Genomic DNA, 125,602 nt, shown 5'->3' with positions numbered 1-125,602 from the left:
TCAGCAAGGCAGTAATGTTCTAGAAGAGAGGAACAAGCTGACTTAGCCAGAAATAACCTTTTAGCAGCCAAATACTAAAAAGCAATCATTCCTGCCATCAGGATACAAACTTTTCCCTGCTTCTGAAAATGAGTACATATAATGGACACCTTAATGCCTATTCCCTACAGAGAAAAGAATTTCTCAGGACCTTTTCAGCTCTCAGAGTTAAAATGCTTGTCTGTGATTCCAGGGACTTGAATTCCCTGCCACTGCCACAGAGCTCTTGTGCTGTGAGTCACACAGGTCAAATTTGCCACTGCAAGGAAGCCATGGGCATGGGAAGGAGCAGAAATCCCAGTATTTCAGACCTTGTAAAAGTCACAGCTACAATACTACAAATGTGCTTTTATTTATGTTACCTGAGGAGAAAGTAGAAGAGAAAAAGCACAGTTTTGCCAGCGTATTTTAGGTCTATTTAGGTTAGGATGGACACAGCTAAACTGGCAATTTTTTGAAGGGGTCATTGTTTCCCTGAGCTTCAGGCATCCAAAGAGTGGAAGAGTAGCACTTGTGGTTTTCACTGTTGCATTTGAGAGAAGAAAGCATTAAAATGAAGGGACACACACAAATGACAGTAACAAAAAATCACTGACAGCCCTAGGAGCTCATTAGCTGAACTGTGCAGGCAGAACGGTCCCTGACAGTACCCAGTGATTTGTTCTGTCTCACCAACAAACCGTTCCTCAGGAAAATCTTTGGGTTTTGTTGTTTTTTTTTCTTTTTCCCTGAACGCACACAAACTGTTTCAAAGTGACTCATGAGGAAAAAGTTCTTATTGGTAACAGGAGGAAAAAATATGAGTCAGGCAGAGGTCATGCCGAACCTCTGCCTGGCCCTGCTCCTCCAAGAGGAGGTTGTGCAATCTCAGCACAGGGGAGCTCTTGTTCCCTCCAGCACTTTGAGGGCAGGGTCCCATCCCCAGCATGAGCTGGGCACCAGATGAGACTTGATCACACCTCATGCATGACTTGGGCACCAGATGAGACTTGATCACACCTCATCCATGATTTAGCAGTGCTGCAGGGGAGTAAATCCCATCTGAGGTATTTTGCGGCTTGCTTCTTGTTTTTAGCTCTAAAACCAGGCGTTTTTGAGGGAAAGCAGCCTGGGAGGTGGGAATTGCCTTTTGCTATGGAGGTTTATTGGGAGAAGAGTCAGAGGGTCTCCTGCTCGGCATCCCAGCGTGGGTTACAAGGGCCAGTGCACCCGAAGGTCCCATTCAGGGCAGAGGTCTGGCCTGTGCCAGCAGCTGCTGATGGGACTGGGCCCCTCCTCGCTCTGCCTCGCTGGCTGAGCCATCAGATCCCTGCAGCAAAGGTTTGGGAATGGGCACTGACACCAATCCCACTTCCTTGCTCACCCAATGCCACAGGGCTCAAGAACAGCAAACACCAGCGACCAGCCCAAAGATTTGGCCCTGCTTCACTGGCTTGTGCCCTTGCTGCTGCCTGTAACCTGTTTTTGACTGAAGGCACCTGCTGCTCCTCTTGGAAGAAGGATGACTTCACCTTTTTTATCCCTCCATATCCCATCTGACATGCAGCTGAGACACGGATGGGAAGGACAGAGGACTGTGCATGCAACTGGAAATTCCACTTGTGCATCCATCTCCTGCACACAGATGCAAAACGTGCCTCTGTTCAGCAGATTTGAAGCACAGAATAAACCAACCAAAACATACAATCTGCTTTTTGCTGTTGGTCAACAGAAGATTTAACCCTCACTGCCAGCTAAGAGTTACAGAGACACAGACACAGATCCAAGTACACGTTTCTGGTGATTTTCCTAAGTCGTTTCAGAGGCAAATCTTTAGTCCAAACCCCAGGACTTGTTTCACAATTTGTGTCAGAGCTTCTATTGATGCATTAAATTTAAATGTTTACAGGAAGCTTGTCACTTTGAAGGACCTAAAGGCACATTGTTGTGTGTGCTCCTGAGCCAGCTCAACTAAAAGCAGAGCAGCTCAAGGAGGAGGAGGAGCCTTTCAAAGCAGAAACACTGGATTTAGGGAACCTAAGATACAGACAAGGTATGGGATGGCATCCTGCTCCTACTGTGTGAATACTGAGTAAGGAATTCAGTCAGATTTGCAAAAATCCAGCACATTTTAACCTGGTTAGAAGATACAAACATTTAAATAGATTTGTTTAGGAGAAGGAACAAAGTAAGTTGTTTGGGGGAGGTGTATTGTTTCTTTTTCCCTCCCTGTTAATACCTGTAATTGTGACTAACCTAGAACAAATACTGGATTACTCAGTACAAAGGAGGTGGGGAGCTTTTTAAGTGGGCAGAAAAGCACCAGATGACTGAAACAACGAATTATTAAAACCAATATGAAATAAAAGTTTGACGTACAAGGAAACTTCATCTGCAAGAAAAAGAATAAATGCTTTAATCTAGCTGCCAAAATGTAACAGCCAGACAAGTTATGAACCCATACCTGTGTTTCTGAGGGGATTCTGAACAAACAGAAAATTCACTGGTGGTTTCATAGGTCTCACTGTACACAGTGAGGAAGTGCTTTTATTTTTTCTTCTCTTTTTTTTTTAAAGAAGATCCTGGCCAGCTGTCAAGTGGAACTGTTGCTTTGAAATTTAATTTTGGGGGTTTTTTTAGATTGACATTAAATCATCCACGAGATTAAAATCAAAGCGTCTCTGGGCTTTCCATGGCCTTGCTCATACCTTTTCCCCAAATAAAGACTGCAGACTCCTTGTAAGAACCCCTGTACCAGGTGTCTGTCAGGAACAAGCCAAGTCTGAACAAAAATCCAGCCTTGCCCAGAAGGCAGTGCCGGGCTGATCCGCCCTCGGAACTGCTCAGCACAGGAGGCTCCTGCTGCTGCTCTGACTCTGCATTTGGACACGTGGGCATTTGCCATGGTTTCGCCCACAAGTCACTCTGAAGCATCTGTTGAGCTGAAGCTGCTGCTGAAACAGAGGTGGGCAGAGCTCCAGCTTGCACAGGGCTCCCCAGCAGGGTTTATTCCATCAGCACCTGGGAATTAAGCAATGGAAGAGTGGAAGTCCAGTATTAACCCACAGGTCTCTCACAAGGGTGGCACCTTCAGGACTCCATCCTCGGAGCAGGAGTTTCACACCACTCTGGGGTAGAGCCTCTGTCTCCCAGGAGCTTCTCAGCACTGAAATTTCCACTTCTGATGCCAGGAAAACTCCTGCTCTTTCCACACCCTCTCCAACGTGCAGCCCCTGCCTCAGTTAGACAGCACTGTTGGATTTTCCAGGTACTCAGGAAAAGAAAATCATTTGTACCTCCTAAAGGCACCAGGTGCTGACACAAACATCGCCAGCTTCTTTACGATACCAGAGTGCTGAAAGGAGAAGCAGAAATGTACATGCTTTGGAATAAAGATTACATATTGCATCACTGGCTTGGTAACCCATAGCAGAAACCATCAATCACCTTCTTTGCAAAGCTAATCAGGAAAAAGAAGAGATGCCTGGCAAGGAAGTTCCATGTTTGGAGCTCAAAGAGACTTCACACCAGGTTTTGGCATTCTCAGGTGAAGAGAAATATGTGGTCATGCACTGTAAAACAGCAGGAAAATAATTTTGGTGATTTTTCTCTCCACAAAAACCCCAAGTAAAGTTATCTCACTCTATTTAACCAAAAGAAAAAAAAAAATCTCACAACAGAACTTATTTTGCCAGATCTTGAGAGCTGATATTTAAAGCTCACAAGGACATGATTTTCAAAATGTTTATTGGCTTGAGAAAGCAGTGGGTTATTTACTGAATCTGTTCTGCACCCTTAATTAGCACAAATGCCAGTAGGGGAACTTCCTGTGTGTTTTCCTTTCTGTGTGCTGACCTTCTGCATGAGAAAAAATCCCTAGTGAAAATAGATTTTAATTCCCTCCTTGAAATCAAACATTTGGCTTTGGTTAAGGAGGCACACAACCCTGTCCTTTGTGATATTTGGACTGCAAGAGCTCTGGAGCAGGGAGGATTTTCTTTGTCATTCACTGCTGAAAATGACAGGAATTTCAGTTTATGGACACAATAATGCTAATGCTGCCACTGAAGGATGATGAGAACATGACTGTTGTTGTGATTAACATTCATTTATCACTAAAATGCCAAGTATGAATATCAGCACACATATTTCATCACTCTCCTTGTTTGCAACTAGTTTCTATCATATTCTAAAAACTACTCAGTATTGTCCTATGTGAGAGACAGAGCTCACAAATTGATCTAAAGCCTCAAATTCTTATGGAAAGGTGGGAGCCAAGGGTGTGTCAGCCTCCTCCAAAAGGCAGCACTGCTGATTTAATTACCTGAGTCAGTGAAATCAGCTTAATGAGAGATAAGAGAACATGTGTGCATGCCTTAAAATGAGGGAGGCAAATGAAATAAGTTTGCATCTACCACATTTTTGTTTGGTTCACTGTTCTTCTCAGAGATCTGATGGGATGGATGGACTGGGACCCGCTGGCAAAGTCACAAAAGGCTTTAGGACAGTCTACAAAACTTCCATGCCTTTCCTGCAATTTATTTCTTAAATAAGAATGCAAAAGCTTAGCTGATGATGAGGATAAATGAACACTTTGCCTAAATGCCCCTGTTTCTAACCAAAAGGAAAAACATTGAAGGGCAACATCATTCCCTGCTTGCAAAAGATCTGCTTTTGATAGACCTTGTCCTTCCAGAAGCAAAAGGGACAAAAATACTTAAGAAAAGTTCACAGGATGAGCCCTGAGGGCTTATAAACAGCAGCAGATGGGTAGAACCTTAATCATCAGTCTGAGAAAATCACCCTGATGTCAGTGCCGGTATTTGATGCTTCCTCAGGATGTGGTGAAGATGTTTCCTTACCAGCAAGGTGGAAACTTCACATTGTGGTAGGACACAGAAAAGTATCCTCATGGTAACAAGGATATTTTATGGATAACAAGGGTCTAGTAAGAAAGGATTTATCATATGATCCACAACTAAAGCAACATTTCCATGTCAAAAATGGCACGGCTGAGGCAGTTTTGCACTCTGAAGAGCTGCAGCAAGTGCCAGGAAACAGCCAAAACCTCAGCAAATTACCTGGAGTTTAATGCGGAACAAAGGATGATGTATACCTGAAAAAATCTGTGTAATTCTCAGATCCTTGAGGCAGAAGGATTAGTCAGAACATTTTTGCTTGTCAGATGCTGCTGAAACACCCACCAAGGCAGACATGATCAGGAGTAGGCAAAGTCAAATTCCACTAATACTTGTATTCCCTTTCCTTCTGCTGCACCAACAACAAAAGTGGGAAGCCCAGCTTCATTTTTTTAAAAGCAAACATCCACATTTTGAAGAATCATGTGCCTACATTATGCAACTACCTAGTCTCTAACAAAATGGGCTGGTTTTCTATCTAGAGCTGTCTAAAAATAAATTTGAAAGGACTGTTTTCCCAAAAGGGCAAGGGTTATGCACATAACTCAGCGTCCACTTGGAAAATCTCTTCCGCATTCCCACGAGCAGCACTAATGATTATCTCAACAGAAAAGCTTTTTTTATCTCATTTACTTTTAGGACCTCTTCTGCCTTTCCCCTTTTCACATTTCTATCCATCTGAATATTAATGTTTTGCTCAGGTTTGTTCCTTTACATGTCTCTGCCATAATATACATTTATTTTTATATACATGCATGTCTATACATGTATATATGTACACACAAACATATGTGCTTTGTATATATAAACAAATACATGTAGGCACAAAAAAAAAGCACATGTAAGTGGATAAACACATCCATGCAAAGATACATCCCTTGCAAGAGGAATAGTGTTTGATTCAGCACTGTTAATATTTAAATTTAATATGATGGAACTGTATCAGCCTGTTGAAGTTTGGTCTTGCAAACCCCACTTTTCAACCACTATTGTTACGCTCTTTAAGCATCACATTTTTTACTGAAAGCAAATGTGATAAGGATGAAAAAGAAACAAAGAAACAGCGGGTTGTAACCGTGTGCAATCCATGAGGAGGGAAATGCTCCCTGCACCTTGGGTGCTTGAGCTGGATGTTGTAAACACCCTGTAGAAGCTTTTATCTATCAGTTTACTTTAAGCCTCTATCCCTAACAAGTCTTTACATGTGCATCATAAAGGCAAGTCCCATAGCACCTTATTAAGTTGTTTATTCTTTCCAGCCCTCTGCATTCAAGCTAAATCACATTATGCAATTAGCTGCTATGAAAACAAATGGAACTTATTCTGTTTTCCCGTGTTGAAGGAGCAGTTCAAAATCTGTCCTCCTCAAAAAGTATTTGACAGACTGAGTTAGGATCAGTTTGATGTCTGAATTATTTTTCCTGTACCGTGAAAAGAAGCTGCTGCTGAGATTTTGCTTAAAACCACCAAGATGCTGCAAAAAAATCTGTGACTCGAACAGTGAATTTTGACGACTTAGACAACTTCATCACCTTTCCCACAAGAAGAAAAGAATTAATTATTTTTAAGATGTGGGAGTGACAGGGTGGTCTTGACATGCCACAAAGTTCAACTGGTTGCATATTAATTTTTTTTTTCTTTTGAAAAGTCTTGCCTCTAAATTTCAGCATTCAAGTGATTCAATCATTAGAAACTTCTGCTGGCAAGCAAAGGGCAGCACATCTCTGCTTGTGCTACATGACATTCATCTGTATGGGAAGAGGAAAGAGACAGTTACCATGTAAACAAAAGAAAAACAAGAACAAAATCTCTCTGGCTCTGTTGAGCTCATCACCAGCCAAGCCTAATTTTGATCAGCTCTCCCTTCATCAGCAGGATCCTCTCCAATGGAACTGACCGTAAAAGGAAATTTGGGGGTTACAGTCATCACAGGGATTGACCAAATGTTAAAATACCAATGGAGAGAAGAAACTCAGAGTTATTTCAAACTGTTGATTTTAGCAGGCATTTGCTTTCTAAAAGTGTAATAGGTGACTGTCACCAGAATAGCTCTGGATGATTTATTTCACGACTTTCTTTGTGGAGTCAGTTCATACAAGCCTCTTCCCAGTGTTAATGTATCCCCCCAAAAATGCAGGCTGGGCCTATCCCAGGTCATAGGAAAAGCTTATCCCAGCCCAAGAAACCATGGAGCTTTCTGTCCCCCTCTTAGCAGTATATTCCAAGAGAGAAAAAACAAAAACAAATACAAAAAACAAAAACAAATTTATCTTTTTTGTTGCTGGGGCTTAATTCAGTCACAAAAATATCCCAGTCCTACAAGTGACAGCAAATACTGTTGTTTGGGGGGGATACAGCAGCTTACTTGCCTGAAGGATATTATGAAATTTGAGTCTTCAGATTCTTCTATCAAGCACAGGACATCATGGGTGAATAACATTCCCTTTAAACCATACCAAACATACTGTATGGTTAATAAAATGTCATCTAGAATTACATTAGAAAATTCCTCAGTCCTCCATGAAACAAATGGGTAAAGATTTTTGCTTGCCATATGAAGACGGTATTATTAAAAACAGAGTACATAAAAATCAACTAAAATTTAAATTATGCTGTAATAAGGTGTTTAGTGTAAGTTCAAGCTAATTCCCACTGAAAATAATAGGGCTGGACTGAAAAAACACAAGTCTCTGCATAAATATTTCTGGAAGTACAGAAGGAGGAATGGAAACTTGGTCATAAATTTGCCAAGATGAATAGAAGGTGTCATTAACGTTTGCTCTCTCTGTATGAGCCATGGGTCCTTCCTCCTAGGGGAATCACAGTGGAAAACTGTAAACAAATTTTTCTGCACAGCATCATAAAATAAACTCCCAGCTCTGTATTCAGTGCCAGAGACATTGCCAGGCAACAGAAAATTATTGCTCTATCTTGAGAGAATGCCCTGAATTTATTATTTTTAGGTCATCTGTTAGTGACACAATGCGAAGTTTCACCCAGGTTTTATTCCAGTGAGCCCCATCTTGAAGCTAAACAGATGTCCAGAAATTTCAGCAGTTTAAGACACTCCAATCTCTTTAGTTCACCAAACTCTGTAGCTATTGAGTGACAACAATCAGTAGGCAGCTTAGCAGGAATTAAGAGTGGGCTGTGCCCGCTCAACATTACCCTAAAATATTACCTGAGCATTACCTGAAGGGCTGCTCCATTTGGAGATTCAAGGAGATCTGAGGGGGGAAATTCCCTGCTGAAATTTTCCTACAGGCTCTGGACACACCATCACACCTGGGGAACATGCTGGGCACATGCAGCAGCTGTAGCACAACCTCCACAGGAACCCAGCCTTGGTGACAGGGAAGCCACCACATCCCTCAGCAAATTTTTCCAGTGCTCAATAATCCTCATGGTTAAAATAATCCTCCTTTTCCTTCTGTCTTGAATTTATAGCTCCCAGTCCTGGAAACTATAACATTAATTACCTTTTTTTGCTTAAAATATTTTGAGAGCAAATGCTCATTCTTTCCTAAGTTTTAATTGGAAAGGAGATGATTTTGAAAGTGTTCAAGTCTTTCAGGCGAGCAGAAAAGGCACAGCTCTACCAGAAGGTATAAATTTAGTGCAGGGTTAATGAGGACTATTTACATGCAGAGGTGTATTACATGATTGTAATTAATTATCCTCTTTAACTTCAGGATTTTAAAATCCCAAACAGAAAGTTTCTCTGTGAGCAGTAATGACAAATTGCTTCCTTTCAACTGTGAATGCACACACTGCCTTTGAACACAAATCTAGGAACAATTAGGCCCCATGCATGGCACTTCTAAATATTAAACACTCTTCTTAGTATTTTATTTTGTTCACCACTGGCTAAAAGCATGTCTCCAGCCAGATTTTTCAGTTTAGGTGGCCAGTGATAATCTGTTAAAATGTGGTTCAAACTCCAGCTCTTGCAGTGGCCTTTCCACACCCAGCAGCTGCACCCTATGGAGGTGCAATTAGGTTGAGCCCAGTTCTTAATCACTGTACAGAGAAGCAAGTGCTGTCCTGTGCTGGCAAACACTCGGGTGGGGGCTGTTCTGGGTGTCTGCAGGCACCTTGGTAGGAAAAGGTGGGAAGAAAAGCAACCATATCACCCTCTGTGTGCTGGGACCTGCTGCTAAAAATGAGCATCAATAACTGCTGATGTAGTATCTGAAATACTCAGTAAATGTGCTGGTCCAGGGCATCTCCTGACACCCTTGGCCTGTGAGGATTTTTATAGGCACCTGGCTGTACCTTAAAACAGCATGAAGAGTTCACTTGTGGCTAAAGAAAACAAGTCACCTCTCAGCAGGAGAGTGAGTGAGTGAAACCCAGCTCGCTCCCTGAAAAGCTGGTCTGCAGCAAAGACAGGAGGAAAGAAAACACCCGGGACTGGGGAGGGTGAGGAGGGGGAATCAGGGAAAGCAGAGAAGAGAAAGCAGTGAGGAAGAGAGGAATCACAGAAACTCAGAATGATTTGGATGGGAAGGGACCTTAAAGGTCATCTAATTCCAACATCCCCTGCCATGGAAGGGAGGAATGAAGGGAGGGATCAAATCTGTATGTTGTTAGAAATAGCATTGACAATTCTATACAGACTGTAATGACTCTGAAAGACCCAATTAAGGCAATGGAAATGCAGAACCAGTAATGCAGAGATGAATCATCTGACCTAAAATAGAGGGAATGATGAAACATATAAGGGAACAAAGTGTGTCATTTTAACTTTTACAGCAAAATAATTCCAGACATAATCTCTCAAAAAAATATTTGGCCAACAGAAACTATAAGGCAGTGTTGGTTAGTGCAGCTCTATGCAGGTACAGTGGAGAATTTATCTCTTACAAGCTAAAATGGACAGGTCTGCCCTTCTGCAGCTCTCAGACACAAAAGCCACGCAACACCCAAAGTAGCACACATGCCAGCCCGTCTCCAAGAGTGACATTGCCAGTTAAAGATATAAAATAAATCAAAAATCAGTTTATCATCTTTTTAAAACAGGTTGTCAAATACGTCGTGAATTACAGATCCCACTCTCACTTTCTGTCTCCCAGGTCAATGTAGTCCTAATAAACAAAATTAAACCAGAGCAGCTCTCAGGTCTGCAGCAGTTGGGAGGCAATGGGGGAAAAGTTTCCAGTGAAGAGATTTCACATGTTCACAGAACTATTACAATCCTAATTTAAATGAAAAAATCTCCTGCTTAAAAGGGGGAAAACCCCATATCCAGGCACCTGAGCAGCGTGTCAGATGGGAGAGGAGACAATTTCTGTTCTACATCACACATTTCTGCAGATTCCTGGGAAAAAATATGCCCCTTCAGTAACTGGAGAGTCCTTTGACAAGACTGCAGGGGTCCGATTCCTCAGATACTCTAGATTAGCCTGGAAAATGCTAATCTCTCCTGTGAGTGTGTCAGGTTCCAGCTGCAATTCCCCCTATGCCATCCTTGCAGCATGACACCCTCTGCCTTTTCCCACTTCATCGTCCACATGCAAAGGGAAATTTGTATTTTTACCACATCCTCTCCAACAGGGAGCTTCCCTTTTGTATTTAAAGACAACTTTACTAAAACCTTGTGCTTCTTGGAAATAGGAGGAGACCTCAAGAGGAGAAAGAACAGCCACATAAACTGAAATGCCATGGCTGGGTCCTTCTATACCACTTGGAGGCTCTCAGTATTTTCTGTGCTTTAATTAGCCATTAATTGGCCAGATAAGTGCCATAATCTTTTAGCCCAGCACCAAAATACATCTGCATAACCTTGAAGGCGATTTCAACCCAAGGCCCAATGTCAACATCATGTTTTTCTAGTCCTGAGTCATCAGCTCCCATACCTAGTGAAACGTGCAGTACAGACAATAATGCTTCAGACACACAAACATCACAAAGAACAAAAATAAAAAGCTTAAAGCCAGATTTGTCTGCATATCTTTAGCCTTTGTGCAATTATTCTGATTAGCTTTCAGTAGATCTGCATAGTTCTGCCCATTAAAACCTTTCTTTTTTTTAAAGGTTGTGAGGTTTTTTTCCCCTCAAGAAGGTCCATGACAACACCAAGGGAGATGCTGTAAGTAGTCATCAGACTGTGAAGGGTCTGGCAAACAAAACAGCTCATGTGTGGGATTTTACCATCAGGATTGCTTTCAAACAGAAACACTTGTGCTGTGATTCTCCAGGACATATTCTAGTTGTAGTGGTCACATGTGACCCAGAGCTGTGACCTCTGTGAACATAACTAAGAGAAAGACATTGGAGAGGTGTCATTTGTATAACTGAGAGAGGGGAAGCCAACTGTGTAATGGCACAGACAAATTTTGTCTCTTCACATTCAGCATTCAAAATCCCATGTACAGATAGGGCTGTGTAAGCACATGTAGCTATCAAATCCCAGGAATATAACACATTACAGCCAGTTTGGTCCCCAGCAGGATGCTGGTTCTGGAGAGGCAGTCTCTCTTTTGCCATGTATCACTGGCTCCTGTGTAATGAACTGGCACAGGGAGCTGGGGGAAAAAGTGTTAAATTGACAGAAAAGCAGGTCAGGTGAAAAGGCCTCTTCCAGTGCACTGCTTCTGTCCTTTAGAACTGTAAAGCAACACTTACTAAATAAATCTCCATTCTGTTTTGGGGGCTGAATTCATCATGCAAAGAATGTAATTTCACAGTCCAGAATGGACAATAAATTCAGTCAGTAGCCTGAACATAAAGACATCAATAATTCTGTATCTTGGCTATTTTTGCTATGCCACTTGAGCTTTCCACTCAGTAATGAATAAATCCACATGGAGATGACATCAGTCAGAGTGCCCAGGCCATAGAAATGCAAAGCTGACCCTCAGCTGTCATAGGGCAGAACTTCTGTTCGTGACCTCAAAGCAAGGTTTAGTTCCTCATCTCACACCATGGGCATCTCTTTATAGTGCACAGAAAGGCAAAGGCACAAGAATAAGTTTGAAGTTGTTATAAATTTCAAATTCTCTTTAAAATACACATTTTGTTGTCTAAGGACCAGCATGTTAACATCAGATATGAAATTAGTGAAACAACAGCACCCTGGCACTATTTGAGGAAACAAAGAAATGAAATCATATTTTTCCAGCAAGACAATACCTTCACTTCCTAACTTTTCACTTTTTAGTTGATAAGAACTTACTACAAATCACCTCTAACACTTGGATACAATTGCTGAAAAGAGAAATAATCTACTCAACACACACCACACTTTTCCAGCAACTCAGCAAAGCACAAACACAAATGGACTCGCTGAAATTCTGGAAATTGCTGTCCATCTCTGTGCAATCTCTAACCCCAGAAGATCATCATTTGAGGCCAAACTGTCTGACTGATACAGAGGAATGAAAGCATCAAGCTCGCTTTTCCAGTACACCATAGCCCTAATAGCTCTTTGGTGCTCTCTCTGATTCACTTACATGAACCTTCTCGAGAACTGAGGCTACAGCCACACTGCTTTCTGCCAAGAAACTTGATCCCTAAAGCCACATTTACAGGAAGGCAGGACATTAACAGAATTACTGTACTAATGCAAAATTTTGCACTATCATTCCATTTGCTCTTCCTGAAAATTAACTTTGTTAAACATGAACAAAAACATAAGCCTTCCTTTTTTTTTTTTTTTTTTTTTTAAGCCATCCTTTTTTTTTTTTTTTTTTTTTTTAATATAATAAGCACCAGACAATTATTTTTTCTTGCTTGGACTTACTGTCTGGAGAGAATTAGAGAAAATGCTTGCCATACCATCCACCTCTCCCTTCGGTTTTTCCTGAATTTCTTTACATACATAACGAGCTGTGATGAACACACTTGTAACTAGGAAACCAAAGGCACTTTTTAATATTCTTACACACTTCCACTGTAATCAGAATACTCAGGATTTCAATTTTAGAAGGCTCAGACACCAAACTCCAGCTGAAGTTACCCAGAGCTGGGAGAGCTGCTAACACAAAATTGCACTGTATCTGCTGCGCTGTCACAGATTTTCTATTTCAGTTGCTCCTGCAGCTTTTCATCAATGTGTTTTTTAGAAATGCCCACGAATTTGCAACCCCTTACTAGCTGCAAATGAAAATTCTTTTATGCTTTAAGCATAGTAACCCATGACCATCTGCCCACTTAGAGAACACATGCACCAAAACCTGTAGCTTATTTGTCTCTGAATCATTGCCCAACCTGTGGAACAATCACATTTTTAAATAAAAAGAATGTGTTTCTTGCTACTTAACAGCTTTCTAGGTTAATATTGCCACCCAGCTTGATGCTGTCTAGCACCATTTATCTGAATCTGTCCGAGCTGCTGCATGTGGGCTCCAAGTGGAAAATATTAACTAGATTGTGCTATTTGCAGAAGAACGAGGGTGACACCTAAAAAAGCTCGAGACTTGGCACTCAGAAGCAATACCAGGAATGAAGGCAGTTTTACATTATTCTGTATTACAGTTATTTTTCTGGTAAGAAATTTACATCTTCAGGAAGAGTCTTGTCTGTGTGCCTTGGATCACACCAGTAACGGCAATACTGCAATTTTTGCAATGTTCACATTGTGTATCTCACTGTCTGGTTTTCCCTCTGAATACTGGGAAGTGTCTGTACTTTTATGACAAGATAAGTGACAGGTTTTAACTCAAAAACGTAGGATGTCCTTACTTACCTGCTAGTATTTGTTATAGGAAGTGTCATCTGAGCACAAGAGAAATAGAAAAAATAAATAAATATCCAGGCACCCTTTTCTTTTCCATGCACAGCTGTCAGCCATAAGAAACTGGTGGAAAATTCTGTGTTTGTATTTCGTCAAGTCGTTAAGTTTTGGCAGAATATTTGGAATCAATAAAGCTAGACCTCTGCAGCTCCCAGGAACATCTGCTGCATTCAAAGGAAAGGGTTCATTCAAGTGTGTTCTGTGATCCCAAGTAACTGTGCTCCACATCCTAGAGGTTCTGGGATAGAAGCTGGTATCTGAAGGAATGGGATAACAGCCACAGCACTTGCTCCACTGATAAGATTTTCAGGGCCAGCTGAGAGAGAAGGCAGTTTCTCAGAGATTAATTATCTCCCTCTGCAATACGTCTTTGGCAACAGTCAGTTCCAGAAGTTTTGGTGAGAAACAAGAGACACAACCCTGTGCCTGGGGTTTTGGATTTCTGCTTTTACAGTGGCTACAGGAGAACCTTGGAGCTGGAAAAGCCACATTCCCCTGAATGAAGGGATGCTGCAGCAGGAAAAACTCCTAAATCTACCGAAGTACAGAACAGATCCCTCTACATGGACAGAAGACTCAAAGAGATTTTACCAAGATGAAAAATCATAGCATCTCCATCCAGTCAAGGTTCCCCCACCAAAATGAAGCAGCTTCAGAGGTGTGCTCTTCTGCCCTTATCCTCCCTCCCTCCTCAAAACCAAGGTCTTCTCTGCAAAATTCTTTCTCAGCTGCTAATAGAGGAGTGCCTCGGGGTATCTGAGCTACTTATAAGGCTCTCTACAGGAAAAGAACCTGATGTCATTAGATTTATATTAATCACACAAGGTCCAAATCTTCATTAAAAAAAGTTTAGGGTCTCTACGTGTAAAAGAGCTGAAATTACCGAACTAAAAAAAAAGACATATTAGCTCCAGGATATGACTGTATTCCAACTATTTTTATATTGAAAATGTTACCTGTTAAAAACACTGAACTATTCACAGTACACAATTTTGCCTTTTAGTACAATATTTACACAACAAAACCCAGCAATTCTCATACTTTCAACCAATGCAAGTGTTTTAGCTTTTACAATTTAATTTGCTCACAAAGTCCATGTACACCCGTCCTTTATTTTCTTTAAAGTTTGTTTACATTCTACATTTTGCAGGAGCTCAGTTTTTAACAAAATTCCAGTGATAAAACTTGCTGGCAAGTATGATCCAAAGTTAATCTGAGCAGTTATTGGATACTCCGAATGGAGAACAAATCTTAACATTCATCTGGTAATAACAGCTGCAGCCACACATATAGATGAAAAATACATCAAAGTAAGCCCTCCATCAAAGCATCTAAAATTAGAAATGTTGGAAAATATGTTCATAAACAAGCTAATCTTGAAAAACCAGAATACATTCAAATAATTGGGAATAGTACATTTGACAAAATTAACCTACTTAGAGACAACTTAAACCCCCAATAATTCTACAGAATTAATTCCTTGCATAGATTTCATTATAATCAAGAAAATTCTGATTGACAGGGATATAAGACATCCATAAACTATAATAACATCAAGTCAATCAGATTTGATCATGAAATAGAGTTGTCTTAAGTTTTATGTCTTTTTGAATCACAAAATCTTGGAGGGTTGCATTCAAAATTTTCTCAAATTACCTGTAAGAAGTACAGAGCTATGGAATCATAGAAAGGTTTGCATTGAAAGGGACCTCAAAGATCATCTTGTCCCACCCCCTGCTGTGGGCAGGGACACCTTCCACTATCCCAGCTTGCTCAGAGACCCATCCAACCTGGCCTTGGACACTTCTAGGGATGGGGAAGCCCCAGCTTCTCTGGGCAACCTGTGCCAGGGCCTCACCACCCTCAAAGTGAAAAATTTCTTCCTAATATCTAACCTAAATTTCCCCTTTTCCGGTTTGTACCCATTCCCCCTTGTCCTGTCACTCCAGTTCCTGCTGAAGAGCTCCTCTCCAGCTTCCTTGAGGGATTCTTCAGATTCTGAAAGGTGTTTTGAGGTCTCCACACAATCTTTTCTCCGGGCTGAACACCCCAGCTTTCCCAGCTTGTCTCCATAGGGGAGGTGCCCCAATCCTCTTATCAACTTCGTGGCCTCTTCTGGACTCTCTCCAACAGAATTATACAAGCCACTACATGGGCTCTGTTCTACTGCCTGCACTTTCACTAGGGAACCTGACAAATTAAAAATACTGGTGATAAATACCTGCACAGCACGACACACACACACGTGTGTAAGAACACCTTTCAGTAGGGTAATTCTGGGACAGAGATCCTCCATCTGTGCCACAGGCCCTTTTGGGAAGCACAGATGAGAAATTATGCAAGACCAGTTTCTGCTTGGCTGAGAAAAAACTGCGTACACACGAGAAAAAAAAAAGAAAAAAAAGAAAAAAAAAGTTATCAGGGCCTTGCTAGAGTTCCAAACTCAGGTTAGATCCCCAAATCCTTCCCTGGCAGCACAGCCAGCGTCACTGCACAAACTGGTTTATGGGAACAGATGCAACTGCTTTCCCAGTTGCTTGTTCCCATCACCACAGCAGCCCCTGTGCCAGAGCAGTTGTCTGCACACCCGCGCAGCAAACCAGACCAGGGAACTCTTCCAAACAACACCAAAGAGCTTGCTGGGGTTTTGTGCTGGCTCACAAAGCCACACTCGCGTCAGGGCACGAGTCCCTGAGTGAAAAAAACCCCACTTCTTTCACAAGCAGCTTCCCAAGTTTCCAAAGCCACCAGAAGAGCCAGCAATGACAAAAAAACCCACACGATCTGGAGAGGGAAAAAAGGAGCCAGACCCAGTAAGGTACATTGCCTTCCCTTACATGGGTTTTAGCCCATTTGCAACAAAACCTTGGCAAAAAAGGTTTAAACACATCACTAAACACATTCCAGGGATTTTATAGCTGCTTCGGAGTATTTGTGACTTAGGTGGGATATCTAAAAGCACACTGAAAACATGTATGGGATTAGATGCTAATCTCTAGAGCTGGCCTTAATGAAAAGATAACGCACCAGATTAGCTCTCGACAAAAACAAGAGAAATCTTGTAATTCTAATTTCTATATTAATACTTGCATTTTGACACATAAAGCCCTATTCAGGTATTTAATTCAAAGCGGATAATCACGATGAGAAGCCAGCCTAAAGCAATGATAATGGCCATTATAATTTTTTCAAATCACATCGAGACGAGTGAGTAGAGCAGTTACAAAAGGCTTGAGCCAAAACCCACTGGGATCTGGGCGTGGTGTGTCCCTGATGGCAATGCAGGGCAGGGGGCTGGCTTGGGAGGAGGACGGTGGGTGGCTTTTGAGGGATCAGAGGGTGTCTTGTGAGGGGCAGTGGGTGGCATGTGAGGGGAATGGTGGTGGCTTTTGAGGGGTCGGGGGTGTCTTGTGAGGGGAACAGTGAGTGGCTTTTGAGGGACAGTGGGTGGCCTTTGAGGGGTGGGGTTGGTCTTTGAGGGGGACAGGAGTGGCTTTTGAGGGGTTGGGGGTGTCTTGTGAGGGGAACAGTGAGTGGCTTTTGAGGGACAGTGGGTGGCCTTTGAGGGGTGGGGTTGGTCTTTGAGGGGGACAGGGGTGGCTCGGGAGGGTTTCAATGGCTAGCTTATGAGTGGGTGGCTTGGGGGAGTCGGTGGCTTTTGATGGGGACAGGGGTGGCTTCTGAGGGGGACAGAGATGGCTTGTGAGGGCTTGAGGGGTGGCTTTGTGAGGGACACAGTGGGTGGCAGTAGGCATGGTGCTTCTTCACAGACCACACTGGGCCTTACCCCTACACTTAAAAAAAGCACCGCATGAAAATTAATAATAATAAGCATCGCAATAAAAACTCACGATGAAACAAGTACAAATTTCGGTGAATCGCAGACTAACGCTGCCCGCGGGTTCCCTCACACACCCGCAGCACACAGGCCGGGGGGGGGGGGGGGTGCGGGTTACCACAGCGGCACCTCCCAAACCCCAGTGCCGCCGCCACCGGCAGGGACACACGACCGGGACCTGTCCCTCCGTGTGTCCCCCTCGTGCCGGGCCACCCCCCACACGCGCGGCCGCTGCCTCAGTTTCCCTGTGGCGGGGCGGGCTGAGGGCGGCTGCCGGGGCGCTCCGGGCGGTGCTGCCCTCGGTGGAAGGCGGTCGGTCGGTCGGGCGGTCGGTCGGGGGGATCCCCGTTCCCGTTCCCACTGCCGCTCCCCCGCCGTCCCCCCCCCGCCGCGCCGCCCCCTCGCCCCCCGCTCCCCCCCGGCCCGGCCAATCGCGGCGCCGCGCACGTGACGAGCGCTCCCCGCGATGACCTCATCCCTCGGTTGTGGGATGACGTCAAATTCAAGATGGATGGAATCACGGCGGCGGCGGCGGCAGCGCGGGCTGAGCCCTGAGCGGAGGCGCCGAGGGGGGCGAGCAGGGGGGGGCGACGGACAGCGTGAGTAGCGCCCGCGTGTCGCGCCCGTCTCGGGGGCTGCCCGCGCCGCGCGGGTCTCCCCGCGCACAAATCCGTCTTTTCCTGACGTAACTCTGAGGTGGTTTTTTTTTTCTCTCTCTTTTTTTTTTTTTTTTTTTTCTCTTTCCTCCTCCCCCCCCCTCTCCCTTCCTCCACCGAGCGGGGATGCGGTTCCCGCGCGCATGCGCCGGTTACGAAACTCTTCCCCCCCCTTCCCTGGCGGGGCTCGGCGCAGGCGCCCGGAGCGGGCGGGAGGTGCCCGCGACCGCCGCCACATCGCCCGCCCCGCCTGGGCCCGAGCCCCCAGGGGGAGGCGCGGGGGAAGCGCTCAGGGCGCATGAGCGCGGCCGGCGGGGATGGAAGGAAGGATGGCTGGAAGGCGGGGAGAGGAAGGGGGAGAGGCGGGTCGGGAGCGGAGCGGAGGTGGGGGAGCGGGAAGCGGCGCGCCGTCCTCCGGCTTGCCTCTGCTGCGGCGCCTCATGAGCCCGTTACCCGCTGCAACGGGCGTGAGGGCCGCGAGGGTCCGGCCGGCCCAGGTCGTGAGGGACCGGTGGTATGAGGGGCACTGTGGACCGGTGGTGTGAGGGAGATCAGGGACCGGTGGTGAGAAGGACGGGCCGCCTGTGGGTGTGAGGGTCCGGCGCTTCCCCCTCCGCCGGCGGCTCCTGGCTCTTCCCCCGCCGCTCCGATCCGAACTCTAAAACACGAGAGAGGCTCCGGGAGGGCCGTGCCTCGGTGACACGGCTCCTCCCCGGTGTGTCTGGAAGGGAGAGCGCGTTTCATCTCCCCCCAGCGAGGTCCCCGCGTGTAAGTGCAGGCAGGTACCAAACCTCATCCATGTCTGTCAGTACGGAAAGGGGAGGTGTCAGAGGATGGACCGGGCTCTGCTCGCTGATACCCAGCAATGGGCAGAACCCGATGCACAGAAACTTCACCTGAACATAAGAACTTTCCTGTGCAGCGACGAACACTGGACAGATTGTCTAGAGAGGGTATGGAGTCTCCCTCACTGGAGATATTCCAGAACCATCTGGCCATAATCCTGTGCCGTGTGCTCTGGGATGATCGTGCTTGAGCAGGGAGGTTGGATCAGCTGACCCGTTGTGGTCCCTTCCAGCCTGACCCATCCTGTGGTTCTGTACAAAAAGTGTGGCTTTGCTGGTCCGAGCACTCTTGGGCTGGATTATTCATCTGCAGGATGAAGCACATTTCACAGCCAGGTGGGGAGATGCTCAGCGCTGGGCTGTGCCTTTGCAGAAAGTTGTGGAAGGTGTTTTACCTGGCCACAGCTGTCAGAGAGAACTTTGCTATAATCCTCCTTAAAGCCCAGGCTGATGTTATGTTCAGATTGGATGACACTCGTGTAAATAAACAGCAGAAAAACTTAAAGGAGTTACTGTTAGACAGGAAATAATTGTGGAATGTATGTGTGCTGAGTAAGCTCGTCTTAATAATTAAATAGCAATTGCTTTAGTAGCTCTTCCTTTTTTTTGTAGTTGGTCTCCCAATGGAAGTAAGAGAGGTATGTAGGCTGTACATACAAGAAGAGATTGTGATGATTTACACAGTCCCAGAGCTTTTTGTGAATACACTGAATATCTTGTAGATAAATTAATATTTTATCCTTAGATAAATTAATATGAAAATAGATTTTTTAAAATGTGTTTTTGTGCAGGAAGTCTTTTGATATTAAATCAGGAGTAGTAAATACACACTACAGGTAAATCTAGTACTGCTTTATGTGTTTTAGTGTTCTGTTCTGACTTTGCTCTAACTGAAAAAGTGCTCTGACTAAAATTTTCCACCCATGTTATGCTGATCCTCTTGAGGGGAAGTTTTGAGCAAATTTAAGCAACTGTTTTTATAAACCTTGTTTGCAAAAAACCCCAAGTTATGTGGCCATCTCTTGGGTGGAAGGGGATCTGACATCCCTTTCTCTCAGACCTGTGTTTCACCCACATGCTGTAGAGTTGTAATTTCTTAAGAATATTTTGTTTACCTGTGGAAAGTCCACCAATCCTGACTGCAGTGTGACCATCTCAAGAACTGTCATTTACATGATCTCATTAGGGACTTGCAGGGAGATGTTACAAATTAGAACCTCTGGAGGTTTCAGCTACAGAGCCAGACCAGGATTCCTTGGGGATTTCACCACTTGTGAGCTCCCCTGATTCTGCTTTCACGTTCAAGGTAGCTTATCCTTTAGCACATATTATTACTCTTACTGAATATAAAACAGGCAGCAGCTTTTAAGAAGTTCCCAAAGTCCTTTTTGTGCTGTACAGTTAGTGATAAATGTGAACATTTGTGCCTCCTGTTCCTGCTGCGTAGGTTCCAAGTGCCAGGGTGATTCTCTGCCACATCCATCTCACACTGAGAACCCTCTCCATCACTAGAAGCTGGACATTACTAACAAATTAGGTATTCTGAGTTCAGGGAGGTAGGGGGGTGTGTGTGGTGCTAGAGAATACTTGCACGCAGAGAATTAAGTGCCCTGATCATCTTTGTAGTGATGGCCGATCACACTTTCCTTAAAATCAGTTAGGGACAGGTCAACATTTGGGTTTAAAAGGAGAGGTTTGCAGAAAGCCTTGGGCTTTCGTACTGTATTGAAGTTGTTTTGTTTTGAACTTCAGGAACTGTGAAGCAGTTACTGCTAAAAACCAAGTCATTTCCCTCTGTAGCTTTCAGGGTTTTGAAGTTCACTTTATCTGCTAGATAGTGATAACTTCAGTGTGTGACCAAGTGTGGACTCAGAGGGGAGAGGAAGTTGGGCTGCAATCAGCACATGGTTTGTTCTGCACTGGGAGCGGCTATGCTCTGAGTCACATGCTGCATTGCAACAATTTCAGCTCTCATTAAACTTTTGAGCAACCGAGCCTCCTTCATTTTGAAATTTGTCACATGTAATGGTGAGATCCTCAGAAAGCAAGAAAAGTCTTTAGAAGCAGCAAAGGCATTTGGTGCAAGTGGAAGGACTGCAGTATGCTCTGCTTTAAAATAGGTGCGTGCAGAGGGGGTTTCCTTTCCGAGTACTTGTAGTTTAATATTAGTCTTTGTACTGTAATATTTCTATTTTTCCCCTTACTGATAATATTAAAGACATCAGTTCTCTTATATTTTCTTTCAATCAGCAGTGAAATAAAAAGAAATCTGTTGTCTATTCTTATTGACTACTTTATGTATTTTGCTGTTCTGGAACAGTTCAAGCATATTTTATGAACAAGGAAAGAAAATGCTGAGCAAGTCTTCAATCTTCCTAAGCTCCTTCCATCTCTACCACCATCAGTTCATCAGTCTTGCTGCCCACAAATACAAGTTTTAAAATCCCCTAGTCCTGATTGTTGGGGGGGTTTTCCCTCTGAGATGTAGCGAAACACCACATCTTTCTTGTGCAAATTCTTTCCATGCAGTCTGTGACAAAAAAAACATGAAAAATCCTTTGACCAAATAATTCTTTTTTAAATGCTGCAAAACTTTTCCATTGATAGTATTTTGTATACAATTAAATTGCATTCTTTTGGAAAGGAAGAAATATTTTTTCCCTTTTTTGTCTTGGAGCAATAATCTTAACCAAGGTTTATCCTACCTCAGTATTGAACAGTGCCACTAACATTTAGGTTGCAGTTCATCCTCATCAATCTCTCTGACAAGTTGTGGTTAGTACAGGAACAGTTCTGACACAGGGCACAGTAAGTGTCCCCTCTACCCCCTCACAGTCCGGTCTGGACACATTTGTGAGTATCTTTGGAGCACTTCTAAAAAAGAGTGTACTTGGTACAGTAAATATGCCCCACAAAGCCCTTTTTATTGTAAGTTAAGAGCCATGGATGGAAAAGCAGCAGAATTACAGTGATATCTAATCACTGCCACACTCAATCTGCCATAACTAAAAGGAATTTGTTTATTGTGTACCAGGACATAATGAGTACAGTCCTTCAGCTGTTGAGGTTAAGGGCCAAATTTCCTGGAATTTCAGTAAAAATATGACCATCTCCATTCTCATAAATACTTTTGAAGAGTAAAGAAAATACAGTGCTCTTGTTCATGGAGCTGGATTTTTTAATTAATTTTTTTTAACTATGTAAGACATAGCCTACTTCAATTGCTTGTGGACTTGGAGGAAACTGAAAATCTTCCACACGTTATTAATGAGCTTGTAAATCTCTTAAGGTAATACTCAGGTAAAATGGATGTTGTCTTTCCCCTTTCCTGTATTATCCTCCCAGTATCTTGGCCACAGTCAGTGATGGCTGAATGACATTTTCTTTGGATCCCTTCAGTGAGAGGAAGATACCTGCATTCCCTGAATCATAACTTTCCCACTCGGCAAATTTTTAAGCTCAGCTTTTATATTAGTTCTGAATTTTTCAGATTAAATGTAGGACCTTTCCCCCTCATGTCTCATTTTCTTAAAGAAACCTTAGTGTAAACACTATTCTGTTGATAGAAAAGATCTTATATGGGTATAAATGGCTTCTCTTCCTATCCAAAATACACTGTGCCTGTAAAAAGCCCCATTATAGTAATAGAAATATGACCACAATTAGGGTTTGTCATTTTGACTATACCAGCAAAATTAAAAGCTATATGTAGACAAGATTTTATTGTGAATTAGGCCAGTTAATGTGTCTCATCTAGTAAAGCAGATGACTGAATATTATTCCATTTGGTAAGTATATCACAGCATTTCAAATAAAACAGTAAAGTCAACCTGTAGAAAGATACAAGTGTGCACATTTGGTCTACAATTCTTCAAATTTCACACATCTACCAAAAAAAAAAAAAAAAAAGATAGGAAATATTTCTGGGGATGAGATTTCTGTAGGTGTTTAAATTAGATGGCTGTCAAGCCTTTCAGACTTGTCCCATCAGAGAATTTATTTGCAACATCACAAAGCCCAAGGGAATGAAAGCTGAAGAACTCCTTAGGGAAAGGTGTTTTTAAAACTTTTTAATATTTTGATTTAGTTTACAGCAATTTGGAGGCTGAGTTACACACCTTTTAGTTGAGGCATGGAGGCCAGGACAAATATTTTATCAAATTGTGTTTGATGTGATTTATCTTCACTGAGTGTTTCAGGAAGAACTGGGAGAGCTCCCAGCCAGCGCTTCCCTGCCCTATCCCTTCCATCTGTAGATCTACAGATCCCTGTAGCTGGATCTGCTCACTGCTCTGACACAAGGCAGCCCTTCCTCGGAGGGGGAGGAGACACAGGCTGCTCCTTGCAGGAGCAATCCCTCGTTAGACTGCTCTGAGAGTAAGATGAAATTGCACCCTGAGCTGCGGCTGAGTAGTAAACAAGAACGGGAATGACAAGAGGAGCTTTGTACTCTGACGTTCTGTAGTTTGCTGCACGTCAGGGGGAGCTGTTTTAAGTGTCAGAACATGAAACTGAGTGTATGATCTGAATGTGAAAAGTAGCCATTAATTTCTAAGTGAATTTCATGTCTGTGTCAGGTAACTGATAATTATTTGTCTATGGTGTAGGGCAAAATAGACTGCAGAATATTCAAACTGAGAGTAGGTTTAGATTAGATATTAGAAAAAAAATTCTTTACTGTGAGGGTGGTGAGGCCCTGGCACAGGTTGCCCCACCTCTGGAAGTGTTCAAGGCCAGATTGGATGGGGCTCTGAGCAACCTGGTCTAGTGGGAGGTGTCCCTACCCATGGCAGGGGGGTTAGAACTGGATGATCCTTAAGATCCCTTCCCAAATCATTCTGTGATCCTATGAGTATAAAATTTCTTCTTTACCTAAATTTCTGCTTTTCTATGTGTGGAGGATAAATAGGTAGAAATTAGTCCACCAATTTCACACACTAGCAAGCATGTTATTTATCTGATTTTATGCCTGTCTTCATACCAGTGAGTCTCTCTGTGCTGCTGACCTATTGGAAATGAGAAACATTTGTCTTCATGGAGAAAGTTCACAGTGTTGTCTGCAGTGGAAAACAGCAATAGCAGTGAAATCTCACTTAATTAAATCCAGCAAGACAGAATCCCCAAACTTGCAGCAAGAGACTATTTAAGTATTTAGATAGAAAAAGATTATAGAAATGCAAGCAATGTTTCTATGTGGGTTTGCAGCTTTTACCTACAGGTTTTGGGAGTATATAGGATAGGGGGATGTGTAAATCTGTATGTGCTGTGGGAGAGTATCTGTGTTGCAAAGGTTGTTGATGGGAGAAAAGACATTTTATAAACTGTTGTCAAATAATAAAATCCAGCAAAGGGTCCTTGAGTAGAAATTTAAGCAGTGTAGGTTCCTTTTTCATCTGGACTTCTGACAAGTAAGAGGACTTTCTACCCTTCTTGTGTCTGAAACAGCACCAGAATTGTCAGAGTCATCAGATCCTCAGGAAAGCACTTGAATGCAACATTCCTGTATTTTCCAGAGGATGCCCCAGGAACTCACTTGTAATTTTTGGCTGAGTTTTATAATCCACATTTCTTTGCTTTCTTTAGTGGGTTTGTCCCTGCCACGCTTCTTGTGTGTTTTCCCTGTTTAAACCCCTGTTCCGTCTCTGTCTCCTCTGTTTCCTTCTCCATCCTCGTATTCTCTGCTTCTCACAGAAGCACTTTCTCGCAGCCCTGGCACCTCCTTGCTGCAATATTCCATCTCATTGAGGGTTTCAGAACATCGTCTTTCCCACTGCCACCCCCAGCATGCTGTTAATGGAGCTTTAGCTGACAGCAATTTCCTTATCATGGAAGTCAGATGGCAACATCAACATCTCTTAGTTGCTTGTGTGTTTAAGGGTGTAGCTGTTACACTGAAACCACACATAAATATCTGCCTGATTCTATCTGTAAAGCTTCAGCTGTAAAGTCTGTGGCTCCATTGTTTCTAAAGGTGAAATTTCAGATGGAGGAAGCTGATGGAACAACTTCCTGACAAAGAATGTGCAGGTGCATAGCTTCTCTTGCTGGAACCCTGGTGCTCATTTGACCTCTCAGTGAGCTGATTAAGCTCCCTATCCTAGAAAATAGCAAACAGATTTAAAAAGCTGGAATGATTTTGTTTGTTTGTTTGTCTCCTGCTTAATTTTAAGGAGTTGAATCAACTGACTGGGAGATCAAATGAGCAGCAGAGCTGGTGAAAGGAAGAGGAGAGTACCACAGGGCTGGGAGGAGGAGATGTGAGAGTAAGGAACAGAGGAAAGGAAGGAGAACTGCCACTTCAAAGAGAGGTGGCTGTTGACGATCAAGAAACTCTTGGGCCTAAGATTAAGCTTTTTCACCCTTTCCTGGTGAGGAGCTTTCCTGAGATTTCTTTTTTATTGCAAAAGTAATTTTGAAATAGTGGAGGCATCTTTTTCTATCCTTGTTCAAAATATAAAAGAAAGACAATCTTGTACCAAATATGGTACTTAGGCTTTTGAAATCTAGTGTTCTGAGATCAGTGGAGGGCTGTTGAAGGAGGGAATTAGAGGACTAGAGAATCTCTCTTATGAGGAAAGGCTGGGGGAGCTGGGCCTGTTCAACCTGGAGAAGAGATGACTGGGCAGGGACCTCATTAATGTATATAAATGTCTGAAGGGGGGGTGCCAAGAGGAGGGACCAGACTCTGTTCCATGGTGCCCAGAAACGGGACAAGAGGAATGGGCAGGAACTGATGCCCAGGAAGTTTCACCTGAACATGAGAAAGAGCTCCTGTCCTGTGCAGTGACCAAGCACTGAACAGATTGTCCAGAGAGGGTGTGGAGTCTCCCTCACTGGAGATATTCCAGAGCCATCTGGATACATTCCTGTGCTGTGTGCTCTGGGGTGACCCTTCTTGAGCAGGGAGGTGGGACCAGCTGACCCATCCTGTGATTCTGTGAAGGCTGACACTAAAACCTCTTCTTGGCCTCCCGAAGGTTCCTTCTGCATTGGCCCTTCCTGGGTCTGGAGTCTAAATGTCACTGTTCTTGTGAGGACCAGCAGCTGCTTTAGCATGAGGCACCTGCATATAGGCAATGGGAGGTTTTCTCATGGTCTCCTGCTGTTTCCATGATGTCACCTGAACATCATGGAAGAAAAGAAGAAAGAACTTTGTTTCCAGTCAGTAGTGAAGGTGACTGGAAAAAAAGGTTAGAGAGACTAGAAGTAGATTATCTGCAGGAGAGATCTTAGGTAGCAAATCACAAAACAATCTTCAGCTGAGGAGTACTCAAACACCTGGAAGCAAATCTGGTATTACAGGAGACTGCCAGAGTTGTGTATGTACACACTATGCCAGGGAAGCTCCTGTGTGGGGCTAAGCACAGGCAGCCAAGGACTGGCTTTGGGGATGGAGTTCTTGTCCTCCTATGGCTGTTCCTATTCTGCCTCTTCAGTTATGCCAGTGCAATAGTTCTGGATGTGGTTTACTGTAAAAACTGACCCGCATTTGAAAAGAAATAATGTTGGGGGTTTATTTATTGTCTGTTCTGCTACAGGCCTGTAAATATTTGTACTGGCACAGCTGAAGGAGGAGTGACCTGCAGTGTGCAGGTAAGATGAACACATGAGAGCAGAGATGACTTGGATCAACTTTATTACTGAAAAGTGTTTATGTAGTGAAATTTTAACACATTGCATTTGGACTCAGGTATTCTTTGGGTTGATTTTTTTTTTCTACTTCTAAGTATTTCAGGCTTTCACGTGATCTGGGTAAATGTCTTTAAATGGTTCTGCAAAACAGTTCAGGTGTATTTCTTGGTATTGTTTGCTTAATTTCTGCCTGTTGTGTCTAAAGGCTATTAAACTGAAAGTCAAGCACTTGAATTAGGAAATACCAGGATTAAAACTGCCTTTGAAGGATTAATTTGGTCCTTTGCCAATTGTGTACCTTGCAGCCTTGGTTACTGTTAAAGTGACAGAGTTGCATTGCTCTGGAGCCTCCTTCACTGTGCTCTGAGCATGAGCGGGAGGGATGTTTATGTCTGTTGTGTTTAATGTGATGAATTGAAGGTGTTGTAGGAATGAAGAAGGAAACTGTGGCCAGAAGGATGGTGACTGTTGGATTCTGCTTTAGTCCTGCAGATTTTACATCAGTCCCTACTGCTTGTACTGTGCTGCTGTGTTACACGGGCAGAGGGACACCTAGTAATTACATGGTATTTATTCTGCGAGTCTTAAAAACACAAGGCCTGGGAAAAGCAGATTAAAATGAAAGATCTTAAAATATTTCAAAACATTTGACTAATACACTCTATTTCCACTGTGTCCTTGAAGTATGGGTTATGCAGCAGCTTCTGTTGGGTGTCTCTATACCACAGTTAAAGTTTCCTAAGCTCTGTTGATCTGTTACCTCCGTGTACCTTCTGCAACTTGCATCCCAGATGTATCACTTGAGTTTGCAAACTCGCTTTCATCCAGGTGAAGGGAAAGGGAAAGATGCCCTCCTGGAGCACTTACAGCTCTGTGAGTGTTAATGGGTGCTCAGACCATAAAACTGGATTAGGGCCAGTCAAACTCTGCCACTTTAAATTGCAGTGGCATCCACAAAGGAGGAGGGTAATGAACCACCATTCTCACACCCCCACCTCCATCCTCCCAGCATTTTTAAGCAAAACATAGAAAGCAAAACAAACCAGATTGCTTTCTTAAATTAAGATTGACTGTACTGCTTTTTATAGATGGAGGTGTGGGGGAATTATGCATTATAACTATGTAAGGTGAATTAAGGATAAATTAGTGTTTATTAAATGACAGTGCAAGGCACTGAAATACTCAGTAAAGACTGATCTGGTGAGGAAACAGCATTCTGCTTTAGCTATTGCCATGACACCATTAACTCATTTGGTATTTTTAGGTGTAGAAGTGGTAGCTCAGTCCTTAGTATGATCAGTGCCCTGAGACATTGCATGCAGCATCCTTTCAGTCATTTCTCAGTAATACCAGTTTAGACTTTGATCACTTATTTATATCCACTAGTTCTAAGGTTTACCATCCTCATTCATTAACCATGCGGTTATAGCTTCTCAGTATTGTTTTTTTATTTTGATAAACTTTACAGTTTTGCTTGTAAGCTGATGAACAGTGAAACCTTTTTGTTGTAGTTGCATATATCATGTACAAATGAAACTAAAAAGTAGTTTCTCAAATCAGCTGTAAAAATAAGAGAATTGTTTTTAACACATCATTGACTTGTTTTATGACCACCATGGAGGTAGTGTAGAGAGTGTCCATGAAAAAAATAAGAAAATTGAATATTGTTGATTTCTGTGTGTGTGTTCTTGTGCACAGATATATAAATTGCAACTCCTGCCACAGAAGTTCTTTGTTTAAACTAACTTAAAACCTGGTTCTCTTCTTTTGTTAAGCTCTCATCAGGAGCAGTATATTGAGTTATCAAGACATCCTGCAGTATGGAGTGGGCTGTGTTTTGAAGCATACGGATCATGTAGATTTCTGCACTGCAGCTTAATTTGTGCTTATTGTACTCTTGGATGCAGCCAAGGGTAACTGTTCCTCAGATATATGGGTTGTGGGCATAAAGTGCTCTTCTGCTAATGAATGAAATGGGGACTTTAGTTCTCTGATTGCTTTTTATCCTGAGCAAAGCAACGCAGGGATACTTCAGTGAAAACTGTGACATTTCCCAGAAACCAGATCCTGCCAGTGCAGTTTTAAGTGACACACACAGTTAGAAGTAGATATTAAGAGCACTTAGTAAGCGTAAGCAAATATGATGAATTTAGATTACAGACAATAATCCTGTTTCCTTCTCCCTTCCCAGTGTTAATGCCTTTTCCATCATCCTATTAAAAGTGACAACAAAACCCCCTTAATTTGTCTAGTCAGTAGGAGACTGTCAGGGTTGCTTAGCCTCAGAAAGGTGAGTACCTCTACCTAAGCTTTAGATACCTGATCCAAGAGTTTATCAATCCAGTTGTCAAGATAGATCTTCATAAAGCTGAAGCAGAAAAAGAGATGCTCAAGAGTGAAATGATTGAACTGTTCCTCCCTGTGGAGAGGTGTATTACAGGAAGAGAACACAGCTCATCCATCTGTCCATCCATCCCTCAGTTAGCTGGGTGTAATATTCTTGGTATATGATCAGCAATTAAAAGGATATTTGAAAGTGGGCAGATGAGCTGGTTCTTCCCATGGCTGTGCTTTTGTTTTGGAGCTAACAGTGGTATTTTCATTCCCAGACCTTTCCTCCACACAAGCTGTTCCTATAATCACTGTTTGATGGTGGTTTAGCCAGTTTACAAACTACAGGAGGTGTGTTTACTTTGTCTCTACCAGTTTACATAAGGCAACCTACAACTTTGTTGTTGCTGTTCTTTTTTAGGGCCATCGGAATCATGGAGGGGCTCTTGCATTACATAAATCCAGCACATGCCATTTCCCTCCTGAGCACCCTGAACGAGGAGCGTCTCAAGGGACAGCTGTGTGACGTTGTGCTGATCGTAGGAGACCAGAAATTCCGAGCTCATAAGAACGTTCTGGCTGCCAGCAGTGAATACTTCCAGACTCTGTTCACAAATAAGGAGAATGAGTCTCAGTCAGTGTTTCAGCTCGACTTTTGTGAGCCAGATGCTTTTGATAATGTGTTGAACTACATTTATTCTTCATCCTTGTTCATTGAGAAAGGCAGTCTCGCAGCTGTGCAAGAACTGGGTTACAGTCTTGGAATATCTTTTCTTACAAACATTGTTTCCAAGAGTCCTCAAGCTCCTTTTCCTTCTTGTCCTATTAAAAAAATACTCTATCAAGATGAAGATGAAAGTAGTTCTCAGAAGAGAAGTGTTATTGTCTGTCAGAACAGAATCGAAGCACAAGTGAAAAGCGTAAATCAAACAAAACATGACTTAAGCCATACTCCTAAACCTTCACCCTCTGTGGCTGTCAAAGCTAGCAGCAGACCACAGGTAACAAAACCAACTGAAACCCTTCACAACTTATCACTGACTGAAAGGAGGTGGCTGAAAGAAGGCCCTGTGAGCTATACAAAGGTTCATGAAACTTCTGGAACTATGGAGGATCAGAGCAGAGGTGCTTTAGTGAAAAGGAACATGGTGCTGCCTCAGATGTCTTTAGCAGAGAAAGAAATGGCAAGTGGTGAGCCAGGAAGCAGTGCTCAGCTTCTGAGAGGCAAAGTTGCAGAGATGTCATTGAAAAGACCACGTCCACCAGTCTTATCTCTGCGTGGGGCAGTGGAATCCACATTTTTGTTGCGAGAGGCAGGAAAAGGAAATAGTCAAGGGGAAGACAGGAATTTGCTCTACTACTCCAAGTTAGGGCTGGTAATCCCATCTAGTGGGTCTGGTCCAGAAAACCAAAGTATTGACAGAAGTGGGCCCCTTGTAAAAAGTCTCCTTCGAAGGTCACTGTCCATGGATAGCCAGGTTCCTATTTACTCACCTTCTGTTGACCTAAAACCTGCACAGGTATCCTCATCCCTGTCACCAGGAACTAATGATTCCCAGAAGACATTTAATGTTGCATCCCAAAAGTTATCCTCGAAAGAGTCATCGGAGAAGTCAGCCTTGGATGAAAAGCCACAGGTAATACACCCACATCGCCTTAGGTCTTTCAGTGCCTCTCAGTCAACGGATCGGGAGGTCGCTTCCCCTCTCTCAGAGGTGCGGATAAAAACTGAGCCCAGCAGTCCCCTCTCAGATCCTGCTGAAATCATAAGAGTTACAGTGGGTGATGCTTCAGCATCAGCAAACAAAGACTTTGCTTTTAAAACTGAGGATGACCGTAAGGAACCAAGCAGACTTCCAGCAAAAAGGAGGTTCCAGGATGATCAGAGGCTACCGTTCAAGAAACTGAAGGCAGATGAGCAGGGTTCTCCTGGTTCGGAAGAGAACTTTGAGGAAGGCTCGAGCCCCACGCACCTCGATGCCGATTTCCCTGATTCTGATGTCAGTAAAGACGAATACAGCGAGATGGAAGAAGCAAGACCAAATAAAAAATTTAAATGTAAACACTGCCTTAAAATTTTCAGATCAACAGCAGGTCTTCATCGCCATGTTAACATGTATCACAATCCAGAGAAGCCCTATGCTTGTGACATATGCCACAAGAGGTTCCACACCAATTTCAAAGTGTGGACGCACTGCCAGACACAACATGGAATCGTGAAGAATCCGTCACCAGCTTCCAGTTCACATGCCCTTTTGGATGAAAAATTCCAAAGAAAACTGATCGATATAGTGAGGGAGAGAGAAATCAAAAAAGCTCTGATTGTGAAACTAAGACGTGGCAAGCAGAGCTTTCCTGGCCAGTCTGCTTCACAAGTACAACAAGTCATCAAAAGGAATTTGAGGTCGAGAACCAAAGGAGCCTATATTTGTACCTACTGTGGGAAAGCTTATCGTTTCCTGTCCCAGTTCAAACAGCACATAAAAATGCACCCAGGGGAGAAACCCATTGGAGGGAATAAGGCTCCTAAGCAGAAAGATCACATTCATATTGAAAACCCGGTGGAAAACAAGGAGGTTTATCAGTGCCGTCTCTGCAATGCCAAGCTCTCCTCACTTATTGAACAGGGAAACCATGAGCGACTCTGTAGAAACGCCACTGTCTGTCCTTACTGCAGCCTTAGGTTTTCTTCTTCAGAGCTGAAGCACGAGCATGAAAGCAAGTGTGAGTACAAGAAGCTGACTTGCCTTGAGTGTATGCGCACCTTCAAATCATCCTTCAGCATCTGGCGTCATCAGGTTGAAGTTCACAATCAGAACACAATGGCTCCATCAGAGAACTTTTCTTTACCACTCATGGATCACAATGGAGAAATCACCAGTTCGTCACGGCTGCCTCCGCAGTCGGAATCCAATAAAATGAACAATTTTGTTGCTGCAAAGGAGGACGGTGTGTTCAGTGATTCGTCAGAACAAATCAATTTTGATTCTGAAGACTCTTCATGCCTGCCTGAAGACTTAAGTGTTTCCAAGCAGTTTAAAATCCAGATCAAAGAAGAGCCTGCAGATGATATAGAGGACGAGGTCACCGAAACAAGCAGGGAACCTAAGGAAGTAGTCTCCAAGAAAGATCCCAGTTTGTGGCCCTGTGAAAAGTGTGGGAAGATTTTCACCTTACGCAAACAGCTGGAGCGTCACCAGGAGCTCCTGTGCTCCGTGAAGCCGTTTATTTGCCACGTGTGCAACAAGGCCTTCCGAACGAATTTCCGGCTCTGGAGCCACTTCCAGTCTCACATGTCCCAGGCTGCAGAGGAGTCCACAAATAAGGAGCCCGAAATATGTCCACCAGCCAATTCCCCATCACCCCCACCCTTACCCCCACCCCCTCCACTCCCCAAAATCCAGCCTTTGGAGCCCGACAGCCCCACAGGCTTGCCGGAAAGCTCCAGTACTACTGAGAAGCTGTTCGTGCCGCAGGAGTCGGACACGCTCTTCTACCACGCCCCGCCGCTCTCCGCAATCACCTTCAAGAGACAATACATGTGCAAACTCTGCCACAGGACTTTCAAGACAGCTTTCAGTCTCTGGAGCCATGAACAGACACACAATTAGCTTTAACAGAACCCTTGCAGAGCTGGTTTGGGGGGCTGTGTTCAGGATCTCAGAGGTCTGCCACACAGACTACAAATTTAAGAGGATCAAAACGATGATGATGAAAAATCTGGAATTTGTGATGCTGCTTGGATTTGGAGATTAGGGAAAACTAACTTGATTAGTAGGTAGAAAGCAGAGTAATTTAAAATACTGTGGTCTGGGATCTAATAGTAACAGAATAAATTTTATTTTATTTCATCTGACTTTGAAATACAATTGCATCTGGATTGTATGCATGGATCTTCATCCCGTGATGTTGGTGTGTGCGTGTGTATTATATATAAAGTTATATATTAAACAAAAGAGAAACAGCAATTTGGATTCTAACTGTGAGCTTATAGTAGTGAAATACTGTAACTGACGTCATTAATTTGTTTTTAAAAAAGAAACCAACATACACAAGCTCCATATAAGTGGTTGCCATGTGCTGGCAGTTTGGGAGGAAGCGGATGGAGTGTCTTGCTGTATTGACTTAGGTCTTAGAAACCTTTAGCAATAACAAATAAACCTCAAGTTTGAGTAATCCTGATGTTATTGGATACGAATGTTTGCTATTTTAAGGGAACATAGAATTGTTTTGTTGTTGTATGGAACTTGTGCAAATTAAAACAGAATCTAAAGTCAGCAATATTATTACTAAGATTTTATATAAGAAGTAGCAGCAAGCCTGCTTTCAGCCATTTAATTATAACTTTCTAAGGAAAATTGAGAGAGGGGGTACTTTGCTTTATATAATGTCCCAAAGACTAATTTCCTATGGATACTTGGGTAGCTGGAGTCGTTGTGTAACAGCCATGATAATGCAAATGGTACTGTTTATAACATGAACTGAGGTTGGATGGATGTCAGACAAGTTTCATAGTTTTGTTTCCACTATTTGTACAACTGTTTGTAATTCTAACTACAAAGGAATGTATAACTATTAAATCAACAAGAGAGAGCTCATTAAGGGACAGAAGAGGAGTTGTGTTTCTAAACACAAATAATAAGCTCGGCCATGAGTACAAAGATATGTTTTAACAAAACCTAAAAATGTAAATATTTATATAGACACCTGTATAAATGAAGAAGTATGTATTTGAAATTTGTATTAAGCGTACATATCCAGCTCAAAGCAGAGGAGAAAATCACACTACAATCACTGCATTTTATGGATACAATGGATATAGAGTAGTTCTTTCTGCCGCTTTCTATCATATGTGATACTGTGTTGCATTTTCCAATTTGTTGAAAATTGTGGTAATAATGGGCTGCAGCTACTCTGTGTGGTTCCATTATTTTACCTCAAATGGCAACTGGAGCATTTAGTGTAAGTAGGATCACACATATTTACCAGGAGTTATGGTAAGGGTCCAATTTTTTCTGTAAGTCAAGGAAATATTTACCCAGAAGTAGGAGGTGAACCAACCTCCTACAGTGAGAAATTTTTCTGCTAGAATTTAAACTTAATGGAGGGATGGTGGATTGGAGTGAACAAAAATGATGCAAACAGTGTTTATGATCCTGACCAACTTTCCCCCTGCAGGGTTGGGAGAAAGGGGATGTAATTCCACACTGCTGAGTCAGAGCCCAGTCTGTGTCCAGTGAAACCAGCGCGAGTTTGGTCGCCAATTTCAGGGGCAGCAGGAGTGAGGCTTGAATTCTCTGTGTAACCATGTGTGTAACTGTTTTTTCAGTATCCCAAGCTCAGAAGTTAGAATTGCAAGCTGACGCTGAGATTCAGCAAAATCAAGCACAAGTGTAACTCTTAAGAATCTGAGGATGGGCACCCTCAGGCACACACCAGATTTTTCTCAGTGAAAGCCAAGCGTGCCACCATTTTTTTCCCCAACAGATTTTTAATTATTTTTCCTGTAAGTGAAATTTGAAAGAATTAGCTCAGGACGGACCCCTGACTTTTTTTCAGCTACCAAAAAAGTTGCAATGTTGGTTTCAAGCCTCTTCTGCTTCATTTTTATTACAGTCTAAAATTGCTGCTAGACACTTCTAAAAGTAACATGTTCTTTTTTGTCCTCTTTCAGGCAAACTGTGGCTGAGTATGATTAGGCTGATTTGCTTGAGTATCAGTTAAACTCTTTAGTGGCATTGCAGTTAAAACAAGGTACTTGCTTAATAGTGACATTTCCAGTTACTGACTTTTTTATTCCACCTAATAAGACTATAAATTTCTTTCTTACCAGATACAATTTCAGAATAAAATGGTTATTGCACTTAAAACTGGTTTTAAAAAATCAGAAAAACATAAAGCCTTGCTAAGTACCCTTTATATATATTTAAGAAATCTGTGTGTATAAAATATGAACATGTTTTTGTAGAATGGTTCCTAAGTTTTCCCCAGTGATTCCTCTGCACAGCAGCCTGAAAGTTGAGCTGTAGCCTTTTAAAATTCAGTGTGCTTTCTGAAGGAAGGTGGCAACCAGCTCAGCTGGGTCACAGCCATCTCCCTTCCAGCTGGGATTCTGCTCTGTGATATGATAATAAATTCTACACACTTTATATCAAAACCTTGTGCAACATCTTTGAAGAAACCCTGACCTTTTTCCTAGTGTACTAGGTGTTATAAAGAATCCATAAAATATTTTTGGTCTAAGTAGCCTCCTAAGTTTTTCTTCAGTTGCTTTGGTTTTTGGGGGGTTTTTAAAGTTTTGTTTTCCACTTTGAGCGTGTTCTGTGTGATTTTTTTTTCTTTTTTTTTTTTTTTTACATTTGGTTCCTGTTGTTTAGTAAAGGAATTCAGGATCTCTAAAATTTAAATATGAGATGTTTATATAGCAGTTCTGGTTTTCTATTAGCTTTTATACAGTATCTTTAAAAGCCCTTGATAGAAGTGTTTATTTTGGAGGATACGGAATAAATATGCTTCCACTTATATAACTTTAATATATGTCTTAAAATTTAAATTATGGAAAAAAAAATGTTAGTTGCTTGTTTATAAATAAAGGTTTTTGAAGAGTGTCTAGTTTGGCCACAGCCAAAATAAAAGGCAAATTTATTGATACAAAAGCCTCTCTTCATCATATTTTGTTTAATTTTATAGCTGTGTACTGAAGTGACACAAAGTTAGAGGTCTTGTTAAATATAAAAAGTGTTTTGCTTTTTTTTCTAAAATTTGTGACAGGAATGTGCAGATGTTTTAATATATAGATTAGAATCTATAATTCTGTCCTTTTTTTGCTATTTTTATAACCTGTCAGATAAATCTCAGAGAACTATCCTGTCAGTGGGAGTGGAAACTTGTGTTGCATTTCAGGGGAGCAGGGTTGAGCCATGAAATGTATTTTGGTTTGGGACTTTTTTTCCTTTCAGGCACTCTGTTGGCAAAGCCTCTAAAAGCCTCTATCTTAAGTCCATTAAAAATCAGTCTTAATGTTTTTAAAATGTTCTGTGCAAGTTCTTTGCTGAATTGGGACCATGATCAACCTGTGAGCAAGGGCAGCAAAACACATGAACCAGTCACAAAACTGTCTTTAGTTCTGGGTTTTTTTTGTAAGGGAGAGCGAAACACCCCATGAAAGGTGATGGAGGAGATAACCTGGTGAAGTGGTTGACCCCAGAGTTTGTCTGGGGTGTTTCAAAAATGAGATATTGCCTTATCTGTGACCCCAAACAGCTCTTAGAGGCTTGGCCTGTGTTTCCTGTTTAGGCAGGAACATCCAGGAGGGTTTTTTGCCTGATGTTGTTTGCTTTCCCCCAAGTAGGACATGCGGGTTTGCTCCAAAGCTCTACGTGTTCTCTGTTTCTGTTCCAAGCTTCCAGTGTTAAACTGAGTTCCTCCCATGGGATAAGGACAGACTATGCCTAATTTCTTGGCTCTAACAGTGAGGGTGCAAATATCTGGCATGAGCCTGTAATCTGGCATGTGCCTATACTGTTCAATACAATTGTTTACATTTTCCTACCAGAAGATTTAGATAAAAAATCAAAACAAGCTTAGGGGGTTGTTTTCTGTTGGAGGTTTTTTTTTGTTTGTTTGTTTTGGTTGGGTTTTTTTTAGTGTTGCTGTTATTGAATCAGTGTTAAAATCTTTTTTTCTGTTGTTGCTGAACACAGCCTGATAGTATTTTTAATGTTATTGATTCTTGTTTATTTAAAATGACTTGTGAAAAACTGTACTGTAACTGCTCTACAAAAAGGGACACTATCAAGAGAAAGGCTGGATACAGAAAATGGACATACCTACATTAGAAATACTTGATATTAATAAATAATACTGAAGAATTTAAAAACAAATTGAGTCATAACACTTGAGCTTTTTGGACATGTAAGTCCTATTATGGGCAGCCTCAGTTGTTGCAAGGATGTCTGAAAAATATATCTGAATTCTGTGGGTTGAGCTGATTTTTCCTGTTGCTTTTCCTCTCACTATTCCAGAATAAAGGACTCAATCCTCCTTTACCTTTTCCAGTCTCTCAGTGGTACACTCTAAAGACACAAGCTTCCCACTATTGCAGCAGCAGCTTTAAGTCAAATATGTACAGAAAACCAGAACAAACCCTCTTTTGCAGTGTTTTAAGACTTATTCTTGACAGTGTCCCTTTTTAAAAAGCAGGAAAATGGGATCACTTTAAGTGCTTGGGTACAGGGGAATAGTTTCCTACTAGAAATTGGAATTATCCAATATATTTTCTAGAGAGTTTCCGGTTAGTTACACAAAATCACTTGTCATTTTAAAGGATTATAGAGGTAAGACAAGCAATTCTGGGTTTATAATCCTGTATACCTTATACATTCTATCTCTGTTCAATACACCAGGATGGGTTTTTACTTTTTTTTAGGACTGAGACTTAATAGCTTAAGGCAACTTTTTCTTTAATGTAATGTAAATCCATTGCTGCTTTGTACAACTTTTTCTACTGTGTGTTTTCTTTACTTAGATCTTGACTAAGAAATGTTGACGTCCAATAAACTTACACTTTGTTTCTTTTGAGTCACTGTGTCTTCTGCTGGAATCTCTTGGCAGAGGGTGGTGTTATTGTACAAACCATTGTGTCTGTGGGGTGGGAAGTGTGTTTGTAAAAGAGCATCTTTTGTTCTGTTTGTTGGATGTAAGTGCTACTTGTACATTACTAAACTAATGGGGGTTTGTTTGTTTTAGTAAATGCCTCACCGAACCTTTTACTGGAAAATACAGGAAAACCAACTGCTCTAGACAACCTCTTAAAAACTTGAGCACAGCCCAAATCCTGCTTCATGTGGAATCAGTGATTAAAAGGGGAGTTTGTGGCAGGAAGTGTCTCCATCTAAAACTGGACTCAGCCAGATGTTTGAAAAGATACAGCAATGTTTCTGGTGTTTTGCAGCACTCTCATCCAAAGCAGTTTTGCTGCATGAATTTCCCTCTTCAAAATCCCCTGTGTGGGAATGCAGCGTGTGGATTCCCATAACGCAGCGAATGAACTTTTTATCTTTTGGGCACGGGGTTTACTCAGTTCCTCTCTTCACACTAGATGTGACTTATCTTAGAGAACACCTAGGCCAGTTTTCTCAACTTCTTGGACTCCACATTTGCTGTCCTTTGCCATTTTTGCCTTGTCCAGTGTGGTTGGACCCACTGACCAGTTTCACCCCCATTTAACAGAGGAGACAAGGTCTCAAGTGTTAATGTTGCACAAATTCATGCAAATCACTGCCTGGGTGTCAAGGAATGGTGTCAGTGGGAAGGATAAGGTTTGCACAGAGGAGGTGCTGAGCACTTACCTGCACTTTTTACCCCAGCCCTTGTCACTCTGTGTGTGCACTGACCTGTCAGAGGGAGCGGGCAATGGCTCAGGCAGAACACAGGGCAGAGCTGAAGGACCGGCTCTGCCAAGTGGTTGGGTCAGGGGTTGAAAAGGCACTCTGAGCTCAGGAGGATTTGGGCCTCTCCTTGAAAACGGGGACAAAGGGCTCCTGGCCTGTCCCTCTGTGGGCTATCCCTGCCCCTCACAAGTTAGGGGAGCTGTGGAAAAGGCAGAAGGAGGGCAGAGAGCTGCTTTCTGACCCATTCACAGTCTTAAATCCCAAAAGATTTGGCTCTCTCTCCTTTCAGATAGGAACTCCTTCAGCTCTTCCTGCATCCAGTTAATATTGACATGCAGCCCTCTCTCCATCACTCTTCCAGCACAGACTGACCTCTGCTTGAATGGTTCACAGAAAATACTCCAGAGACCATACAGCCTGTGTTTGACATAAAACTCAAGAAACAAGCCAAAATGATAAGAAGTTACTGATAATGCCATGAGCATTGCACCTGTTCTTTTGTGGTTATTTTTGTTCTAATTCCAGCTGTCCCCTTCTAAGACAGTTGGTCTGCAAACAAATCCAGTAATGTTTACTTTTCCATTCATATGATATTTCCATCTATCACTCTTAGTATACAAACACTAACAGGAGCATCCCTACTATTAGACCAACGTGGATAATATTTCTGTTTCCAGTCCTGAAATATTCTGGCAATAAAAATTTTCAAGGTGTTGGCTGCAATGAAGCAACATATACAACTTTTATTTCCTTTTCATTTTACATGTGTTGAAAGAGTACATTGAAAGTCAGTTCCTGCTGACAAAGAATTTGCTTTAAATTGCCTCTGCAGTTTTGATAAACCCTTAACAATTTATTAATGTCATGTCAGTCCAGGTTCTGGGATGGATTCAGCTCTTCAGTGTCATGGAGCCCTGGCTGTAGTCATCAGCTTGAGGTGATGGTTGAGGGCTCAGGCTCTCACCCAGCCACGTGCATCTCTCAGTGAAGTCCACTGGTGTTAGAAACAAGACCTGCTGGGATTACTGACATCCAGGGATGCTTCTGCTGGAAGGAAGAGACCATGCTGAGTTTTGCAGGCTCTGCAGGCAGGTGGCTGAAGGAACAAAGGGCAATGAGCCAGAAGAAGAGGCCCAAGAAAGTACGATGACAACAGCAGAAGAATGTAAGATATAGAAGAGAGCACGCTGTGACCCTGCCAAAAACAACAGCAAGAAAAAGAACAGCCTCTATTTTAAGGTGTCATTTGTGATTAATATGGCTCTTTCTGGTTCCCACTTACTACTTTCTTCCCTAATGAATGAGGTGTTCCTGGGGTGTGACACCTCTAACTCTTTTTGGCTGACAGAAACTACATCAGTTACTCTTGCCATCCATTAGTTTATGCTATAAAGTCTATGAAACAGTTTAAGGGAAAAATCTACCCAAAAGATATTTAATAATATTTCTTCTACAGTCTTGCACTGGGGGAAGTTTTGGTGCTCTGGAACAGGCTTTGAAGACTGCAATCCTGAGGGCTTCCCCAGATGTGACAATGACAGCTGTGCAATATTTGCTGCTGCTGCTTCTTTACTCATCAATCTTCTGAGCAGCCAAATGCCACGAGAAGAAAACTTTGCTTTGTTAGCTGACATTCAGGTTATTTGTTTCAGGAGAAATTTGACAGAGGTATGTAAAGGCATGTAAATGCATTTTTTAAAATCCTGAGGAAAAAAAACTGTAAAAATACCAAATTCTAAGTCTGGAGGGGATTCACACATACTCAAATGAGATTTGAAATTGGGTATTTTTAACCAAGTATTTACTACAAGGCTTAAGAGAGGCAGAATCACATAAAACTTTTGTTTTATGGAGATGATCCTATAATCTATTCTGTGCCTCTAATGCTGTGTACAGGCATCAAGGAGGAGCCAGAAACAAAAGACTGCACCATCACAGCGACCTCAAAAGCATCACACTGAAGGTGAAGCCCTCTCTCTATATATGCACAGGTCCTTGGATTTTCTAACTGTCCAGCTGAATCGGAGCATTTTCACTGTTCTTCTGGAGGAGGGCATTTTTCAAAGCCTGTTGGTTTCCTACAAAATTCCTTGAAGTGCTGCTGCTCTCAGTCTAAAACATGAAGATGTCTTTTCCTACTTACCAAATCCTTTCTTCTTTCTGACGTCCCACATTCCCAAAGCCAGCTGGTCTGAGTGTCCTCGAGCATCTGTCTGAGGAGCACGCAAGTGTTTGTACTGCCCGGGAGAAGCGCACATTCCTGGAAGTCCCAGCATCAGCACCTCTGGGGATCCTGGCGCTCTCTGGTGGAGAGAAAAGAACCGGATCCAGCAGTGAAATATAGGAGGCAGGAAAAAAAAAAAAAAAAAAAAAAAAAAAAAAAAAAAAAAAAAAAAAAGCAGCAGTTTGGCGTGTTTTAGTTTCTAAAAATTCGGGGTATTTCACTGAAGTTTTGGTCAATATATTTTTGAAGAGTCATCATCATAGAAAAAATAATAGCCCCAAAAATAATTTTCTTTTTTCCATTTCAGTGCCAGATACGTTCCAGGCAAAATGTTTCTTGTTAGCCTTTGTCCCTTCTGCAAAATTGTGACTGCTCAGGAATAGATTAATTACCAGATATGGAATCACAGAATGGTTTGGGTTGGGAGGGACCTTGAAGCTCATCCAGTTCCAGTCCCTGCCATGGGCAGGGACACCTTCCACTATCCCAGGTTGCTCCAAGCCCCAATGTCCAACCTGGCCTTGGACACTTTCAGGGATCCAGGGGCAGCCACAGCTTCTCTGGGCACCCTGTGCCAGGGCCTGCCCACTCTCCCAGGGAAGAATTTCTTCCTAAAATATAATCTAAACCTGCTCTCTTTCAGTTTGAAGCCAGATTTGGAGAAAGGGAAAAGTGTGATCCTACAGGAAAAAATGTAATTGTTATAATATGACAAAACAATGACACTTATAATTTATGACACTTGCAAAATTAGTGAGTGGAATACTGGTGGGATGGGATTGATACAAACACCACGGTGCCATTATTTGTCTGTTTTCATATGTTGTTCTTTTCCCTTGTGATAGGCTGCATTTTTAGTGCACAAAAGCAAGTACAAGTACCCAGGGTGAACCAGCTTGGGTCAATTCTAATAGAATTGAAACATGGCTCTGCAGCTTCGCTTTATATCTAAATACATAATTCAAAACTATGACTGGATGAAATAAAACATTGTGGCCCATTCACTTTGAAACTTAGCCAATTTGTCAACAATTATATTCATGGGGCATGGTTGTTTTTTTCCAGACATTTTTAGGACCAGGCCTGTATTTTAATAGCAAAGCTAATTTCTGACCTAATGAAACACTCAGCTCCTGGCAGTGTGTCTTCTTAAGCAATTAAGAGATGTAGGCATTTGGGCAAAGAAGAACTAAATGACCTTAAATTAATTGCAGTTTTACTACTATGAGGTCATGGTGGACACGTTACTTTTTCTTCTACAGAGATTGGTGTTTGGATAGATCAGATGTCTCCTGATTTTGCAAATGAACTGAAAATAAGAGCAGTTAGCTGAAGTGGAAGTCCAATGATGTCTTCACCTCAGCTTTTTTTGTATGGAGCAAGACTCTTTCATTAAGAAGATGTTCTCTGGAAGACACGAGTTGAGAGGGTTATTCCAGATCAAGAGCCAGACGTGCACCAGCCTCCTCATCCCCACACCAGCTCCAGGTTGTGGAAGCTTGCTTGGAGGCATGTCCTTGGTGCCAGGCTGCTGACCACCTTCCAAAGAGGCTTCTCTGGGCATCCCACCTGGCCACTGAGCCACATCTTTGCACGCCCATCACCCTCCTCCTCAGACAACTGTCACAAAGACTCACAGAGCTGACTCACAAGGGATGGGATGTGTCACACGTGCTGAGTCTCACCTAGAAAGGGGCTACAGAAAACAGACTGGACAGGGCACATGAGGGCAGGACCAAATGGGGGACCCACGTTCTGGCTTTGGGTTTGTGCCTCTCCTGGCCCCACAACTCCTGAGCAAACCTGCCACAGTCAGAAGGCAGCAGGCAGATGGACAGGGCTGTTTCCTGTCTCTGGGGGAAAGGCTGAAATGCTACATGTGAAAGGAGAATGGTCCCCTCTTCCCTGAGGAGTAACAAGCTGAGGGATCACCTTTCAGGAATGAAGATTACCAGGTCTGCCTCTGCCAGCAGAGCTGTCAGTGAGGAGTGTGCAGTGGTACTGCATCAGGCTGAGGCTATAAAATCTCTATAAAAACATGGTTATAGCCACCTCACAGGTAAAGGTGGCATCACACAGAGTCTTGGGATGCTGCTGCAAAGCTCTGCTGGCCAAAGTGTAGTTTTTATCAACTAAGAATATTTTACACTGTTCCACTCTCCTGACCAAGCACTTGTTTCAAACTTCATGTTAGACTGCATGTATGGCTTCTTGTGAACCTTCTCTTCCTTTCAGGTGTAGAAAATAGACTCTAGAGTTCAGAGGCAGAGAATTAATGGGAAAAGTTTGTATTGATTTTATCTCTTTCCAGTGTATTTGGTTTTGTATTTGTTACTGTAATTGCAGTGACTGATTATACTCTTTTTTTTCTAAATTGTTGTGTTCACAGCTTTCAAAATGAAATTTATTAAATAACTATGATTAAATTAATTAAATAGCTATGAACAACTATAAGCTATGATGCTTATTTCTGTAAGACAGGACTCTGGGTAATCTCAGATCCAACACTTTCCAGACACTAAATCAGAGCGTACGCCCTGCTATGTCCCACCCTGTCATACACATTTATCTGTGTCAAGTCTAAGCCACATTCCACCCACCTGCAAAAAATCTGAAACCTCAAACCCATAGTCAAGGTCCTAAAATTCTGCCCTGATTCTGTCTATGGGGTGAAAAAGAGCATCCAGAGCAGATGCAGAACGTGGCAGCACTACCTGACAGGTGAGATGTTTCTTAGTCGTTCATGTGCCTTGGGTAGCTCTACCAGCAAAACATTTTAGAACTACTTTGACATCACTCTAGGTCAGAGAAAGCTCCAGGTCTGCAGTTTTCTTTTTGCTTCTCCAACATGGAGTGAAACAGTGAACAAAATTCATACTTCAAAGAACCAGAACCAGATGTGAGGTAACCCTGATGAAGATGCATTTATAACTCCCTTGTTCCACAACCATTGTAAAGTCACCTCTGTATCAATCTCCCTCACTTTACGTTTTCAAAAATTGCTTTGCAGCCATCACCGACAGACATAGATATATACTTGCAAATTAAAAGGAAATCTGGAATTTGGGAAATACACAAGTTCCTTTATAAAAAAACAGCACATAGCAGAGACTAGGAGCAAGTCAGTTCCCATGCTCAAAGTTCACGGAGATATGAAGAACTAATTGCTTTATTAATCACATCCCCAGAGCTATGCTTTCATGGGTAAGATCCTGAATGTTCACAGGGGCTATTCCAAGTACACAGGTGCACAAGGAAAATACTTGAGTGTTAGGAATGCTGTCAGCAGGCTGAGGGAAGGGCCTTGCCCTCTCCTCAGCAATGGTGAGGCCACTGCTGAAGTGCTGTGTCTCCACAGAAGAGGGGCCACTGAAAGGCCATGAAGATGATTCACAGGCTGGAGCATCTCTCAGAGGAAGAAAGGCTGAGGGAACTGGGGAGGAGAGGCTACAGAAGTCCACGGGGGGGTTGATCAGGGTATAGAAATGCCTGAAGGGAGGATCCCAAGAGGACAGAGCCAGGCTCTTGGCTCTGGTGTCCAAGAGACAGAACAAGACCCAAAGGGCACAAACTGAAACGCAGGAGGTTCCCTCTGAGCAGGAGGAAAAGCAGCTCTTCACTGGGAGGGTGAGCAAGCACTGGAACGGGCTGCTCAGAGAGGCTGTAGAGCCCAAGGAGATGTTCAGAAGCCATCGGTGTGGCCGTGGTCCCGCACGAGCGGCTCTGGGTGGCCCTGCTCGAGCTGGGGGCCGGGACAAGGGGCCGGAGCGGGCGGCGGCCGCCCCTCAGCGCCGGCCCGGCCCCGGCGGGCGGGGAGCCCTGGGCAGCGCCCTTGGGGCAGCAGGGACCGAGCCCGGGCCGGGCTCTGGCCCCGGGACACAGCGGGAGGGGCCTCGGCCCATCGCCCTCAGCCCCAGCCCCCTTTGCCGTCCAGCGCGGGGCTCGCCCCCGCTGCTAGCAGCAAGTGCCGGGCTCCAGCTGTTGCTCAGCCCCGAACAGGCGGGGCCTGCAGGGCAGAGACTCTTCGGCCCTGGGCTTTCCCCGGCCCTTGGGGCTGCGGGGACATTCCCCACCGCAGCCCGCGGACAGCGGGCCCAGAGGGGCTGTGGGGCAGAGGCAAAGGCTGCGGGTGCTCCGCTCGGAGCAGCCCTGCTGGAAGCGGGGACGGGCAGGGCAAAGCCCCAGGGCCCAAGCAGGCGCTGGTCTGGAGGTGCTGGGAGCGGCCGGGGAGGCAGCGCTAAACGGAGGCATTTGAAGGTCTCTTCCGACCTGGATGAATCCGGGGCTCGGGGATTGCCCCAGGCCAGGTGCAGGACCTGGCCCCGGCCTCGTTGAACCTCGTGAAGTTCTCGTGGTGCCTCTTGTGAAGCTTGTCCAGGTCCCTGTGCACGGTCCCCGCCTTCCGTGGTGCCCCTGCCCTGCTCAGCTTCCCGTGCCCTGCAAAGGTGCTGAGGGTGAGCTGGATCCACTGGCTGTGTCCTTGGGGAGGCCAAGGCAGAGCCCTGAGGGACACCCCTTGTCCCCGGCCTGCAGCTGGACATGGAGCCAGTGCCCAGAACTCCCTGGCTGTGTCCATCTGGCCAGCGGCTCGTGCCCCAAATAGCCCAGCCTCCAAAGCCAGGGCTCTGCAGGGTGGGGCTCGGGCTGTCCTATGGGACCGTGTCCAAAGCCTCACAGGGCTCCGGGCACATCAGGGGCTACAAGTGCCCAAGTCTAGGGCTGCTCCATGCCACTTCAGTGGGGTCAGCTGTTGTTGGGGTGCCGGGGTGGCCCTTTGTGACACAGGTGTGTGGTGTGCCCTGGGGTGCCCAGTCCCAGGAGAGCTGCTCTCTCAGGAGGAAGCAGCTCCCAGCATCTCTCTGCACCAGAGCACAACAGAGATGGAGTAGGACAAAGTGAACCCCAACTCCCAGCCACCCAGCCCCTTGCCCAGCTGGCCAGAAGACCAGGCCCTCAGTGGGCACTTGGTGGGGGCAGTGGGTGGCTCAGTCCTGCCCCTGTCAGAGACTGAGAAGAAGGGGGCCTTTGTCAAGGTGGAGGAAGAATGGGAATCAGAGAGGGATCACGAGCTTTCCCAGTGGGGGATGTTAGGAGCTACCAAGAGGTCTCCAACTGGGAAGAGTCTCTTGAGCAAGAGCTCTCCCAAGGAGATGTCAGTAGCTCTGAAGAACTCTCCAACTGGGACGAGCGCAGTGAGCAGGAGCTGTCCCAGGGAGAAGCCTTTAGCTACTGAGAACTCTCCAACTGGGAGGAATGCTTGGAGCAAGGGCTGTCCCAGGGAGAAGTCAGTAGCTCCCCAGAACTGTCTGACTGGGAGGACTCTGTTGGCCAAGAGTTGTCCCAAAGCAGTGATAGCAGACCCTCCATGCAGTCCAGTTGGGAAGATGACAGCGACAAAGAGCTCACACAGGACAAGTGGGAACATGTCAGTGTCCACAGCATCGGGGTCAAGCCCCTGCTGCAGGAGGAGGACGTGTGGGACAAACTGAGCTTTTTTGAGCTGAGTGAAGAAGACAGGGAGCAGAAACTGGGAGTTTTTGCAGAAGACAGGCTCCCACTGCCTGTCCCTCAGGAGGCCTGGGCTGAGCGTGGGGCAGCTGAACTGTGCCACCAAGTGCTGCTCTGGGCCTCGCCTCCCCACCTGGCAGCCCAAGGGCTCCTCAGAGGACACGCAGCTTCTCCTGCCTTCGAGGAGCAGGTGCCAGAGGCAGGGACAGAGAGCCCGGTGCGTGCCTCACTCAGCTGCTTTCTGTGCTTTTCCCAGCCGGGAGCCCTCGGGCAGCGGCCGGCTCCCCCTAAGGAACGCCCGTCCCGCTTCAGGCGGGCGCTGCGGGCGCTGCGGGCGCTGCTCCGCTGCCCCTGCCTGAGGCCACGGCCGGACAATCGGTGCCCGCTGCCCACGCCAGGCCGGGCCCCGCAGGTGGTGGCTGGCCCAGAGCCTGCCCAACATCCTGTGGGAGCCACACGGACTGCCTTTGCCTAGACGTGCCCATGCAGGCCGAGCAATCCCCAGCTGCTTTGCATCACCCCAAGGGCATCTCCCCAAGACCAAATGTCAGCGGTGTGGCCAGCCCCCAAAGCAGCACCCATGGGGGACACTTGGTGCCAGGAGGCTCAGGGGTGAATCCCAGAGAATCATCAAGGTGGGAAGAAACCTTGATGGTCATACAGTCCCACTGGCTCCCCAGCACCACCATGTCCCCAGATATCCCATCCAGACAACTTCAACACTTCAGAGACAGCAACTCCACCACCTCCCTAGGCAACTTCTTCCAATACCTGACCACTGTGTCAGGGAAGACTTGTTCTAATATTTAATCTGAACCTCTCCCGGGGGAATGGAAGGCCATTTCCTCTCATCCTGAAAGGATTACATGCTGGTCCTTTGGGATTGTATCCACAAGGAATGGGCACAGATGGGAGGTGGTTCTCTAGAGACATCACTGCAGGACTGTGACTCAAATGATTCTTCCAAAACGGTGAAGGTTGAATTTAAGAAACATCAGTAGTAAGAAAAAAAGACCACAACCTCCCCACTCCCAAAAAACAAACAAACAAACAAACAAACAAAAAACCAAACAAAACCAAGAATAAGGTGAAGAATAAGATGAAGAAATAGTAGTAGTAAATAAGAACAAGAATAGGAAAAGGAACAAGAATAATAAGTTGAATAAGAATTATGAGAAGGAAATAAATAGTAGTAGTAACTAATAATAAAAATATTAAATAGTTGTAGTAGTAAATAATAATATCAAATTAAAATACACATCCACACATCTAGAATCACAGAATGAAGGGGAGGGCCTTAAAGATCATCTAGTCCCAACTGACCTCTCTCCTATTTCTTTCTATCTCTCTACCTCTCCTTTCTTGGTAAATAAAATCCATATTAAATAAAATCCATGTGTTGTCCTCATATGGTCTCCTTTGCACTTTCATTCGGGCAGAGGCATCTCTCCCTCATGGGATCCTAACACCTGTGCAGGGTCCCTTCCAGCCACAAGCATTCCCGGATTCTGCCAGCTCCTCGCTTCCCTTTTCTTCCCTCTGCTTCGAGCTGGGGATGTGCTTGGGAATGTCCAGCAAAGAAGCCTTTGCTGTTTGCTCTGGGAGCCCACTCAGCTTTGGGACCTCGGCACCTGCACCTGCACAGCTTCCCTGCGAGGCACGGCAGAGACAGCGCCCCGGAAGCCTCGGGCATTGCCCTCTGTGCTCCATGGCACACACTGCAATGGTCTGGGATTCCAGTTTCCAGCAAGGAAAAGAAATTCCTGCCCTTTAAGGCAAAGCTCTGAAGGGGCCGAAAGCCAAGTGGAGCAAGGTCTTACAATGACATTTCACGACCAGCCTTCGTAACTTAGTCAAGGGTTGTTTTAGCACGTGGATTGGGAAAAAAAAATCCGGGCAGGGTCTTCGGCTGAGACCTGCCACGGGTAAAGAGAGACACTAGGAAAGAAACAGAGCAGGCACCTGCTCCATACCCACACCGAATCCCTGTATCCCCGGAGAGCTGGGTGCCCTCTCCGTGTCCCCCCAACCCTCCGAGGCACCGGACACCAACTCCAAGCCCTTCTAGCCCCGGGCACCAGACACCCATCCCGAGTCGTTTTACCCCGGGGGCACCAGGCGCCCACTCTGAACTCTACCTTCGGCGGCACAAGGAGCTCACCCTGGGCCCCTTTACTCTCTCTACCCCAGGGTACCAAGTGCCCATCCCGAGCCTCTCTATCCCCTTTACCCCAGGGTACCAGGAGCCCATCATGACCTTGTCATCTCCCCAGGGGCACCAGACGCTCATCCAAAGCCCCTCTGACCCCCGGGGGTACCAGGTGCCCACCCCAAGCCCGTCTACCCCTTTCTGCCCCCGGGGCACCAGGCGCAGGACAGCGCGGGCCGAGCAGCCCCGTTTGCCGCCTGGCAACCGCCCCCGCGCCGGCAGCGCTGGGCAGGAGCCAGAGCCGGCGCCGCGGCCGTGCTTGTACTCCAGGGCCGCGCCTGCGGTCCGGAGCCGTGCCTGTGGCCAGGACCGTGCCTGTGGTCCGGGGCCAGGCCCCCCCCGTTCACCGCCCCGGGGCGGGGACTGCGCCGTGGGCGGGCGGGGCAGCGCGGCGCGTCCCAGGGCAGCGCTGGTCCCTGCGCCGGCGCCCGCGGGTCGAGGTAGCGTTTGCGCGGGGCTGCGGCCGCCGCTCCCCGCCGGGCGCGCCTTGGAGGGGTCCGGAGTCGCGGCCCCATTATGGTCAGCCATGGCGTGGCTGCCGGGCGGGCTGGCCGAGCTGCGCTGGGGCGCGCTGGTCGCCCTCTTCGTGGCGGCGCTGGCCACGCTGGCCGTGTACCTGGTGCAGTACGCGCTGCTGGCGCTGCGGAGGGGCCGCCCGCCGCCGGCCCCCGCTCCCCCGGTACAGCGGGACGAGCTGCTGGAGGAGGGCGGCTCGGTGCTGGCCTGGGCGCTGTCGCGGGGCAGCTGGAGGCGGCAGTGGCGGCGGGCCTGGGTGGCGGCGCTCCGAGCCGAGGCGGCGGAGCGGGCGGTGAGTGCCGGGATGCAGGTGATGGATGGGCGGCGGGAGGGAGGGACGGAAGGAAGGAAGGAAGGGACGGGGGATGCCCGGCGGCGGCTCCCCCGCGCCCGCCGGGATGGGGCCGGCGCCTCCCGGCCGTGGGGCATCGCGCCGGGACGCGGCTCCGGGCGCTCCCCGCCGCCAGGAGTAGGCTGTAGGGACGCCGGGACTTGCTGCAGGGATATACCGGGTGTGTTCCTGCCCCTCCGTGTGTGTGTTTGTATATTTACACGTGTGTGTTTGGTGGCTGCTTGGCAGGGATTTGCGGGAGGAAGCTGGCCAGAGGCACGGAGTGGGCGCACGCATGGGAGGAGGGAAGGATGGGGAAGAAGGAAAACCCCGACCCCCGCAGCCCCCTGGCCGGGGCTCGCTCTGCCGATAACATTGTTCGGGCGTGGGGAGGAGGAAACAATGGAAACTTCCTGGCCTGGGCCTGCGGCCCGTCCTTCGGCAAATAATTCCCAGAGCTGGGCTTCCCCCGTGATGCCTCAGGCCCTGCTGAACCCGCGTGTGTGTGCTGTAACTCCAAGGGCTGGTGTCCTCCGAGCCCGCTGGATGGTGGGTGTGATGCTCAGGGTTTGGTCAGTTTGCCTGTAACCCGGGTCAGGGAGGATGCACAAAACGTGGCATTCTTTTTCATCCCAACCTGCTCTTCCTGAAAAAGGTGCAGTATGGCATCCTGCTCGTTAGTGTGTAATGGTATGCCCCGGTCTAAGAGGTGAGGAGGTTAGGTGAGGCTGCGGCAAGCTGATTTCCTTGTCCTGAGGACTGAACCCTTGTCACGTCAGTGCAAAATGCTGAGGATAAACCGTCTAGGAAGTGGCATGTCCCCGGGTCTCTGAATTTGCGTGCCTCTTAGACCTAAGAGGTTCCTTCTTATGTGTCAGGGAGCAGCCTGGGGAAGAAGGAAGAGTGGGGCAACATGTGTGTGTGAAAGATAAGAAATAAAAATTAACACTTTCCAAATATCATTGTAAGTTGGGCAGCGGAAAGAAAATATTTTGTCCGCCCTTTCAAATTGCATGGTGCCGTAGAGAAAAGAGTGGGTTGTGCAAAGAAATGAAGGTTTGATCTGCACTTGTGGAAGAGAAGGGTCCAGACAGCTTGGGCACAGGTGCTGGGAACTGAAAGTAACCAGACACAAGTGGCTGCTTCCTGTCCCTGACCAGAGGGCAAAGCCCCTCGGACAGGGACACGCACACCCTCCCTGCCTGGGTGAGCAGCTGGTGCCGGGAGTTGAGCGCCTGGCTCTGCGGCGTGGCATTGCTCCTGCTGTCAGCCTCCCAAAACAATGTCAGCAGCACGGAACTAATGAAATTCCTGCGTGCAAAACAACCTCGGGTGATGAGGGAAGTGGGGCTGAGTGCTCAGTGTGGGTAGCAGGTGGAGAATGCAGTACTGATGCTTCTGAAAGTATGACCTCAATGCCCAAAGGCTGCCATCTCCTCACTGTCTGTGTGAAGACTGAGTGGCTGTCATCACTGTCTGCCGTCACTGGTGAGGAGGGCTGGGCAGGGGAAGGCTTCTTTCCTCACCTCTGCAAGATGATATTTGGGGTTTCTTAGTTTTGGCATAGCCTACTGCAGCCGTCCCGTTAGGCCAAACCAAACAGACCTTTTCAAACTACAGCACTGATAAATCTTTGCTGAAGAACAGCAGTTTCACTGAACCCTGTTGCTGTTCATGGACTTGGCTCTGCACTGTGTACCTTGATATTCTACTACAGGGAAAGATGAGTTATGATTAGGCCCATAGTTATGTCCTAAGTATATGTTTTCAGGCTCTACCCTGTATTATGTAGTGAGGTGTCATGCAATTAATACATGGAAGTTTTGACATACATTTGCAATTCCAGGAACTTGACTGGCAGTGCATTTTTATCACTTGTTTTCAAGTGATGGGTTCATCACCTAATGATGCTTCTTTTTTTTCTTCTTTCTTAGGATTCAGAGTTGCTCACATTTGAAGAAGATGACCCAGCAGAACCACTTGAGCTAGCAGTTAAAGAAGTTACTAGTGTTGTAAAGTCAGCTGGAGAGAAGGTAAACTTTGGGTTTGTTGCCTTTCAGTGTACTTTGGGTCAGGAAATGTTTTATTAGCATCAGTGGAAGTTTTATTTGTCAATAGATCTGTACCCTTGACCTGTGTTTGTCAAGGCAGGAAAGAGGCTTCCTCTCTAATGAACCTGTGCAAACTCTGCATGGATTCACTTCTTTAGCAAGTCATGAGCAGAATGTACTCCAGGGCTTCCACCAAATGCACAATAACCAGGGTTATGCCAAGTTTATAGCTACGTCCTCAATGAGCTCATGGAGCAGCCTTCTCCCCCACCTCCACAGTGCTGATGACGGTTCCCCATCCTATTGCTGAAATGTGCAGTGGGAACTTCAAAGAGAAGAAAGAAATTTCTCTTCTGGGACAGGCAAACATCTTTGTCTGCCTCTTGCTGTTTGTGTGGCTGATGATAGGTTTGCTTCCTAAGTGGGAGCTGAGTAAGGATCAGTGGAACAGGTGCAAAGTCCTGAGGGTGAAGTCTTGACTCTGCTGGACCCTGTATTCAGTGAGGAGCAAGTGATTTCTTTCTTCCTCTCCCACTGGGAGGTAGTTCAGTGCATGTGAAATTAAAATAAGGCAGAACGTGGCTCTTGGAACAGTAAAAATGCATTAAAAGGGGAGAAAAAAAATCTATGTATGTTTATTAGCAATGACAGCTCCTTCATTTTTGTCCTAGTGACTAAGTACTGGTTACATCTGAACTCTGCTCAGCTTTAGGCACCTGCATCAAATTAGCCTAATGCTCTTCTTTTACTTTTGCTTTGTTATTTCGCTTTGCTCATCTGATTTAGATGCTAAGCAGCTCTACTATGATTTCTTTGAAAACTATGCATGCTTATCTGCCTGATACACAACTTAGAGGCACACCCTGACTGGTGGCAGCTGGGGATTATTAACATGTAAAGCTGTTTGTGTACTTATTTTCTCTTTTTTGTAAAATTTATTTCCGTACCAGTAGTCCCTGCCCCAGCAGTGGGGCTGGAGAGACTGGACCTGGTAGGGCTGTAGGGTTGGCACAAGTGTTACTGTGTGCCACTGGGAGATGCCACAATGGGAAATGTAAGGAGAGGGCACTGCTAGGTCTGAAAGTGATGTGCTGTGTCATGTGTGAAGCCAGAACCTGAGGGAGGGCTGCTGCAAATAAAAGCTGCTGCAAATAAAAGCTATAAAAGCAAATAAAAAATAACAGCAGAAAAAACTGGTGTCTTGCAGTGCAGTGTCTAAAATATTGCTGGAAGGGACAGGCAAGGCTGGGTTGAGCCATTTCAGCATCTTAATTGAGCTGTTACACTGCAGACAGAAATCTGACATGGTTTCAAAATAGCTTAAACCAATAGAAGCACATGTTAAAATGTATTGGAATAAAACAGGTTTGCTTTCATACACTGAGTTCTTCTGAACTCTGCCATTTCCATAATCTTGTGCACAGCTGCTGGAAAAAGTTCTCTGAATCATTCTTACTCCTTCAGTTAAGGTACAACTTGAATATTTATTTGAATTACAGCGTATAATAACCTTAGAGTGGCAGTCTGGTAGCTACTTTTCCTTCTTCTTTAAATGCATACCTTTCTCTGAACACCTCAGGAGTTCTCTTCCATGGTAATTGTCTCTTACATATTCCTCAGGTAATACCAAAGATCCCAAGGTGGTGTTTGGTTTTTTTGGGGGGATTTTTTTTTGTGTTTTCTTTTCCCCTCTTGCTCTTCAAACTCTTAATGATTGCATGTGAAATTGAAATCTCTCTGCAGCTTGCCCAAACTCAAACTTGTGACAGAAATTGGTGCTGCACAGTGCAGTGCTGCAGACATGGTCGGAATGCTGCTGGTTCTCAGCTTGGCCAAAGCTGTGGTGATAGGAACAGAGCTGCTCTGTGGCTGAAGGTTACACCACACTGCTCCTTGATAAAGCCTCTATTTATGTGTTGCCTTCACTCCAGTTTTGGGCCAGAGCCTAAATATATAGAATGAAGTGGCCTGTTTTCATTGTGTGGTATTGGTTGTTTTGTTTTAATAAACATTAGAAATATTCTTAGTCTTAGCTTTTTCTGCCAGCCTTTCCATTAGTGCAGTCTGTTTCCAGAGGACTTGAACTTCACAACAGAAACAGCAACTAAAAAGGCAACAAAAAATGAGGAGTCTCTTGCTGGGGTCTTGGCACAGAGGGTTTGGAAGGAGCAGGCTATGACAGAAGTCTCTTTTCTTTTTCTGCTTCGTGCTCAAATGGAAAGGGGTAAAATTCCTTCAGACTGCCATTCCTTTAATGTCACTGCTGCACTCCTAACTGGGATCATTCCTAATTATGGACATGTGTTTATTTCTGATTATTTTTGGTGGGGTGAACTACCCTGACCACGATGTACAGTTCCTGTTGTCTTTTAACTCCTCATTTTGGTTCAAAAGCCATCCCAGAGCTTTGCTGCTTTAATGACTGGGGCTTTTTTTTACAAGCCTAGATGGAATTATGGCCCATGGAGATTTTGTCCTTGGCTTTTTTTAGTTTTTTCACTAATATAATCCTTTTTTCTCAACGTGTTTACTCTTCTTCCATGGTGCTTGCTGTCAGTAAATGTATTATGAAGGGATTATATTTCCTTCCAGCTTTTGTTTAGCTTGCCTACGTAAGTTGCTCCTTAAGTCTCCTTTTACAATGCTGTCCTGGCTCCTAAGTCTCTCCTATGCACCCTTTCTCAGCAGCAGCTCCAAAAAAATCCATGTTCTTAAACTTGATGGCTGAAGGGACACACAGCCCTACAGGGAGCTCTCACTATGCAAGGAGATGGCTTTTTTTGTCTCTGAAAGTACTTTCCTGAGGGGTTTTAGTCTGCAGTCTGCCTCTCCTGTGGCTGCTTCAGCTGTGAGTGCCTTGTTGCATCAAGGTCTCTCTCCCTGTGGTGCTCTCCCGGTGATAAGATGTCCTTTGTATGAGCAGTAGTTGTTAATTCTCATGCACACACACACTACGTATTTTGTAATGCATTCCTCTCCTACTTTTCAAGGTCTTTCAGCTTTCCTGTGTGATGACCTAATCTTCCTTTATGTTGCTGCTTCCCAGCTTGCTTTCCTGAGCATCACATTTTCTTCCAGGTTTCTCTTGAGGTACATTGGACTTAAACTGGGCAGTAGGGTCAGTGCCTGAAAGACTCTCTCGTAACCTGTTTCCAGCTTTCACCTCCCTGCTCGCTGTACTGTCCTCTCCCTTTCAAACATCCCAGTCCACCTTAGTGGGGGAATGATGGAGTACAAGCTTAATTATTAGTGGGGTGAGCCTACAAAAGTAAGCAAGACAACATTATGATCTAATCCTCTTCAGAACTGAGTGCCTTCTCAAAGGAAGACATCGGGTGGGAGTTTGTTTGCTTCACTGGAGATGATCCTGGGTTTGGCACTGTCTTCCAGCTGCTTCTGCAGATGTGTGGGCCTCCTATAGGCTTGTGCCACGTCTGCCAGCTTGGCACAGGGATCAGGGAAGCCTTAGCATCCTGACACAGGGAAACTCTGCAGTGAATCACTCTCTAAGCTACCACAGCACAAACTGGCAAACCTCTCCTGGGCTTTACTGTCTCCTCTTGGTCTCTGTGTCTTCAGCTGTGCTGTGCCTCAGATGGTTTGAAAAGACTTGCACAACAGTGAGGCCAAACTAGCAATTCTATTTCTGGTGTTGGTTTATTTTCCCCCTTATGAAATATAAGTACTACTTCTTGTCCTCACACTGTTTGATGTTCACTGAGCTTGTTAGGTGGATTGAAAATTCTTCCTGTCCTGTCTCCTCGTACTCCCTGCTTGTTTGTTGTATTTTCTCTCTCCCCTTTTTTCCCACCTATTTGAATTTGAATGTGTTGGCCTCAAAGGAGTGGATAAATTCACATGTTCTACCAACTTCTGCTTTGTTTCTGTTGCTGACATTGAAACTCTCTCCTGCACTGAGTCCATCACTCACTCTGCCTTCACCATGGTGTTTACCACCATTTGGAAAACTGGTTGAGGTTTTCACTGTATTTACAGGCAAATTCAGTTTGATGCTGGCTCCTAAAAGTCCACACCTACCTGTGCCTGGGTTAGACATTGCATTTGTCATCTCCCCTTCATTTGCTTTGGTCACTTGGTCAATTGTTTGGGTAAAGAGGGGGTGGAGAAGAAGCTGGAGAAACCCCTTCAAGAAATTAAGAAATTGGCTCTGGTAACCAAGAAGATCATGTAATTCTTCTGAACAGCTGAGTGTTAATGACTGTCAAAAGGAAGAAGTTTTTGACTTGAAAAATTTTTTTGTGGTGAGGATTTAATCCAAACACACAGGCTGTCTGTGTGATCACTGACAAGATAAGTGTTCCATGCCAAAAAAAAAAGAGCTTTCTCATAGTAGTACTCTGGGAGACATATGGGAAATCATGAGGGTCCTGAATCTTACAGTGAGATCAAGGCAACTTTCACTGTGTGGTTGCCTCCTGGTGAATTCTAATTTTCTTGTGAATATGTTAAATATTTGTATTACTTACATACTACTGAGTAACCTCAAGTAACCTGCTCTTTCTAGAAGTAAATACCAAGTGCAGTAAAAGCAGTTTCCTTCCAGAAAACAAACAAAAAAGGCACTCAAGGCCTGTACTGCTGGGGGTTTTACATACATGTGGTGTGGTCAGGGCCTGGGGAAGGTGAAGAAAATCTTCCCCACCGGGGCTGTCAGAACTTCCCCCTGAAGTCACAGCCCTTCAGCTCAGGGAGGGAACCTGCTGCTGCACTTGGGGAGGGAAGAGTAGAGAAAAGGGAAGGGGTAATGCACAAATTAATGGGGTGCCAGTGCCAAAACTGAAACCTCAAGGCAAGAGGACACCATGTGTGAGGAGCAGGGGCACCATGGTGCCTCTTGAGATTAAGCAGCTTCTGCTGCTACTTCAGGAAGGAGAAAAAAGAAATTTTGCAGCTCTGTCCAGAGGAATTGCAAAGGGAAAAAGTCTGGATATAAAGGGGGAGGGCAAAGCAAGGGGAAGGGTTTTAATAACTTCAAGTACCCAAGTTTGCACACTTGACTTTCTCAGATAAATAGTCTTTCTCAAAATGCAGTGCTTTTTCAGTCTCCTTTGTTCCTGCAGTTGTTTATCTGGAAGAGAATTGCTTTTAGGATAACTGGACTTAAAATTTTAGGTACATGTGAGCAAGTTGTGTTACAGCATCTGCAGCTCAGGGGAGCTGGGTGCCAGTGTCAGGCGTGTGGGGAACTGAGACCAGCCAGGTCGGGGAGTTTTGGCCACTGCAGCTCATCCCATTGTGGGCTGGAGTGGTCAGGGGTGAAGAGGAGGGGCTGGAAACAGCAGGAATAACATCCTGGCATTGGGGTGATTAAGTACTAGCTCTGTGTGGGGAGGGATGGCAGAGGACTGAGGAGGAGCAGGGACACAGGTACCTGAGGAGGGGCTGGGAACCCCTTCCATGGGAGATCCCCAAAGCACATCGAGAGAAGGGTGTTTTTGCCAAGGGAGGTGCTGAAGGGAGAAAAAACCTTGGTGTTGGTTTCTTTGTGCTTGTATTTCACCTCACCCTATTTCTGCTAATGTAGGAGACGTGCCTTGTCCAGATGTGGGTTCACAAAAGAGAGCTGGGAGGTGACCCCTCTGGGAGTCCAGAATCAGCTGGTCCCAGCTGCTGTGCAGGGCTTGATTTTTAAAGAGCAGTTTGTTATAAAAGTGTCAGATTTTCTAGACTCTAAATCACAAAGGTGTTGATGGCTGGGGATGTCTTTGGTGAGAGGAGTGAGAGACGCAATGAGGAACATAAATGAAATTAAAGGGGAGCTCTCTTCCCATCAGTCCGGGTTCCTCTGTTTTCTTGTGGATACCTGTCCTTCCTCTTTCTCCCCCTGCCAGCTAGAAAGGGGTGCTTTGCCTGGCCCTCCCTTCTCCAGCTCTTTGTCTGTGCAGAGAAAATGAATTGGAGGAAGCAGGTTGGAACAAGGCAGGGGGAAAAGGAGCAGAGCAAGGGAAGCTTCAGTGCTTTTCTTTGTGTGACTGCCATGGGGGAAATGGCCTACATATTTCTGCTCTGGTCTATCAAAATCACCTGCTACACTTCTAAAGGAATGTCACTCAGCAAGGGAAGCAGCACTTGCAGTCTCTTTAATCACCTTCTCACCACTTGTGGCAGCACTGTAGATGAAAACAAAGCTGCTTTCTCTTCAAATTCTATCCCAGAATTCTGCTTCTCTCAGTATTTTGACTCCATCATCCATCCTGTTCCCAGAACAAAGGGATTCACCTGACATAAAGACATATTATTTTCCATTTACAAGTATGGAACCACTCCTTTTGATGATTGGATTGAAAATTGACAGGCGTCTGTACCTGAAAACCACAGTTATTTTAGTAGAAGTGGGGGCAGAAGGGGAGTAGGGCTTAGTAGATGTTGCTGGTAGAAAATAAATTAATCAAGGAGACTAAAAGTCCAAACTCCACTGGTCTGGGCTTTGAAATGAAAGGTAAAAATCTATGTAAAAAACTGATTTAGCATCTCTTGACAAAATGCAGAAAGAAAAATCCAAGTTCCACCACCTGCAGTGTCTGTTTCTGTCCTTTACTTGGAATTAAACATGATTAAGAAACAAGTGGCACATGAAGTCATCTGCCAACTCTCTGGCCACACTTTTATTTTTTTTTAAGCATTAATCAACCACATACCTGGCAACCTTGGCTCTTGGACATCCAGAAATTCCTGATGAATGGCTCTGCATCACATGTGCAGCAAGTCCAGCTTGTTCTGAATGCCCTGAACTTCCTGTGGATGTGTGGAAAAAACGTGTATGGATGATAAAACACTGCATTTAGGATATAGAAGTGTCAGCAGTTTTTGCATCAGACCTGTCCTTTTTCTTCCTCTTCCCTCAAAAAATGAGGGAAGAACCTTTTAATTTTCGAAGTCTTTAAAGAGTCACTGTCTCAATCCATTATTTTGCATGAAAGGAGTGATTCTCTGTTTCAACTCAGCTACAAGTAAAACAAGCAGCTGGGCTCTTTGTTCTTGTTAGCTATTAAAAATCCTTTATATTTTATATGTTGGTGTTGATTGTGTGGGATTAAGGTCAGAAATCACTTCTGAAGGAATTTGGACTTTGGGAAGGGGAGAGGTGAGGGATGTCCACTTCTAAGCTATAATTTGCAGAAGACATACCTGAAAAGGCAAATCTTATTGCTTGTGGGTGTGGTTAGGATTTTTATTTGTCATATCCACCTCCCCACCCCCTGCTTCTGTAATTAAGTCTCTATCTTAATGGATGTACTCAGGCCCTAGATAAAGCCTTGGCCATCCTTAAAGTGCACCCTAGAGAGCCCAGGGAGATGAAATGTATTTAAGGAGAGCCTGATAAGGATCTTCCAGGAGGTACATGATTCCTTTCAAAGCTTTCAGCTTCAATTCCAGTGCCCATAAGTGGAGCAGTAAGTGCACAAACACAATTTAATAGCACCGTGCAGAGTTTTTGTCAGACAAACCTTGCAGGGAATTATTTGTCTGTGCATTGCATTGACCTGGTTCCCTTTGCCTGAGTCAGTGTAAGGAGGGCCCAGCTGTCCTTGCCACAGTGGGGACAGTAACCACAGAGGGACAGTGACAAGCAGCTCTCCTCAACCACCACATCTGTTTGCAAAATAAACATGTCTCTGCGGTGTGATGAATAATTTCTGACTCCCACCCCATGGGCTTTCCTGTGCTGCCAGGAACACTCCAGGAATTTCTGCACACTCCAGGAATTTTGCATGGCAGCTCCAGCAGCTCAGTTTGCAGAGGGGAGGGAGGAAAAACTGTCCAGTGTTTACAAACTCAGTGTGATAACAAGTTAAATTACTGCTTGTAAAAGTGTATTGCAGTCAAGTGGCACTCAGACTTTTCCCAGACATTTAACTTTGTCACCACATTTCAGGGCCTTTCTTGGTTTGGTCAAAGGCTTCAATAAATTCTTAAAGGCTCCTGCTCCTTCTTATCCTCCTGAGAACTGGAATTATGCAGACAAAATCCTCTTCTGTAGCAGCAGCAGGTTTATACCAAAGTTTCACATTTGTAGGATACCACTAAAGTAAAGATTGTTTGGTAAATCAGCTGTCCTGTTGTAGGCTACTTAGCTCAGAGCAGAAGAGAGGAAGAACAAACATCTTTGTCTCCCTCTTGCAAAATTGCCCTGTTTGAGCTTTTTATTGAGGATTTTTTTTTCATAGATCTGTGAAATGGAAAGGTGTCTTTGTCAGGCAAGGAATGACTCTTGAATTAGGTAACAATACAAAAGAAGTTTGGGAAAATGCCGTAATTTGCAGGTATTAAATTTCACATACAGATTTGAACGCTTGAGGTCTGTGCTTTTAGAAGAATGTACAGAGGGAGGTAGGGACATGAAAGAAATTGCTTAGAAATTTCCCTCCTGTGCAACTTCACACAATTCTGCTAGCTTAAATTCCTTTCTTATTTTCTTTCTTGCCTTCACCAACGCTTCTCAAGACTTAATTTATATTTCCCTTCATTTCCCCTCATCCTTTTCCTTTCTCCAGGTGGTTTCTTGCAATGTTGTGGGAGATTCTGTTAAATTCCTCGTTGCTGTCTCAGCCCCTCTGCCTGCAGCTGCCGAAGCTCAGTCATATTTTGTGAGGCTGTCCCCAGTCCACCTGCAGGTAAAGTCTTAAGTCTTCTCTTCTCTTCTCTTCTCTTCTCTTCTCTTCTCTTCTCTTCTCTTCTCTTCTCTTCTCTTCTCTTCTCTTCTCTTCTCTTCTCTTCTCTTCTCTTCTCTTCTCTTCTCTTCTCTTCTCTTCTCTTCTCTTCTCTTCTCTTCTCTTCTCTTCTCTTCTCTTCTCTTCTCTTCTCTTCTCTTCTCTTCTCTTCTCTTCTCTTCTCTTCTCTTCTCTTCTCTTCTCTCCTCTCCTCTCCTCTCCTCTCCTCTCCTCTCCTCTCCTCTCCTCTCCTCTCCTCTCCTCTCCTCTCCTCTCCTCTCCTCTCCTCTCCTCTCCTCTCCTCTCCTCTCCTCTCCTCTCCTCTCCTCTCCTCTCCTCTCCTCTCCTCTCCTCTCCTCTCCTCTCCTCTCCTCTCCTCTCCTCTCCTCTCCTCTCCTCTCCTCTCCTCTCCTCTCCTCTCCTCTCCTCTCCTCTCCTCTCCTCTCCTCTCCTCTCCTCTCCTCTCCTCTCCTCTCCTCTCCTCTCCTCTCCTCTCCTCTCCTCTCCTCTCCTCTCCTCTCCTCTCCTCTCCTCTCCTCTCCTCTCCTCTCCTCTCCTCTCCTCTCCTCTCCTCTCCTCTCCTCTCCTCTCCTCTCCTCTCCTCTCCTCTCCTCTCCTCTCCTCTCCTCTTTGTTTCTCTCTGGGGCAAGTGGTAAATACAGAAATTAAGCTGCCTCTTCAGGAGACTGGGGATAAGTAACATGTTGGGTAGACTACTTGGGTGTATAGAACAATTCCCTTTTTTAAGTGGCATGCACTCTCAAAGCTTAAACAACTTCTGCCTTCTTGGAGTGTCAGTTTGAAGTTACTCAAAAATTGGTATCATTCTTCCTGTGTCAAGCCTTAGTATGGAGTTTGACCTGCAGTTTCCTTAACAGGACACAGAACACTCTCCAATAACTCTTTTCCTGTCCTCAGCTTCAGGTCTATGTGAAAGACAAAGGAGAAGATGTGAAAGTTGAGTGGTTCCTCATTAACACCAATGAAATCAACTTTGAAATCCAGCCAGCAGTGCAGGAGGTCAGTCAGTAAGTTTTACTTGTTGTAATGGTAGAGCAGATGGGTCTCCATCCCCTTGGTCCAAACTGTGGTGTAAAGCATCTGCCATGGGTCATCCATCAAACACCTACATCTCTGAAATCCAGCAGTATCTCTCAAGATTACTGAAAGAAGTCTGTATTTGGCAGACAAATGACTTTGCAAACATCTTTCATCCAAATTTAAGGTGTGAAAAATGTCTGTTCTTAATTATCTTCTCTTAGAACGCTTCTAAAATAATAAACCCCAGTTGTAGTGGTATTCCTATCAAAGCAATTACAATATTGCTCCTTCCCTAGTTTAAATCACTGTTGAAATCTGGCAACAATAGATCAGAAACAGCTGTGAAAAATACAGTTATTGAAGGAAATAATGGATGATCTAAAAATATTTTGATGCTTTTGGAATTGCACCTTATCTTTGTATATAAGCACTGATTCATTGGGGATTGTTTTATTGAGACATCCCCTGAAAGAGTTTTGTCTTGTGTGGGATTCTCTTCTGCCTTTGACCCTTCACAATTTTTTTTTTGGCACAAATGTGGTGATTTAACTGTTTCTTACAACTCTGGGGGAAGACTTGCTTGTGTTTTGTGAAGTTGTTTTCTTGACTGAAGGCCTCGTTAAAAAATAAGTTTATTGTAGAGCTGCTTCTAAAGACCTGCACTGAGTGAGCTGCAATCATAATAATTTATTACCACAGCTTTTGTCCGTGAACATGGGAAACTCATAACTAAAGACAGACAAGCCTTTTGAAGTATGTTTTAATGTAGGTTTTACCATGCACATGTAGCATGAGAATGACCTTCATATGCTGGAGTGGCATGTTGATTATCCACATTTGAACAGTCATTAAATATTAAATCCTTACTGACAAACACAGATGACTCTGGTGCAGTCACTGGACTTCACAATCAGCTTTGTGAGAGGTGCCCAAGTCCAGCGTTGCAGAGTTGCACCTGTAATGCTTTGCCTGCATTTTTAGAAGGAGCCTGTTAAGTTCTTTAATAGTTAGAGGGCATTATTTTCACTTTGAAGTTTCTATTAGCACTTACAGAAGAGGAGAGGCAATAAACAAAGAGCTAATGCCTGTGAGTAAGCTACACCTCAGCAATTGCTCCAGCTCCTAAACTTAAATGTCAGCTTTTGTGTCTTGTTTTCTTCCTCTCTCGGAAGCAACACTGTGTGTACAAATAAATACCTTTAATTACTTGTGATTATCTCCGTGGTGGTTCTGTCATCACAGAAGCTGGGTATAATGACCCATTTTCTCTTGGTAATGGCTGGGTGAACCCGAGTTGTGTTGGGCAACCTGGCTGACTGGTAGGGTTTGGATTTACACCGGGTGACTTCACGTGCTGATGTGCCCCAGGCTGGCTGTGGTGTACACCCCTAGCCCAAGTCAAACCCAAAGTGAAACCTGCTGTCTTTATCATTTTGGGGTGGCAGTTAAGCCATTATGGGTTATCTTGCCGAGGGTGTTGTGGTGGAGAGTAGCTTTCCAATAAAAGGATGGCTGAGCTGACAGGAAGGTCTTTAATCAATCTTTCCAAATAACTATGGAAACAACAGAAAATACCTATGAGCAGGAGTCCAGTGACTATGGTTGCTGTTGTCACTGTTAAATAACAGATGTCACATTAGGCTGATAGCAAAGCATGAGAGGCAACTGGGATTTTACAATTTAGGTAAGAGCAGGGAGAGAAATTACCTCCAAAACAGTGAAGACTAACCACAATTTATCTGCTTATTTAAGTAACCTGAGTAATGAAATTGCTGTTACTGAGGCTTTAGAAAGCCTAATTTACTTTAATCTTTATTAAAGTGAATGAGTATTATCTGTTTCCTTGGTGGTTATTTGAGGGCACATGGTGTAAATACAGCAGAATTTTTGTGGGACTGGCCAATGCTGTTGTATTTTGAAGCTGTCATCAGAGGCCAGTTAGGTAAGAAGGCAGTAAAACAGGATTTCTGTACCCAGCATTCCTGGGATTTTTTGTGAAACACCCTAAATGTTTCTGTAACACCTGGGTAGTTGGGAAAGGCTGTTACTCCCAGTCTGTTTGGGCTGTTGTGCAAGATACACATCAGTGAAGTCTCTCAGTGTGGTATCAGATGAGAAAAGATGGATGGCTCCTCTATTTTTAGGTCAGATCTTTGTCTCCTACTTCAATCTTTTCTTTAGGAAAGAAACCTCACTGAGATTTCTCCTGTGCTGCCCTCAGAGCTGTTGGGTGTCAGACTGTCCTTTCTGGGACAGCTTGATTTAAAAGTCTGTGCCCTGTAGGTAACTGAGCAGAAGAAAATTCCTGAGGAGCATGCTGTGGGAAGCAGGCATTTTCCAGGAGCACAGAGAGGGCAGGGACAGTCACTCTCTTCATACATCTTAGAATTAATCATGTGAAGCTACGTGTGGATAAACAAAATCTGTGGTGTGTGCTGACCCCTCAGAGATTGTGGTGCTAAGCAGAGATGGCTGTGAGAGTTTTAAATGGGCAAACTACAGCTCAGTGCTCCAGAGCAGCAGGGTTCTCTGTCCATACACTGCACTTTCCAGCAAGGTTGAAGACCTCCAAGAGATGCTGTAATATTTTTTTTCAGTGCAGCACAGGATTAGTTTCTTCTCAGCTGTTGCAAGCTGGCATAACGATCTGCTTATCTGATGACCTGATCTGCTCTCTTAGGGGAGTGCAGAGCAGCACAGAATATTTAAATCACCATCATGAGATAAAAACTGTTAATGAAACTTCTGGTTTTGTGGATAACAGCTGTGTCTTCCTAACTTTCAGAACAGCATGACTTTTTCAGTGTGTAATTCTAGCTTTCCTTTCATGCATAATGGAGAAATTTAAGTAATTCTTTGTGTGATGTTAGATTGTGTTGTTGGCAACAAACCATATGTCTCTCTCTGACAAAGCTGATGTTTGATGGCTTTGGTGGTTTAGATATATACCAAATTAATTTTTGCCTCACCTTCTTCTGAGTTTTGAGAAGCCTGATTGCTTGTTTCCTCATAGGGACAGACAGCAGGGACATGTGCAATATCTGAAACGCTCAGAGATGTCTTGAAGAACCTCTTCAGCTCAGCTTCTCCATCTGTAGTGTTGAGTGTGAGGCCTGCAGATACAAAGGAGGTTCAGGTAACTCTCATTCCTTCCAAAATCGTTTGAGAAATGTCCTTCTGCTTAGTGCTTTTGTTATATATTCATGACTCACAAATGAGGAAGTTTAACAGTGTTCAGTGACGAGAAACAACTGGGACACGTTTAGAACAGCATAGCCCGTGGCAGTGGAGGCTCTGTGGCCACACTTCCCGAGTGGCTCCTTGTTGGTGTTACAGCCCAGCTCTGCTTCCCTGTGTCAGTGTGACACAAGGATTTGGTGTTTGCATGTGCACAGTGCCCCTTGTCCTGGTTGCCTTTTGCAGAATGCACAGAACACGAGCCTTCTCCCTCAGGGCACAAGTCCTCCCAAACCTCCAAGGGCTCATGACCTCAAGCTGCTGGTGAGGAACATCGTGGTGAAGCTGGGTGATCTCCGTGCTGCAGGTAACACAGCCCAGGTGGTGCTGCTCCATTTCAGGCAGGGCTGGGCTTGGTTTTTTTGCTTTGCTTTCCGGTGAGATAATGTGGAAGTTCTGGGTTACAGCCTACTCTCAAAAGAAGGTTTAAGAAATTGCTGTGTTCTGAGAAATAGACTTCATAAAGTCATAGAATCAGGGAGTTGTTTGGGTTGGAAGGGACCTTAGTGTTCATCTCATTCCACCCCCTGCCATGGGCAGGGACACCTTCCACTATCCCAGGTTGCTCAAAGCCCCATCCAGCCTGGCCTTGGACACTGCCAAGGATGGGGCAGCCACAGCTTCTCTGGGCACCCTGTGCCAGTGCTGACTTAATGTATATTTTAGTTTATTTGAGTATTTAAACATCTTGTTCTTTTTGTACAGAAATCCATCATTGCTGAAAACAGCTTGAAATGACCGCATGTATAAAGTTGGCTGATTATTTTCTGGATTTTAATCTTAATTTCTGAAAGTTCTCACTTTGGCTGTACCCAAGATGAGGGGCTCAAATCCAACTCTCCATTAGCTGCTGGCAATGACATTGGCTTGATTCAGTGTTACCTTATTTTTACAGGCATTTTTCTTTACATTTGAGTGATCTGCAGTTTTATCTAAAACTCTCCTCCTGTATTAGAAACTCCTCAAAGGTGATCTTTGGTTGTCAGGGATATTTCCTCCTGAATGAAGTACCTCTGCAGGTAAAGGAAGAAGGTACCTCTTGCAAGTGGAGAATGAAGCCAAAAAAGAGGTCACTGCCTAGTGAAGTTAGTGTTGGGTTTGGAAAGCAGCACCAGGCCTGTCTTGCAAGTATTCAGACTTCTCCAAGTGCAGGCACGTCTCTGTCACTGATCGAGGCATGAGCAGGCACATTTCAGGTTCTGTCAGGGGAAATACAGATTGGAGGCTCTGTTATTTATGGCCACTAAACAATTCCATAACAGTATTTTTAATGGAAGCTTGTGGCTGCTAAACTGGGCAAGGCACTAGTTTTGGATAAATACATCCTACTTGCTGTTCTCCTTTTTTCAGTTAGATGTAATAGGTTTCTGCCCTAGAGTCTTGCATAATGCTGCTTCACTCATCGTGGCTGGAAGTGATTCCCCTAAAAATCTCTGCAGAGCTTTTTTTTTAAAAAAACAAATTATTTTTAAAGCAGTTCTGGAACTCTGGGCTGTGAAATGTCCTATATAAATAAAACTGTGCTGGCAAATGCAATCCTGTCTAGTGGAAAGTGTCTCAGCCCACGGCAGGGGATTTGGAATGCAATGATCTTTAAGGTCCCTTCCAACCCAAACCATTCTATGATTTGCTATTACTCTACAGTTTTATAGTGCAAACTAAACTTTCCAGAAGATTGGGTCATTTTGCTTGCCTTTAAAAGTCATGAGATGAGATGAGATACCTTTATGTGCATATGGTGCATAGAACAGAAGATTTGCCTTCTGAGAACCTCTGCACCTTGCCTAAAAATGAGAAGAAGAGGAGACAATTCATGTGCTCTGTTCTGGGAACACAGATGTTGGGAGGCAAAATCCCCATTTGCTATTCTAACAGGAGATGGAGGAATTTTTGCTGGTTTGCCAGCAGCTCCTGGAGTATAAATATTTGGAAGTGAGTATGAGAAATAAGGCTTCATAATAGGCTTTAACTGGTACATTTGAAATCCAGTGGGAATCCTGCACAGCTGGAAAGGTGCTGGCTTCTGGATGTAACTTGCTGACTTTTAATTAATATTCCCTTCCCTTTTCCTGGCCTTCCCTTGCAATAATGAATTACCCTGCTGGAATTCAGGCTCCATGAGGGTGTGCAGTATTGCAGGGTAACCTGCACAGGTCCCCAGGGGGCTGGGGACGGGCAGCTTGTCTGTGCTGATGAAACCATGGATGCTGAAACCAAACTGATGGATGCTGACAGGATTTATAGGAGCTCGTGGCTCTCCTGTAGATATCTTAGTTCAGCTGGTGAACACCCAGTAGCAGAACTGGTCTCTGCTTATAGGCTGTGCCTGTTTTTATCTCCTTAGTTTATGTATGTAAACAAAGATCACCCTAGATTTTGTACTACATGGTCTACAGGGAATCATTTGGGGCAAAAGAGATTTTTGCTGGTAAGGAAGAAGTAGTTAATTGTTTACAGCAGGGTGTCCAGGGCAGAAAAGCTGCAATACCCTGTTGGGTCCAGTCAGTGTGTGGCTCAGGTGTAGTTCCAGGCAGGGCTGTGCAGAGTCCCTGCCCTGGCAGGACCAGGCTGCAGAGACACATGGCTGGGTGAGCAGAAACCAGCCCAGGTTCATGAGCTCAGGCTCAGCCTGCTGTGAAAGCAGCTCAGCTACTTACTCTGGGGTCAGCTTGGATCCCAAATAAGCTGTGTGTACACAGTGCTTTGTCTCCTCTAATCACCTTGCCAGGCCCAGGCTGCCTCTCTGCCTGAGACAGGGCTGAGCCACGGCCCCAAAGCATCCCCAGAGGACAACTGAGAGCTGCTGATAGCAAATACAAACCCAGATTCTTCTGGAGTACTGGGGGCAGCATCTTTTGTTTGCTTTGCACACAGTCAGTACTGAGCTTTTTGTGGCTTTCCTTGATCCTTTGGAAGTCTGGGTCTGAATTATTTCTGATGCTGTGAAAGCCATGTTAAAGAAACTGTTTTAAGAGGAACAGATCTGGCAAACTGTTTCCCCTTGGAGCAGCAGTATAACTACTCCTAATATGCCAATTTGCAATGCTATCAAATTCCAAGATCAAGGCAGAGATAAGTCTGCAGCAGTGCTTTAAAACTTGTTAAAAACCACAGTGCACAAACCATTGTGAATTAGCACTGCTGTCATCAGTCACTTGCCAGCAAAAAAAAGCTTATTTTTGTGTCCACATAAACCACTGTGACTGTGGCCAGGAGGAACTTAGAAAACTTCTGTTTTTTTAAAAACAGCTGAAAGCAGCTTTAGTCCCTCCCTGCCTCACACCCACAACATCACCTGCTCACTGTTTCTTTGTCTCCCCATCTTTTTGGATCGTTTTATGCCTGCACTTGGTTGCTTCATGGCAGGATTTAAGTTGGGCTGTCACGTTTCACAGTGTGTAGGACAGTTCATAAGACAACAGTGATGCAAAATTGACCTTTGCCATGAATGTCCTCGGTGTGCAAACCAGGGGAAGGCATTTGTTCTCTGGGAGAGTGAGAAAGTGTCTGCAAAAGCCTGTTCAAAGGTGCAGTGTGCAAGGAAAGGGGTTTCTTTTCAGTAAGTGGCCTCTTGGTGATGGAGCATGAATAACTGGATATTGATTTTTCTTGCCCTTACAGGCAGCACAGACCTTGTGTGTATACTTCAGTTGAATGACCCTATGCAGAAGTTTTCCAGCTCTGTAGCCAAAAATGCTGCACATCCCTTTTGGAAGGAAGAGTTTATCTTGTAAGTAACTTGCCTACTGACAATACTTTTACACTAAAGCACCTTTTTTTTTTACTTGAACTGCGTGAGAGAAGAATGGCACTTTGAAACAGGTCTGTTCTTGGCGTTTCTCTGTGTGGCCTCAGAGAAATCTGGAGCTGGTTGGAACTTCAGGATATCTAATTACCCTCTGCCTGGATATGAGATACAGGTCTCTAGATGTTCCATGGTAGATACATGATTCTAGTACATGACAGCAGTCTCAAGCATAATAAATCACCTCATGCTTTCCTACAGTGCCAAAAAAGAAGTGTTAGCAGGGTTTTGAAGTCACTTTACTGTGAAAACTGCATTGAAGGGAATCTAATGTCTCTCCATTCCCTCCCCTGAGTGGAAGAAGCAAATATGCAAAAACAATTGACCATCTAAAAGGGTGGTGGGTATAACTAAAAAGGGAGTGTAAAACTTAACTAGATTTTCTTTCTCCTGTAGAACAAAAAAAGGGACTTTTGGGCAGCCTACACGGTGTCCTGTGATTCACAGAGCTGCTGTAAATTAAGGTCAAAAGTGAGCAGTTCTAAAACAGTTTTTATTTTCACTTTCTAACAGCAGAGCAAACAATGGCTTCTGTGATGCATGAGTTTGGGAAGGGGGGGAATCACTGATAAACTTTCTTTTCTGAAGTATCACAAAGCGCTTCAGCCAGTGGGTCTGTGATTCACTTCAGCCATCTGTTGGTGGAACAGCACCCCTGTTCAAGGTTTCAGAGCAGACAAGTTCCCAGCAGTTTTGGACAGGAAGTTTGTAAGAATAATACCCTTTTCCAACTGAAAGGGCTGAGAGAGGGCAGGCAGGATGTGATTAACTTGACTGGAATTTGGTCTTGACACTAGGATTAGTGCTGGGGTTTCTACACCGCTTTTCAGAAGTGCATGAGGTAAGCTTGGGGGCTTTTACAAATAAATGATTAGGATTTTGGCAGGGGTTTTTGAATTTCTTCAAGTTCACACACACACTCCTCTGCCCTTTCCTTTCTTCAGAGCCAAAAATATCCTCCACTCTGAACACCATTGTACTGACCACCATGTCAGGCTCTGCTTCAGCTTCATGGCAAAGCAGCAGTAGTACCATCAAGGTGCTCCTTTCCATCTTTTGGGGTGCAGGAAGGGTGGGAGTGGCAGGGAAAATCTTAAAATCTGCTGCATAGATGATGTCCCACAGCATCTAATGGAGGTGGGGTGTCTGCAACCAGGATCACACCATCCTGAAACAGAGACACAGCAAAATGAAATGCATGTTTGCATGCCCTCAGGGTTTTTGGCAGAACACCTGCTGAGAAGGTTATAAAATAAAGTTTTACTGGAGGGTTCCTCAGTAGGTACCCAGTTTGCTTCACTGTCTCTGTGAGACGAAAGGTTTTGTATCTGTTGTCTAGTCCATCTCAGGAAGTACCAGATACCTAATTCTGAGAATACTTCACCTGGGTTTGGTCCCACAGAAACTCGTTCTGGTTGGCTTGCAGCATCCTTGAGTCCTATTTTGGAAAAGTGATACTGACTCTTCTCCTTTAAAGCTGCAACTACCTTTGTTTCCTTGCATCTGTCCTGTTTTTGCAGGACACTTTCCTGCTTTGACAGGGATATTGATTGAACCTGTTCCAGCATCTTGACTTAAAAATTTGATCCTGCCAGGAGAAATGAAGCTTTTTAGTGTTGTGGTGTAGCAGTCAGACTAGGAACCGTGTTCAGCTTGGAGGGCAACGTTTGTCAGCTACTGGGGAGAAGAGGAGCCTCTGAAATTTAACAAATTGAACCTGTGCAACAGTGAGGGAGGCAACCAGGCCACGGTTTTCTGACTGTGATCTGTTTAGTCAGTCTTACCCACCTGCAAGGTACAGTGTTTGGCTTGGAGAGGGCTGAGAAAAGCTGGGGAAAGGGGAAAACCTACGTGGGAAGGAAAACCTGCTTGGCCTGCAAAAACCTAACAGGGTTTTATTTCCTTCACAGTGAACTAAGTGCCAAATCAAAAGCATTGCAACTGCAAATAGTAGAAGATGGAAAGTTGGATAGTAAGTATTAAGACTGAATTATTTTGCATGATCAGCACCTGTGAGCTTTGCTGAGTGTTGATTTAAATCCTCCTTTATTTCTGGATGGCCACAGAGAAACTATCAGATCCATCAGTAGTCACAGATGGAAGGAGAATGCACTGATCAGGTGCCTCTGTCATGCACTGGGTTGAGGTCACAGAGAATCTTTGAGTTTCTTTCAATATTGTCAACATTCTGAGTCTTCCAGGTGCTGATATCCTATACTTTGCAGCCTTCTGAGCATCTGACAGATCCACTGTGAACCTTTCTGGTTTCAAGTTAAGCTTTTGAGTTCTTTCTCTGGCTGAAGGGGAATCATGTGGGTTAATCCTAAATCTTTCCTTTTCAAGTCCCAGAGACTGCCTAACAGTTCAGGTATAAAAATCACAATCAGTTCTGATTATGTTGGATTAAATATAAAACATAGGAGCTCGAACATTTTTACAACTCGATTCTGTTGGTTTGGAATTATTTTTAATAATCTAGATATACAAAGTTCTGCAATACCTTGCTTATCATCTTGTGGTTATTGGAGGGGTTGGAAAGTCAAATGTAGGCGAAAGCTTTAAAAAATTCCTCTGCTATGGATGCTCTTTTTTATTTTTAATAATAATGTGGGATTTATATGGAGTCAGGAAATTTGTATTGTTTCTTGCACAAAGTTTAGTCTTGACTGTACCTCAGCATCTTTAGTCTATCAAACACCAAGATTGTTCTACATCCTACTGAGAGTGTAACTTTCAGCCTGGTTTCCTGAAGAAAAAGGTCCCAGTGGATTGCACTGCCAATTCTCTTCCTCCCCCTCTGCCCCTCCATACAAATTTAGCTGTTCTTCTCCCAAAAATTTAAATAAAAGACTCAGAATCACATTAGTAAGCAGAGAGCTGAGTTATGTGAATATAATGTAGATCCCTAGTTGTATAATACAGGTACATACAAGAGTTTATTATACCTGTTATGCCTGTTCAAATTATAAATGTTTGAGAAAATTGTTTAATACAAATTCTCAGCACACGTTCTGTGGTAACCTGACCACAAAAGGCCAGTGAAGTGTAGGAATTCATTGTTTTTAAACATTCTACTTTTCACAGAAAACTAGAATTTCATCTCTGAAATGGTACAGGACCTTTGCTGACAGCTTGCTTCAGTCTAGTGGAGCTGATAAAGTCAGAGGAGGAGCAAGAGAACTGCTGAAGTTCTGCTAAAGTTCAAATTAAGAAACACTATTGTTGTGATGCACCAGTTTACCAGGAATCCAGATCATCCTCTGAAATGAAAGATGCAGAAACTGGTTATGGAAATTGTCCAAGAACCTGATAATTGTTTCCTTTTTTCCCTAAACATTCTGCATGTAAAGGGGAAAAATAATGGCCAGAAACAACAGTAAATAAGTAATATTTCATGGGTCCATTCTTTCCTGTTGCACAGTATTAGGCCAGGCTGAGGAATAGTCATAAAATGGAAGGAAAGCTGTGAAATGTCATTTCTTTGCCCCGTGGTGTAGAACCAGTTCTTGCAATTACCTGCCTGAATTTTCCTCCTCCCTTCCCATATTGTCTCCCTTACACATCCTGACAGCTTAGATGTGGGCTGACCTTGCTGATTTTATTCTTCCAGGTCCTTTTTCTGGGAAGGTGACTGTACCTCTAGACCTGTTCAGGAAACAGCCTTCTGGCCAGCACAGCTTTGCACTGCACAGCGAGGCCAGGGAGAGCAGCTTGGAGCCAGGGCCCGGGCTGGGATCCATTAGTGCAGAGGTACTGCTGGGTTTGGGGTGGATCTTTTACTTCAGGAAGTGCTTGGGAATGCTCATCTCATGCTTTGGACTTGTGGCTGAGTCAGAGCAGCCTGTTCTGCTTGCAGAATATTTGTGTCTTATCAAAAGAATTAACTCTTGAGTTTGGCTTAGCAAAAACCTGAAAGGAATATCAGCTAGAAATGGTGTTCTTCTTGCTTGTCCTTCTGAGGTGGTGTTTTTCTGTCTCCTTAGTTCTCCTTTATAGAACCCAGTGAGCTGAAGGCACGGCAGGTCTCCTCTCCAGTGCTGGCCACCAAGATCGAAAAGGATCGCACTGTGATGCCCTGTGGGACCGTGGTCACCACTGTCACTGCTGTGAGAACCAAACCTCGTCTGGAAGGGAGATCATCCCCTCTGAGCACAGGTCAGCACGTCCAGATCTTCCTGTGTTCCCTCACAGGCTTATCCATGGGCACTGGGAGAAGCACTGGGGAGTGGGATGTCAGGAAGGCGCTGTTTTCCAGAGTGCTCTGATGTGTTGGGGTGGGGTTCTTGTTCGTATTCTCCAGAATCAGGTTTTTCATTTTCATGGAAACTTGTTTCTTACAAGAGGAACAGTTAATGCTTCTTCTAATACATGCTGTAAATCATCACCATGGTGTGATAATGCAGAGGGCCTGGATTTTGGTGGATGGTTTTTCACATGACAGATACATCACTCTCAGAGGTTTGCTGATGACAGACCATCCTGTGCCTTCTAACCCTGATCCATATTACCATCTCTGGTGAAGGTTGGTGTTACCTGGTCACAAAATACTTCTCAGCCTGTCCTCCAGGAGCAGATTTTCCAATTTTTCTTGGGAAAATTATAAAAGTAAAACCTGTGAACAATCTTGGTGTGAAGTCTCACAAATATCTGTGTTCTTTTAAGTTGTTAAAGCAAATCTTCTACTTAAGTGGGTGTTGTCTAACGTATTACAGTAGGAAATTTAAAAAACAATAAGTTCTTACACTTCAATGGCCTTTTGGGGTCAGGCTTACCACAGAACATGTATTGAGAATTTCTGTTAAACAATTTTCTCAAACACTTACGATTTGAACAGGCAGAACCGGTACAATAAATTCTTATTAATGTAATAAAAAATGTCTTGACCAGTTCAAGTAACCAAAAAACTTGGTCCTCAGATTCTCCTGTGAAAACTCCAGTTAAAGTAAAGGTGACTGAAAAGGATTTCACTGTTGAAGCCCTCCACTCTCATGGTGCTCCAGTCAGCAAAACTTTGTCATCTTCAGATACAGGTAATAAAAATGTTTGAAGCTGCTAAGCAGAACATTTCTCTGTTCTGCATGTGGGATTAATGTGATCCTGTTAAAATTTAACAGCCAACCCATACAGCTGCTGCCTGTCAGCAGCACTGAGATGTTTATGTCACAAAGCACTGTGGTTTGGGGTATGGCAGCCTTGCAGTAAAAGTCTGGTTTTAATTGGCAATTTAAATTACTGGTTTTGAATAAATAACAATGAGCTGTGGTTTGGAGCAGGGAGGTGACTGCAGAAAAGCCAAAAGTAAGTTTTTACTCTTACTTTTGAATGAAAGATGCCTCCTTTCTTAAAGGCATGGGGGATGCTGCACTAAATTAAAACTCTGTGACATGTACCTCTAAGTCCCCTGTGTCTGAAGAGAAGGCAGAGGCTGGACTGATGTAAGGAAGACTTAATTCTCTTCCTAGCCCTGCCACTGGGCTTTCTTGGGGTTTCTGTGCCCGTTTGTCCACCTTCCTAAGTCACCTGGATACAGCTGAAGTGCCTTCAGAGTGTCAGGTGACATTGACAATAACTTTAATTATAAATTCACTTTGAATTGTATATAGACCTGATTTTGACTCTGGGGAATTTACCTTTTCAAGTTGCAGCTCTAAATCTTCAGCGTATTTTTCAGCCCTGTGTGTGGTCACCACTGAACCTTTCAGTAGCTCTGTGGGGCAGCAGCAGTGACAGCTGTGACCCAGTGTGGCTGCCAGGGGCACCTGGTGTGGAGTTCAGTTTGCTGTGTACAGATCTGAGTGGGGATGGGACAATCTGGAGATGATCTGGACTGCTCCTGGCACAATCTGGAGGTTTCTGAGAGACAGAAATGTATTGGCCAACAAATATGGGGAAGGGCAAGAAGCAGTACCCATGAATAGCTGTAACAGCACTTGGATCTTTTCCTATCTGTAGGATAAAAAATACTCAGATACCATGAAGCAGTGTGGTATTACTACATCAATTTGGGAAATGTTAAGATAGTGCAAGACTTCTGAGTTGACTCTCTTGAGTGTTTATGGTATTAAAGACACAAAACACTTACTGGAAAACTCATCTGGAGACAGCTTATTCCATATTTTACAGACAGTGTTCTTATTGGGAGTGCAGGGGGATTTCTGTGAAGTGTTTATTGCAGGAAGAATTACTCATTAGAACAAAAGCCAAATGAAAGAAATACAAAGAAGCTTTTGGTATGGCAGTAGGTCAGATAAAAGTTATTACAAACATCATGCCAAAATAGCAGCAAGCACTCTGGAAATATGCTGTGTCTGTGCCATAGTTCTGAGTGATGACAACAATCAGAATTAATGCAGGGGCTGAGGAGATGGAAGAAGTAAAGGTTTGAGATGAGTGTGCAGACATGCACACCCCTTGTGCACATGTACACCTAAATTCCAGGCCTCATCTTTTATTGCATTAATGTCCCAGTGACAAAAGGCACTGCTCAATTTAGTTAACACTGGTGCTATTCCTGCCTCTGTTCTTTTGTTGTTGTTGTTAAAATTCTTGCCAGAAAAGTCCACCTCAGGCAATTGAACATGGGGATTTTTGTCTTGTTGACTTTCTTAGCCTTGTTTGTTCCTGAGCTTGATGAATTTGATCAGTGTGTATTTGCTGTGCCCAAAGCACCTGTGTCCTAGGTGCCAGAAAGGGCCATGCTTAAAAACAAACTTGTGTTTGTCACTAAAGAGCATTTTACACAGAAGATTTTATATTTCTGTGCAGTGGTTGGAGAGGAAAAGGGGGTGGAATTGACAGGATTTGGAGGTAGCCACTTTGCCTTCCCCATCCTATCACACTGTCGTAGCAAATCTGGAAATGCTGAGGGGGGATGTCTGGAAAAGGAGCCAAATAACAAAAAAACCACCTGAGGAAGTAGCATCACGTGCCAGCCTTGTGCCATGTTAGAACTACGGTTCTTCATGACTGTGGTAACTCATGATGCCCCCACTGTCACCACAGGACACTGAAATAATGGGATGTTTTGTCCAGGCTTCCAGAACCTCCTTTGTTCTTGTGGAAAGGGGTTGTAAGTGCCACTTCAGTACCTTTTCTCCAAAAATGGGCGACAGGAGGGAAGGACAAGCCCTGATGGCCGGGTGGTGAATTGGAAGACGTTTATGGTGTTTATGCCATTTCTGTGAATTTTAAGTCAAGGACAAACTCTGCCTGTCTCTGCTCTGTTTTTTCCTGTTCTTCCTTCTCCCCTCTGAAATAATCCTTTCTTCTCAGAGCTGCTGGTACTGAATGGCACCGACCCTGTGGCAGAAGCAGCCATTCGGCAGTTGAGCGAGTCTGCAAAGCAGAAGCTGAAGTCTCCTCGAAAGAAAAGCACCATTATCATATCAGGGGTGTCCAAGGTAGAGCAGAAAACAACACTTAGAGTTAATGCTTAGTTCTGTAAAGCCTTTTCTGCACTGACTGCAACGTTAACATGCTTCTTCTGTCTCTGCAGAATCCAGTTTTGTGTGCCAGGTTATTTCTGTAACTTGTTTCAAGTTAAGCCAAATCAGGGTGTTGGGTTCTGATTGTTAGATTTGACAGCCTCACTGAAATGCACAGTGTCCTTAGATAGGAGTGGTGTTAGGGATTTGGGAAAATCAGTTTAGGTGAGAAGAGAGGATAATCAGTCCTTCTGTGTGTTTCACCCATGTAGGAAAAATGCACAGAAAAAGTATGAAAGATTTTTCTATTTATTTTTTAAAGCTGTTAAAACCCTTTGAAAAAAACTCTGGTTCTCTGGTCTCTGTTCCAGAGGGTGGGCAAACAAGGAGACAAGATTAAATGCTCTGATGTTTATTTTCTTAAAAGGACCAAAAGATTCTCTCTGTATGCTGACACTTCATTACAGCAGCACATATAGGGAGTCCTGTTATTTGTAGTGGGGCCAGGGGTAGGTGGAAGGCATTTACTTAATTCTTTTTTTCACTCCTTTGGCCTTTACAACATGATTAAAACTTTGCTAAATGCTCCTCCCCTTTAGTAGAGCTAAGGAAGCTTCAAGGGATTTGCTGATGGTCCTGAGCAATACAAGTGTAAAGAGTTAAAATAACTCCTGCAGGGAGGCTTGTTCTTCTCCAGGAGGATGACTTGTCAGTGTTGTCTCTTCTTTCCACTGGGCAGACCTCTTTATCTCAGGACAGTGAAGCTTCACTGATGATGGACTATGCTGCAGCCATGGACAGCTCCTGCAGGGAAGCAGATCCACCCACTGTGGAGGAAGCTGTTGCAAAAATCACCTCTGACGAAAAGCAGTCATTGGGTGCTTCAGAAAGAGTCCCTGATACCGACCCACAGCAAAGCACCCACGGGGCCTGGGGTTTGGAGAATGGCAGCCAGCAGTGGGACACCAGCACACTCTTAGACCAGACCTCTGAAGAAATATCTGGGAGCTCATTAAGTGTTTCAGAAACTGGGAGCATGAAAAAGTCTAAAGGTACGTCACCCTCACTTCCACTTTCAGCAACTGCTTTCTCTGCGTAATTGGCTGCAGTAGTTCATCCTTCTTATTGATTTTTTTGTCCTTCAAACTCCTTGTGATTGTGGTGTTGGTTGAAGCTGTTTCACTTGCAGGTCTGAGCCAGCTCAGGCTTTCTTACCCTCCCCTCCACAAGGAAACAGCTCATCCTTAGAAGCTGGCAGCTCACTATGCCCAACTCAGTTATTTAGGAGAGAAATAACTAGTCACATTATCAATTCCTCAAGGAAAATGGTGTTCCTGTAACCCAGGACTTGCCCTATATTAGCAGCCCCATTACCAAAGTAAAAAATGCAGGGATCCTCAGTTGCTTTCCAATACATTCCTCCTCCCCCTTCACATCTCTGAGCACAAGGCTCCCCTGGCCTCACTAAAGGGTGTTCAGGAAGCACCACAGCTGAAGCAGAAACTGCCTGGTGAACAGATTCTCCCATAATTTGCTAAAGAAAAAGGAATAAAAGGTAATTTAATAAGTAAATAAGGCATCAGATCATTTTTCTTAGGTAGTTACACACCTGAATAGCTGCAGTTTGAAAATGTCTTCGGGTTCTTTGTGTTCACTTGATAAATCCAGTAACCTCTGAGCAGTGGTTTGTGGCTGTGTGGTAAACTCAGGGGCTATTAGCAAGTCTTACAAAGGGGCCAGTGCAGTGGACTGTGCCCCAAACAGGCACACAGGTTCCGCCTTAAAGTTGCAGAAATACTGTGTTTTTCACCCATATCCAGCCCTCTTTTGCTTTATTATTTTCTATCATTTCCTCATCCAGAGATCCTGAAAATGGCTCACTACAAAACCTCCCTATTTTACTGGATTATCACCCCCCCACACACAGGGCAGACACTGGAGCTCTTTGTCAGGACCCTCCGTTAGAGCATCGAGTTCTCTGGCCTTCCCACAGCTGTGCTGCTCCACATCAGAGATCAGGAGGGGACTGCAACAATCCCTGTCACACACATGCTCAGGCACTGGAAAGTCTTGGGTGTGTTTGGGGTGAGGGGAGTGGGTTAGTTGTCAAGGGATTTGTCTCATTTTGGAGCCTGGAAAGGTTTAGGAAGCTGCATGAGAAACTGCAAAACCTCTGGACTCTTCTTCAACGTGTTACTCTAAAACAAGCAAGTGGGAGTTTGTATGTGAGTTGTTGTCTAGTTTTGGGTTTCCCTGTGCAAAGAGATCAGACTTCTAAAGATCCTTTTCACACAATTCAGTGTAAGACTGCTAAAACCACAGAATATCTCTAATTTGAGAGAGTTGTACCATCTTGAAAAAATACTTGAAAAAAACTGTCTCAAATCCCTTTCATTATACACAGATGTCTTTGTGGAAGCCTTGAATCTCTGCTTTGTCACAGCTGAGTAGCTTTTATGGAGTAAGATAGGAAAACATTTCAACCCCCCTGCCTTCAGTGAGCTGTGAATAGTTCAAGGCTTCTGTTTGTCAAATGCTTTCCCTTAAAAAAACCCCAAAAAACAAACAACAAAAAAACCCACCACAAAACCGCAAATGCAACAACAAAAAACCCAAACACAGCAAAAAACCCAAACAAAACCCCTTCTGCTTTGAAAAGCCTTTTGTGTGTATTTGTGTCTTAAAGTTAGCACTTTTTTTTTACTCTTGCATATTTTTGGTTGGTTGGTTTTTTTACCTTTCTGACTTCCTCTTTCTTACTCGGTCCCTTTTATAAACTTAAGATGACTACTATGCCAGCCAGAATTAATTACCTACACAGTAAGTTATTTTTGTCTTTTTTTTTTTTATCCCTAAGAAAATGTAGCTTTACAATGAGACACTCATTGTAAAAACTGAAGCAAAAATTAGTTTGGCACCCATTTTCCTCTTCCCCTATCCATTCCTTTTCTCCTTCCAGAATTACCTTCCTGTGCTCAGGTGTCTTAGCAGACCAGTCTGCTGTGGCAAATCATCCTTCTGGTGGTCATGCTGTCCAGGAGGGTCACACAGAGAGGGCAGCAAGGATGGCTTGGAGGGATGCTCTACATTCCTAATCTCTCTCCATCATGCCCATTGCTGTAGTATCTGGTAATCAATCAAAATCTGCTCATGCAAACCCATAACTTGATATAGATATTTATTCAAAATGTATTCAAAAACCTGCTGCTTACAGTTTTCTAGATGAAGCTTTTCTAGCCTAACTTGTAGAGCTACTGGGATCTCAGGTATTTTACAAAACCACCTGTGTAAAAACTGTTTTGGAAGTTGGGAAGGAATGGAAAGCGATCTCTATTCGTATCCTTGTAGATGTGGAAGGAAATCCTCCTCCCTTAGCACAAATGAGATTGAGAAGTGATCCCATCCCCACAAGCATTTTCAGAACACCCTACATTAGTGCAGTGAGTTCATACAGTGCTCTCTGCTCATCTCCTGGTGCTGGGGGCAGGGCTGGCACACGGATCCTGTTGAACTGGAGGCATAAGCATGCAAACAGCACATAAACCAGCATGAGCATTGCCAGGCTGCTGCCCTGCCTCCCTCCCAGGGCTGCATGTCTCCACAGCAGCCAGAGCCACTGCCAGGCAGCACACTCCAAACTGGCTCCAGTCTGATGAGCATGTGGCAAGCTTCCAGGCAGCAGTGACTGAACACCAGGGAGCTCTCGTGTCGGGGGGCTGCTGCTTGTGCCAAGCCTGTCTTGCTCTCAGGGAAGTGCTGCCCACGGTGTTTCAGCTGCAGGGAGGTGTCCCAGGCCACCAGCACAATTTTTGGGACATTCTCAGTTTGGTACTGTTTCCTGGTGTGGCAGATCAGTCTGAATGACAGAATGGATGGGACTAAAAACCTGCTTAGGGATAAACCCTTGTGTCCTACTGCTGCTGGCAGGGCTTCAGCTGCAGCTGCCAGGGCTGCTGGGCAGAACAGCTGCCTGCTCAAACAGGAGCTGCACAGCAGCCAGGCCTCTGCATCCCCTCAGCCTCTGCACATCAGCAACTGTCAGTGTCCTGGGGTGGAACACTGCTTCTTTTATGCTGCTGACAACAGCTTGAAGTGGTACTGCCTTGCCAAAAAGATCAATCAGAGGCTGATGGGAGAGCAGTCAAGATTCAAATCCATGAGTTCTGGTTGCTTTCAGCTGATTTCTGTTTCCCATCCCATTGTGCCCTGTGAGGAGAGTCTCAGCAGCTGCCAGAACAAACATGCTGGAATATCCTCCCAGGTGCTGAGTGCTTAGCCCTGAAAGTACAAAGTAATAAATGTTTGTGACTGTTTTGGTGTGCACAAAGCAGCATCTGGCTGCCATCAAGTACCTGTTCTGCAGCTGTCACTGTGCAAAGTGACACGCAGGCCTTGTCAGGTCCTTGGGGGACAAACATTTAATTCTAGCTAGTGGCAGTGTCCCGTGAAAGAACTGCTCTGTGTGTTGCTTTTTGTGTCCATTTGCAATGGGAGGAAAAGCAGAATTGAGACCATGCTATGAGAGCAATTAATAGCTGAACTGAGAAAGGATCAGGAAACCTGATAGTGGTGCAGGGAGGAGGTGTGGAAGCTTTGCCAGGAAGGTGATTGTCCCCACATACCAAGTCTGACTGCCAGAAGCTCCTGTGCTGGATTGTCACCTGGGTCCTCCTCCATTCGAACGGGCTCCTGCCACCTGGGACAACACCCTTGCCCAATTCCATACAAAACTGATGCTATTTCAACACAGAGCTGATGTCCCAACACCAGGCTGAGCGGTGCTGGTAGCCTGGAGCAGTGTCCCTGCCAGCTGCACATCAGGCACATGGGCACACATGGAAAGGGAGGGGGGAATTTGGCAGAATGGCTGCAAAAACAACCCAAGCTTGCAAAGAGAGGAGTAGTGATAGCTGCTGTTGGCAACGTGAGTCCCTGGTGAGATGACAGCTGCAATTGCCTTGGCTGCATGCTGGGTTTGACATGGGGTCAAGGGAAGGAACACAGCAAAATAAAGCAACTTAATTTACTGCAGGAGGGATTTGGGCAGACTTCTGAACCTGTTGGAAGCAGATGTAATATTATTTTTAATCTGCTTGAAGTGCATTGCTATTCCTAACAGGATTTTAAAATAGCAAATGCTTTGTGAGTGTTACTCTGGGTGGTGCTGCCGAATTTGTACAGAACACCTGCTGCCTGGCTCGTACAGAACCACTGCACACAGGTTTACTGCCAGGTACTGTTGTCCTGCACTTCAAATTAAAATGCCACCTTCACGTGGTGCCTGACGGGCTGATCTTCACCTCCTTTGATCTCTGAAACAACAAAGAGTAACATTATTTCCTCTCTTTCATCCTTTTTACACAATCCTTTCTACCTTACTGGTTGGAAAGATTGGATGTGCCTCTTTCACACGTGAGAGCCCAGGGTACAACCCACACCAGTCGCTGTGCATGTGTGTATGACCACTAGCGTGGCCTCCAGGAAAGCATTTGGAACTAAGTGTAAGGAAGGAGACTTCCACAAGATTGGCTTAAATCAGAGGATCAGCTTTTCTCAGTCATGCTGCAGTTAAAGCTGAGCTTCAGGGGGACAGCAGCCTGTTCTGTCTAAAGTGTCCTGCACTTTCTTCCTTCCACAGGTGGGATTTTGAAGAAAAGCGCGAAGCTGTTTTTCCGCCGGCAGCATCACCAGAAGGACCCGGGAATGAGCCAATCCCACAACGACCTGGTGTACCTGCAGCAGCCTCTGTCAGAGGAGAGCCGCAAGAAGGGGGGGACACTCTCACGGATTCTGAGCAAGAAGCTCCTGTCCAGGAACAAGAGCAAGAGCAAACTGAACGGGGCTTCGGGAGAGCCGTACCTATAAACCCGAACCCTCTGCGATGGGATCCTTGCTCACCAGTTGAGCACTTGTTTACAGAGCAGTACTAGAGAATACAAATATGGCTGATGACTTGCATAAAAGGATGTTCACTATTAACAGTGGTCTTTTTGGTTTATTTTTCCAAAATGCTTTTTCTCTCTGATGATGAAGTCGCTCCTCCAAATACGAGCAGTGCTGAATGTGTCCCGACAGCTTTTGGAGGAGTGTGGTTTATTGTGGAAGAGGAGGGAGGAAGGGGAATGGTGCAGGTGGGGACCAGGAAGGCACCTGGTGTCCTGGGGTGCATTGGGAAGAGCATTCCCAGCAGGTCAGGGGTTATCCTGCCCCTGTGCCCAGCCCTGCAGGCACCTCTGGGGTGCCGTGCCCAGCTCTGGCTCCTCAGCCCAGCAGGGCCAGGGAGCTCCTGGAGCGGGGCCGGCGGAGGCTGCGCAGCTGAGGAAGGGCCTGGAGCAGCTCCGTGCCCAGCACAGGCTGAGGGAGCCGGGGCTGCTCAGCCTCGAGAGGAGCCCCAGCTGAGAGGGGCCCTCAGCCCTGGGTGTCCCTGGCTGCAGGGAGGGCTCAGGGCAGGGCCCGGGCTCTGCTCCGGGGCCCGGCAGCGGCACCAGAGCCACGGGCAGGGCCTGAGCCCGGCAATTGCCCTGCACAGGAGGCAGAACTTATTTATTGTGCAGTGACTACGCACTGGGACAGATTGCCCCGAGAGGCTGTGGATTCTCCCTCGCTGACTCCAGAAGTGTTTGGACACAATCCTGTGCCCTGTGCTCTGGGATGGCCCTGCTGGAGCAGGGAAGTGGCACCAGATGACCCCACTGTGACTTCCAGCCCGACTGATCCTGTGGGGAGGACCCAAACGTGATTACCTGGTTTACATCAACAGGGAGCTCAGAACTGAAACATCACACCCGCTTCATGTGACTGAACCTCTACAGAGAGAGAAGACACCACTGTGCTCCCTCACTGCAGCCTGCAACAGTAGCAACTGATTTTTCTGGTCAGTCTGAAAGGGAAAACAAAAAGGGGCCCAGATCCAGTCTGTGTTGTAATTTGGAAGCGGGTAAATGTTCAGAAGCAGAAGGAAAATGCTGACTCTGATATCCTGCTGTAATAACTGTAGCCTGCTGTAATCACTGCTCGGCCCGTGTAGGTGGAGAGATGCCTTTGATATTAGCCATAAATCAATAAATTATGCAAATACCAATACTAGCATATTGTTCAATGTTCTGCTTAAAAAAAGTTAGGCTTAAAAAAACAGAACTTTTTTTTTTTAAATCTACTTGAGTCTACTTGCAAACAAAGTATTTGCAGAGTCTTACATGTAGCTTTTCTTCCCTGTGTGAGAAGCTGTATTGCTGATGCAAAAACTCATCTTAGAGGCTCTTAATTCCTTCTCCCAAGTGCTTGTTAGACAAGTACATAAACCATCATATCAAATGCAAAGCTAGGAGCAATAAATGGTGAATAGAGCGTAGTTAACCCTACAGTGCTTTTCATTGGATAGCTTGTCTTACTTGCCAAACACTTACTGATATCTTAAAAAAACAAAATTGTGAAGAAAGCTTTTGAGAAAATAGTAATTCCCTTAGTTCAGTTTCTAGATCTACCAGTGCTGTCATGTGCTGATGAGTTTTTTAACCTTTTTTTCTTTGCTAAATACTGCAGCTGGCTCCTTTAGTCTAAAATGAAAAACTGATGGAAGTAAAGGCAAAGTTCTCATTTTGGCTGTTAAGAAGAGTAAAATGTCAGTATTTCACAGGTACCACCTTTCATGCTTTACCTGTACTTTTCCATCATCTACATTCCTGCTGAGGACAAAGGGCCAAGCCTGTTGTCTTCAGCCAAGAAAAAACATCCATTCTCTCCAACTAAATTACTGATATAAATGGATGAGAGACCTTGTGCCTACTTTGCCAACAGTGATTTTTTTCCCTGGCCCCTTTCCTCCCTTTAAGCTATCCAACACTTTGGCAGATATTTGGGCTTTCAACTTAAAGCATTCATCAAAAATAGAAACTCACTGAAGAAATACATTTCAAACTTCTGACGGACTCACGGTTCCCTGGTAAATCAATATCAGAGTAGAGGGGCTTTGGTTTCTTTTTTACCAAGAAAATGTTAGAACTGAACTGACAAAATCTTTTAACTGTTTAAAAATACTGTTTATGTGTAACCTCCTAAGATCACTGTGGTAGTACAGTAGACCAGACTATCAAATAGTTGTACGTTTAAGCATGCTGCTTGTTATGGAAACACTTGAAGGCATTTTAATGTTCCTCATTTTGAAAATTGGTTACAAATTAATCTTTTGGAGCTGTAATGTGCTTACAAATCCCAGTTCAGTAACACAGGTTTGTCCAGCTTGAATGTGCCTGAACAGTTTTGTTTATTTCTGATTTAATACAAAGCAGAAGTTTTGTTTCTTCATTTGTTCTACAGTGGTTCATGATGTGAGCATTAAAACCCCTGATGTCATGTTCCCTCAACAGACACTTTTCCTCTTGATTTTACCAGGAACTCTCTGTGTTATGGGGCAGGGTAGGGGTCAAGTCCCTGCCATTTTTAAATGCTCAGTCTTTGTTGCTAAGGACAAAACCACAACTGATCACTGAGTTCAAGAAATCCAAGTGAATCTGTGCTCCATGGGTAGCACATCCATACACTAAAAGAGCTGTGGAATTGGGAATGTAGAGGCAGCACATAACCTACTTGAAGTCTTCTTAAATTACTGAGCTGGGATTCTAATGTACAGAAGCTTTAGCAGGTGCTGTAGAATGGGGTGAAATAGCACTGAGTAACTTGCAGGATACAGGAGTAGGGTTTGCTTGTAGCTTAACCCAGAGGATGGATACACATGAAAAAAGTGGGGGTTTGGTTCATCTTAAGGTCTTGATGATCGCTTGAATGCTTGCCTTGATGGTGGGAATGAAGAACATTCTTTACTGCAAACTGTGTGAAGGTTTGGGCTCGCGTGTGTTGAGAGAGAATGGATTCTTCAGATGAGGAGAGCAAGGCGTTTGGTGTAAAAAGGGAATCTTGTTTTTTACTTGCCATCACTCCTCAGGAAAATAAACATTGTTTGGTTTGATGTGGATCTCTGTATCTGGCTGGTGTGTTCCTCATTTCTTACTCCTCTGCAAATAATTTATGTCCTGCTGTAAAAACAAGCTCAGGCACTAAACACAAAGGGACAATTGATTTGCTCAGTCGTGACAACCCCAAAGACCCACAATATGGAATCCCATTCCCTCCTTAGGTTGTCATTTAAGATCTGAGGATGTACATTTTTTGTGTATTTGGGTCAGTGTGAGCTGGATCCTCACAACCTGCAGGATCCACACTGCAGGTTTGGGTCAGAAAGATTGGATTTGTCAACTGGCACAAACAACACCGTGATGTGTCCTATGCAGTTTTGTGAAGGATGCCAGAGGGAATCATCAGCTGTGTTTTGTAATTTGATCCATTGTTCAAATGTCTGGTTATTAAAATTATAAAGAATTTAATAACTACCCACTTGACCCATAGATAAAATCTTTACATGATACTATTACCCTGAAAACTTATTTACTGCCTTGCAATTTAATTATGTCAGAACAGTAGATTGGAAACAACCTGTGAAATACTAATTTCTTTTTGTCCCTTTTCTCACACTTTTGTGTTTCTGGGTGTTCTGTACAGCAAAGAAGGCATGGTATTTATTTCATGAGGACTAAGAGATGAAGGCTTGCTTTTCCTTTCTAAAGAATTTTTCTGCCCATAGCTGAAACTTCTTAATCTGTGTTTGTAGTTTGTTTTGCTTTATGGTGTTTAAAATTTAAATTTGCCTCGATGGAGACAACACCTATCCTCACCTAACCAAGATTTGCCTTGGCTTTAGTGTGAATTTTGACTGAGTAAATAGTACAAGAATTAAATTGCTTTTTGAGGATTAAAGCAATAAAACTACCTAATATCTCCAGTGGGAATACAAGCTAAGTAACTTTATTAAAGTGATGGAGATCACTTCCAAAGTCACTTTAGAAAGGAGGGGAGGACTTTATCCCTAGGTCACTGGTATTTCATATCCTACTTGCCCCAGGAAGAAATTACAGTCATTTCACTCCTAACAATATATAAAACTTGGGAATCTGAGGCAGAAGGAATGCAGGGTGGGAAAAAGTTCATTTTGAAAGTGAAATACCTTTGCAAAACAACTTAATGGACAGGTCATACACTGTGCAGGCATAAATACTGGGTTTTATTCTTATGCTTTCTGACAGATTTTTTTTCCCCTGCTCTTTCTTTGGGAGACAGGCTGGGGCTCCAGGCCATACAGACCTTGTATTTGTCTTGCTCCTGAAAGGACTGGACTTACAGTGCTGCTTTTTTGATGAAATTGCCTGGCAGTTACACCAGTTTTGGGCATCAGTGGAATTTTACAGCATTTCCTGGTGCTGCATTTCCTTGCTGGTTCTAGGTGTTTTTCAAGTGAAAACTTTCTGCTGTGTATTTCTTGCAGAGTTTTGGTGTTCTTGATGTGCAAAATGTCACAGGAAAAAACAAAGTTGAAAGCATAAAATGCTATCAGATGTGGATGGGGAAGCAAAATAAGAATCTTGCTCTTGTTTTAACACTTTTTTTAGGTCTGGTAGCTCTGGGTGTTACAAAGAGCAAGGTGAGAGCTGCCTGGATTTTTCAATTGGGTTTATTGCAGGCTTTGAACTGGAGAGCTGAGGTTTGAGACAAGTGCTTACCCTGGTGCAGAATTAACTGTGCCATAGCTCCGGGCTAAGACATTCCTGTTGTGAGGGGGAACAGCTGACCTCATGCTTTGACCTCCACAGGACCTAAGTGGATTTATTCATGTGTTTAAAGTCAGCATATGCTTCTGCACATTGCTAAGCCTCCACCATGGTGACAAACAACTCCAGATTAATTATATAACAAGGGTGATTACTTTAAGTTAAGGGTGAGTAATACCACTTCACTCAGGATATCCAAACTGCTGCTATGCAAGGTGCTGGCATGGTGTGAAAATAGCTGGGAAGGATGGATCTGAGGTCTTTCCAGTACTATAACTCTGTATTTCCCAATGATGTATTATGCTCTGTATTATTCCAGGTGGGATAAAACCTCTTTTTCTAGCATCAGCTGTCATAGTCACTTCTTCTGTAGTGTGTTTTTCTTTCTGTGCATACATAAACCTCAGTTGGTGCAATTATGAAATCTATGATGTACAGATTTATTATCTCACTACAAAAACCTAAGAGGATTTTTTAAAGAAGTAACACCTGCTGTACATACAATAAAAGCCAATTGTCTCTGTGTGCTGTGCTGTCCTACATACCCAGGTGTAACAGATGGTTTTCCACTCTCCTTCACTAATTTGACCTGTTGCTTAACACAGACCATTTATTTACCTCTTTGTTCAGGAGCAGAGTTCTCCACCTATGCTGTGCTGACACTATGGTTGTTCCTGATAACCCCAGCCTATCAGGTAGCCCCTTGTTGCTTGAGAAATCACCTGACACGTGGATTGGGTGGGAATCTAATGGCAGAAGGAATTGTGGAGCTCATTGTGGTTACTCATTATTTTTTTCTCTCAGTTATGTTGTAATATCCTGAATTAGGGGGCAAAGGGGAAGGAGTGTTAGGGCCTGGATCCTATGGAGAAAACACCAGTACTAAATGAGCACAGCCTGGGAATTAGGTTCTTTTGTGATGATTTTATTGAAAAGGTTATGTTATAAAGCAGTGCTGCCACAAAGCCCTACCAGACTGAGGGGAAAAAACCCAACCCCAACATTAAAACCACCACAACAAAAAAACCAACAAAACAAATAAAAGGCATTCACATGAAAATAGCCACAATAATGTTTCTATTTCCATTCCAAAGCTGAGGGCTGTACCCTCTTTTACAAGGAAATGTTACATTCCCTTACTGGGAGTTACTTGCCCACATTTACATGCCTGTTTATATCACACTCTTGAAGTGCTTAGCTCAAATTTCCTGATAGTCTCCTATTAACAAACCTCCATCCTTTTCCCTCCTGCTCTAATCTGGGGTGATGTTTTTTACCTTGTGTGATGCCAGCAAAAGTGACAGGACCTGTCAGAGGGAGAGCAGGAATGGGTGTAGCTCCAAGTGTGGCACCGTACTCTTCCTTCCAGTTCATCATTCTTAAACAATAAATGTAAAGGATCTTCAATTTTTCATCTCTGTACACAGGTGAGACTGGCAGAAGATGCAACTTCATAGTCTGAAGTTAATACTGAAAAAAAAAATAATTTTGGAGCTGCAGGATCCAGGCTCACATGCATTGTACACATCCAGATGACTATTCTGAATTAATTTATACTTACTCTGATAAAGTGAGTGCACTGCAAATAGGATAAACCACTCTGAAGTGCTGGATGCTGGAGAAAACCAGGCAAAAGTCCATGGGATTATGCACTGAAATATACAGGGAAAATAAGTAAAAGCAGACTATACAAAAACTGCCAGTCAGCTTCAGTCTTTGAAAAAGCAAACGATTTGTACATGCAGTTAGATCCTTGAAAAAACTCCCCTTACTACTCCTGTAGTCATTTCAATCTGCTGACGAGTCATTTTGAAAGAAGAAATGGTTCCCCATGCTGAAATTAACACTGTTTTGCCAAGTACAATATTTTCAAAATTCAAATGCTGCTTTGTTTCAGTTTCCCCAAGCACCTGACAAGACGGTCACAGTATGGCCATGAATGGTGCCCTGGGGTACATCAGGAAGAGCATTTCCAGCAGATCAGGGAGGGATCCTGCCCCTCTACTGAGCCCTGATGAGGCACATCTGGGGTGCTGTGTCCAGCTCTGGGCTCCTCAGGACAGGAGGGCCAGGGAGCTCCTGGAGCAGGGCCAGCAGAGGGTGACAAAATAAGGGACTGGAGCATCTCTGCTGTGAGGAAAGGCTGAGGGAGCTGGGGCTGTTCAGTCTAGAGAAGAGACAACTGAGAGGGCACCTCATTAGTGTGTATAAATATCTAAAAGGGGGGATGCCCAGAGGATGGATCCAGGCTCTGCAACAGGACGAGAGAAATGGGCAGGAACTGATGCACAGAAGTTCCACCTGAACATGAGGAAGAGTTTCTTCCCTGTGCAGTGACCAAGCACTGAACAGATTGTGCAGAGAGGGTGTGGAGTCTCCCTCACTGGAGATGCTCCAGAACCATCTGGATACAAGCCTGTGCCCTGGGATGGCCCTGCCTGAGCACGGAGGGGGGACCAGCTGATCCACTGTGGTCCCTTCCAGCCTGACCCATCCTCAGAAAACTCTCCACACGTCTTTGAAACTGGTACTTGTGCAGAAGGCTTTGTGGGGCTGGTGAGAACTGAGAAAGGCCTTTCCCTGCTGTTAAAGATGTAGCCAGATGTGAGGAGCACATTCCTTGGAGAAAACAGAGCTGGTGCCTGCTTCCCACCACCTTTTGCTCTCTAGTGGTGTTCTTACAGCGAAGGCTGACCAGTCACACCTTGGTGGCTGAGAGCACTGCATAAGGCTTTGCGAGGACTCCACTGCAGGCTACACTTCTCAGCAGAGCAAAAAATTGGGGCATCTTGCTTGAATACAAAAAGCCTGCATGCTTCTTGCCCTGGCCACTGCCTGAAGTGGTGGAATAACCTGAAGGTTTAAACCCCCCTAAATTATTTGTGCTGTCAGGAACAGCAGGGCTGGGCCCTGATAGATCCTGGTGATGCCAGAATGATGAGATTTAGGAATCATTGTATCATTTAGGTTGGAAAAGACATCCAAGATGATCGAGTCTAACCCATGACCCACCTTGTCACCCAGCCCAGAGCACTGACTGTCATGTCCTGGCCTTCCTTGAACACCTCCAGGGATGGGGACTCCAACACCTCCCTGGGCAGACTGTTGCAATGTCTAATCACCCTTCCAGTGAAGAAATTCTTCCTAATGTCCAACCTGAACCTCCCCTGGTGCAACTTGAGACTACGTCCTCTTGTCCTGGAGCACTGAACCTCAGTGAGGCTTGGATACGGAGGCACAGGTGCTGGGGTGCATGGCCAGGGCTTGGCTGAGGAAACACCACAGGGCTGATGTGGTCTGCGTCCAGAGAAAGGCAACAAAGCTGGGGAAGGGTCTGGAGCAGAAGCCCTGTGAGGAGTGGCTGAGGGGGCTGGGGGTGTTTAGCCGGCAGAAAAGGAGGCTCAAGGGTGATGTTACTGCTCCCTACATCTCCCTGACAGGAGGGTGCAGCCAGGTGGAAATTGGGCTCTGTTCCCAGGGAACAAGGGACAGGGCGAGGGGAAATGACCTAAGCTGCGCCAGGAGAGGGTTAGGTCCGACATCAGGAAGGATTTCTTCACAGAAGAAGATGATTAGACATTGGAACGGGCTGCTCAGGGACCTGGTGAAGTCCCCACCTGGATGTGTTTAAGGAAACACTGGATGCGGCACTCAGTGCCGCGGTCTGATGGACAAGGTGGTGTTGGGTCTTAACTTGGACCGGATGATCCCGGAGGTCTTTTCCAACCTAACCAATCCTGTGATTCTGTTTTTGCCAACCCTCCCGCCAGCCTGCTCCGGGCCGCCTCTGCCCGGGAAGAGACGGGAAACCCGGCGAGAGCCACGCGGGTGCTCCGCCACCTTCAGCGCGGCCACCGCTCGCCTCCGGCCCGGGGAGCCGCCGCGAAGGGCTCCGGGGGCTCGGGGGTGGGACCCGCCCGGGAGGGGAGCCGGGTGGCGGCACGCGGGGCGGCCAGGCAGGGACATGGAGGGGACACGGACGGGGTCAGGGCCGGGGCCGGCCCCGCCGCACTACACTTCCCGCCCTGCTCCGCGCCCGCCCGCGCCGGCTTCCGCTGGCGCGTGGTTTCCGGAGCGGATCGGAACCCGGAGCGCGGATCCGATCCGGGTCTGGCCATTCCCGGGGCAGGTAACGCCGGCTCCCCGCGCTCCTCCCGCCGCGCCCCGCGCCCTCCCCGGCACCCCCGCCCGGGACCCCCCGCGCCCGTCCCGCCGCGGCTCCTCCCGCCGCTCCCCGGGCCGTGCGGCGGGGCCGGGGCGGGCGCGGCGGCCGCTCCGAGCGCTCCCGGGGCGGCGGCGGCGGCTGCGGCCCCGCCGCCTCCTCCTCCGCCGCCGCCGCCTCCTCCAGGCCGCCTGTTCTTTGTTACAGCGGCCGGGAGGGCGGTAGCGAAGGGGGCGAGGCGGGTCCGAGGCAAAACCCGGCGGAGCCGCTCCCGGATCCCGGGCCCCGACGGGCTCCGGGCGGCGGCGGCGGCGCGGTCCCGGCGGGGCGGGCGCGGAGCGGGCGCGGGGGGATCCCCGCAGGCTCGGCCGGGCAGGGCACGCACCCTTCGCGGCCACGGGGATGCGGGGCCGGCAGCGGGGAGCGCCTCGGCTTGGCCGCAGGGGGTTGGGGAAGGAGGGGGGGTGGGAGCTCCCAGGTGCGAGGGCGTGATCCAGAGGGAAGAGGCTGGGAGGAGGAGGAGGAGGAGGAGGAGGGAGGTGCGGGGATCCTGCCCTGCCCCGGCGTGTCCCCTGGGGGAGAAGGTGTGGTGGGCGCCCGAGGAGACAAAAGGAGGAGAGCCGCGGTCTGCGGGGCTTCGCACACGTGAATTTTCTGCAGTACGCTCGTTTTCTGCTCAGGGCCATTAAACTTTGCATGTAGTTTATTCACATGATCGCGGGAAGTGCTGGGAAGGGCAGGTGGCGCAGACCCCCCCCAGCCGCTCTGTTTTTCCGTGCCCCCCGAGTGGCGTAAAATCGTCCGCCCCCCCCCGACGATAATTGATAGAATGGCCCTAATTTTTTTAAGAAATACAAGGCCTCACTGTAGTTTACCAGATGTTCTGCAATTCCTTTGAGCGGTGGCATGAAAAAGTTCTACTACATCATGAGGAAAACTGGATTTTAAGCGCATCCTTCCACACATGCATCTGCAGCACCCATCTGCTTGTGTTTTCAAGTTATTCACACTCCTGGAAGCCTATTCTCAAACTGAAGAAAGGGTAACTTTAATTCTACCTTCTTGGTCATTAAGTTCATTAAATACAGATTTTTATGACCTACTTTTTAAAAAAAAAAAATCCATTAGCAAGATCAAAATGGCTCAACTTCGCACTGGAGCCTGATTTCTTTCTTCAGCAGTTTATAAGGAGCAAGTGTGATTTTACATCAGTTCTTAAATTTTTAGAGCTCAAGTGGTTCCTTCCCAGTATCTTTCCACATCATGGGCTGCAAGCAGGTACCTGTGATGCTGCAGCCCCTCAGTGTCTTCATTTGGGCTCCCTCAAGTTCCAGATATGTTCAGAGGTCTGTGTTGCAGCTGGAATTTTTGTGCATAGCTGTGTGGCTCTACTTTTGGGCACAGAGTCACTCGTCTAATTATACAAACAAAAAAAAAAGTGTTTTTCTGCTCGTTTACTGCCATCAGAGTTAGGCTTTGTGCCTGGTCTAATTTCCTCTGCGTGGCTTTTCTCCTGATGATTGACTGCTAATGATTGCTCTCTGTTTTATGTAAAAAATACCGGGAACTTCCAGAAGCTTTGATTATCCCTGCAAGACAGGAGCAGAATTAGGAGCAGTGGGATGAGTGACTTAATGGAATATTTTTCTGGTACAAATGTTTGAAAAGGAAAAAAAAAAAAAATCAGGCATGGCCCAGAGGGCAAAAAAAAAAAAAAATCTGAAGGCTGTGTTCAGTGCCATCATGTGAGCCTTGTGTGGCACATCGTGACTCTGTTTACCAGCTGGGGCGGGTGGCATCATGTCATGTACTTCAAAAACTCCTGGGAAACACAGCCGAGATCTGGGAGGAGGAGTTTGGAAGCCCATGGGTGAGAAGCGTGTAAATCAGAATTGTAGAGCAGGTACCGCGCTTATTTCGGAGCGCAGCGCTGAGCGGGGGAGCGAGGGGTGAGGGACCAGGAGTGTTGCGGACACGGAGAGTCCTTGCTGCAGAGATGGGAGCTGCGCTAATGCAGATCACCGAGGCTGCCTGAGGCACCTGTGAGGGCCCTTCACGCTTCCTCCCATCACCTTGAACAGCACTGATGATTTCTCCGCCCCTTTGTTGCTATTCTCATCCCACGGCCCCTGGAACAAGATGGAGCTGCTGCTCCTGTAGTGTCACTTGTCCCCAGCCTGCTGTTTGCCAAGGATGCGACACAGTAACGTCCTGGGGGCAAATGCCTGTGGTGGTCTGGCTGCACTGCGCCCCTGAACCATTGGCTGAGGCCGTTATTTGTTAATTCAGCCATATTTATGATTAAAATCTTATCTAAAAATAGCTGGGCATACCCTTCTTGAAACAGTGCAAAGCATCCAAAAAAAAGCGTTGGTTAAAAAGCAAACCAAACCATTTTTGATACCAGCTTACACTGCTTGTTTTGCAGCGTTGTGCTTGGACTCCCATAAAATACCTGTTGCATCGTTCACCTTGCTTTCAGGATAAGAGCTTTTGGGGAAATGTCCTGAGTTGCTGTTTGTGCTCAGCACGGGGCTTTTGTCCAAATGTTTGTTTTCTTATTTGAGCTTTGTCCCCAAAAACTGTAGCCAAGAAAGGCCCAGCTTGTGCCAGGGAGGGGGAGTGTTGGTCCCTTGCAGCAGTGAGTTCGGGAGGGATCCTGCTGCTGGCAGGTGGAGTTGGGGAGGGCAGTGCTTGAAGAGTCCTGATCCCAAGTAATGGATGTGCTCCCACATTTCTGGCTTGGCTTTTCTTGCTGTTTTAGCAAATGCTTTATCTGTTTTCAAACAGGGCTCTGCTGGTTTGGTGTGTCATGTTTCCCTCTCACAGGTTCAGCTTTTAGCTCTTAGCCTTCCTGTCCTCTTCTTGGCCAATACAGTTGCTGTTCTGCAGCCTCATCTCTCTCAGACTTGGGTCATGATCTTTGTGTTGCTTTGCTTCTCTTCTGAGGCATTGGGAAAATTGTTTATTTGAGGAGGAGAGTGTTTTTTTGGTTAGAAAAGGGGAAAAACTCTCTTCTAGGTCCTGCTCGTGTTGTGGTCTTAGCCATACATAATCAGACTTTTTGCCAACCATAATTTAATTGTTGAGGGGCAATAGATATGTTCATATAAGTTTTTAATGCAGACTGACACTAATGAAGTGAATATAGATTAACCTTATTTAACTGTGGAATCAAATTGGTCAGTTACCATTTCTTGGAAGGCCAGTGACAGAGGCAGGATTTTATTTCCCCAGGTTTTCTGGTGCTCAGTACCACAACATACCTTTGCCTCTGGAACAGATCTGCAACTGTATCAGCAGTTTTTAGGTTCTTGAGATTACTGTGTTTATTAAATAAGTAATCTGCCTTTCAGAGATAATTTTTTTAAGCTACAGTTCAATAAAATGTTGCACTGGGCCTTTTTCTTGCAGTGGTTGCTGCTGACCTGGATTATCCTCTGGCCCTGCGTGTTCTGAGGCTCCACAGGAGCTTTGTAGCAGGGGATGGCTGGAAGTTGGTGAGAGATAGGGAACAGCAGGAGACAGCATTGCCTCAGAGAGAAAAACCCTGAGAGCCCATGGACATTGAGGCTTCTTGGTAGAGATGTCTGCAGCTCATGTAGTGATACAGCAGTCACTGGGGCTTTTTAACAACTTCAATTTCTTTAACTTTGCATTGACACTCCTGCAAGGACAGTAATGTGTTTGGGTGTGCTCTGGGTCAGTCAGCATCATTACTTCACAAAGGGATGTTTATATTATGTGGAAAGCAAAAGTCAATTCAGAACTAACTTCGTCTTTTGTATTTTGGCAGGTTTAAAAAAATGGCTGAAGATGGCAGTGAGGAGATTATGTTTATTTGTAAGTATTAGGAAAAGGATCTAACTCTCATGGTGTGTGACTTGTCTACTCAGAATGTTTGAAATTAAAGACTGAAGTAGGCTTAAGATTTTATTTAGAAAAATTGCTTTATGTAAAGGAGGCTCAAACAGCTAATGGATGAGTAGAGAGGAGGTTGTGTGATTTAAGCATACACATTCTGACACTGTTGGCAAACACACAGTGAAACCTCTGAACGTGAGTTAGCAGCACAGCTTTTTCATGGCTGAAGTGAGTGAGATTGAAGGTCTAACACTCATGTAAGCCCTTTGTTTACACAACCAGCTTCAGCAGCCAGGGGTGTCTGGGGATAACTCTGACCTCTGGCCCGACTTGGGGATCTGCACCTCCACAGGAGAGACAGGCAGACTCATAATTCTTCCTGAACAAGCCCAGTTTGAGATGCACCAGCTGCCCTGGCAGGTGTCACTCGTGGCATTCACAGCCTGTGCTTCTTTCTCTGCCCTCTGTGTAACCCTGAGTGCCAGGCTGGGCTCTGTGACTGGGATCTGGGCTCTGTGACTGGGATCTGGGCTCCTGGGCTGGTGGTGGGTGAGGAAGGCTGCAGCAGTGGTGTGCCCAGGCTGGGCAGTGTCCCGTGCTTGCTGGAGCTTGGCTGGCAGGCCTGGGTCCCACTTGAGCCCTTGTCTTTGTCACCAGCCTGGACATGCAGGACCTGGTGTCAGGGTGGAAAAGAGTTAAGAGATGCAGAGTCCACTCACCTCCTTGTGTGAGCAGAGAGGGCCCAGATACTGTGGATCCAGTCAGGGCAGAGCAGAATGGACCACATGTCCTTGGGTTTTGGATCCACAGTATTTTACCCCTGATGGCTCCACAGCTGCACTTACAGCAACTCCATCAGAACGTTCAACCTCTCCCTCCACCACAGATTCCTTCAAAAATAGTGTTGACTGTTTGCATTTTTACTCAGATGCAGATACCATATAGTGGTTACCTTATCTTCCCCTTCCTAAAAAGCTTCTGGTGGACAGCAAAAAGAACAGGGATGTGATGCCATTCCTTAATTAGATAGAAGGTGTCACACAACATGATTTTCTCCCTTCTAGTGGAGGCTGTGGTGTCCTGAGGTGACTGTATGATACTGTATTCCCTATTGAATATCTTGAGCTTTTTCTTGTGCTCTCTGCAATTGGTTTTTCCCACAGGATATGGGGACTGGTTATGTCCTGAAAAAGTGAGTTGCTATAAATAACACTGTACACTTCCATAATTAATATCCTTGAATATGTATTTCATAGACAAGAGAATTATGGAATATTTTTTTTTAAGTGTGTGAATATAGTCTCCCTGGGGTATCTTATGATTATTCCCATGCTCGTTTTTGTGTTTCTCCTGTGGCTGTAATCCCTTGAAGGTGTCACACGATGAGTGTAACAGCTTTGGGAAATGGCTGCTGTAGGGCATCCCTCGGACATTGAGCCATGGCACACAATGTCAATGTCATTTTCCCCTGGCTTTGGTCATTCCTTTGCAAAGGAGTCAGAGGAATGTGTGACTTATTCCTGCCTGTGGTTGTGGACAGTGCTGTCTGCACCTTTCAGAGGCTTATCTTTGCAGAAGTGAGGAGTGCCCTGATGCCGTCAGGAGATAAGGAAAATGACAAATGCTTTTTCCTTTGGACAGCAAAGCCTGTTGGAGAAGCTGTTAACTCTGGCTATTCCTTCCTGTCCCCATTGGTTATGACAACCCTTTGCAGATGACAGTCCATTTCTTTTCAGCAGTCTGGTTTACACATTCCTCTGTGGCTCCTCCGCCCTCTCTGGTTTGAGAAATCTGCTTTTAGCCCAGATTATTTCAGTAATGTTAAGCACAGTGTGGGCTACAGGCAGGCCTAGAGCAGGAGAATGGTGGAACAGTAAACAGGACAGCTGTAGGCTGAGCTTTGGTGCTAGTGGTCTGTGGGTAGCATTTGCCCATGGATCCTTTCCTCTGGTGCAACAGCTGTGTGATGCTGTACAGCAACCCAGACTGGGAGATTCCTTCTGCTGAAAAACTGTGGGAAGAGCTGGTTGTTTCATTCCTTGGCTCACCAGAAGGCAGCACAAACAGCTCGACAGGAGGCAGTGACCAGGCTTGGGGGTTGCACCAGCCAGAAATGCTGTTTGTCCAATACATGTCGTTTTTTACTGCTCAGTGGGTTTTGTTGCCAGAAGAAACATGAAGCAGTTTGGGATCCCTTGTTTTAGAAGTCCTTTTGTTCACTGGGACAAATATCTGGGGAGAGAGGCTTCCAGTTAGGAGCACAGAGTAGCTTTACCAGAGGGATATGCCTTGGAATGACATGGCTTTTTTCATGTCTTTCCAAAAAACCGTGTAATGACCCTTTACTTAGCACCTTTCTGGGGTTTCCTGACTTGCCTTTGTGAGCATGGAACTCAGATGGAAAAGGCACCACAGCAATATAAGCCCTGTGTGATGATCTCTTCTGAAGCTGTGTCAGCAGCTGACCAGGCAGGGCAGTTTGACAGCTATTTTTTTTCACAGCGAAGCAATGTGTAAGCATTTGGAATCCTGTTAAGTTAGCTTATTTTAGAAAACCTCAAATTATCCTCGTCTGAAAATTGTTTCTTAGGAACCACTCAGTTCTGGGTAATTTACAGCCACTTAAACTAAAAGTTAATTTAGCTAAGCTGACAGTGAATTAGGTGGCCAGAGTGTGTTGTGCAGCCAGCTGATGTGTCTGGAAAGGCACCAGAAGGTACCGTGGAGGTCTCTGTCCTGCTCTGTGGGTGAGAAATGTGTGTGGCCAGGCAGAGCTGGGCTCCCAGAACATGCTGGTGCCCTGCTGAGCCCTGTGCTAGTTCTGCTGCTGGTTCTGGGTTTGTGCCTCCTGTCACTGGAAACACCATGCTGCACAAGCTGTTCATAACAGCCCAGCTCCTGGGGAAGGCAGTGATGTGGTTTTCTTTAGCTGCTGTGTGTTCCAGCACTTTATCTGGAGAATAATGCCATCTTTAAGCGGAATATTTACTGTGGATGTAAGGCAGTTATTTTCCTTTGAGAGAGAATTTAAACAATTGTCTTCTGATGGTACTGATCACAGTGTGTGTTATCTCACCTACACAGGTGCCAGCTATCAGCTCAGTGTTCCATTATTCATGTTCTTTTAAGCAATATAAATAAACATCTGCCTCCCTACGTATGTATTTTGCCTGGTGTTCCGTTTCTCTTGAAAGAGGGAGGAAACTGTCTTACAAAAGTGTTTTCCACCAACCTTTCCTGTCTGGTTCCTTGCAGGGTGCGAGGACTGTGGGCAGTACCATGATTCAGAGTGCCCTGAGCTGGGCCCAGTGGTGACAGTCAAAGACTCCTTTGTATTGAGCAGGGCAAGGTAAGAAATGTTTGTGTTAGTCCTGACTAACCCAACGCCCATGTTAGTCCTTTAAAGCATATTTGCTCTTTGGTGGATGTCACATTGACAGCTGGAAAGTGAACTCTCAGAGGATGACAGAAATCTACAGAAAGCACATGGCCTTGATTAAATAGAAAAATTGATGCACACACTTAAGTGCTGCACTGAATTGAAGCCAAAAAAATAACTTGCTGCTCATCAGGACTCGGTTTCTTTGCTGAGGTTTCTGGAAAGAAATCAGGTGGTGCCAGATGGGCTGATGACTTCTGTCGTGGTTGAGTACCTGCCACTTTTATCCCCCTCAGATGCACCCTATTAGAGAAGTGTGTGAGGATTTCTTGTTCATGTAAATGGTTGTGTCCTCCTGCTTGCTATGAACTCTCTCATTCCTCCACTTAAGGAGCAAAACAAGTTGTTCTCATTATTGTGGGTCTTTGCAAATGATTAGGGGTAATAATTCTGTCAGCAGATCTGTGACAGCGCAGCAGAAACACTCAGGTTTGCCAGAAGAAACAAACAGACTCAATCTAGTTGGGAGAAAACAACACTGAGTAGTGATTTTCACAGGGAAAGACAATCAGGCACTGTCAGCAATATTCATATTAAGGTGTAAAATATAAGGCTAAGGAAAAGAACTAACTATTGATGTAGTACAGACCCAAAAAGGGAAGTGCTCAGATGGCTTTGTGTGTTGTATAATGCATGCAGGGCTTCCATATTTCCTCTTGGGAAGTTGCAAGCAGAAGACAGGCACGTGGGCAGCAGGTCTGGCACATCCTGGCTGCGTAGGCTGTGCTGTGTGTTCCCAGGACCATTTTGGAACAAATCCTGGATGTGCTGGCTCTGCCACGTGGGTGCCATGACCCCGTGGCCTGGGCAGGGTGCTCCTGGTGTTCTACCGTGTAAAGTGGCTGCACCTGGGCAGGAGCTGTCCCTTGCTTGTCTGAGCCTTCCCAGAAGAGGAATTTCCCTGCAGCTCCTGCCAGGCACTGCCTTCCTGTGCCTGGGAACCTGCCTTGGATGATCCCTTGCAGCAGCTGTTAATGGTTAACAGCCCTGACACTACAGGTGCTTGAGGGTAATTTAAAAATACCCCTTGGAATAATAGAAGCTGGTGAGGGAGGTGCTTTTCCTATACACAAAAAATGGGCAGTGCAGTACGTCTCTAGCCTGTACTAGACAGGTTCAATGACAAGTTAAACTATTATTTCCTACAGTTTTTTTCTGGTTTTTGCCTAGCAATTTAATGTGCTGATGTTCCAACTGGGAGTATTTGCAAATGTGGTGTATGCACTGATTTTCAGTCTCCTTTTGACATGCAAATGCTAAGTTTTCCCTAGTGGAAGTGTGGGCTGCTGGACCATAGACTTGAAAGCAGAATTTAAAATTGACTTTTTTACAGATAAATGTATTTATTTTCCTGAAGAGTTTTCAGCTGGAATCAGGTAAGATAAGAAAAGGAAAGAAGACATTTAATTGCAGCCTCTCCATCTGGGGAACAGTAGCTGAAAGTGAGTTATCTGAGGTTGAGGGCAAGTTTAACCACAAACTGAATATGAATCTTTTAAAAACAGTCTCCTTGCTTAACCACATATTTGTTGTTCCCTGTGTCTTACTGAATAGATAAAATGGATGCTTTATGGTTAGAAGTGTTGAGAAACATCTCCTGAACTTCTCTGTCTCTGACACGGCTTATTCTATGTTTCAAACTGAAAGCTTCCCCCCCCCAATTCATCTGCTTATCACTATGATTGCAATGTTTTTGTATTTCTCTTTGTCTAGGCAGTAAAGCAGTTCTGCCAGTGTCAACTTCCACAGAGTAGTCAGTAGCCTGTCTGATTATTTTTAGCTTTTCATCTGTTAGCACAGAGCTGAAAAAACAGAATTGCATTTGGTCTGTAAAACCAACACGGTAGAGCCAGTCATGTGAATTTTTGGAAGATATTCTGTGTGTATTGTATGTAGTAACAACACTTGCTACATGTAGCTCTTCTCAGAAGCTTGTTTGGGAAAAGAGAAAGGCTGGCAGCACAGAAGCACTTGTGACCAATGTGGTAGTGTTTGTAACAAGACAGAAGGGAAACTTCCAGGACTTCCATCTTAAGGGCTATGATCTGCATAAGGCTATGAAGTGTTAATTTGGGGAGGGATGGAGGTTATTTTTTTAACCAAAAATCTTTGGTCACAACCAAAGATCTGTAGATAAAGAGGATAATCTGTTTTAGAAGAGGCTTCAGGGTGTTCCAGTAAGAACTAAGATGAGCTAAACTGCTCATTTTTTTCATTTTTATGTGCTCTCCTGGAGAAGAGAAGGTTTCAAGGTTTCAGGGAGACCTTGCAGCAGCCTTTCAGTGTGTAAAGAGGGCTGCAGGAGAGCTGGAGAGGAACCTTTCCGCAGGAACTGTAGTGACAGGACAAGGGGGAATGGCCTGAGAGAAGGTTTAGATGAGGTATCAGGATTGAGCTTTTGCAAGGAATCACTGATTTGGCCCTCCTGCACTGCTAGTGTTGTTCCCCTCTATTTATAAATCCTCACAGAAGTTAGGGTGTGTTGAGCAGAAAACTTTGCTGTTCCCAGAGACTGGAGAAATCCCTGTTGATTTCTTTCTTCCATGGGTTCTGCAGTGTTGTCCAGTGAGTAACGGTTACTGGATGAGGTGATGTTCAGCCAAAGGTTGGACTTGATGCTCTCAGAAGTCTTTTCCAACCTAATTGATTCTGTGATTTTTGTTTTCCTCAATTCTCTCTTAATTTTTTTAGATCATCTCTGCCTTCTAATTTGGAGATAAGACAGCTGGAGGATGGGACTGAGGGAGTGTTTGCTCTGACTCAGCTGGTGAAACGTACCCAGTTTGGCCCCTTTGAATGCAAGAGAGTTCTCAAGCTGGAGAAGGAATCAGTTTTTCCCTTGAAGGTAAGGCACAGAACATGAAAAGCAATAGCAAGGAATCAGTTTTACCTGTGGTGAACTAATGCCATCTAATACTATGGAAAAAAAAAAAGATGTGTGTAGGGGGATTATTTGGAACATCTTTTAGGTGTGCCCTGTAAGAGATGAGCTAAACAAACATTCTCTGGGCAAGGTACAGAAGAACCAAAGTAGAAGCTCAGCTCTTTTAATGAGTCTCTTCAATTTGATTGAATTTGCCTAATGAGCCACATGTGCATTAGGTTTATGGAATATGCAGAATAAGTGGGTTTTTTTTCTTGCATTTGTTTTGTTCTTCTCTTGACAAGTTTTGGTAGGAAAAATGCTACATTAAGAATGGAATTCAGTCTTATTTTCCACTAATACCTAGCTCAGAAGTAAAGATTTAGAAATGTGCCTTGGGCTGATGGCTGTTTGGATACCCCTCCACTCATGTATCCAATAATTTTTTTGACAAACTGGTGGCTGTAGCAAGACTTATTGGGATAGGAGTTCAGTTTGTTCACATCTTGTCTGTCTCAGACTTACTCATCTGAACGTGTGACTAAGTGAAAGATGCCTCATGCAAGACTTGAGGCTTGCTTCATCCCTGATGTACATCGAAAAGAAACCACTGCAAAAGCACAAAATAATTTTTTTTTTCCCCTTAACTTTGTATCATTTCTCAAGGTTTTTATTCTGTGCACATTTTGCTTGGCAGGTGTTCCAGAAGGAAGGGCCCCTGGTGTATTTTGACACCACGAACGAAGATGATTGCAACTGGATGATGATGGTGCGCCCAGCCACCGAGTATGAGCATCAAAACTTAACTGCCTTCCAGCATGACAATGACATTTACTTCACCACCTCCCAGGACATCCCCCCAGGAACTGAGCTGCGAGTGTGGTATGCAGCTTTTTACGCCAAAAAAATGGAAAAGCCAGTGCTGAAGCAGGTCACTAGTGTTGCCAATGGTATGTGTGGGGGCCTTTCTTCCTTCCTAAGGGCCCAGTGCTGGCAGGGACTGATAGTCCCTGGCTGTTGGAGTTGACAGTGCTGTTTATCCAGTAGGCTCTTATCCTGCAGAGTCAGGCCAGCCTGCACAGTGGGTGCCCTGCAAGAGGAAAGCGTAGATTCTTCACTGTGATACAGCCAGGTTTTTACAAGCAGGTGGCCTAGTTAATGGCTCAGCCTCTTCAGAGTGAACAAACTGGATAAACAGTCCTTAACTAAAGAGTTGGTGGTCGTATCAAAAGCATTTCTGGGTAGAACAGCAAAGGAGCTCAATTCTCAGAGAAGTCAGCATGCAGATTTGCTAAAGAAGCCATTCTTCAGTTGCAGTGAAAATGTTTTGGTTTTGCACAGAACTGTTACACAGGTCTAAAAAACTACATTTGTCTTAATCAACCTCACATGGGACCCACTAGAGTAAGATCCATGTGGCTGTGCATTGGAAAGAAAGGCAGCAGATATTTTAGAATCTGAATTAGAATTGCCACAAGTCCATTGTTCTTTCTCTTTGTTTTCTCCTACTTTTCCATTTCTACAGCTGAAAGGCAAGATCCTTTAGCATTGCAAGGGTGTTTTCTGCCTGCTCTTGAGCTGGGAGTACTCCCTGGATGTTATTACTGCTCTGCTGGGTGTAATTTGGGGTGACAAATGCTTGGGGAGAGGCCACTGCCACCAGTGTCAGCTTTATGGCTGCCCTTGATCCTAAGCAGAGTCTCAAGTGCTGCAGCTGAACCAATGCACAGGTTGACAGACTTCTGAACTCTGAGATGCTTCCAGTTGGTATTAATTGAGAGGTTTCATCTTTTCCCTCTTCAGTTTAACCTGTTCATGTATTTTTGTGGGGTTATGGGTATTTAAAAATAGTGTTTAAGTATGCCCTGCCCTCTCTGTTCAGCACTTCCATTGTACACTCCAGGATATTTAAGGCACAGTGGATGAGATTCAGGTATAAGAATGCCCTGGTTAAAATTTTACATGAGAATGTTATTTGCAGGCCTGTTACAGAATAAAACTTTCTGACTATGGTTCCTGCCCTCAGCACAGAGCAAGAGTCAAAGGGTCTGGAAAGTAAAGATGAACTGTTTTTCCTCTTCACAGATACATCCTTGGTAGCAATGGAATTTGATAAAGAGGGGAATAATAAGGTCTCTTCAAAACCTTCATCTGCTGTCTTACCCCATAAAAAAAACAAGAAATCCAGCATACTAGCAGCTGATCCAGCAGGTATGCAAAATTACAGTGCTTTTAAGGGAGATAGAGGACAGACACAGATCTACTGATCTGTTAGGTGTAACACTTTCTACACATGTATTATGGATAAATAACTTTTGGCAAATACTGATTTAGAGAGGATTTGAAAGCCTGGATTTTTCTTTTTGTTTCCATGGGCACAGTGTTTAAAGTACATACACAGGTTAAAAAGTCAGAGGGGCCAATAAACTTTTAGGCAGATGATTTTCATGAAAACCACAAATGCTCCTGGCTTTAAGGGTGGTTAGTGTTAGGGTGGGGGCAATTCCAAAGAAAATCTTCATTCTTCCTATGCAAAGTGTAGTAATTCAAATGATCAGGCCAGGTTCTAGAAGAAAACATGAGACTGTGGGTAAATGTTTGGAAATGGCAAGAACACTGGCCATCCCCAAATTACAATAATACCACAGTATATGCCACTATTAGAGTTCAGACTGTTCTAGATTACAGAAACTCAAATCTAAATAAACTTAGAAGCAATACATACCCTCTTGGCAAAGCACCTATGGCTGAGGAAGTACCTGGTAGTGTCATAGGAGCTCTGTCCCAAGGATTCCTTACAAAGCAGTGTTTCCCCCACCCAGTCTCTGCTAAGTGGAACAGGGAAATTAAGAACCCACTTAATGCCAAGAGTGTACAAAAAGTACACTCAAGAGTACACAGGATCAAAAGAAAACCATTCTGAGTCTGCTCTTTAAGAGGTTATTTTCTTAAATTTTGCTTACTAGTAGTAAAAGTAGCCAGGAGGAGAGGAGGGGAGTTGTTGCAGATGTGTACAGAACAATTCATCAGAGGATCTGTTTGCCAGCTTGGATTCTGTCACAGCTGAACTGTGAAGTTGACTGGAGAGTTGGCTTTCAATTTGGCATTATTGATTTTTTGGGGGGGTAAACCATGAAGAATTGGAGCAGCCCCTCCTACATCCTTCACCCTATTGCCTGAAAGGCCCAACTTCAATAGAAACAAAATGCTGCCTATTGTATTTTGGGAACCCTGAAGTGTTCCCACTGATGTAGTGTTTTGGTGCTTCCGAAACAAAATTTTCTTCTTTTGATTCTGTTTACCTCAAGTCATACCAAGCAGTTGCCAGCTGTCAGATGTGTGGTTCCAAGTCAGCCAGGTTGCCCTGCAGCTGCCCTGGAAGCCTGAGGAAGTGGGAACTTAAAAAAGACCTCACTCTTCCTGTCAAACCAGTGCAAGGAGCAAGGGAAGTGCAGAGTCAGGGACAATTAACTTACACAGAATCTTGGTTTGCTGCTTTTGTCCTCCTGGACAGAGCCCTCAAGAAGTTCTTCATGTAGCCTGTGAAGAAGGAATTTCTGTTGCTGCATTGCCAAGTCATTTCTTATTTATTTATTTATTGCAGCGTGGCTGAGATCACACCTCTGTAGTGCAGAGTGTTGAATGTATCTTGTAGCAGGAAACAACCTCTGCCTCAGAGAATCTTTTATTTTGGTTTAAGAGCCAACACTGAAAAGAAAGAAAAACTTTACTGTCCCTTTACATATGGGGTTCTCGGGCAGAGAGAGTTGAACTGACATTTAGTGATGATCCAGGAAATCCGTGGCAGAAACTGAGGCACAATTTGAATTCCCTGTGCTGCCATTCACTTACCCTGACTTCAATGTCATCCTCCTCTGGAGGAAGAGTCTGGTATACTGTGGAATATTCAGCTTTTTGTGTGCCAGAAAAGTATCTGAATCAGTCCAGATTTATCAGATCCTCTTGACAAATCCAAAGATATAATCTAAGGACTGAAATACAGAGGACTGTGAACAGAGTGACTTTTCCCATTTTATTTTCTTTATCCCAGTGCCATTTTTGCCCTAATTTCTTCATTTTCTACACCTTTCTTGAGTTGATGTGTTAATTAAAGTATCAATATGGTCATTTCATAGCACATCAAATTAATGAAACTGCTCAAACCCAGGTTTTCATTGTCCTCACCCTTACTTCCATTAATCCAAATGTTCTTACTCTGCAATGCCCTTCACAGAGAGCAAGGAGGCTTCTCCTGCTTCTGTCCTCAGCTAACCTAGAGGAAGACTGGTAACTCTGGTTTTAAAGGTGCTAAAAATTGCTTTATGTCATGCCTTTTATGAGCACAGTTCTTTAGAAAGAGATAAAGGGACCCTCAGGACTTTACAAGATCATTGGTACTCTCTCCTGGCATCATTTATATCTTCTGATGTTTCAACTCTTCATGTTTGGAAAATCCTGAAGTGGTCCCAGCTGCCCTCCAAGGGCCTCTTGCTGCTTAAATTGTACCTTGTGATACTCAGGGAGTTATTGCAAGACAAACAAAGCTACAGGGGTTTACCACCTTCCCATTTTCAAAGCTTTTCAGTATTTCTTGTTGTGATTTAGTGAACACTCCAGAAGGCAGTGGAACAGCAGAAGCAAAGCCCAACCAGTGGACGTGTAAAGTGTGTTCATCAGCTTTCCAAGAGCCCCAGCTGCTGACAGGTAGGAAGTGCTAGAAACTCGTGGGAGAGCACTGAGAATCATCAGCAGAGTTCTGCTCTTCCACAGCTGTGAAGCCAGGCACCATCCGTGGTGCAGCAAGATAGAAGTTTCAAATTCCATGTTCCTTTAAGGAAAGGAGTAGTAGGGAAGGTAGAACAGGGATATTTTGGATGTTTTGAGCATGGCAGCATTCAGTTTCTGGACAAACAACTGTAATGTTGAATCTACAAGAAATAAAACCGTGATCTAAGGGAGGATGTGACTGTCAGGAAAATAAAGAACAGGGAGCATGAGCAGTGTAAAGGTCAGTGATGCCAGGTCATACTTTGTGGTACTGTCCAGCTGGTATTTGTGGCACAGATTAAGTCAAGGTAATGAAGTACATATGTTTTTCTTCATTTCTTTCACAGCTATTTTATGCAGTTTTCAGAAGAATTTAAAATTATTTAGAAGCTTTGGCCATTTGATAAATCATTTTTGAAAAGGGGACTTAGGTCAGTAAATAACTGGGGCATTTGGAAAAATGTACCCATTATTAGAAACACAAACTTCTTACTGTGGTATCAACAAATCTCTTTAAAAGTGCAGTTCTTGTGACTGTTTAATAAACTGTATGCTTCGATTTGTGAAGTTACTGTGACTGCTTTTGAAATAATTTGAAGTAAGTCTCTGCAAAGTGAGATGGACCTGATAGATGAGCTTCAGCTGTTTCCATTTGAGCATTTTGAGGATAATTTCTTCCTCTTTCTTCTTTTCTTCTGTTCTTTCCATCCACCCAGAGCATTTGCTGAGTCACCTGGAACAAGCCAAAGGTGCCCCCCCCAGCAGCCAAAATGATGCTGAGAAAGCAGAGAAAGCAGCAGAGGCTGCACCAGCAGATCAGCTGGTGGCAAGTGATGAAGCCAGTGCCAGCACAGACTCGAGGAGAAAGGCCAGGAGGGGAAGAAAGGCCAAAACAGCCAAAGTAGAGCCACCTCTTGTCATTGATGAAGAGAAAGATTTTGCAGGTAAAACATAAATCCAGAAAATGCTAAGCAATACATCCACTTATACATCTGTGTCGATGGCTTTGCAGAAAGGGACTAAAAAGCAGCAGAGAGACAAGATGGAGGATTTTAGTTAGATCACTAAAGCTGCCAATTTACAAGTTTTGTTAATTATTTCTGGGGGCCTTTCTGCTGTAGGTGTTGCAACACCTTCACTCAGATCACCTACATTCTCCTGTGAGTGGTTATGAGACCTGCAAGAAGGAACAGGAGAGGAAGCATCCTTCCTCTCAAAAGGACAAATCTTTCTCTCTGTACCTTAATTTTAGTCTAGAAAGGGCCTTACCTTGCTTGAAGGGATGGTCTAATAGGAAATTCCATGATTCATGCTCAACTGACCCTTCAGTAATAGCTTGGAAAGGTAAGAAGTTACAAAAACGTGAGATGTCCCTGCCCAAGGCAGGGGGTTGGATTAGATGACTTCTAAGAGTCCCAACCCACACTGTTCAATGATTTGTTTGAATGTGTTTGTGGACAATTATTTTGTCCAGGACCACATCTTATTACAAATTCTGCATTTGAGGTTTTACTTCCAGCTGTCCACATTTGTGCTCTATTTATTTCTGTGGTGTGTTCGCAGTGGAACGCGTGGCTGACGCTGTCACCGAGGTCCCTCCAGAAGAGGTGGCCCTGCTTCCAGCTCCAGAAGAGAGGATTATGGATTTGGTTTTAGGAAAGATGCCCAGCACCACAAACAGCATCAGCTCAGTAACAAAGTAAGTGTTCTGGGATGCAGAATTTCCTCTAAGTCGTAGCTAAGATGATGTAGCATGCAACAGTTCTGCTCGACTTCTGGGCCCACAGATGCTCTTTTCTACCAGCATAAAATTGTGTGCTGCTGCTACAAGAGGTGGTTTTGAGTGCCACTTGTACACTGGAAGACGGTGGTAGGATTTTGGAACATAACATAAATGAAAATTTCTTTGTTCATCGTGTTACTGCTTTTATTCAACGTGTTTCCAAAAGGCTCCTGCAGCTGCAAGGTGAAATTTACTCCCATTGAATGTTAGTGATAAGACAGGCAAAGAGATTTGTTCTTTCAGAATATATTAATCATTATTATTATTCAGTCTTGCTTGTCATCTTAGCTCATGAATGACTTCATGTTGATTTTGCATGTGATACTTCAGATTTAGAGCAGTGGGAGGGGAAAACTTCAGTATAACAGAACCTCAGGGAGACAATCTTAAGTATCACTTGATTAATTCAGATCCTTTTATGCCTTTTTGTCTTGGTAAAATTGGCCTTTTGAATTTTTTTTTTTTTTGTATAATAGAGCCCTCAATTTTTCAGAATTAGCTAGTAATGGTATATATTGAAGTCCTTAGCAGACACAGAGCCATCAAAAAGGCATTTCAGCAGGTGGTTGTGCTGGGAAATGGCACAGTGCTTCTTGGCACCCTGCTGCCCTCTGCTCAAATACACTTTTTATGTGGGGGCTGCCAAACTTCATAAGCTGAGATAGTGCTGATGTTTTCAGAGGATGAGCAAAGTGGATCCTTTCTGTTCCTCTGAGGGGCCTGCAAAGAGAATCTCTGCTGCTGCTTTTTTGCTTCGCTGGTGCTGGGTGAAGATAATTTGGAGGGAGTGACATCTGCAGCTTCCAGGGGGTGGCCAGAGGGGCACCTTGGAGCTGGGGCAGCTCCATCCAGGCCCCCTCCCTCCTGCCAGGAGCTGAGCACTCCTCTAGCTTTTGCCAGCTGGTGGTACTCTGTTGCAACCTGTGGGATAGCTTTCAGTCCCTGCCTTTTTCTCTAATCCAGTAGGTTTGTTCATCACCAAAACACCATGTCCCTCAAAAGAAGTTTAATTCTCTCCAGTAGACACGGAATTCGGAGGAAGCTGATAAAGCAGCTGGGGGAGCACAAGAGAGTCTATCAGTGCAGCATCTGCAGTAAGATCTTCCAGAACAGCAGCAACCTCAGCAGGCACATCCGTTCTCACGGTGGGTTGGCTTTTCCCTTGCCTGGGCATTGATTTTTGTGTCTTGGTTTCACCTTTGAGTTAAACAGCAGGGCTCGTTTTAGGTATTGGGATACATATTTATAAGAGAGCTGGTTTTGCTTTTTTCTTTCTTTTAACTCTCGCTAGGAAACTATTTTCAGACCAAAGCATGAGAAGATGGTAGTGCAAAATTGAAGTTAAAAGCATTTAAAATTTGAATTAGGTACATCTTTTAAATGAGGGCAAGGATGTGATGTTTTTTCCAAGGCTCTTATTGTCTTTGAATATATACATAAATATCACCCCCACCTTCACAGGCACATGGGTGACATAGCTGTGTGAATGTCAGCTGAGTGTTTTTCCACCTGTGATCTGCAATTCCAGGGGTCTGTGTCCTATTGTAAGGGTTCCATGAAAAATCATCACTGAAAAAAGGGTGGGGGAACTAAACCAAAATTGTTGGAAATGGTTAAAATCCCCAACTTAGATCTCCTGAATTACTAAATTTTTCATCACTAGCCTGTTTGTTTGCAGTTGCTTGTGCTTTGGTTTCCGCTGTCTTGCCTGGAGTTGGTTATTATCAATCACTGACTACTTCCCTTTCATCTTGGTTGATCCCCTCAGGTGACAAACTGTTTAAATGTGAGGAATGTGCAAAGCTGTTCAGCAGGAAGGAGAGCTTGAAGCAGCACGTTTCATACAAGCACAGCAGGAATGAAGTGAGTGCAAGGGGCTCTCAGGCTCTTGCAGGGTTTATGTGGAAAGGCACAGTGAGATTCCAGGTGTGAGCTGGGCAGCTCCATGTGAGCAGGTATCCCATGTGAGTGACAAAGGACAGAGAGGGAGTGGTAACATCTTATCTTAGAATAATTGATGAATTTGAAATGTGCTTTTGAGCATATGCAAGCCCTTTTCCTGTAGAAAACTGCTTTCAGGCATCACTTCCAGCAAGACAAGCTGGAATTAGCTGGACCTGCATGATACAGAGGTGAGATCTGACTTGAGTTATGCTGCCAGATAGGGTTGTTCCAGTTTGCTTGTCCTGTTTCATTTCTCCCCACCTATTGTTCCTTTAATGTGTGAACTCTGCCTTTCGGTGCTGCTGCCATAGAAATATTAAACACACCTGTAGTGGCACCTTATTAGTGAAGATTCCCATTGTTGCTTGGCACCAGGGTCCTTAATGCTCAGATTGCTGCCATCTCTTCTGGAAGATGAGTCAGATCACATCTTCCTTCTCAAACATTCTGTGTTGGACCAGGGGAATATCAGGAAAGCTGTTATATCCACACAGGTGCGTGGCCTTAGGGGTTCTTTTGTAGCTCACATGGCAGGATGATACAGCATCAGAATTTTGCACCACTGTGTGGTTAAATGCCCTCTTAAAGAAATAAAAATTGGAAAGGACAGAAAACAGAGAGGGTATTTGAGGTTTAGAATTTCTCTGTCAGAGGTGACTTCTCCTATTTGTGACTTGCAGGTGGACAGTGAGTACAGATACAAGTGCACCACGTGTGAAAAGGCCTTTCGGATAGAGAGTGCGTTGGAATTCCACAACTGCAGGACAGGTGAGAATGGAGAACTGTTCCTGTGGCATCTCTGCTCCATTCTGGGAAGATGTCCCCAAATCCATCTCAGCAGAGAAACTACAGAAAGGCAGTAGGGATTTAGGGTTTTGTCATCATCACAAGAAGCAATCTGGTTGTTTGATCAGAAAAGTGTAACCAATCATCTGTAGAGCAACACATCCACTTAAGAATTGGGTTTTTTTTAGTATCTTCTGCTCACCTGTGTAATATCTTCACTGGTGTTTCCTTTGTTCACAGATACTCTTCATCATCTCTGTTTAATTTTTTCCCCTGAAACTAAGTTCCTCCTCATTCCTCTGAAACAGAGGAACTGGAAAGGGGACCAGTACTATTGATAGTTTGCAGTTTTCAGGGATTACAGTTTCCTTCAGCTTTCTCCTGCTTTATACTTGCAGTAGTCTCTAAATGTTTTTTTTCTTAGTATCACTACAACCTGTCCTGTTCTTCCATAGCCATCCCTTGTGGTTACTCATATTATTTATGCTGAGTGATTTTATGCTCAGAAAATGACATCCTGGTTACTTCTATGCCCCCCAATAATGTTCAGTCCAGAATCACCCAGGTAATTGCCCTTAGAGCATAGTGATGGAGTACATGTTAAAACCCAGATCCAACAAAAGAACCATCTGTCTCACAAACATACAAAATCTATTTTCAGCTGTAAAGAGCTGCATGGTTTCTCTTGCTTGCAGATGACAAGACATTCCAGTGTGAGATGTGTTTCAGATTCTTCTCTACAAACAGCAACCTTTCGAAACACAAGAAGAAGCACGGGGATAAGAAGTTTGCATGTGAGATCTGCAATAAGATGTTTTACAGGAAGGATGTCATGCTGGACCATCAAAGACGGCACTTGGAAGGTAAATTTACTGCAGATCAACCTAATTATTACTCTTGAAACAGCAGTAGAGGTGGGCAGGTTAAGGAAATGAGTGTGTGCATTAGATTCTTCTGGATGGTAGCTGTCTTATTATTATTATTATCAGTTACCTGATCAAGAGTTGCAAGTTTCAGCAAAATGTGACATTTATGAAAAATATCAGTAGTGGATCCAGTGCTACTAACAGTCATGTGAAAGCTGCATGGCTTATTATGCATCAGTTTAGACTGGGTGATTTTAATTATGTATTTTTCTTTCTTTGCAATCTATTCTTTCTGTTTCAAAATTTATGTAGCAGCTTGAAAAACTGAAGGCAGCGTTAACTTGCCATGTACAGCTGAGAGTGACTACTATATAAATATAGTGTCAGTAGAATGTTGTCTTTGAAACACTTGAAAATATATGAAAATGAGATTAGGAGAGTTTACTGTTCAAAATCTCAAGCATCTAAGTATGTTACAGGTACTCAAAAACTGGAAAAAGTTGGTAGATTGGTAAATATGTATTAGAATGCCTTTAGTGATCTAGATGATAAAACCAAAGGTGATTTAAAAAAAACGCAGCCAGATTGTCTAATTTGTGTCATGAACCAGAGGAGAGCCAGAGGACAGGGGGTTGTATGACAGTGGCAGTGCCTCATTTTTAGCTGTCACAGAGGAGCTGGAGCCCTCTGCCCTTCTGGAAGCAGCAGAGAAAGAGGTCTGAAATCCTCTCTGAGCATTAAAGCTGATGCTGGATGGTTGTACCTCTCCTTAGAGATTCCCTCTCCTCTCCTTCTCATTGAGGGTGAATTTCTGGGCCACATACCAGATTGAAGTGCCAAGGCCTACTAGGTCTGCCTGTTTCCTGGTGTTGACAAAAATGTTTTTGAAAGAAGTGTCTTCAGACACTTTACAGTTGGTTTAATAACCAGTAAGTTGTAATACATCACTTTGGCAGGCTGCTTCTGCAATCTTAAAACACTCTTTTAATTTAGAAACCACCCTTTCATTAGCAATTAAACCCTGCATTGAGGCCCTTCCCAGTGTTTCACTCTTCTTCCCAGTCTCCTCCTGAAGAGGCCTGCAGACTGGAGTGGAAAGCCATGGTTTATTTCTTGTTTTGTTTTTTTGATGGGGACTGTTGTGTTAAGGGGTGAGGCGTGTGAAGAGAGAAGACTTTGAGCACAGCACGGAGAACATGGTTCGCTACAAGAAGGAGCCCTCGGGGTGCCCTGTGTGTGGGAAGGTATGAGCTTGTGCCAGCTGTGCCATGAGAGGCTCTGCATTGTAGCTCCAGGGGTGCTGCAGCTCAGTCTAGAGCAGAGAAGACTGAGGGGATCCATCCATGCATTTAAATATCCCCAAGGGGTGTCAGAGGATGGTGCCAGGCTCTTTTTGGTGGTGCCCAGCAACAGCACGAGGAGCAGTGGCCATAAAATAAAACACAAGAAGTTCCACCTCAACATGGGGAAGAAATTCCTCACATTGAGGGTGGCAGAGCTCTGGAACAGCTGCCCAGGGAGGGTGTGGAGTCCAGTCAAGACATTCCTCTTCAGACACCTGTAGCTCTATTATTTATCCAAGCCCATTGTGGCCATGGATGGTGGGAGCTGTTAGGACAAAGATAAAAATGCATTTCAGGCAAGTGCATTTCTCAGGACATGCAGCACAATGTAGAGTGTCACATGGCCTCTGTGTGTGTCAGTGGAATCTCATGGCTTATGTTATTTAAAGTGGAGTTTTTCTGGGTGGTTGTAAACAGCTGGAACTGACTGTGTGCATTGGAAATCCTTTTCCATGGGGAATAGAAGTGAATTCATGGTGTAGTCATGACACAGTTGCATTTGGATGTTCAGCACTCATGATCTTAAGTCATTGTTGTCACAAGGAGTGTGGGTTTAACTTGTGACTTTATAAATATTTAATGATTCATGGTGCAAAAGGTACTCAAGCACTCTTAAGCTGCTGTGTAGCCCTCTGGTTTTGATGCTTTGGATATGTTTCATTTCAATCAAGGTAGATTTTGTGGCTTTATCTTTTTAGAGATAGATGGAACATTCATGATTCAAAAAACACAGTTTAAACATTCCAAATTCTGCCCTGTGTAATTCTGGTGCAGCTTTTTTTGGAAGTCCACCCCTCATGAATGGCCAGTTTCAGTCAGTTCCTTGGAACTGTGCCCCTGGATTTTGCCATGCCAGCAGTTTCGAGGCAGACTGCTGGCTGGTTAACAGCAGCTCCTGCGTGTTTCTGGCCAGAATTAATAAAAAAGACAGTCAGTGTGTTCTGTGCTGTCCATTGGATAAGTTGCAAAGAACTGTAGCCCTGCTGGACGTGATCCAAAAATCTTTCCTTCCTTCTCTTTTCCTTTCAGGTATTTTCATGTAGGAGCAATATGAACAAACACCTTCTAACACATGGAGACAAGAAATACACGTGTGAGATCTGTGGGCGTAAATTTTTCAGGGTGGATGTGTTGAGAGATCACATTCATGTCCATTTTAAGGTATTCTGTTAATAATCAATTAGTAAAGGTAGATTGTTTTGACAACACTGAATTGTAAGGAATTAAAGGGGAATTGTATCGCTCAGTGGTGCTCATAAAGATGCTTTTATAGATGTAATATTGTACCAACTGAGTCTCCTTACATTAAAGTTCCTTTTATATGCAAAAAAAATAATATTAGTTGTTTGAATAAACAGTTACTTCTTGTGTGGTCCTGGACAGAGAAGCTCTGGCTTGAATGAGACAGGAGGATATTTTAAATTAATAATATTACAGCAGTTAGTGCAAAGCAGTCTGCATGGCAACAAAAGGTGACCAGGTATTACCTTCTGAAGAAGTTTAGTCTATTAAAACAAAATATTCTTTCCCACTTTACACAGGACATAGCCCTGATGGATGATCACCAGAGGGAAGAGTTCATTGGTAAAATTGGAATCTCATCTGAGGAAAACGATGACAACTCTGATGAAAGTGCAGATTCAGAGCCTCACAAGTATAGCTGCAAAAGGTGCCAGGTAGCTTTAAATACTTTCAAATTAACTTGTTTTGGGATGGGGGAGGGAGTGGAGGTGTCTATAAATCATTCAGAATTTTAAATAACATTAAGGACTCTCAAAGGGAAGTCCAGTCCACAGGTCTGCTGTCTTCTGCAGTGCTGTTACCTCTAATCTGTGAACTGGGGCTATTCCATAAGAATTGAGGTGGTATCCAGTTAGGGGGATGCTAGACACTTAAAAAAAAGGACAGATACTTCCACTTCCCTGTGTGGAAGAAACCAAGCAAAACTGGATGAAGGATCAGTAAAGGAACACTCACATCTTGGACTACCTTTTGATTATCTGCAACTTAAAATGGTTACAGCATTTCTGATTGATAGAGTCCACAAAAGGATTAATTTTTATGAGACCAGATGGTCCTCTAGTGGATCTCCAGTTTGGAGGAGTAAGGCTGCTGTTTATGCCCAGTGTGACTGCTTATTCTTGCCCTACTCCATTACTAACAGGATGGTGTTGGAGGTGCTGCTGGAACATAATTTACTCAGTTGTCAGCTGAGAGGGGAAGACTTTTTAAACCTCTCACTGTGTGGCTTTTGCCAGTTTGTAAAGAAATAACAGAGCCCTTAAGGACTCTGTGCCCTTCCTGGCTGAGCACACTGGGCTGGGGCAGGTGGGTGCAAAACCAGTCAGTGAGAACAGCAAAACTGACACAGGGTCAGGGGAATTTTGGTAGTTTAGCCACTGAACTGACCCCTGGAAATCAGAGCTTATTTCACAGCCCACACTTAATGTGGTGAAAGTTCTTACTCTATCTTCATTTTAAGACCTGGGGATAATATTATTTCAGTTTTCTGTTCTTATCTGAGAGCTGGTTTTAAGTGCAAACTGATTTTAAGCTTATGTCAGTAAACATGAGAAGGTATGGTGTCACAGCTGTTAATTATGTGTTTGCTTTCACTGTGCTGATTTTCCTGCCTGACACTTCATGGGTACATAAACTATGTAAAATTGTGTGCTTCCAAGTGGGGGCAGTTGAGCCATTCAAATCAGAAAGATCTTTTTGGAAGTTGGGGGTTTTTTAGTGCTTTTGCAGGTGTTTGTGAAGTAAATTGTGTAAGGAAACAGCTGTGGGAAATGGGATTTGATATGAGAAGATGGGGACACTGCACAGCCAAAAGCAGAACAATATACAGATAAGACTTGGAGAAATCTCTCTTCTGAGCTCTTAAAAATCTATTTTTTTTCTGGTCTCAAAGTACATCTTCACCAAGCTGTACAGTGCTGTCAGAAATACCCTGATTAGTTCCAAAATTGGAGCAAGAGGTCATGTCATTATGGCACTTCACCCTGACATGCTGGAGCATATATGGATATGCTGGAGCACATCTGGATGTGCACATCTGGAGCTCAGTAGTGCAGCACCTGTCTGTTGTAGCTGCGGCACTTCCAGAAGCTGAGCCAGAGTCACTGCCCTGCAGTGCCTGGAAATTCCAGCCCTTCTGGAGCTGCTGCCAAAGCTGACGGTGCAGACAGGAGCTCACCATGCTCCTAGAGCCCAGCAGACTTTTTCTCCATCTGTGACATCCTGGTTACCACAGAATACTCTGAGTTGGAAGGGATCCTCAAAGTGCATCATGTCCAGCTCCTGGCCCTGCACAGAACCCATCCCCAGGAGTCACCATGTGTCCAAGAGCACTGTCCAAACACTCTTTGAGCTCTGTTAGGCTGATGCTGTGACCACTGCCCTGGGGAGCTGTTCAGTGCCCAACCACCCTCTGGGGAAAGAACCTTTTCCTGATATCCAACCTAAACCTCCCCTGACACAACCCCAGGCCGTTCATTCAGATCCTGTCACTGTCACCACAGGGCAGAGATCAGTGCCTGCCCCTCCTCTGCCCATCACGAGGAACTTGTGACTGCAGTGAGGTCTCCCGTCAGTCTCCTCCAGGCTGAACAGACCAAGTGCCCTCAGCTGATCCCCATATAGCTTCCCCTCAAGGCCCTTCACCATCTTTGTAGCTCCCCTCTGGACACTTTAATAGTTCAATATCTTCTTCATATTGTGGTGACCAAAACTGCTGACAGTACTCAAGGTGAGCTGGTGGAGGTTAAACATGGCTCTCCCTCAAGGCTGTTCCTCAGTGCACGAACAGCTTGAGGTCCTCTTCTTGTGCAGAAGTGGAGATACCATCTCCAGCTAGAGAAAAGAGTGAATTGATGTCCTGTAGCAGCGTGCTTGTAATGTTCAAAGAGTTTCAGGCCTAAATCCAGCTCTCACAGATTTTTCATCCAATGGCACACAGGATCTTTAGTGGTACAGGGGATATTTATGTCTGCTTGAGATCCTGGCATCGTGTTACCTGCTCATTGCTGTGCCCCAGGGTTTTTTTTTCCCCCTTCCATTCACTATTGGTTCCTTCCCCAGCTGACCTTTGGCAGAGGGAAGGAGTACCTGAAGCACATCATGGACGTGCACAAGGAGAAGGGTTATGGCTGCAGCATCTGCAACCGGCGCTTCGCCTTGAAGGCCACGTACCACGCACACATGGTCATCCACAGGGAGAACCTGCCCGACCCCAACGTGCAGAAGTAAGACTTGTTCCACTCAGAAGAGCTGTCTTTTTGGAGTTCTAATGGCTCTGCCAGCTGGGATGTTTTTAGAGAATTTGGCTGTACTGAAATAACTGTGTAATGACGGTTAAAATGTTTATTAAAAGCTTGAAATGTGTGTCACTAGTGATTGGCTACACACAGATTGATGAGTCTACAGCCCCCTGGTTTGGGCTTTGCAAAGTATAAATCAATGATTTTAATAAATGTTTTTTTAAAAAATTTGAGTGTATAGCAATGCCAGGCTGCTCCAAGCTTGCAGTCAGCTTAGGTGTTTCTTAAGGCTCGGTTGAAAAACAGTTCAAGAAACTTTTATAGTCATTAGTATTAGCACATGAAATACACTTGGTGGCAGAGATGCCTGAGAATCACCTCTGCCTCAAGAAAAGAATTACAGTTTTTGTTTCTGGTTTCAGATACATCCATCCATGTGAAATCTGTGGGAGGATTTTTAACAGTATAGGAAATCTGGAAAGACATAAGCTTATACATACAGGTAAAAATGTTGTCTTTCTTTATCAATACTAAAGAAAAATTTCTGTTGCCAGTGCTTCCCTTTTATTTTATTTTTTTTTTTGCTAGAGAATTTTCACTCTAAGTTACAGATAGATATATATGGTAAATATTATATTTATGCTTTTAGAGTAAACCAGTATTCTAAAGCAGGTAATATTAATGAAGAGATTAGATCTGGACACACAATCCAAATTCCTCATTAATATGTTGCAGGATTCACCTAATCCCTGTATTCTGTTTTCCCCAAATTCTTATCCATGCCACCTTCTCACCATTACACAGGCTGAAACCTGCTACTGCAAAATCATTTTTAACAGCTCATTACTATTTCATGCTATTTAGTCTTCTCTTACCTCAGGCTTTATCTTTTTTTTTTTCTCACACAGAAAGCCAGCTTTTCTCTCTCTTCAAAATCTTCTAATTTAGTTTGGGCTACAATATGCATGAAAAGTGTGGTTGTCAGCACAGGTGGGCTGTTGCCCTCTAATTCACCACTTTATTCAATTTTTTAGGAGATGCACATTACTCATTAACATCTTTTTTTTGTTTACGTTGTCTTTTAAATTTATTTTCAAGGTGTAAAAAGTCATGCTTGTGAGCAATGTGGCAAATCATTTGCTAGAAAAGACATGTTAAAAGAACATATGCGAGTCCATGATAATATCCGAGAATACTTGTGTGCAGAATGTGGCAAAGGTATGTCTGATGCCTTGTTTTCCATTCCTTGTGATACTGAGTAGCAGGTGAATATCTGAATTAAAACAACTTCCATGCTGAGAGTAGTGGCAGTGCTGTAAATCCTGCATTTTTGAGAGGTGGAAACTGTATGAATCAGGAGCATTATGGTTGCATGAGCTGCCCTAATTTCGTACAGTGTGGTTTCATGGCCTGTAAGACAGCACTGATTTTAGCAGCAGTTGCTTCTGTCAGGTTGTGGAATGCCTGATTTGCAGCACAAAAGTGAATGCAGGTTGATTTTTTTTCATTCTGGTCTGTTTTCAGGCTTAAGAAGTAGAGTAATTTCTCTCTGTAAGAGCCTTAAAAGTCGCTTTGACTTTTTTAATTGCTCATGTTATAACTTGAACAAATCTGAGCTGGTATTTTAGTGAAAGGCAGTAGTCAATCTGACACTTCTGAGGATGTTTTTTTTAATCTTTGCTTGTCCCTGCTGTTTTGCTTCTCTGTCAGTGGTTACTCAGATTTTTACCAGAGCTTTTTTCTGGAATTAAAATAATAATGATAATGTGCACTGCTACATAGACAATTAAAAATATGCAACTGTGGACTTGCAGCAAATATAAAATAGAGCTGTTGGTTAACAACATGAGCCTGAGTTCTCCCCTAAAGGTGGGAGTGATGGGCTAAGTGTCCTGTACCTGCTGTTGCACAGGAATGAAGACAAAACATGCCCTTCGTCACCACATGAAGCTTCACAAAGGGATTAAGGAATACGAGTGCAAGGAATGTCACCGAAAATTTGCACAGAAAGTCAACATGCTGAAGCATTACAAGAGACACACAGGTGAGGACTCCAAAGATGGACAAAAGTTGCACTGGATCAGTTAAATGCCTCCTATGAAAATTCTTACATAGAACAGTCAGAAAGTATGAGAAAAACTAATAAAATATGCATATTCTGCTCTTTGAAAAGTGAGATTTTGTCCTGTTCTCAGCCAGGACCACTTGTTCTGCAAATAAATGCAGTTTAGTTGGTTTCAGGTTTGGCTTTTTTTTTAGGTTCTTGGTCTAGAGTAGGTCTAGAGTGTTGGGTTTGTTTTTGTTTGTCATTTCCTAAAACAAAATTTTACCCCCCACATCAGTTTCTCTTGGATTTATTTTCTGCCAGATATAGTGGAATGACTTAGATAAAAACAGCTGCTGAGGCTGGGCTTCTGCCTTTTTAGTCTGTGATTTCTGTTTGTTTTTTTTTTAATGTTACTAATAAGAGACTCAGAATTGTCCCAGATAGCTTTAGGCTGCTTTCACAGGTGCCAAATGTGCTTTTCATGCAGGAATCAAAGATTTCATGTGTGAGCTCTGTGGCAAGACATTCAGTGAGAGAAATACAATGGAGACTCACAAGTTGATTCATACAGGTAAACCCCCTAAAAAACAGCATCCAGCAAAAATACCTTAGCTTTGCTCCCTAGCTTTGCTCCCTAGCTTTGCTCCCTAGCTTTGCTCCCTAGCTTTGCTCCTTAGCTTTGCTCCCTAGCTTTGCTCCTTAGCTTTGCTCCTTAGCTTTGCTCCTTAGCTTTGCTCCCTAGCTTTGCTCCCTAGCTTTGCTCCCTAGCTTTGCTCCCTAGCTTTGCTCCCTAGCTTTGCTCCTTAGCTTTGCTCCTTAGCTTTGCTCCTTAGCTTTGCTCCTTAGCTTTGCTCCTTAGCTTTGCTCCTTAGCTTTGCTCCTTAGCTTTGCTCCTTAGCTTTGCTCCTTAGCTTTGCTCCTTAGCTTTGCTCCTTAGCTTTGCTCCTTAGCTTTGCTCCTTAGCTTTGCTCCTTAGCTTTGCTCCTTAGCTTTGCTCCTTAGCTTTGCTCCTTAGCTTTGCTCCTTAGCTTTGCTCTAGACTGGCCAGTCTTGGAACTAGTGTTCCACATCCTGTCACCAAACATAAATTGTTCCTCTCGTTGAGGTGTTGGCAGTACAATGCTCATCCATTGGGTTTCCTTCCTTCCTTCTGCCACCAGTAGGAAAACAGTGGACGTGTTCAGTGTGTGATAAGAAGTATGTCACTGATTACATGCTGCAGAAGCACATCCAGCTCACCCATGACAAGGTGGAAGCCCAGAGCTGTCAGCTGTGTGGGACAAAGGTTTCTACCAGGGCGTCCATGAGTCGACACATGAGGCGTAAACACCCAGAGGTGAGGGAGTTTGTGTGGTGGATGGTGGAAATTTTTTTTTTTTAAAGAATGTTTATGGTCTTTGGTGACTTGGAAAGAATTACTTTGTTTTCCTCTCTCTCTTTTTTTCTGCTCTTTTGGGCCCAATTTTACATATTGTCTGTGAAACATGGACTTAGCTGAATCAGCCATTTCACTGTGTTTTAGTAGTAAATATATCTGATTCTCAGTCCCTAAAAATGAAGTTCTTCTGATTATGTAAATCTCTTTTCTGCCTCAGCTTAAATATATGTTTTTTCATGTTTTGTCTCCATCCATTAGTGAGTATAAAGGATTCTTTTTTCCACATTGTGTTTTCTGTATTCAGAAATGATCTGAAAGAAGTGGTGAATAGAGAGGTGATGGCAGCATCTGCTGATGACACAAAATTATTCTCAGTATTAAAAGATGAATGCTGACTGGAGAGAATCTGGGTTAGAGGGATGTTTTGTCTGACCCCAATGGGGTTTTTTCTATGTTCTAAATTTCTGAATAGCTATTGTATTTCTCCTCAGTGTTTCTTGTTTAGGTTTGACTAAGGCTTGTCTGTTCCCTTTGAGGCTGCTTTTATTTTTTTAACTACCAATTTATCATTAGCATTGCTTTGCTGTTTTATCATGATGACTGTGAAGGAAGTCAACAGAATGCTTTGTTTATTGATTTGGGGATTTAAAATGCAGCTACATATCTGAAGTCCAGAGGGCAATTTGTCTCTATTCTTTGATGAGCTGAGATGTGTAGATTCATCTGAAAATAATGAAGTAGGACACAGTTGATAGGTTTATAAATTGAAATGCTAACATAATACTTTTTTTTTTCCAAACACGTTGTTTTCTGTAGAATTCATCACTTCCCAGAGGGTTGTGTTCTGTCTAGAATATGAAAATGGACATGTTCTTTTATTGTGTTTATGTTTTGCTGGATTTCAGCAAAAAGGAAAAGATGATATGCCAAAAGGTTATATGAAAAAAGCCACAGTTAACTTCCTCTTTTAAAAACTGTGCATAAAATGTTAGATTACATCATTTTTGCTTGGTGACAGGGTTTATTAGGGAAGTGCTGTGCTGTTTGGCTGTGGTTTGCACTGCTGCAGTTCTCCAGCTGACACCTCTTTGTGTTCAGATCCTTTCAGTGAGGATTGATGATTTAGAGCCCCTGCCAGAGACGACGACCATTGATGCCTCTTCAATTGGGATTGTTCAGGTGGGTCCCAGGTCTGCTGGAGGGTGAGGTGGGACATCACTTTTTGGGTACATAGCCTAGCTGGGCGTGGGCTGATGGGTGAGGAATGTGCTTTTTTAGAGAGTCAGCCCCAGTGGAACATGTCCAAGCAGCCACAAGCTGCTGATCTGCTTGGTTGTATAACAGGGGTGCTGGCAAAACATAATTACAGGGTGAGGTCTCAATCCCTGGGGTCAGGATTTTGCTAAAGTTTGTTTCTCCGCTTGAGAACTGACAGTAAACCAGCTTCAGGTGATTGTCTCTTTCTTGGAACTCACTAAGCAAAAGGACTTGATGTTTTGTTTGGAAATGTTTGCTCCAGCCGGAATTAGCCCTGGAACAGGGTGAGCTACCAGAAGGGAAGCAGCACATAAAAACTCCCAAACGTGGCCAGAAACGAAAACAAAAGTCTGGGGAGGAGGAGGAAGCTCAAGTGCCTGAGGACCCTGCCTTCAGTGAATACACAGAGAAGGAAGGTGAATTCACTGGGAATGTTGGAGATGAGACTAATTCAGCTGTACAGAGCATCCAACAGGTGAGCTGCAGGAGGAGAGGGTGATGGGTGGCATTGATTAGAGGGATAACCCTTCCTTTGGTTAAAAAAAATCACAGAAGAGTGTTTGAAACATTTGGAGCTGATTGGATAAATTGTGGTAACACAAAGATGAATAGAGACTTTAAAAACCCGTGAAGTTGGATCTCCAAGCTCCTCATGTTTGTTTTCATTTCCTCTGGTGTTAGCATCAACTCGTTTGCTGGCTCTCAAGTAACTGGCTGAAGCTGTGATTAAAAGACTGAAAGTTAATTTGGCTGCTTGTTTTAAATGTTGCATATCCCTCTCTCCCATCACCATCTTACTTCTGTGTTTGGAAACTGCTACATTCCAAGTTTCCCACACAGATGGGAATGTAGGACTTCTCTTGCTGGCATCGCCTGAGCCCACCAGCACTTCCCTGATTTTGGTGGTCACTTGGAAGCTGCAAGGCTGAGGTCACCTTTGTGTTTCTCCTCAGGTCGTGGTGACCCTCAGCGACCCAAACGTCACAGCCCCGTCCAGCTCCGTGGGGCTCACCAACATCACCGTCACCCCCATCACCACGGCAGCCGGCACCCAGTTCACCAACCTGCAGCCCGTGGCCGTGGGCCACCTGAGCGCCCCGGAGCGCCAGCTGCAGCTGGACAACTCCATCCTGACCGTCACCTTCGACACCGTCAGCGGCTCGGCCATGCTGCACAACCGCCAGAGTGACATTCAGCTCCCGCCGCAGCCCGAGGCGCCCAACCCCCAGTCCGTGGCCCATTTCATAAACCTGACCACCCTGGTGAACTCCATTGCTCCCCTGGGCAACCAGATCACAGATCAGCACCCCCTGGCCTGGAGGTCAGTGCCTCAGACTGATGTCCTGCAGCCCCCGGCGCCGGCCACGCCGCAGCAGCCGGGCCAGCAGCCGGTTCAGACAGAGCAGCAGCAGCAGATGTACAGCTACTAATTTATACTTGGGAAAGTGCTGGCATGGACAGTACTCAGAGACAAAAAAAAAAAACCACACAGACCTTTGGAACATTTCTAATAGGATTGTTTGCTGGATACCAAACAGAGATGGGAAAATGTTTATACAACGAAATTTAAGCTGAAATTGGCAGATCGCCCTGCAACACCCTGGTCTGAGATACTCACGCTGTCTCTAGACCTTGCACTGTCTTAAAAAATAACAGAAAGGAAAACAAAACAAAACAAAAAAATCTCACCACAAATTTAGTAGCCCCTTGCAGTTGTGCAGTAAGATTGAGATTTGACAGGTGCATCATCACACACCTTAACCAAAGCAGGGAAATCCTAAATTTTACAGCACTTGTGATGTACAAAAACCCTTTCAGCCATACCATGTCACTTCTTTCGAAGTCTGGAAATGACATCTGAAGACCTTGTTCACAGTGGGTGGAATGTACTTGTGGTCAGCTGGTAGAGACTGAAATGTGAAGACACAAAGGGGCAAAAGAAGAATTGTCTTTGTTTCTTATCTTCTTTAGGTCTTGTATCTAACAACATCGGTAAAGTAGGTGGAATTTGGGGGTTTGGGGTGGGCATGAGTGTGGTGTGGAAGAAAATATTACCAGTTATTTCCATTTTAGTCATGGGAAAAAAACCCTGTACCCATCCCACAGTGTTAGTGCTACTTGAGCCAGAGACCTGGTCTAATGCTGAAGCAAACTTTTATGGTCTTCTAGTCCAGTTCCAATCAAACCAATTACAAACTGAAAGAAGAATGTGAGACAGTTTTATGTCATTTTTCAAACCTGCTCTTTCAATCTTGCTTTTAGCTAATAGGCCTGAAGAGCAATCGGTCCCCTTTGATGAAGTTCAGGATGTGAATTTTTTTCAATTAGACTTATTTCATCGCGTAATAAACATTTGAGAAAGCATTCTTTTTATATATATATACATACACATATATATATATATAGCCTTTGTACTTTACTGTGTGTTCCTGGTGAGTATTTGTGTGAAAAACACTGTTGCCAATACGATCCATTAATTTTTTCATCCCCGTGTTGCCCTTTCTCACAGAAATAACATGTGGATTCTGTTCCTTCTGTTCCCAAAACTTCCTTCCAAAGTTCACAGCCACACACAGGATTGTGTGAAGTGCAAGAAAAAGGAATGTCTGAAGCATATTCTGTGTCCTGCCACGTGGAGTCAGTGTGCCCCAGTGTAATGGGCGAGGTTTGCATGACTGTTGGGGATGCAGATCGTGGGTTGGGTCAGACACATCTTTGCTGCCAGTTCACCTTCATTCCATTCTCCACTCATGGATGTGCAGTCTGGCCTTTTGCATGTCGAGAAGATAGTATTATTCCCACAGGGAAAATGAGCTGATAGCAGAAAGGAATAAACTAAATATATATATATGTATGTGTGTATATATATATATATATATATAAAATGTTATTGCCTGGAATCCTGAAGGGCAAACCCAGCTGAGGCTGGAGAACAAGGTCCTTTGGGGCAGCAGACTGAGCCACAGAACTGTGCTGAAGGGTTTTTTTTCCTGAGGATAAAGCAGCTGCTGTGTCTGACAGGGAGGATGGATTGGTGGTGGTTGTAAAAATCCTGTCTGTGCCTATCGTATTTATGAAAAAGTTCTATGTTTTAGTGAAAACTTGAGTAAGAACGACTTCAGCTTTGAAAGTCTCTATTAACACGGACTACTTGACCCCTAAAGGTTGCCTTATAATCTCTACAACACATTCTCCCAAAGTATAAATGTCTGGATATTAAAATTAACCTCTGATGGTTTTCTTGGTGCCATGGCTGTGTCCAGAGGCTTGGTATGCCAGGTTCTGTGTAAAGCTGCAGGACATGGATAGGAAAGGGGTTGCTGGTGACAGATTTTGTGTGTCAGAGGAGCAGAACTACTTTTATTTAAATGTCAACAAGTCTATAAAATACCTGCATGGGAGGCACCAGTATTTGATGGGACAGGGATGCATATCAGAAAGAGGAGGTTCCTTTCAGCAGTGTAGGGAAGAGAATTTTTCATTCCCTACCCTCTTCTGTCTTCCTTAGGTACTTCTCACACAAATACTGTGAGATCCTGTAATTTTTTAGCCTCCCACTATCCTGAGTACAGTTCCTGGACTATTTCACCACTGGCTTGAGCTAGTTCAGTTTCTCCTCTGTCCTATCCACAAATGCTTCTGTTTCACACCAAAGCCACTGGGCAAGAGGAAGCCAGGTTTTATTTATGAAATATATTGTTTATGTACTTGAAACTTTTTTTTCTCCCTGTGTTTGGTGCCTAATTGGTAAAGGCACATTATCTTTTTGGCAGGGTACTATGGAGAGAGGGGAAAAAAGGGAAGGAAAGCAAATGGAGAGCTCCTAGGTCGAGTTGTTGTGGTAAATACAGGATTTCTACAAGATCAAAGTTTTGTTGAGATGCATGTAAATGGTGATTAAGCTTTTAATTGGGGAGGAAGAGGTTTTTTGCCTTAGCAGAGTCCATCTGCTCCGTGCTGATACTACTGACAGTGGCATTTGTGCTGCACTGAATCAACCTGCATCATTTTAACACATAATTTCCAGTTTGATAAGAATTGCACTCAGAGTTAATCAACCATTAGAGACCTCTCTGGCTTCACAAAATCTCTGTATCCTAATGTGATCCCCTGGGTTTCTGTACTCTTAGGGGGTCTGGCATCCCTCCCTTGCTGCCTGGCCTCCATATCCCCATCCAGGGAATAGGATCTTGCCTTTCTGGCAGTGGTTGATTCCAGGTGATTTTAGAAGGAATGATCAGTAAGTACTTGCATGTAATTGCTTGCATGCTGGTGGTCACATAGAAATGTCCCTCTTCAGTCTCTCAGTATCCCCAAAATCATAGAACAGCCCAGGCTGGGAGGCACCTCCAAAGATGATCTGGTCTGGCCTTTTTTGGGGAAACGGAGCGTAGGTGGGGTGATAGAATCATAAAATCATCATTAACCAGCATCCTGTCTGATTGCATCTTTAAAACCTTTAGTGGCACATCTCTGGGAAGGTTGTTCCAGTGGGTGATTGTTCCTACTGGAAAAATGACCTTAAATAATGTTCAGGAGAGGAAAATACAACCACTGGAAAGGCTGTTGTTAGGCCAGGCACGAGAAAGCTCTCTAAAAGCTGATCTTCCCAGAGCACTGCTTTGAGACAGGAGCGTGACTTTCACCACAGCCCTTGCTGTGGTGCCTCATCATCTCCCAGCATGATTTTATTATTACTACTGTTATTAACATCCCTATGAGAAAACAACTGTATCTTGGGTGTGCTGCACCATGAAAGAAAGAAATTTAGAACAAGTTCTTCTGTTTGCTTTTGTT

The 125,602-nt window shown here is 44.5% G+C and overlaps 3 protein-coding genes across 12 annotated transcripts; all 3 read left to right on the top strand.

Annotated features, from left to right (window-relative positions):
• Positions 1–16,448: 16,448 nt before the first annotated feature.
• On the top strand, positions 16,449–37,556 carry ZBTB21 (zinc finger and BTB domain containing 21). 4 transcript variants are annotated; one of them, XM_069017774.1, is made up of 2 exons: positions 16,449–16,492; positions 29,398–37,556. In XM_069017774.1, exon 2 carries the CDS (start codon positions 29,411–29,413, stop codon positions 32,585–32,587), a length of 3,177 nt encoding a protein of 1,058 aa, XP_068873875.1. In that variant the 5' UTR covers positions 16,449–16,492; positions 29,398–29,410; the 3' UTR covers positions 32,588–37,556. The 4 variants fall into 4 exon arrangements, with proteins under 4 accessions (XP_068873875.1, XP_068873704.1, XP_068873789.1 ...); XM_069017603.1 differs by lacking the exon at positions 16,449–16,492 and adding an exon at positions 18,027–18,111; XM_069017688.1 differs by lacking the exon at positions 16,449–16,492 and adding an exon at positions 18,116–18,208.
• Positions 37,557–48,692: 11,136 nt separating this feature from the next.
• Positions 48,693–81,365, top strand: C2CD2 (C2 calcium dependent domain containing 2). The gene is made up of 14 exons (XM_069017328.1): positions 48,693–49,117; positions 51,091–51,189; positions 59,724–59,843; positions 60,798–60,899; positions 63,934–64,056; positions 64,344–64,464; positions 67,779–67,887; positions 69,873–69,934; positions 71,573–71,712; positions 71,946–72,117; positions 72,879–72,992; positions 75,235–75,362; positions 76,126–76,438; positions 81,025–81,365. The coding sequence occupies exons 1-14, from the start codon at positions 48,836–48,838 to the stop codon at positions 81,249–81,251; spliced, it is 2,112 nt and encodes a 703-aa protein (XP_068873429.1). The 5' UTR covers positions 48,693–48,835; the 3' UTR covers positions 81,252–81,365.
• An 8,745-nt stretch (positions 81,366–90,110) lies between these two features.
• PRDM15 (PR/SET domain 15) lies at positions 90,111–123,169 on the top strand. 7 transcript variants are annotated; one of them, XM_069017090.1, is made up of 25 exons: positions 90,111–90,173; positions 94,003–94,049; positions 97,326–97,419; positions 100,201–100,354; positions 101,070–101,322; positions 102,458–102,583; positions 104,978–105,076; positions 105,856–106,083; positions 106,703–106,838; positions 107,886–108,067; positions 108,691–108,785; positions 109,547–109,634; positions 110,348–110,515; positions 111,668–111,762; positions 112,891–113,022; positions 113,403–113,537; positions 115,945–116,108; positions 116,546–116,625; positions 117,222–117,341; positions 118,036–118,167; positions 118,658–118,741; positions 119,331–119,506; positions 120,647–120,727; positions 121,068–121,280; positions 121,759–123,169. In XM_069017090.1, the coding sequence occupies exons 2-25, from the start codon at positions 94,013–94,015 to the stop codon at positions 122,233–122,235; spliced, it is 3,549 nt and encodes a 1,182-aa protein (XP_068873191.1). In that variant the 5' UTR covers positions 90,111–90,173; positions 94,003–94,012; the 3' UTR covers positions 122,236–123,169. The 7 variants fall into 7 exon arrangements, with proteins under 7 accessions (XP_068873191.1, XP_068873012.1, XP_068872930.1 ...); XM_069016911.1 differs by lacking the exon at positions 90,111–90,173 and adding an exon at positions 90,796–91,248 and having other exon boundaries at positions 107,943–108,067; XM_069016829.1 differs by lacking the exon at positions 90,111–90,173 and adding an exon at positions 90,796–91,248 and having other exon boundaries at positions 107,889–108,067.
• The last annotated feature ends 2,433 nt before the right edge of the window (positions 123,170–125,602 follow it).

Source organism: Aphelocoma coerulescens, chromosome 1 (assembly GCF_041296385.1).
Source record: "Aphelocoma coerulescens isolate FSJ_1873_10779 chromosome 1, UR_Acoe_1.0, whole genome shotgun sequence".
NCBI classification, from domain to species: Eukaryota; Metazoa; Chordata; class Aves; order Passeriformes; family Corvidae; genus Aphelocoma; species Aphelocoma coerulescens.
This window is presented reverse-complemented; position numbering and strand designations above follow the sequence as displayed.

Coding starts and splice junctions, on each gene's coding strand:
- ZBTB21 (XM_069017774.1), top strand. CDS start 29,411: ATGGAGGGGCTCTTGCATTACATAAATCCAGCACATGCCATTTCCCTC.
- C2CD2 (XM_069017328.1), top strand. CDS start 48,836: ATGGCGTGGCTGCCGGGCGGGCTGGCCGAGCTGCGCTGGGGCGCGCTG. Junction 67,888..69,872: donor TGGAAGGAAGAGTTTATCTT/GTAAGTAACTTG, acceptor TTTCCTTCACAG/TGAACTAAGTGCCAAATCAA. Junction 69,935..71,572: donor AGAAGATGGAAAGTTGGATA/GTAAGTATTAAG, acceptor TTATTCTTCCAG/GTCCTTTTTCTGGGAAGGTG.
- PRDM15 (XM_069016663.1), top strand. CDS start 91,085: ATGTTCTGCAATTCCTTTGAGCGGTGGCATGAAAAAGTTCTACTACAT. Junction 111,763..112,890: donor GGTGCCCTGTGTGTGGGAAG/GTATGAGCTTGT, acceptor TTTTCCTTTCAG/GTATTTTCATGTAGGAGCAA. Junction 118,168..118,657: donor GCATTACAAGAGACACACAG/GTGAGGACTCCA, acceptor CTTTTCATGCAG/GAATCAAAGATTTCATGTGT.